This window comes from Monodelphis domestica, chromosome 1, assembly GCF_027887165.1.
Source record: "Monodelphis domestica isolate mMonDom1 chromosome 1, mMonDom1.pri, whole genome shotgun sequence".
Taxonomy (NCBI): domain Eukaryota; kingdom Metazoa; phylum Chordata; class Mammalia; order Didelphimorphia; family Didelphidae; genus Monodelphis; species Monodelphis domestica.
The window spans coordinates 740,950,570-741,094,748 of record NC_077227.1 but is presented as its reverse complement, the minus strand read 5'-3'; the positions used below and the strand labels follow the sequence as shown (position 1 = coordinate 741,094,748).

Sequence of the window (144,179 nt, the reverse complement as noted above, 5' to 3'; positions counted from 1 at the left end):
CAAAAAGACTCCAACAAGTTACCACAAGGATTACTCACTATGATCAGGTGATATTTCTACCAGGAATGGAAGAATGTTTTAATATTAGGAAAACCATCCATATAATTGACCATGTCAACAACCAAACCAACAGAAATCATATGATTATCTCAATAGATGCAGAAAAAGCCTTTGAAAAAACACAATACTCATTCCTATTAAAAACACTAGAGGGTACAGGAATAGATGAGTCTTTCCTAAAAATAGTAAGCATCAAAAACTTAAAACCATCAGTAAGCATCATCTGCAATGGGGATAAATTAGAACCTTCCCAATAAGATCAGGAGTGAAGCAAGGAAGCCCATTATCACCTCTATTATTTAGTATTGTATTAGAAACATTAGCAGTAGAAATTAGAGAAGAAAAAGGAATTGAAGGGATTTAAGTAGGCAATGAGGAGGCTAAAGAACCACTCTGCAGATGACATGATGGTCTACTTAAAGAATCCTAGAGAATCAACTAAAAAGCTAGTAGAAATAATCAACAATTTTAGCAAAGTTTCAGGATACAAAGTAAACCCACACAAATGATTAGGATTTCTATATATTTCCAACACAACTCAGTAGCAAAAGTTAGAAAGAGAAATTCCTTTTAAAATAACTCTAGGCAATATAAAATACTTAGGAAACTATTTGCCAAGACAAACACAGGAATTATATGAACACAACTAAAAACACTTTCCACACAATTTAAACTAGACCTAAATAAATGGAAAAACATTAACTGCTTATGGGTTTAATATAGTATAAGCTAATAAAATGACAATTGTCTCCAAATTAACTTACTTATTTAGTGACATACCAATCAAATTATCAAGGAAAGTTTTTACTGAATTAGAATTATGAAGCACTGATCATCAAAACAATAGGGTACTGGCTAAGACATAGAAGGGTGGATCAATTGAATAGACTTAGGGTAAATGACCTTAGTAAACTAGTGTTCAATTAATCCAAAGATCCCAGCTTTGAGGAGAAGAACCCACTATCTGACAAAAACTGCTGGGAAAACTAGAAAATAATTTAGGAAATATTAGGCTTAGATTGACATCCCACACCCTAATACCAAGATAAATTCAAAATGGATAAATGATTTAAATATAAAGAGTGAAATTATAATAAATCAGGTGATCACAGAATAGTATACCTGTCATACCTATGGGAAAAGAAAGAATTTAAGATCAATCAAGAGATAGAGAACAATACAAGATATAAAAGGAATCATTTTGATTATTTTAACTTAAAAAGGTTTTGTACAAGTGAAGCCAATTCAACCAAAATTAGAAGGGAAGGAAGAAATTAGGGAAAAATTATAGCAAAATTCTCTGACAAAAGTTTAATTCCTCAAATATTTAAGGAACCAAGTCAAAAGTACAAGAAATCAAGCCATTCCCCAATTAAAAAAAAATGATGAATGGATATGAATAGGTAGTTTTCAGATGAAAAAATGAAAACTATTAATTGTCACATGAAAAAGTGTTCAAATTCCTCCTGGTTAGATAAATGAAAATCAAGAAAACTCTGAGGTACCACTTCACACCTAACAGATTGGCCAATATGACAACAATGGGCAATAATAAATGTTAGAGGGGATGTGGCAAAATTGGGACAGTAATGCATTATTGGTAGAGTTGTAAATTGATCCAACCATTCTGAAAGGCAATTTGGAATTAATCCCAATCGGCTTTAACAGAATGCATGCCCTTTAATCCTGCAATACTACTACCAGGTTTGTACCCCAAAGATATAAAAAATGTGTGTACAAAATATTTGTAGCTACTCGCTTTGTGGTGGCAAAAAAAATTGGAAAGTGAAGAGGTATCCCTGAATTGGGGAATGGCTGAACAAATTGTGGTATATGATGGTGATGAAATACGATTATGCTATAAAGAATGATGAACTGCTTGATTACTATAAAAACTGGGAAGATCTCCATGAATTGATGTGGAGTGAAATTAACAGAACCGGGAAAACATTGTACGCAGCAATTGAAACATCATAGGACAATCAAATGTAATAGACTTTGCTACTAATAGCAATGCAATGATCTAAGACAGTCTTGAGGGACTTATGAGAGAAAATGCTATCCACATCTAGAAATAGAACTGTTAGAGTAGAAATGCAGAAGGGAAACCTAGGATTTTTTACTTGTTTATATGGTTATAGGACTTGGGGTTTTAATCTTAAAAGTCTACTCTAATACAAAAATGAATAATATAGAAATAGGTATTGAGTGATAATACATGTATAACCCAGGGGAATTTCTTGTCCCTTCAGGAGGGTGGAGGGAAAAGGTGAGGGAGAGAGCATGAATCACGTAACCTTGGAAAAATACTTCAAAATGAATAAATTTAAATGAATAAATAAAATAATTAATAAGGCTTTAAAAACAGTAAATAAATTACCTGTTTGCTACATAAAAATAAATAATTAAAACCTCTAACAAAATTTTTAAAATTACCCTCCAAACTTTCATCTAATAAAGTGTCTTCCATGCATATACTATATATTTAGTCCTCTAATGCTAAGTGTTAAGGATACAAGACCAAAGAAAGAATTAAAAGTCCCTTTTCTCAAATAGCTCCAATTCTACTTGGGGGGTTTCAATATCAATAAACCAAATATTTATTAAACACCTACTATGTGTCAAATGTACTGCCAGGTGCTGACAGTATGAAATTCAAAATGAACGATTCTTTTCCCCAAGGAGCTCCCATCCTATTGAGGGGATGAATATAGACTCGAGTATATGCAAAATATATATGTATTGTCCCATGGAAAGTCCCAAATGCCATCCTCCAATAATTTGGGCTCAAAGTAATCTGTGATTTTTCATTTCTAAAATTCTATTATCTCATGCATTTCCACTGATTTACCTACTAATAGCTACCAGAGGAAACTATTAGCTGAAAGCAATTTACTGAAATAGCTTATTAAACAATCATAACAATATATATTTTCCATGAATCTGGGACCCACAAATATACCCAAAATAAACAGAGAGAATGGATACATATTGAGATCTTAAGAAGGAAAGTATACACATGAGAGAAAGGATGGCTAAACAATATTTGACATTCCTTGTCCTCAAGGACCTCATATTCTAAGATATACAACATGAATTGACTATTCAAAAAAAGGTATGGACAGGACAAATCTGAGATGATCTTAGAAAGAAGGCATTAGAATTAAAGGGGAATGGGGAAAAGCATTTTGAAGAAGCGTTTTGGGTGGTATTTGAAGGAATCCAGGGAAGTCAAAGAAGCCAAGAGTCAATGAAGAGAAAGACAGACCACCCCTCTGATGCTGAAGATCCACTAATGTTTTCATGCTATCCCTAATGCCACAGACTTCATGGTCTTTGATGTACAGTGATCCATTAGTTGTTGCTAGGTGGTGCTCTGATGGAGAATAATAAATATCATTTATACAACTTTAATGATTGTATAACTCTTCATGAAAAATTATCTCAATGTAGCATCACAATAATCCTGAGAGGTGAGTGATATTATTCCCATTTTATAGAGAAGGAAATTGAAATGGAGATAAAGTGACTTGTCCAGGTTTGTACCTCTAAGTGCCTGAAACTGAACTTGAAATCAGGTCTTCCTGAACATTAGACCAATGTGATAACCATTATGACACCTAGCTGCTATACTTAACTCTCATCTCTACCACCTCCAGCTTTTGGGTCAGCTAAAATTCTGGCTATTTATATGGTCACTCAAAATCTATAATTCTTCCTTCCTTGACTCTTTCATTCCTTCCTTCCTTCCTTCCTTCCTTCCTTCCTTCCTTCCTTCTTTCTTCCTTCCTTCCTTCCCTCCTTCCTTCAATTATACTCTCCCATCCTCAGTACCCAGTTCCCCTAAAATGGTATATAAACTTTCCAATTTTCATGGTTCTTTGGAGTTGTCATCTAGTGTAGTGGCACTCTCAGGAGTCAGTGGCCAAAGCAACCAGAGTCTCAGGGCTCTGTGTGGGTTTGTAGAGTGCATCTCTGCAAGGAGACCTTGAAGAAAGCCCTGAACCCCTTTCCTTAATTAAAGAGTGTTTTTTCTGACTATTTAATAGTTGTGTTTTTTCCTGTTTAACAAAAACATTCAACAGCAGGAAGGAAATCACAAAATTTGAAGAAAGACAAGCCATCCAAGTGTGGCTATAAAATGGAATGCATAAAGCAAAGAAGACTAGGGCATATTTAGGAAAGTCTTCAAAAATAAAAGGTCAATGAGTTCATATTTTATGCTTGAGGCAATCTGGTCATTTTTTGAGAAATTATTGTTGCTGTGGTTCTTTGTCTTTCATTTTCAAAGAAAAGCAGTGACATCATAGGGTAATGTCATGACTTGTGCATGAATTGGATTTAAATAAAGCAAAATTTAACAAAATTGTCAATCTACTACAACCCCAGGGAGAATTTTTTTTCAGAGACTAATCACAAAGTGACCTCCCTTGTTCCTTGGTTCCTAAACAACTTCTCAAAAATGATCCTTGATTGCACCTATAAATTTCCTGAACTCATTTATCTTCTTTTTGATAGCACAAAGTGATGATCCCAGACAGCTCCTTCTGCTTCTTTTCCAATTATCATTTTTATTCAATTTTATCTTTATTTTCCCTTAGAGTGACCATCTCCCACTGGAGAACCCCAGGTCTAAAGACTAAAAGCCTCTATTATTCTTCTTTGTACCAACATTAGCATCAACATTTGCATACATAAAGTCCAATCAGCCATATTGGCCTTTCAATCTATTTATGATTTATGGGCATGATCTGATACATACATAAATTCACAATGAAAATTCAGGAAAATAAAGAGAAAAATCCTAAACTCAGTCAATATTCCAGTTTAGTTCAACAGTCATTTGGTAAACAGACATCTGTTAAGCAGTATTGCATTCTAGGTGTTGTCCTAGGTACTGGGGAGAAAATAAAGGTAAAAAAAAATCCTTATCCTTGAGAATCTCATAGTGTTGTAGGGAAAGCATACAAAAAACGACATGCAAACAAGGTATATACAGGACAAATCAGAGATCATATAAGATCAAAGGCACACTTAGAATTAAAGGGTAATGTGGAACAGTTGCTTTTCAGAATGTAGTAGTTTTTGCTGGTATATAAAGGAAATCAAGGAAGTCATCACATGCAGGAGGATGAGGAGAGAGAGAGAGAGAGAGAGAGAGAGAGAGAGAGAGAGTTCCCATCATGAGGGATATCCAGTGAGAATATCTGGAGTTGGTTGATGAAGTATTTTCTTTGAAAAAACCACAAGGTAGTCAGTGTCCCTGGATCTCACATGATGAGGGGCTGAGTAATGTATAAGAAGAGCTGAAGGAAGTGACAAATAGAGGATTTTATATTGGGTCTAGAAGGTGATATGGAACCACATGGAACAAGAGGTGAGATATATTTAAGGAAAAATAATTTGACAATTGAGTGGAGGTTGGCCTGGAATGGAGAAAGATTGAAAGCAAAGACTGATCTAAAGACTTTTGCTCTATGTTCCTCATATGTCCATGTATGAATTGATAAAAGCTTCAACCCATGTGTAGTATGATGGAAATAATACATGTCAAGGAATCATAGAATAGTTTTAACTAGTTTCAGAATCCTGAGCATTTTGCTTTTTTTTACTACTGCTACCACCACCACCACTACTGACCTACTACTGCTATTGCTTCTATACTTCTCTAGGCCTCAGTTTAAGTAATTTTCACATATTAGAGTTCTGTATCCCTAATGTGCTTCTCATAGAATATAGTACATTATTGTTAACTTTAAATTGGTCTCACCCCTCTGTTAGACTTTATCTCTTGTAATTCAGGAACTTGCCTTTCCTAAGCTATATTTCTCTCACAATGTCCATCTCAGTGGTCTGCATACAGTAAGAATTTACTCAGTTGCCTTTATAATTCTTGTTTATATACAAAATATTAAAAAAGGAATAAAAAGATCTTGGAAAAGTTTTTGATGCATATAGTACTGACTCTGGTATGCAAATGATACAACTTCAAATGTCACCTGAAATAAATCATTAGCTTTATAAACTGGAGCAAGTCACTTAATCTCTGCCTCAGTTTACTTATCAATAAATGAGTATAGCAATAGTACTTGCTTCTGAGGCTTGTTGTAAGGATCAAATGAGTTGATAATTAGAAATAATTGTAAAACACCTAGTACAATGTTGGGCACATAGTAAACACTATATAAATTAATAAAGATAATTATTAAAAACCATATAAATAAATATATTAATATTATTAATATTAATTACCCAAAGAGGCAATGGTCAATATCAAAAGACAGTGCTTCCAATGATGAAATGCCATTTATAGGCCATACTTTAGAAGTGATTTTTGTTCATGGGCAGGTTGGACTTGAGGGCCCTTGAACTTTCTATGAACTCTAAGTGTATGTGACTACAAATTTCAAACAGAAATCTGTGTCAATATTTATAATCTGAATGATCAGAAATCCCAAACTGGTGATTTTGCAGTTTCAAGATGAAATCTAAAATCATGAAATCATAGATTTTAAAGTTAATTAAATCCAATTTCTACCTTTTAAATAAGAGAAAACCATGGGCCAGGGAGGGGATGAATATTCCCAGCATTCATGGCTCTGGACAGGGAATCAGGACACCTGGACTTCTATCTTGGATGGGCTATATGTACTAGGGATATTTCTCCCACTTTGCAGTCTAAGTGACAAGCAGGCAGGACTCTGATTGCAGGTCAGCCTGAGTTTGATAAAGTGTTGAGCTTATGATACAGGACAAGGACATTTATTTCCTGTAAAGGAAGATGGCTTGAAGTGTTAGGGGACTCAAAGTTGTGTGACTAAGTGGTGTGAGTGAGTGATTTCTCCAACTCTCAACAGCGCTAACCCAGGTGGGTGAATAGCTCTTTCCCTGACTCCCCAGCTGAGATTTGAACTACAATCACTGACCTTGTTCTCTTTCTTCATGAATTTCACATTCCTTCTTTGCCATTGCATTCTGTACCCTGCCATGCTAGGCACTTCATTAAGAATTAACTTTCTGGGGCAATTTCAGAGGAGACAAACCCCCATAGAATCACAATAAATGAAATGAAGAACATTTGGTTTCAGAGGAAGATGACAGAGATCAAGTATTATTTATTTATTTATTCATTTATTCATTCATTCATTCATTCATTTATTTATTTATTTATTTGTTTGTTTGTTTATTTATTTGTTTGTTTGTTTATTTATTTATTTGTTTATTTATTTATTTATTTATTTATTTATTTATTTATTTTAAACCCTTACCTTCTGTCTTGGAGTCAATACTGTGTATTGGCTCCAAGGCAGAAGAGTGGTAAGGGCTAGGCAATGGGGGTCAAGTGACTTGCCCAGGGTCACACAGCTGGGAAGTGTCTGAGGCCAGATTTGAACCTAGGACCTCCCATCTCTAGATCTGGCTCTCAATCCACTGAGCTACCCAGCTGCTCCCAGTATTATTTATTTTATTCATCATCAGCTTTGGGGGCCAAATGGATACTCAATTAGTGGGGACAATAGTGGCAAAGGTTGGGACTATTGCACAAATCACTCACCTCTGAATCATAATTTCCTTATTAACAACTGGTAGAATTTGAGGTTTCATTGACTAATTGACAGAGCTGGTCAGGCCTTAGGAAGTTGTTTCAGATAAAGGAACTAAAACCCAGAGGTAGAGGGACTTGGCCAGTCAGAGATGTAGTAAGGGGCAAAATTGCAGTTTGAATCCAAGTTCTATCACTCCAGACTCAGTTTACTTCTCACTGCATGATTGTCATGAGGTATTTCACCATGATAATTATTTGTATTTTTCATCCTCGCCCTCCTGAAATTAGATTATCATGCCTTAGAGAGCACAACCTGTGATAGATTGATCTTTTTACTTCTTTTATCAAGAACTGGCCCTTACAAGTAGGTGTATTAGATCAAGAACCTTAGATTTAGTCAGTGAAAGAAATATCAAATCTTGGCTTTTACATACTCTCCCAACTAAATCCTCCCTCTCTACAGAAAGTCTTCTTTGTCCCCTCAACTCTAGCACCTTCCCTCAATTAAGTAATTCCTCTTTATCATGTATCTAGCTTTCTCATATATATTTCTTTGCATGCTACATCCCCAATTAGATTGTAAGTCTTTGAGGGAAGGGACTAACTTTTGTCCTTTTTTCTTTTCTTGTTCTCTTCAATGCTTAATAAGATGCTTGGAATATAGAAGGCACTCAGTAAATGTTCATTGAATTTAACTGATTTGTACAACACTGGGAAAGCCAACTTTGTTTCTAAACCTTAGTCCAATGTTAAGATCAGAATTGAAATTAGATAAAAAATTATATATTTAATATATTATTCTTTTATATCATATTAACTACTTATATAAATTATATGATATATTAACTATATTATATATATTATCTATTATACATATTATATTAACTCTGTATTATATATTTTATATTAATATAATAGCTGTTCTGTTACATATAATTGAATATTTAAAATAAATTATATTATTTTTCCACTGACACATACAAGTATTCAAATATATATTTTATAATAATATATAATAATAGCCACTACTTAAAGGTTATTAGAATAACATGAGATAATATTTGTAAATGGACTTGCAAACCTTGAAGTTCTTTATACATGGTAGCAATTTTTATTATTATATAAACCAGAAAGATGTAAATAAGATAAAATACAAAAACTCTAATCAAATTTTCCTCCTTACTTTCCTCCCTTCTATCATTCCTTCTTCCATCCCTCCATCCCTCTGTTCCTCCCTCACTTCTTCCTTCTTTCCTTCCTCCCTCATTTCCTCCTTCTTTCCTTCCTCCTTTGTTTCTTCCTTCCTTTTTTATGATTTTAAATTTTTCTTGGAATATTTTTCAAAACATTATGCCCCTTCCCTCCACTAATCCAATTCATACCACTACCAGCAATGTATTACTATTCCTGTTAGAATATATGTTAGCTCTACCAACACTGACTTTTAAAAAATATATATTTTATCAGTTGAAAACTTAATGTAATATTTTAATTTTATTCCATACATTAAGATTTTGAACTAATTTCTAAGCAATTATTCAGAATTGCATTTCTTTTGAGACCTATCATTTCATATACTTATATCTATTAGAATATTATTTATATTCACAAATTTCTGTCAGTTTTTTAATCACTACTTATTAATATATTTAAATTTTTCTTTAATAAAGTATTTTATTTATATATAATTTAATTAATCTAGTACATTATTTATGTTATAAATTGAATATTTAAGATCCTTCTAAACTTTCAAGTTTTGTATTTTTAATACTTATGCATTAATATGAAAACCATGATTTTGCATCTAGAATAATAGGAACTGAGTACATGCAAGATCAGGAATAAAGAGTTACAATGGGTAGTAGAAGAATTTGATCCATAGTCTCTTTTTACCAGAACCATTAATTTGTTTATTGCTTAATAGTTTTTTGAATTTTATGTTAATTGAATTTTATGAAAAAAATTAATCTTTATTTTTAATTTATGCATTTTCAAAACATTTTTTTTCTGAGAAGGCCTCTATAGGAATTATCCAAAGGGCCTTGACACACTAAACATTTAGAATCTCTGATCTAACCCAATTCACTTACTTTAGAAGTGAGGAAACTAGATCTTAGAGAAATTAAATGCCTTACTATGTTCTTTAACTCTAAATCCAGAACTATTTTCACTTCCTATTCAATGTCATATTAGAACATCGATCAATGCATTAAAACTTATTGATAACACTTCCATATATGGTTAATAATGTTCAATTATGAATTGACTTAATTATCAAAGAGGAGACAAGAATAAGGAATGATATAGAAGCCAAAAAAAAATAGCATCTTGTCTCAAAGAAAGGAATAACTAAATTAAATGAGGTGTTGCATTGTGCTTGAAGGCAGAAACAAGCCATAAGTCTCATCCATTTAATAAATAATGCAGTGATTTTCATGTATTAAGCAAAACTAAGGTCAGGTGATTTTAACTGTTTAAATATTTGTGACATGGGCTGCCATCATAGACATATTGCTTAGGAATTGTTTTTCAACAGATGGGTATTTTAAGTCAATCCATAATTGAACATTATTAATACATATATGGAAGTATTAGAAATAAACCTTTAAAGTACTGATAAATATTCTAGTAATTTTAGACATGAAGGTACAATAGAATTTATTAAGAATAGTGGAGAAGAAAAAAAAACTATGCCTTTGTAATCAGAGAAATTAGGTTCAAATCCCACCTCTGATGCTTATATCCCCTGTGTGACCACAGACAAATTACTTAACTTCTGAATTATAGCTGTCTCTTCCCTAACACTGGCCTCTGAGGTACCTTCTCAGTCCAGGATTACCCTCCCATCTAAAACATGGATCCCACCTAAAATATCTTCAACAAGTAGACATCTAGCCTTATTGGGATGAGGATTTGACTACCAAGAAACCTAGAAATTTTTTGTACATTTCTTTCTTATATTAAGACAAAATTATGTCTTCTTCCTAGAATACCTTACACCCAAAATAAGTTGAATTCCTCTTTTACATCTGCAATTTTCCAGCCTTTTCTCTTTTTTGTCTCTTATCCTGAACCTCTTCTCTCCTCCAGTCTAAAATTGTTTACTTCCAAAAATCAATCATAATTGAATATACATTTACCTTGCCTTATTTTTAGCTAGTCTATTAGGTTTCTGAGAACACTGACTGTGTCCCTCTTCATCCTTATATGACATATCTTTAAAGAATATCGATTCTCCCTCTTGCACTCATGGTCAATCTTCAACCCCAATAAATGTTGTGATTTCAATCAGATAGGTAAGAATGAAACCTTGTATACCTGGGTTCCAAATTATACCTTAGGAGGGGCTTTAGAACACTTTTCTGGATTATTAAAATAGGTGTTAGCTCTGGAGCATGATCATTTGGGAATGTTCCTAAATCTGTCTTCATCCTTTATTTTTATGACCCAGAAATTCAACTTTCTGTGGCTAGTCTGTTTAACAAAGCAATAACTTAAGAAAAGTGTTTTAGCACTTCTAAATGGGCATATTGCCTCACAGGTGATGGAAATGGGAGATAAAGGGATCATTGCTAGTAGTGTCCAAGGGCCAACTTTCATTCCAAGAATGAAACAATGAAATCTGGGTAAAATTGGAAGGTAAAATACAAGGATAGAGGGTGGGATTGTGTTAGGAGATTAATCAGGCATCCAGCCTTCTCAGTCCATCAATGAATAAGCATTTATTAAGTATTTACTTTGCGCCAGGCATTGAGAAAAACTCAGGAGGAAAAAGAAAGACAAAAACAGTCTCTGTCCTCAAGGAGCTTACATTTGAGCAGGGGTAGAAAATATGGGAATATGTACACATAAGTTACACACAGAGTTGATACAGGTCACCTTAACAGGGAAGGCACTGCATTTGAACAGACTAGGAAAAGTAGGAAAAGCCCCCCTTCAACAGAGAATGCTAGGAATGAGCCCTGGAGGAAATCATAGTTTAAGATACAAAGGTTCAGAGGGGGGTGTATCCCAGGCATCCAGGATACCCCATGTAAAGATGATCCAGAAGAGAGAATATTTCACCAACATATACTGGGTAGATTCTCATAAGATTCCTTTCTTTGTCATTTCACCTGGAATCAGCTCTTTGAACAGCTCCTCAGTTCGCTAATCCTCAGGCACATTGGGCCCTGCTTTATCTTCTTGTCCAATCTGTGCTCCAAACAGCAGGATGTCCCCACAGTTCTCAGGTTTAAGTGTTCCATGACAAAAAACAAGCAATATTTTCCCCTTAGCATGCTCCATAAGGGAATAGACAACAAGTCCATCCTCTCCAGAACAAAGAAAGGAAAAGAAGGCATAATAACAGTAGACTAGGCCACTTGCATTTAAAACATCACACATCATCTACATACATCATCACACAACACTTCTCATGTAGATCTGTCTCCTTGTTGCTCAGGGCAAATCCTGCTTCCAATTTCTTTTTGACTTGGTTTATCCTCTAGTAAGCATTGGGGCCCCTCCAGTTACCACAGAGATGATATTTAATTCATGCATATACCATATTTATATCCTCAGAATTTTTATATCCCTAGAAAGTACCAGAATGATTGGCATATGGTATGTTCTCACTAAGTTGAGCCTCTATCATACTCTGTTTTTCTCTGGATATTATACAGCTTACTAAATATTATTAATATAATTTTAATTTTTATCTAATCCTGTGATTTCACTGATATAGGAAATTTCCTCTAGCCATGCAGAAGGATGTATGGGGTTTTTTTAAGTTCATTCATTCATTGTGAAGTTTTCTATAAGTTACAATCTTATAGAATAACCTGGGATGAGAAGTTTAGTGATTTGCCTAGGGTCATACAGCTAGCAGCTCAATGACATTGTGGAGAGAGTACTGGACTTTGGGTCAAGAAGAACTGAGATCAACTGTTATCTGGGTGATTCTGAGCAAGCTACTTATTTAACCACTGCCTGCCTCAGTTTTCTCATCAGTAAAATGACAATGCTATTGGAGGATAAAATGAGATGTTTGTAAATTACTTTAGAAATTCTAACTATGCATTGTACAAGGTAACAGCAATATTGTAGAGTGATCAACTCTTATAGACCCAACTTCTTTCAGCAATACATTGATCCAGGACAATTCTGAGGAACTTATGACAGAGAAGGCTATCCAATATCAAATAAAGAAGACACAGTGAGGATGCAGATCAATGCATACATTTTTATGCTTTGTTTATTTGGGCTGATGTTTTGGGGTTTGGGTTTTATAGGATTATTCATTTATAAAAAATGAACAATATGGACATATATTTTCATGATAATACATGCACACCTCAATTGAATTATTTACCAGCACTGCAAGGAGGAAAAGAAAGGAGAGAGAGATAAGTTCAATCATATAACTTAGGGAAACAAGTGAAAATTTAATATTACACATCATTAGTAAAGAAAAAAAAGAGAAAAAGTACTAACTATATTGTAGTTGGTGGTGGTGAAAGTGATGATGATGATGATTTAAGCCTGAAGGTTGTCCCCCTGAGGCTCATCCTCAATCCTCTTCCCTCTTGCTATGTTTCAGGTTGTCAGTAGGTATTGGGATGAAGACTGGACCTGTGATTTAAATGGTAAAGGGAAATCTCAGAGGAGGAAACTTCATCTATTAATGTAGCTTATTACTTTGTCTAAAGTTTCTAGTCATATAGAGTAGCTAGAGAGTCCTGAGATTGGTTAAAAGGCTTGTCTGTAGTCATAAATTTGGTATGTGTCAAAGGCAAGACTTGAACCCAGGATTTAGGGTTTGAGGGCAGTTCTTTCTCACTAAAATTTCTTGGTGTCATTACTCTTAAAAACTGCATATAGAAAGTAGTTCAATAGTCCATGATGGGCACCAAGAGTCCTTAGGGAACAGAATAGTATTGCAAGCCTTCCCTCTGAACATTTTCATTCAGATGAAATCAGACTAAAATGATTAACAAGAGCAACCCTGAGGGAGAAAGAACTAAAAAAGATAGCATGTAGGTATAATGATGGGAGAAATAGGGAAAGGGGAATATTTGTGGGTTGATTACCTGTGAGATCCATTTCTTTTAGCATAAACATGGCTATCTTATTGAATCTTAAAAAGACCTTCTATATGAAGGGATGGAAGATGAATAAATTGTCCATCCCAACCTAGTTCTTGCTTAATACCCTAACTATGCCTCTGGACACAGTCAATGATGGAATCTTAAATCTACTTTTAGTTTTAGAAATCTCCTGGTGAAAAAATTGCAATTTTGTTCATCAACCTTGTTCCCTTAGGGAACTGCTAACATTAAGAATAGCATGAATGGCTTCAGGTGAGGGGATGAGGATATCATTGGGACTAAAAAAAGAAAGATTGATTCATTTAAGTATACCCTTCCTTTTTAATAATTCTGAAGTGATTATAACATCATGAAAATACCCCAAAAGACAACTCTATTGTGTTCAGATCTTTTGATAATTCTTTCAGTTCATTTAAGTACACATTTATTAAAGTCTTGCAGCATAACAGAGAGTGGGAAGCCCTTCCTGACTTCCCCAGCTTCTGGTGACCTCCCTCCCAATAATCCTGTGTGTGTGTTTTATATTTATTCCAAATAAACTTATACATGTATATGTCTCCCTTATTAGGACCAATAAATTACTCAATGAACAAGTATTTATCAATCATTTCCTAAGAGTCAAGAAGTGGGTTTAATCCCAAGAATACAAAAGAGAAGGCAGAAACAGCACTGATCCTAAATGAGCTTATATTCTGAGAACAGCAGAGAAATGTGTATAAAAATTATATACACACATACAATACACATATAATACTATATGTTACACTACATATGTATATTCTTTATTATCTGTATCAATTGCTATACTTATATCTATATACATACACATAGATGCATATATATACACATATACATATATGTGAATTAAGTCAAGTGTTTGAAGAGTTGGAAATGAGAAGGGAGAGAATTCTAAGCATTATACAGAACCAGTAAAAAGGTATGGAATGTAAACTATATGAGGTCAGACATTCATTTGTGTCTTTTACTCAATGCTTAGCACAGTGCCTGACACACAGTAGGCATTTAGCAAATGCTTATTCCTTGTTTGATTAATAGACATAAAAGCAAATAGCAGACAAAAAAAAATCAGTCCTTTGCCTCAAGGACCTACAATCTACTGGACACACGTGTGCATAAAAATCAAGAAAACTAGAGGAGGGAGAAAATATTAATGTTTAATGGGAGCAGGGAATTCAACTAAGTGGTCCTTGCATATGTGACTTCTAAGAAATGAAAATTAGGATCACAGTGAATAAATGGGGGGGAACAGTAGCTGTAGAGGCACAAAAGTGGGGCAATCAGTGCTGAGTATAGGGAAACCATTAGTCAGTTTGTTTGCATGACTAAGTTAAGTGCATGAAAGGGAGTTATATAAAAGGGGCTGAGGGACAGCTGGTGGCTCAGTGAATTGAGAGCCAGTCCTAGAGATGGGAGGTCCTAAGTTCAAATCTGGCCTCAGACAGCTGTGTGACCCTGGGCAAGCCGCTTAACCCCCATTGCCTAGTCCTTACCACTCTTTGCCTTGGAACCAATACACAGTATTGATTCCAAGACAAAAAGTAAAGGTTTTTTTTTTTAAATGGGCCTGGAAAATATTTTCTTGGAGGCAGAGTCTAAATTGATGGTAGAAAATGAAAGATGACAATTGATTTTTCCAGTTAGAAGTAATTGGGATTTTGGCAGCTTTGGCTTGGAAATCAGCCCAAGTTCATTAATATTCTTGCTTTGTGATAAAAGTGTACTTGCTACCCTATAACTCTTGTTTCTTCTTTCCAATAGAATGACTGTCTTGGAAATCTCTTTTGGACAGTTAGTATGCATAGAAATAAGAGTCTGAGCCTGGGACAACCAAGAAGGAGACCTTGGATCTCATCTGGACTCTGTCCTTGCCTTGCTGGAAGATCTTGGAATAGTTCACTTCTTGGTTCCATGGAATCTCAGAGATGGAATAGAACACAAAGTTCAACTAGGATCATCATTAATTTATACCTCAGTGGGATAGTTCCTACTGGAACCAGTAACTGGCTATCTGGTCTTCACCTGAATAATTTTGTAACTGTTTTTGTGTTCACAATTGTTTATAAATGGCTCTTGTCAATCAATCCTAAGATGTGAGAATTGGAAAGGATTTTAAGAAGGATATGTTTAAATGATTATTAGAAGTATGGACTTGATCAACTTTCTACTTTGATGAAAATTCCTTGGTAGTTCCCCATTGCTTATTGAGTCAAGCACAAAATCTGATCAATAAAGGTCCTCCATAAAGTAGCAGCATCCTTCCTTTCAATCTCCACCCACCCAACACACAAACACAAACACAAACTCTTCTCCTATATACTTTATCCTCCAAGTAAAATAGATCACTCTCTACTCTAAAAACATATCTTCTATGTAAAATGATATGGGTCCCTTTGAGCTCTATGGGTATGTGGTTATCTATCAGTTGGGATTAAGCAATCTGAGGTCTCCTTTCTGATATGGAATTAGGTAAGAGCTTTATCTTGTTCATACCTTGACAATAATCAATGCATCAGTCAGCTGATTGGTAGACACCTCTCTCAGAGGCAATGACTTCTCATGAACTGGTAGTTTCCAGGACAAACGTGAATTGAATGGAATGGTACTTAGAAAGGATAATGTCATAATAAAAGAGAATGTTAGAATTAGAAAGGGACATTAGAATAGGGGACAGTAGAGCTGAGAAGGGATTGAGAGTTTAAGACATAGATAGAATATCAGTGTTGGTTATTAGAATATAGATTATTGGATTAAAATATGGAATGTAACAGGTGAAAGGGACTTTTCAACACAGAATGTTGGAGCAAGGAGGACAGAACACAGATTACCAGAAGAAGAGAGGTTTTAGAGATCACCTAGTCCTATCTCCTTATAATCGTGATTATTCTTGGTCTTTGATCAATCTAACCTTTGATATCACCTGACAGAAAATGAATCTGACTGAAGAGAGAAAGGAATCTTTGAATTTCATGCTTTAGTATTACAATCCACCCCCTGACTCCCACCCCACAGAATTGTAATACACTGACATTCCTAAGGATAATGATGATCAAAATGGAGTTGATTGAAACAGGCAAAGTTGCTAATGCTCTTCACTAATGCTGCAGTCTACTTTATGTTGTATTAATTAATACCTTTCAGGTGCCCCTCTAACTTTGAATTTCAGAATCGATCAGCTTTCTAGGCTAGTCTCCAAGAGCTCTACCAATCAGTCTTTAATTTAACAAGTATTTATTGGGTACCCTTCATGTGCTAAGTGTTTTTGCTCAGTAATTTGGAAATACTCCAATACTCCAATCAGTAAGGATATTCATTCCAATGATGCAGATTACAGTCTATTGCTCAATATTTGGAATTCTTATCAATTCTTGTCAATGTCCTTCCAAAGTTCATTACATGAATTCTAAGTAATACACTGGAGAACTACTACAGTTTCTCCTGATGTTGAAAGGATGCCAGCATAGCACAAAAATCAATCTCTGGTTCCCTGTTCTTAATTTGAGGTGACTAATCCATCTTTTTTTCAAAGTTATACATTCCTTTGTTAGATACCTTTATTATAGTTTTTCTTTGTAGTTTATTTTTAAATTGTAATAGCAAATTAGTGCCCATATTGATGCTGGGAGATAAGAGATTTAATCATAATAATCCACATTTCCATAGAATGTTGTTTAAAAAAATGAAATAACCTCATTCACTGTATGTTGACTCATAACTTACTCATAAAGAAGCTGAGAGTCTGAGAATGGAAGTGTTTTAGGCAAAATAATAAAATTCTTAGTTGTGATACTGGATTTGATTATCTTACCATACTTCACTATACTCCTTTTCTAAGAACAAGAGGATGGTCACCATGATTGAGAAGCTCACACTTCAGCTAGAGTGACAAAAATATAGCATGATACTGTGCACAAAAAGCTTCCCAAATTTGAAGTTCTACAAATAGTGAAAAAATAAAAGTGAGCAATACCAGAAGTTATTGCAAGCACTCTGTGAGATTTACTTTTTAATCTATTGTCCAATAAATAAACATTAATTAAATGGCTTACTATAGTCTAGGCATTGTGCTAGGCATTCTTGATCCAAAACAAATCAAAGGAGGAAAAATTAAAGAAAAAAGAAAGGAAGGAAGAGAAAGAAAGGAAGATAAAGATAGAAAAAAGAAAGAGAACAAAATAAAAAGAGAGAAAGAAAGAAAGAAAGAAAGAAAGAAAGAAAGAAAGAAAGAAAGAAAGAAAGAAAGAAAGAAAGAAAGAAAGAAAGAAAGAAAGAAAGAAAGAAAGAAAGAAAGAAAGAAAGAAAGAAAGAAAGAAAGAAAGAAAGAAAGAAAGAAAGAAAGAAAGAAAGAAAGAAAGAAAGAAAGGAAGGAAGGAAGGGAGGGAGGAAGGGAGGAAGAAAGGAAGGGAGGAAGGAAGAGAGAAGAGAAAGAGAAAGGGAGGAAGGAAGGGAAGAAGGGACAGAGGGAAGGAGGAAGGGAGGAAAGGAAAAGTTCAAAAAAAGAACAAAGATAAAAGAAAAGTTTAAAAATGAAATAAAAAGAAAAAGAAGAAAACAAAAAGGAAGGGAGGAAGGAAGAGAGAAGAGAAAGAGAAAGGGAGGAAGGAAAGGAAGAAGGGACAGAGGGAAGGAGGAAGAGAGGAAAGAAAAAGTTAAAAAAAAGAACAAAGATAAAAGAAAAGTTTAAAAATGAAAGAAAAAGAAAAAGAAAAAAATAAAACAGTCCTTGCCCTTATGAAATTTTCATTCTAGTTAGGAGATACAACATGAACATGTGGGAAATATGATTCAAGATAATTAGGAAAAATGTAGGCTCTAATAGTTGTGGGTGGACTGGGATCTGGAAAAGCATCATTTAGAAGGTGCTACTTGAACTGAAATTTTAAGGAAAGGAGGAATTCCAAGAGACGGTTCTGAGGTAGTAGTGCTATGATGGAGCACTTATGGCATGGCTACCAAAGATGGCATGCAGAGTGCTCTATGTGGTCACTCAGGCCACTCTTCCCCAGGCCCCCCAGCCCAGTTCATTACTAGAAATGCAGAGAGACTTGGGTAGGACTGCTCCCTTCCCCCTCTCCACAGTATATTATTATATTTTTTCACATCACCTGCCCCTCTGCCCAGCAACCCAATGGGACCTCACAGTGTGTAAGGTGGGCAGATCACAGGTGGCAGAAATAGAAGGGAGCAGAGGGCAGCTTGGGCTACTCCTATACCCCTCTCCACACATGCCTCTCATCACCCTCCCCTCTGCCCAGCAATCCAGTGGGAGTGCTTCCTCACTCCTCTGTCTGGGGTAAGGTGGGGGTAGCACTCAGTTTCTGGAGGGGAGGGATGTAGCATTCAGTCTGTAGGGGCAGGTATAGCACTTGGTCTAGGAGGTGAGGTAGGGGTGGGGCCCAGTACTGTTTCTAAAAGGTTCACCATCACTCTTTAGTGCATTCCAATCCTAGCTAGAGTAGAGCTGGGCACAGAGGCCAAGAGCTGGGAGATAGGTTCTTGTATATGAGTAATAATAAGAAAACGAGGAGGGCAGATAATTTTGTGCACAAAAGAAATTAAGACAAAATATTTGTTTAATTAACACATCTTTGTCTCTCACTGAGAACTCACTGCTTGGCCCACTTGCAATCTCTAATTCATAAAAAGGCAACCAGTCAGTCTTTATTAAGCATCAATTACATATTAGGTTTTGTCCTTGATAGCGAAGACCAAGATGAAAGAATTTTGTTCTCAGAGACTTTTCTGGTTATACATGATCTAACATACATATGTGAGCTATGTGCAAAATAAATACAAGGACATGTAAGGGGAAAGCAGGGATGTCCTAGAACCAGCTTGAATGAGTTCATAAGACCTGATTGTTAAATTTTAAGTGTAAGCATTTGTACTCAGAAATTGGTAAATGCTACAAATCAGTGGTTGATATATTATTTTGTCAAATATCTAGATCTTTTTAAAGTGTTGGAGAAAACGTTAATAACATAGATCAAACTTAAAAGCATGTTATGCATACTTAAAAATAAAGATAACAATAAAAATAAAAGAAATTCAGTTGTTAAACATTTATCAACACTCTCCTAGGTGGAAGTCAATATCAGTTTTAAAAGATCAAGAAAGGTTTCATGTAGAAGATGACAAATGAACTGAGTCTTAAAGGAATTTGAAATTCTGAGAGATAGAGGTGAAGAGGGAATGCATTCCAGACATGGGAACTTCCAGAGGAGCAAAATGGAGTCCTGTGTAGTATGACATATTACTATAGTACAAAGAGTAAGATGATTGGTTTGATTGGGTCATAGGAAGTCTAAGGAGGAGTAGGGATCTGGCAGGGATCTTATAGGCCATCTAGTCCTTTTTACTGACTCAATTAGTTTAAGGGACTTTCAGACAGGCATATAGCTACTATGTGCCACAGGTGGGATTTAATCCAGTTCTTCCTGGCCCTAACTTCAGAGTTCTAAGGTAGTGATAAAAGTGTCATATCATAGTACTTTAGGGCCATGTTGTAAAGAGCTTTACAATCCAATTAGGGAAACTTTGGGAGGAAAGGAAGCCACTAGAGTTAGTTGAGCAATGGAGTGATCACTTTGGCATTGATCTGAGAGTGGATTAGAGTTCAGCAGAAAGGAGGCAAAGAGGACAAGAGGGAGAATGCTATTTTAACAGTCCAGCAAAGGATAATGAAAATGATGGTCTGAAAGTAATGGATTAAAGAAGAACATTTTAATGAGAACACCATCAATTTGGAACTGAAAGGACTGTTAGGGTTCTTCTCACTTAATGGTCCTCTCTGGCCACTTCATTTGGCATATGAAAAAGAGGAACACACAGAGAAAAGAAGTGACTTGCCTAAAGTCACACAGAAAATGAGTGACAAAGCCAGAATAATAATAATAATAATAATAAATCAATAAAAGGGAGGAGGAGGAGGAGGAGGATGAAAGAAGAGGAGGAGTAGAAAGAAGGAAGAATGCATAGAATGCCTTAAGGACTGCAAAAAACTTTATTTATTTTATGCTTATAATAATCCTGGAAGGCATGTGCTATTCTGATCCATTTTGTAAATAAGGAAACTGAGGCACAGAATGGTTATGCAATTCATTCTGAGTCATACCATTAGTACAATCTGAGAAAGGATTAGAAGTCAAGGTCTTCCTGACTCCAGTTCTATTCTCTATCATGGGTCACTTTTTTTTTTTAAAGTTGGACAGTGTGATGCTAACCCAGATACTCAGATGCTCAATGGTGCTCGTTTCACTGCCTCCTCTATTTCTATTGCTTCCCCTATTTTTTTTTTAATGGTGAGAGGCATGAGATAAATTATAATATACTCTTGCTTCATCTCCTCTGCCTATTTAGTTAATAAAGTTCTCCTGCCTAAAGGACTTAAGACTTTTAAGAGAATCTGGGGAAAGGAAAGGAAGGAGGAAAATAAAAAAGAAAGGGAAAAGAAAAGAAAAAGAAAAGAAAGAGAAAGAAAGGGAAGGGAAGGGAAGGGAAGAAGGGAAGGGAAGAAGGGAATTGAAGTGAAGGGAAGGGAAGGGAAGGGAAGGAAAGGAAAGGGAAGGAAAGGAAAGGAAAGGAAAGGAAAGGAAAGGAAAGGAAAGGAAAGGAAAGGAAAGGAAAGGAAAGGAAAGGAAAGGAAAGGAAAGGAAAGGAAAGGAAAGGAAAGGAAAGGAAAGGAAAGGAAAGGAAAGGAAAGGAAAGGAAAGGAAAGGAAAGGAAAGGAAAGGAAAGGAAAGGGAAGGGAAGGGAAGGGAAGGGAAGGGAAGGGAAGGAAAGGAAAGGAAAGGGAAGGGAAAGGAAAGGAAAGGGAAGGGAAGGGAAGGGAAGAAGGGAAGGGAAGGGAAGGGGAAAAAAGGATCAAGAGAGACAGGAATAGGTTAGGGAGAAGCCTGGAATAAGCTAATAGGCAGGCTTCTTTAACTTAAATTTGCCTCACCCTCACCCATCCCCATCTCTGCTGCCTAGAGCTTGCTTTCTTCACTTTAATTTGCTATACTGTTGGAAACTTACCAATTAGAGATTCATTTAGGTTAACAATTACATCCTAAGAGGGTTAAGGGAGTTCTATAATTAGCTAGATGGAATATTAGCTGTGGAAAGCACCTTAGAGATCATTTTACAGAAACAGGAAAGAATGTAGAGCTTGGAGAATAACTCATCTCAAATAACAGAGCTGGTTGGTGACAGAGCTAAGGTTGGAACCCAGGTGGCCAGAGTCCTAGTCATGATAATCAAGTGCCCAGATCAAGGTAGATGTCAATCCCTGTGGGTATCATCTAGCAGGATTCCAATCCAATTCAATCCAGCAACCATTTTAAAGGGTGTTGTCTGCACCAGGGGCTGTGTTAGGTGCCAGGGCTACAAAGACAAAAATAAGAAAATGTCTTCTATTTACATTCTACTAAGGGAAAAAAATGTGTATATATATATATATATATATATCATTCCATTATATATAATTTTTAAATATTTTATTACATATAATTATTTTATATATATTTGCATATTTTATATAAGCATCTATTAATTGAACATATACATAGACATATATGAATTTATATAAATAATCTCAAAATAATTGTTTTTATAACCTCAAACATTTAACTTTATAAAATTATTACAAGAAGAGTTTCATAGATATTACCAGTCTGTAAAGAAGCTCATGACAAAAAGATGCTAATAGCCCACTGATCTAGATTTTCTCTGGTCCTACCTGCTTTGACAAAAGCCCCAGAGGAACCCCATTTGCCATCTCTGCCACAATCATTGATAAAGAGCTGGAAGTCCAGGATCATAAGGCTATCTATTCCACCCTTCTCATTTATTAGATAACAAGCCTGAAGTCAAACAAGGTTAAATGATTTACCCAAGGTCACACAGCTAGTTAATATTGGAAGTGGGAGTCAGCCCCATAGCTTTCTAAAACTATTTGCATTGCTCTATTCTCTGCTACTTTCTCTTTCTGCCAAGTATTTTGATAGGACCCAGCAGTTTCTAAAGCAGTAATGCAGACTTCTGTAGCTTTCAGATGTGGGTAATGTGTGCTCAGACCCTTTTCCATGAGTCCCCTCTCTGTATTCTCCCAGTCACTGTGCTGCTTTCTCAGCTGAAGGGGCCAGGAGGAGAGCGTGGTCTGTTCCACACTCTTTTCTGCACCCAGACAATAATTCATTTCCACAGGCGGAATGCTGAATCCCGCAATGTCTGGCCTTTGATGCTTTTAGCTCAGGCAGGTGCTAAATCACCAGACCAGCATTAACAAAAACGCAAGGGATTGATTTATGTCTCCTCCCCAAAGGCGAATGGCAGCGTTGGGGAGGCCTCATTCTCCAGTCATCCAGTTTTCTCCCTGGGGTGCTTAGGAGATTATTTATCTCACTCTTCCCTCTTGGCTTCGCAGCCCCCCCCCCATCTTGTTGGGAGCCATAATATCGTGTACTTTTAAAATGCAATTTTCTAAGGCGACTCAGAGTTCTGCAAATGTGAGCAGCTTCATCTTTGGCCTATTCGGAAGAGGAAGGCCAGGGTAAAGAAGTGTTCTTCCCAATGTCGCTCTGTAGTGGAAAATCCTCAGATCTTCCCTTTTGGGACCCCCTTCTGCTCTAAGGATTGGCTTTGCAAGACTGCCACATCCAGGAGCTTGCTTGCTACCGACAGCGTGACCAAGAGCCCCTCCTTCCCCTGCACCTGCTGGAACTTCGGGACAAAGCAAAGTGGTTCTGCTTCATAGGGCACTGCTACTTCCCATGCTGTGACCTAACAAATCCATGATGGATGCCTGTCCTTGCCTATGTTCTGATGCTTGTATTTGTCCATCATGCTTGTGTTCATAATCCATGGAAATGCCTGTGTGTGTATCATGTAACCCATGGAAACCCTCCCCAATTGATGGTGTATAAAATACCCAGAATCCCTTTCCTCAGTGCCCAGCCCTTAGAGGAATGATCCCTGGCTGGGTCCTTCTGCATGCATAATGAATCTCCTTCTTTCCTTCCTTTTGTGTGACAATTGGGGTTTCCTGCATGGCTAAACAGAAAGTCCCACAGCAATTTAATGCTTTATAATTGAGACAAAAACCCAGGTTCCTTGAAGCCCAGCCTGTCACCCAGGTGGGTAGCTGAGACTGCCTTTCTCCTTAATTGGAACTTTTATATCAAGCAACTGATGTTGCTAATGAATGGTGAAGGAATCATTTAGATAGGACTGGGAAGGATTTCAGGTACCAAAGTATCAGAAAGCTCTGTTTTCTTCCAGGAAGTTCTAAGATTTCTCTCTCAATGCCTGTGGCTGTGATGATAGGGTTTTAGACTTTCACATTTCTTCCTTATATTTGCTTTCATCATTTCAGTTCAATATCTGGGGGATACTCTATTAGACACCTTATTCCAAGGGAGTCAAAGACAAAAAGCAAGGTCCCATGGCCAGCAAAATGTGCATAGACATCATTACCATTTTTATTATTACAGTAGCAAAGAAATAGAAACTTAGTGGATGACCAGTTATTAAGTATAGTTAAAAAATTATGGTCCATGGCACATAATGGAATATCATCGTGTGAAAAGAAAGAATAGACAGGAAGAATACAGGGAGACATAGGAGGGACTTGAATAAAGAGATGTAGAGTAAAACAAGAAGCAATATTCACAAACAACAACAATTCTGGTGGAAATATCAAAAACTGTTTAATTATGATGACCAAACTTGTCCTTGAAGTGAGGCAGTAAGCAACAGTAGGAAGAACATTTGCTCTGTACTCAGATGATCTGCCTTTAAATCCACCTTCTACTGCTTACTCAATTTGTGACCTGGGAAAAGTAAGTTGACCAGCATTGGCCTCATTTTCCTCATCTGTAAAATGAGAGGGTTAGACTAGGTGTCCTTTGAAGACTCTTCCAAGTCTAAGATTCTATGGAACCAGGAGGCACTGGAGGATCTCATATCATGATCTGGGTTCTTTTCGATATACTGGTCTCTATAGGTTGACATTCATATTTCTATGATATTATTGTTTCATAGACTCAGAGGTGGTAGTGTTCTTGGATGTCATCCAGTTCAACTCTCTCATTTTGCAGAAGTGGAAAATGAGGCTCACATAGATTAGGGGACTTTCCCAAGATCAGAGGTAGTAATTTGCAGAAGTTCCTATATTCCTCCAAACATCACTGGTGGGCCAGGGGATTATAATCATTAGTGAGAAATCAGCTCATCATCTGAAAGATATCTCAATAATCTGGGCTCCAGAGTATGTTTGAATAATGACTTTGTTCCTTACTACCTCTCTGACCATGACTAGGTCCTTGACCATTCTGTATTTGTTTACTCATTAGGGAACCTAGGATTGTTTTGTTTGTAGTGTGAAAGAAGGGTATGGATCATGATAGAAGTCTTCAAGGACTGTTGTGAAATAATAATAACAACAATAAAACAGATGATATTCAAATAGTGCTCTAAGGTTTGCAAAGTACTTTTAATATATTTTCTTATTCAATTCTTATAACCCTCAAGGGAAATAAGAGCTATCATAATTCCCATTTATAGATTAAGGCCAGGTAGGTTAAATGATTTTTCCAGGGTCAAGGGAGTGAGGGAAAGAAATTGTTAAGTACCTGCTATGTTCCTGAGCCTGTGCTAAGCTCACATATTATTGCACTTGATTCTCACAATTCTGGGAAGTAGGCACTATTATTATCCCCATTTTACAATAGCACACATTAGTTAAGTTACTTTGGGGGGGGTCATACAGCTAATAAAGGTCTAGGGTAGGATTCAAACTCATGTCTTTCTGATTATCCAGTCCTCTGGGTTCAATGTCTTCCATACTCCCACCCAACATCAAATAGATGTGTCTCAGTATGGAATAGGACAGCTTGTAACTCCTCACTGGAATGATCACTTATTCAAGGATGAACAAGGATTGAAGGTTTCTTTCAGCTCTTAAGATTGTTCAGACTTTGATGAATTTCCCAACTACACAAAATTAATTTATATAAGATTTTGATTTTCATTGTCTGTGTCCCCATTTTTCTTCTCAATATGTTAGTTACTTAAAAAAAAAAAAAACCTTATCTTCTGTCTTGGAATCCATACTGTGTATTGGTTCCAAGGCAGAGGAGTGATAAGGGCTAGGCAATGGGGGCCAATTGACTTGCCCGGGGTCACAGATCTAGGAAGTGTCTGAGTTCAGATTTGAACCCAGGACCTCTCTTCTCTAGGCCTGGCTCTCAATCCACTGAACTACCCAGCTGCCCCCAATATGTTAGTTTCTTGAGAGTAGAAATTGTCTTTTTTTAAAAAATCTCATCATGCCCAGTGCCTACAACAGTGACTGGAGGCCCTTAATAAGTGTGTGATGAATGGAATATTATGTTTCTGTTTGATCTGTATAATGATATTATCTGATTAAGCAGAAGTAGACTACACCAACCTTGAGGTTGCTTTAAGATCCAGACCTTGGATTCCACAGTCCTGAAATATCTGAGGCCCCAGATAGCTCTAAATTTCATAATACCAAGTCAGTTGCCAGTTGGAAGTGAGATACAGACCTTCATGAAGTACAGCCCCTGTCTTTGGGGGAATCTCATTTATGGAGCATTTCCCATCTAAAGAATTGATATTTGCACAAGAATATCCTTACATATTCTGGAGCAAAGGGCAGAGATTTGTATTCACTTAGCAAGACTTTACTTGAACCTTGTAGAAAGCTCATTGGATGAGGGCAATTCCTTTGGTCAGTTCAGGTAACCCTTTCCCATCCAGGCCTCCAGGCCTCTTGCTTCACCTAAGAGACCTCAGAGAGCTTATAGTACACATCTCCCCTCCCACTCTGTTTTATATGAATCAATATCCATTACAGGCTACTGTCATTTAGACCATTTTCCTGCTGAGAGTTGTTAGTTATCTCCTCTCTGTGACAGCTTCCATTTCTTCTGCAGACAACTGCTCTTGAGTTTCCTAAGAGCTGGGAGTAAGACAAGTGACTTTTGGTACAACAGGCACCAGTAAGCTTCCAATAAAAGCCCAGGGACCTAATCGATGCCTCCTCACACTGGGTGAGGACTGGTTGATTGCTATCGACAGAGCACCTCGAAGCCATTGGAGTGACAAGTGCCTGTGTCCTCTCATCACATCTATTATCCATGAGGCATGGGACAAAGGAAAAAAGCTTTGCATTTCTGATGATCACTCTCCTGGGGAAAGCATCTGTTAATTCCCTGGACTGGAGAATCAGGATAAAATGTGGTTTGAGAACCCTTTAATAATGAGGGAAGTGAGAGAAGGACAACACTTGGGGTGGGAAAATATAATGTTCATAGGAAAGGCAGCTGAATCTGGGCTCTGACACTTAAACTAGCTGTGTGACCTTGAACAAGTAACTCAGGGCACCTGGGTCTCAGTTTTCTCTATTATATAATTAGGAAATTGGGTTTGAAGGCTTCTAATGTCCCTTGTGTGACCCTATCGGCTTCAAAAGCTGAATACAAGCAAGATTTCTTGACATTCTCCCTCCCAACCCCCACCTCCTCGTTTTGTCTGACTATACCACAACTTAAAGGATGTCAGCCCTGCTCTGCTCTGCCATGATGCTATTGATCAGGGAGCTGGTGCCTGCTTGTCTGGGGAGGACAGGCATGAGATGTTGTCTGAGGCAGGGAAGGAGGGGAGATGCTGTCAGAGCAAGAGGATATTAGGCTGCTGGGTCTGCTGACCCTGTAGGAGGAAGGGTGAGGTTACTGTTGTCATAGCAACTGCATCCAAGGTTGCCCGGAGTCTTGGCGACACAAAGATGATGAATTGTCATCTAATGAAGCCCACTGGAAACCAGGGTCAAGAAGCCCCTGTAGACAATGCAAAAGCTGGTCCCAGCCTGGTAGCTATTCAATGGAGAGCTCACAGTAGATTTGATTAGCTGGCCTGCCATCTAATGGCCATGAGACTTACTACAACAAGAATTTAGATCTGGAGCCTCTGACTATGACACTCATATTTTAACAATCTTTGCCATGGAATCTCACCTGTCCTCCAGCCTTTAAATTTAAGATATTTGTATTCCTCACATGACAAAGTGTCAAACCATATAGTCTTTTTTCATAATAAGAATAGAGATATAGAGAAGGAACAGAACTTAGAACCCATGAATTCTAACCCCCTTATTTCATAAATGGAAAAATTGAGACCAAGAGCTATTTCATGACTTGGCCAAGAGCATAATGCTAATATAGGAGTCAGTATACAAGCCTAGGAAACAGAAATTTAGGAGGGAACTCATAATCAATTCTGAAGCTCTTAAGCTTTTTTTTTTTTTTAATGGACCCCTTTGACAATCTATTGAAGCCTAGGAATCCTTCTTAGAAGAAGGCATAGATACTGAGAGACTGAGGTGAGGAGGGAGCTCATTCTGGGCACAGGGGATGGCTATTGAGAATAAGAGATTAAATGTGATGTGGAAGGAAGAGCAAGTAGGCAGTGGTTTCAAAGTCATAACCAGGTTGTGGCAAATGGGGCTTTGCACCAAGATAGGGCTTATATGTGTATGTCCTGTTTTGTTTTGGTTTGTTTTTTTCCCTAATAAAATTGGAGATCCTCAAGAAGATCATCCTGATTTAAAATCTGGCCTTAGATACTTATTTTCTGTGTGACCCTGGGCAAGACACTTAAATTTTGCCTCAGTTTCCTCATTTGTAAAATTAACTAGAGAAGGAAATGGCAAACCAATCTTTTCCAAGAAAACCCCAACTGCATGCATGAAGAGTTGGACATCCCCCCTCTCCCAAACTGAACAATGTGCAAGGCACTATCTGATGATGATTCTGTCTTTTCTCTAAGGAACTCCAGGAGGTACTGAAGGGTATCAGAATTTCTTTGTATTGGAGGAAAAGTCAGGCCTAATATACAGTGGATTTAGAATTGGAAATACTTTGCTTTCCCTGAGCTATTCAATTAGTATCAACAATACCACCTACCTCACCACCACCACCACCACCCTATTTCTATTCTTTCATTTAATCTACTCAGGTGAATCAACCTGAGATATGATGTGGCTTAAGGGGGAGGGGAGTGGAATAGTCAGCCACTGAGTCAGAGAGAAAGTCTGGCCTCCAATACATGACTTGAGATAAATCTTAACTTTTCTGTGCTCCCAGGACACTATACAAGAATCTAAATTGCAGAAAAATTCTGGACTTAGTAACAGAAGACTCAGGTTCAAACTGTGACTCCTAAAGCTTACTATGGGCCACTTTATGGAAAGCAGATAAATTCTTGAACCTCAATTCTTTCAACATAAAATGCAGTGTTTGGGTGACCTCTGAAAGCCTTTTAAACCGTAAAGATATGCTCTAATGACTCACTACGCCACATCAACTGTTATTTACATTCTTTTGTCAAAGGGAAATTTTCATTCATACTCTGGACTGTATTAATGCACTCACCATTTTAGCAGTTTTCTTTCTAACAATCTGATGGGATTGGGGATGGGTGTAATGCATTTAGCATGTATGGCAAAGGATTGAGGAGGAAAATAGGTTTTTTTTTCCCTTTTAACTTGTTTGGCTTGCAATTCAGTTTTTTCTAGATATGCTGAGTAGACCTATATTATCTGTGTGCCCTTGGGCAAGTCACTTAACCTTGTTTACCTCAGTTTCCTCATCTGTGAAATTAGACTAGAGGAGGACAGGGCAAATCAATCATCTTTTCTAAGAAAACCCCAAATGCATGCATGAAAAGAAAGGTTATGGTGAGGTTGTTGAATGTGTGGCTATTGGTTATAGGGTTAGGACAGTGTAGCCTCACTTGCTTATTTTACACATAAGAAAATTGAGGCCCAAGGGCATACAGGCAGTAGACCATAGAGGTAAGAATTGGACTCCATAGCCATCCTTCTTTCACTTGGTCTTGGATCTTGAATTTATTCAATAGGCATTACACAGTCCACTGAGGGCTTCTGATATTGTCTTTGAATCTATAATGCCTAGTATATATGGTTCCTGATACATAGTGGGCTTTTAATATATGCAGCTTCAGTTTAATTATATTAGGATGAACTGAGTTAAGCTAAATTGAAATATTATCTCAAGTGGTTTTATTTATTCTTAGTCTCAGTTTTCTTTTCTGTAAAATAAGCATGTTATATTGGATGACCCTTAAGATCCATTGCAGCTCTGGATCATTGACCTTATAATACATGAACTATGACTCAGAGCCTTTCTCCATGGACATATGTTATTTATGAGAATCTGACATAATGTAGTCCACTGGGTGAGGTCTTCAGCTCGCTAAAACAATGCTATAGTTTTATTACTCTATATGAATCAGTGCTTACTAAGGCAGGGCTTCATACTTTCCCCCATGAGAAAGCCTTCTGCCCCCTTTTCATTTATTTTTCTATAGACATGTAATCAGTACCTTGACCTTTGGACTCAGGATAATTGTGTGATCATAAAATAAACACATTAATAAATCAATTATTTATTGAATACCCAATATGCACTCAGTCGACCATTTAAGCAGTTCTAAATGCCTATTGTGTTCAAGACACTATCAAATCAGATTCACCTTCTGAAGGATTCAGAAATAAGTTGATAAATAATATAGGAAAATCACAGAATGGAGTCTACCTTTATTCATTTTCAACCTCTATCTAAATGGATTGGCTATATTTGTTGTTTGTTGAATGTGTATTCTTCTTTTCAGTATAGAATTACATATGGCAATTAGATTTACATGTATACAAGACAAACATATTCAAAAAAGGGGAGGCAATAAAAGAGTAGTTCTCTATATGCAAGCCTGTATGTGTATACATATGCATTTGTCTGTATTTATATATAAACTTCTACAAAGAATTAGTGTAATGATAAATGGTCAAGGGACATAAACAAATACTCTTCAAAAGTAGAATTATAAACTCTTAACTATATATAAAGACTGGTACAAATGTCTACTGGTCAGAAGTGCAAATCAAAACAGTTCTGAAGGTTAATCTCATATAGCACAAATTGGCAATGATGGTAAAAGATGGAAAGAATCAATATTGAATTTTGTGAAAAGATGGGCAAACAAATGGATTAATGGTGGACTTGTAAATTGTTCCATTCATTCCAGCAAAAAAGTAGAAAATATGGCAAAGAAATAACTAAATTGGCTCAGAGATCTCATTGGTGAAGTATCCCAGGGAAGGTAAGGCTAGAAAGAAAGATACCATTCACCAAAAAATGACTCATAGCAGTACTTTTTTTCCTAGTAACAAATAGCTAGAAACAAAGTACATGACCATTGTCTAAGGAATGGCTAAACAAATTGTGACACACAAATATAATGGAGCATTACTGAGTCATGAGAAACAATGAAATGAATGCAAAGAATGCAGGAAAGCTTGGGAAGATACACAAATTGATGCAGTGATAAAAATTAAACCTCAAAATATATATATTATTTATAATTTTTAATTTGATAATTTAATTTGATAATTTTTAAATTTTTTATAATTTTTAAAAATGATAATTTTTTTAAAAGTTGAGTACTGACTAATTATAAACCAACTTGTTCCCAAAGTAGAGATAAGAAAATAGACCTCTATCCCATGATTGGAAAGACTGGGAAATATGTGAAATGATTCATTCTGTTATATTGATATTGTGGGGGGGGGGGGGAAATGGCCCACAGCCCTCTGTAAACCTTAAAATTTCTTAGACTTATAAATGTTGGAAATTTCACCATTGGGAAATTTCATACTTGAAAAATTTCCTATTGATAGTGGGAACTCTATTGGAATGTGAACCCCATTGGCATGGGAGGTTCCTCCTCCTCCCTTCTTAAGATTACTTTAGGACAGAAACCTTTTGCTGAACAATGGAAAGGGCTTTGACCTATGCTTAAGCATAGAACAGGAAGTTCTTTGAGTCATGATTGATTTTAGAATTGATACAATAGAGATACTTGGAATGACAGAATCAGGTCTTGGAAAATACAATTTCCACCCCACTCAGTCCTAACAGGATTTAGGAAGGGCTGCAGCAAAGGATCAAGATTTAATTATTTGAGAATATGACCTTCAACAGACATGTGCAAAGCCACAGACCTCTGGGCGGTCCTGGGTTAAGCTAGAGCCACCATTGGCACAGGGGAGACATGGACAGTGATTGGTAGATGTGAGAACTGAGGGGAGGGAACTTGGATGGTTTCCTTAAAGATGGAGGGGTCTGAGGACTGAGGGGTGGTTGGTTGGAGAGGTTTTTGCTCTGAGAGGTGGTGCTTTGAGAAGTTTTGCTCTGAAGGAAGCTGGAGGTGGAGGCCCCTGAGACTGTTTCTCCATTTGGTCACGTGAGTGATAGGGACTGATCTCTTTTCTTTGCCTCAGCTATCTAAGGGCTTGGGCCTTTTGGCCCAGCCTAAACAGAAGGGGTATTTAATCCCTATTCCCTTCTCTCCCCTTTCTCTCTCTCTCTCTCTCTCTCTCTCTCTCTCTCTCTCTCTCTCTCTCTCTCTCTCTCTCTCTCTCTCTCTCTCTCTCTCTCTCCCTCTCTCTCCATCTAATACCTTTCTTTCTCCTGTTTGTAATTAAACTCCATAAAAGGTTGACTGCTGACTTGAGTTTTCATTTAGGAATTACATAGCTGAATTCCTTGGCGACCTTAAATTAATATATATCAGTCTTTTAAAGTGATTTCCTTGTCACACCTCCCCCGAAAGGAAAGCTAGAAGGTTGACCTTGGAGGAAGGACTGGAGCCAGGGAGATGGATAAGAAGAAGGCAGACACACACACAATATTTATAACAATTGAGCTCCACAGAACAAGCCCAGCTACTTAAGTCTCACGAGGACATGAAACTGTTAAGTAGCTTTAAACTGACAACACGTGGTTACAAGGAGTATTGAGATTAGCTGAGAGGAAAACCACGGTCCTTTAGAGTTGATACTCTAAACCCAGACCACTCCAGCTTGAGGATAGGAGGTTAATAAGAAAAGATCTTTAGAGAGAGGAAGAGAGATAGAGAGAGAGGAAGTTAAAGCTGAGCTTGGCCAGAGGCTAAGCTCCAGGAAAGACAGAGACAGGTGAGAGGTGATAAGGTAAGGGCTGGCTTTCTGTGGACACTCCTATTTATTGTCATTGAGATGCAAATGTACACAATAGATATGGATGAATACACAGTGGATTGCCATTGGTTCAATTGTAAATTAGGACACTGTAGGGGCGTGGTTTGTCTCAGCCAGGTGAGCACAAAAAAACCTGAGTTTGCACCTAAACCTGGGGGACTGGGATCAAGGGTCAAATGCTTTAATTGCCATGCACAGGACTGAGCATGCACTCTCCTAAGACAATCTTTACATTTTAATTATTTCCCTTGTCCATACATTGGTGAGGACTGCTACAGATATAATGCATTGGATAGTCTATGAACTTGCTTCCTTTTCTTCCCTTTTCATTTTCTCTCATAATGATTTTCTTAGAGAGGGGTGACATATTTGGATACTAATTCAAAATCTTTTTTTAAAAGGACAGTAAATAAGTTTTCAAGTTTATACTATGTATGTGATTGGTTGAAATGAAATAGTAAAACTTGTCTCAGAACATTGTCATTGTTATCACTTGCAGTCCCAATGTTTAAGAATTTCAGGACCATTTGTCAAATGATGAAGGTCATATTTATCAGAGTAGAGATCAGGAATTCCTCAGAAAATTTTGATTCAAGTAATTTTTTTTACCCTCCAACTTTCAAAGTGGATTGTAAGAGAAATATCTGTTTTGACTAAAAGAGAATGACCATAGAAATGCAGACCAAATGGAGAAGTCAGATATGAATGTTGTATATGGGTTGGTTGAAGGCACTAACTATATCTGGACTAGGGGAAAGAAACCTTATTGATAGGAAGTCATAAAATTACAGCATCTTGAAGTCATGAGACTTCAAATGCCACTGAGTTAAAAAATCTCCTCTAAAACTTTCCCAAACACTGACCATCAAAATTTCACTTGAATATGTCTAATAACAGGGACCTTCACTATGTCTCAATGCAGTTAATTTTATCTGTGGATAGTTTTACTTGTTAGGAAAATTATTTATATGGCACACAAAAATGTGCTTTCTTCCAGCTTCTGCATACAATTTTGTAATGTGCTATCTATGACCAAGGAGAAGAAATTTAATATTTCTCCCACACCAAAGTCCATCAGTTGATAGAACACAAGACGTGGAGTCAAGAAGACCTGAGTTAAAAATTCTGCCTCAGACGTTTGGTAGTAGTCTGACTGTGCAAATCTCAATCTTTCTGAGCTTTAATTCCTTCATCTGCTAAGTAAAGCTATTAATAGCAAGGAACTTAAAGGTTATTGTGATATCTAATGGACTTTACATATGTAAAGCACTTTGCCAAACTTTTATTTTATTTTATTGTCATGCAAAACACATTTCCAAATTGTAAGAACACACTCATACATAACAAAAACACCCCCAAACCCATAAATATATGTGAAAGATGATTCCAATAATTCTTTCTATGGAGGTGGATAGCATTCTCCCTCATAAATCTTTCAGGATCATCCCAGATTGCTGCATTGCTGAGTAGTCACATTTTCATAGATAATCATCATACAATATTGCTGTTATATGTATAGTGTTCTCTCAATTCTGCTCATTTCCCCTACATCAGTTCCCACAGATCTTTCCAGCATTTTCTGAAATCATTTTATCATCTCTTATAACATAATAGTATTCCATCACCAACATATCCCACAATTTGTTCAACCATTCCCCAAATGATGGACATCCCCTCAATTTCTACTTCTTTACCACTACAAAAGAGGTGCCATAAGTAGTTTTATACTAGTAAGTCCTTTCCCCCTTTTTTATTATCTGTTTGGTATACAAACCCAATACTGGTATTGCCAGATCAAAGGGTATGCACAGTTTTATAGCCCTTTGGGCACAGTTCCAAATTGCCCTCCAGAATGGTCAGATCAGCCCACAACTCCACCAATAATGCATTAATGTCCAAATTTTGCCACATCCTCTCCAACATATACTATTTTCCTTAACTGTTATATTGGCCAATCTGATAGGTATGTGGTGGTACCTCAAAGTTGTTTTAATTTGCATTTCTCTAATCAAGAGTGATTTAGAACATTTTATATTTAGAACATTTTATATGATTATTGATGTTCTTGATTTCTTCATCTGAAAATTGCTTGTTTATATTCTTTAACCATTTGTCAATTGGAGAATAGTTTATATTCTCCTAAATTTGACTTAGTTCTCTATACATTATAGAAAGTAATCCTTTATAGGAAAAATTGTAATAATTTTCCCCAGTTGGTTATTTCCCTTATGATATTGATTGCATCATTTTTATTTGCACAAAAGCTTTTTAATTTGATAAAATAAAAGCTATTCATTTAGCATCTTATTCTCCATCTCTTTTTTGGTCATACATTCTTTCCTTCTCCAAAGATTTACCAAGTAAACTATTCTGTGTTCTCCTAATTTAGTGATGGTATCACTCTTTATATTTAAATCATATATCCATTTTGACCTTATCTTGGTATAGAGTGTGAGATATTGGTCTATACGAGCTTCTGCCATAGTGTTCCAATTTTCTCAGCAATTTTTGTTAAATATTAAGTTCATATTCCAAAAGTTAGGATACAATCTTAAAAGCACTATAGAAATGTTATCATTCCTCAAATTTGTCACTAATGTCTCCTAAGACTTCTCTTTTCCTGACTAAACTACCTCCATATGTCATGAATTTAAGAGATTTTTTGTTCTGGATGCTCTCTATTTTTTTTTCTTTTTTTTTCCTTTCTAAAACATATCACTCATAAATGAATAGAGTATTTCAAGTATGGTCTGGTGAGGACAAAGCACAATGAGACTATGACTCCAGGCATTTGCATCTCTTAATGAGACCCAAGATTTTATTTCTTTTTGGAGAAGCTGACTAATGCTGAGCTTGAAATCAGCATTAATAGAATGTTTTCTAACCAAACCTTCATCTTCTCTTTGTAGCATTGCCTTTTTGAACCCAAGTAGACCTTTAATCTTTTTTAAATTTTAGTTATTTGCCTGGGTGCATTCCTGTAGGACAACTAGGTGGTTTAGTAGATAGAGTGCTATGTCTAGAGTCAAGAAGACTCATCTTCCTAAGTTCAAATCTGGCATCAGACACTTACTAGCTATGTGACCCTGGTCAAGTTTCTTAACCTTGTTTGTTTCAGGTTTCTTACCTGAAAAATGAGCTGTCAAAGGAAATGGTAAACCAATCCAGTATCTTTGCCAAGAAAACACCAAATAGGGTCTCAGAATTGGACACATCTGAAACAACTGAAGCACAATAAGAACAACAACTCCTCTAGCCTTTCTGGTTTGTTTTAGATACTGATGCCATCTTCCAGTGTGTTTCTATTCCTCCCAACTTTGTATTATTTGAAAATTTATCATGTCAAAAAGGTACTATGCCTTTGCTTAATCAATATAGAGAGTATGGGAGTAATCTACTCCAAACTTATAATGATCCATTAATGACTACTTTCTGAATGGAATCATTCAACCAGCATGAAGTCCAACTAACTCCAGTACTGTGAAACAGTCACTTCTTCATATTTTCATAAGGATAAGAGGAAGAGTACTGCCATAAGTTTCTTATGCTATCCTGATCTGATAACTGTATTTAATATATTAAAAATCTGTTGAATTAATAGACTGTTAGCTCCTTGAGGGCAGGGACCATTTTTTGCCTCTTTATGTATCCCCAGAGCTAAACATAGTGCCTGGACTATAGTAGGAACTTAATAAATGTATACTTATTGATTAATATTTAGAATGCTATCTTATGAAAGATAAATTGGAATTATTTTGCATAGTTCTGGATAGGAGATCTAGAAAGTGATGAGCTGGGAAGATAAGAAAGGCAGATTTTCATTTCATATTAGAAAGACAGAAAAACAAGCAAACAGCTTCTTTAAAATGACATCTTCCTAAAAACAGAATAAGCTACTTAAGTAAATAGGGAATTCCTTATCATAGGCTTTTTTTCATGTAGAAACTAGAGGGTCAACTTGGCAACAAAACATACAGGAGTTTTTTGGTGATAGTTGGCTTAGATGACCTTTGAAGTTCCTTTTAATTCTGAGGGTCTGTGGCTATACTAGTTCTGAACATGGCATATCTAACTAGCTGTTTAATAGTATTGGTTCCCACCAATCTCTTCTGGTGACTTTCTGGGAGGTGTGACTGCTACCTAAAGCTCCTATTGAATAAAACAAGGCAAATTATGACAGTAGTATATTTGTTTTCTAATGAATGAAGAGAAATTGATAACTGGCAGAATTGACCTAACTGGCCTGAGTGTCTTGGCCATCCTATCACTTTTCTCACTAGTATGGGGCTAGTTGTATTCAAAGAACAATATTCAGATGAAAGGAAGTTTCTTGGCTCCCATATGAGTCAGGAAGTATTCTATCCTTCCATCTTAAATATCCTTCCAACCAATTGTTTTAATGTGATAGGCTCCAGAGACTATTTGCTCAAATAGTAGCCAATCTCATAAGAAGTTATCAGAATGTACTTTGAAGAGTGGGTTTCAAACAATGTGGTGTTCTTAAAAAACAATTTGTTGAATCCATAATATAACATTCAGATAATGGTCAGAAACTCAATAATATGTAGCTTTTGTAGGTCCTGAAGGTCTCTCATGCAACCAGAATATTCAACTTAGCCTGGTAGGACTGTTTTGGGCTTCTAATTTCACCCCCTAAACAGAAAGAAATTGTTAGAATGGGTTATTTCCTACCAATGTCATCAGGATATATTATTTTCATGGCTAATCAAAATGATCAATTAAAATGAACTATTGAGATAACCTTGGATTTTTTTTTCTTTTCATGCTCTCGCAGCCTCCTTTTTAACACCAATGCTGAGCACCTCAGGGCTCTGATGCTATCATAAAAAGAAAAATTTTAAAAAATAGTGCTTCAAGTAGGAATCCTTCATCAATGATTAACTGTGTGACTTTGGTGAAATCAAATAACCTCTCTAAACTATAGTTTCCTCTTTCCTAGAAAGGAAGGGAATGTGTGTGTATGTGTGTGTGGAGATGATATCTAATGTACAACTAAGTTCTAACATTCTTTGATAAAAGTTACCCTTTTATACTGGTATATACTGGTATATATGCCTGTGTATATTCAATTTAATTAAATTCAATTAAATTCCAAAATATTAAATTCAATTTAGCAAGAACTTTTTTAAAATGGCATATGATTTTTTTAAGGCTGTCATTTTGCTTGCTCTCTTCCTCAACTTCCTCCAAGGATAAGCACTAAGACTTGGGACTTAAAGATGATTTCTTATTTTCCTCTTGTGTCTATAACAACCAATCAGAAAATATTTAGTAAATGCTTCTTATGTGCCAGAAACTGGTGTTAAACTCTGGTGATATAAAGAAAGGCCCCAAACAGACTGTTCTCAAGGATCTATTGGGGAGGGGGAATATAATATGAAAACAACTACATAGGTATTTACAGTGTTGGGATAAAAATGGACATAATCAACAGAGGGAGGGAGATAGAATTAAGGGGAACATCAAGAAAGGCTTTCTGTAGAATGTGGAATTTTAGCTGGGAATTGAATGAAGGAAGCCAAGGAAGCTAAGAGAAAGATGAATACAGCAATTCTTCTCTTTTGCATTTAAAGTCTTCACAATCTTGGTTCAGACAAAATTTATGGAGTTATTACAAGTTAATCTCTTTCACATATTCTCTATTTGTGTCAAACTGATATGTTGTTTCCCAAACTTTTAACTTCTTCTCTTGCCCCTGCTCTTCTGCAAAGACTGTGTGGCTCATGCCTGGAATCTATCATTCATCATTCACTCTTCAACTTCACCTCTTAGAATCCCAAGCTTTCTAATTAAAATTCATCCTCATTCCTCTTCCCAGAGCACTATGTATGATTATCTATTTATATGTGAATCCCCTCTCACTTAGTGCAATATCAGTTCCTGGAGGTTAGGAACTATTTTTCGTCTCATCTCTACTATCTCACCTCCAGCATATTTCCTCACTTTTACAATGATAATTCTTAATAAATCTCTTAATAAATGTTTATTGATTTGGATTGGATTGGACTTAGTTAGATTGGACTGAATTAGACTAAACAGGATTGGATTGGATTAGATTTTACTGCACTGGATTGGATTGAATTTAACTAATTTAATTAGACTGGAGTAAATTGTCCTGAACTGGACTGGAATGGATTTGATTGGACTGGCCTGGTTTGAATTGGACTGGACTAAATTACTGGACTGAACTGGACTGGATTGAATTGGATAAGCATAATTGGCACTCACCTTTGGAGAGAAAGGTGGTATCATGGTAGGGATTGGTGGTGGGGGAATCCTTGGCTTTGCAGGTGGCTAAGGAGAAGATAATTGTTAGAGGGAAATAGACATGTTAAAATATAGAAGTCTAAATCTGGGCCTTTGTTCTACTGGACATTAGCAAAATTTATGGGGATGGGAATATGATCTACACTGACAAACTTGGACTTGGAAATTGTCTGCCCATTTCAGCATCCAGAAGATTTGCCTAATGCAGAAAGAGGTAATTCAGGAGCCTCAGACTGAATATGGGTCTTAAGAACTTCTAAGGAATGAGTCCTTGAATCAAATATGAAGAAGAAAAATCCCATGGTGAGAGAGATAGTACTAATGAGAAAAAAATTATATTGGAAGTCTGTCTCATGCTTATGACCTTGGCTAGGTCATTTTTCCTTTCCAAGTTATCAGTTTCCTTTTTTGTAAAATTAATGTTTTGTAATATTTGGATCTAAAATTCACTTTTGGCTCCAGAGACTATGATCTAACTATGTCAATCTATAATTTAAGGTAATAGTATCTGATAAAGTCCTCAATATGATATTGAAAAGAGAAATTTTTGACATAAAAACACTTTAATCAAATATCAATTTAAAAAGTTTATGATTTATGAAGGAATCCCTCTATAATTATATATATATATATATATATTATATAATTCTATAATTATCAGTGTGTGTGGTAAATATTTAGGGGACCTTAACTCAGCCCAATTCAGAAAGACTCAATATAGAAATCACAGTCATGAGCTGTTTCTGACAGCCTGAAGCCTGAGTCCCTCTGCATCCCAGGATCAGCGTTCCAATGTCCTACCACAGGTATAACTTCATATGATGTTTGAAAGGCTATGTACCAGGACTGGGAGAATCTATAGGTTTAAAAAAAAAGCTCAAAAAGTAGAAAGCTGTTTTTGCTTCTGGACTTGATCTAGCTTGCTCTCTAAGCTGCTCTCTCTCTCTCTCTCTCTTGTTCTCTCTCTCTCTCTCTCTCTCTCATTTCATCTCATCAAGCAATCTCTGACAAATGGAGGCCTTAGCTTTGCTTGATGCAATGAAGGACTAGATTTTTTTCCTAAAAGTTGGAAAGGACAAAAACCTTTTTTTTCCCCTGTCATTCTCTCTCTTAACTAATAAATGCTTATAAATATAGTAATCAGCCTCCAGAATAAATTTTGTTTATAACAGCAGGAAAATCTATCATTTGACCAGTACACTTTTTCAACAATTCTATTGAGTTATGGCTTCTACCCTTGGGCTTTCTAGTACTAAAGAGCACCTAGCAGGATCATGTATCAATCATGTATCAATATAACCAACCATTCTTTCTCTAGTGATAGCTAGAAAATGACAATCAACAAACTATCAATGTTTGATGAGCAGAAAATGTGGATAGTGTAGTGTAGAAAACTTTGTTGTCATCTTTCAATCACAAGATACTTACAATTCTGACATTTTGGTTGTAGGCTGGAATTCTTCTGGTTTCCTTATTAGCTGATTTCTAAAGCAAACGAGTTAAATTGCATTAAACTCCATTGACGCATCTCTGTCTCCACAAGCTTCTCCTTTTCTACCAAAATATCCAGACCAACATATGAACTGATAACATTTAGGCCCCAGTGGGAAATTTAAGATATTGATTAGAATTCTTTTCCACAGGTTTGTCCTTATAAACAATAAACTAAAGATTAATCAGGGCCCATTTCATAGGGCCAACTCTTATTGATTATGAATATATACATTTGTGTGAGTATATATGTTCATATTCTTTAAAGAAGATATTCTGTTGAAAAGAGTTAACCATGACTTGGATAGTTGCAGCTCTTTGTATCACACTTATAATTCTGAAATGAAATTCTTGTTGTCAGGCAAGAAAAATGTATTTCTGAAAGCCCAGAATTAAGTCCTGAAATGTTCCTATGGCTAATCTTCTGATCCAATATTTTTTTAAAACCCTAATTCTCTGATATGGGATGGTTTTCTTATAATGTGTCTGTTTTTCATTAAATTGAATTCAGGAGAAAATTAATGGATGGTTCCAGTTGGTTGAGCCCAATCATTCCTGCTTTTGCTGCATCTCTAATGTGAACAGTGGAAAACCCTCTGGTTGTACATAAACTCCTTAAAGTCTTCAAATCAATTGAACTTGCATCCCTAATCCTTTTCTCTTTCATCCAGAACACCTGGCTTCTATTTTCCAGTATTGATCAGGGTTTTAGAAAACTTCCAGCAAAGGTAATGTGGGGACAAAGCAGAAGCATTAGGAACACATAGAGAAAAGTCTGAGCTACAAAGGGAAAAAGGGTAGATGCTTACCATGGTAATGTATTGTGGACTCGAGTAACCAGGAGGGATATCCTCAAAGGTGTCGGTAGCATTTTGCTGATGGGGAAAAGTTGGAGTACATAACCTCAGATTACTGCAGACATTCAAGGCAATGTGAAAACTTTCCAAACTAGCAAAATAAATTCCCTGATTTCAACTCCAAAATGCCCCTTTGAGAATAGATAGATAATAAAAGGGATTCAGGCAGCAATCAGCCCATATCAGAGAATTGAGGTTTTTTAAAAAATATTGGATCAGAAGATTAGCCCTAGAAACATTTCCAGTGCAGGAGGAGCTATCCTTTTTTCCATTTAAAACATGAGAAAATTGGAGTTCAAAGAGTTTCCCAGGATCACAGGCTTAATAAGTATCTGAATCAACCTAAAAACAACAATAATAATGACAATTGCTAGCAGTCATTCTGAATGACCCCAAACTACTAGGCAATTTTAAGGTTAAATATCTTTAAAACACTGCAGTAAGGTTTGGGAATTTTGTATAGCACTTTAAGAATTGCAAAAGACTTTACAAATTTTATTTCATCGTATCCTTACAACAGAACTCTGAGGTGGGTGCTATTTTTATCACTATTTTTGAACCCTTACCTCTCATCTTAGAATTAATACTGTGTATTAATTCCAAGGCAGAAGAGTGGTAAAGGCTAGGCAATGGGAGTTAAGTGACTGGGCCATGGTTATCCAGCTAACAAGTATCTGAGGCCAAATGTGAATCCAGGACCTCCTGTCTCTAGGTCTGACTCTCAATCCACTGAGCTATCCAGTTGTCTCCATCCCTATTTTTTAAGGATGAAAAAATAAGGCAGATAGTGGTTAAGTGACTTGTTTAGAGCCATATGACAAGTAAATGGCCTGAAGCACAATTAGAATCAAGGCTTAAGGCATGATATGTATGCATGGCTTCCTTCTACAAGTCAAATACTCTTTACTTCACAAAGGTGTCTCCTTAAGTATAATCGAATCTAAATGAGTCAAGGTAGTATAGAGGGGTAAGGACTGGTCTTAAGGTTAGAAAAAGCCTAGGATCAGAACCACCTCAGGCTTATACTAATTCTGTGATTTTGGGTAAGATATTTACAGTGCTCAAATTCAATCTTCTCATCTGTATTTTGGGGAAAATGATGACATCTATTTGATAAGTTGTTTTGAAGATCAATATAGATTCACATTTAAAAAAAAATATGTATACCTTTTTTAAACTTAAAGAACTATAAATTCCAGCTACTATTCTACCATCATTACTAACATTATTATTACTACCACCACTATTATTACTATAACCACTACTACCACTACTACCACACTACCAGTACTACCAGTACTACAGTAGTACTGTAGTACTACTACCACTACTAACACATCTGCTATTACTACTATTACCATCACCACCACTACCACTACCACTACTTTACTACTACTACTACCACTGCTGCTGCTGTTGCTACTGCTACTACTATCACTATTATTGACAAGTCACAAATGTTCAATATCCTCAGAAAAGTAAGACTATTTATTGTAAATATAATAGTAAGACTACAAATTGGCTGGCTCACTGCAGGCACTTAATAAATACTTGGTACTTGTTGACTATATTATGGAAGAGTTTCAGGTATTCTTTGATAGGTGAAGTTTTCTCACTAGGAGCCTTCTATACTATTAAAATTAGACAGAAAACCCAAACAAACAAAAAGAAAACATTCAATATCGTAAGCTTATTGTGGGAAGGGAATGCTCATTATTCTATCTTTATATGCCATAGCACCTAGAATAATGCTGGGCATGAAACAGATGTTCAGAAACATTTAGTGGCTGCAACTAAATTCTAGTTCCTTACATCTTGGGTGCAAACAAGTGGTGCAGTCCTGGTCTGTCGTTGCCCTTCGCTTGAGTGCCCTTGATTGTCTGCTCCTGGAGTGGTGGGGGGTGGGCTGGTGGAGGAAAAGTATCAGGTTTGTTCATTGAAATTCTTTGAACTCTCCCCTAACTCCTATGTCCAGAGCCTTATTTGGCTGCAGAATCTTCATGTGACCAGGCATTCCCCTTACCCCAAATCCCAAAGAAGTTTCTTTACCTATTAACTTGTTTCTGCTTACTAGCCTTTTTGCGGCGGACAAATAACACAGCGATCACAATTGTGGCCAGGACCACGGTCAGCACCCCAGCCACAATAGAGACATCTAAAACATAGAGGGCATAGGCAGTAGTACTCTGCAGGAACTTAAGTGCAGCTAAATGTTAACAAAGCAAGTCCTTGGCCCCATATGACTTAGCTCCAACTTATATCCCTGCCACTTCTTGTCTCAAGGGCTTTCATTTTTGAAATAGCTTTGCCTTATTACTAACGAAGCTCAAGCTCCACAAGACTTCTCTCCATTAGGAGCTGGGGCTATGCCCACAGTTCCATTATGTCAAGAAAAAACACAATTCAAACAAGATTTTGCTTGGCAGCAATAAACCGAGTAGCCATAAAACCCATTTTGTTGTGACTTCTTGGGGAAGCAAAGCCAAATTTAGTAAGAAAAATTATTCTAACGACAAATATTAATTCTAAACTTTTTTTTCTTGGTAGGGAAGGGAGCAGGGAGGCATCTTAGATACAGAAGAAAAACATGGCTGACCAAGCATATATATGCACATTTAGAATCACATAATAGTAGCTATCAAAAGATCATAGACTTAGAGATACAAGGGATCTCATTTTACTCATGTGGAGACTCAGGGAGATATAATGAATTATCCAGGGTTTCATAGATAATAAATGGCAGAGCTGATATTTAAACACATATCCTCTTTTTCCAAGTTCATTTTCCTTATGCTGTGCTAATTCTGTCCTAGAAGGAACCATTAGGTATTAGTATGATTATGCTTTATTTTCATATTATCAATTACAACTCTTTATTATATTTATAACCATGTTATGTTTATAATACAATTTAAGTATATTATTTATAATTAATTATATAATGGACAACATTATTAATGTATTAATAATAACTAGAATTTATAGCACTTTGAAGTTTGCAAAGTACAAATATTTCATTATATTCTCTTTACAGTTCTGGAAAGTAGATGTTATTATTGTTCCTATTTTATATATGGGTATACCTGGGAAAATGGAAGTTAAGTGACTTGTCCAAGGTCACACAGCTGGCAAATGTCAGTCAGAGTTCGAATTCAGGTCTTCCTGACTTTTAGCCCTGTGCTCTATCAATTGTGTCATCTAGCTGCTTCATTTTAATAGAACTTGCCTCATTTCCTACTATTATTCCTGCTTCCCACAATTACAAAAGAGTAATCTCAGGCATATGCAGATGTTGTAGTATGAATAATGAACCAATGCTCAAATAGGCCATCAAGCCTTTGGATTTTTATAATGTATCACAAGCCATGCTACTCACTGGTAATCAATGTGTTGTCCTCACACTTAGGATGTGTCAGTCCTTCTTCACATTGACATTGGAGTTCATGATCACATACCTAGAGGAGCAGAAAGCCTAGTAATAATTAAAATATCTAGGAGGCATATTTTCTTTTGACCTAAAAATTAAACACTATGGAAATTATTCTTTTAATTTTTTGGTAATATTTTTATCTTTATTACATCAGCATGGCCAAGCCATGAACACTGAAGATTCCTTAATTTATTGAAGTTGTCCTTTAATTTTACATCTATATATTTTTTTTAAATATTTTCACAGCTACTTGTAATAAAAATTTTAGGATATATTTTTTTAGATTTTAAGATCCAAATTGTCTCCTTTCTTCCCTTCCCTTCCTGATTAGAGATGGTAAGCAATTTGATCTGAGTTATACATGTATTATTGGTATTTGTTCTGAGAGAATACTCATATAAAACCAAAACCTATGGGAATAATTTCTTTAAAAGTAGTATTTGCATTGTTGCATGAAAATTTATGATTAAAGACAAAACTCTAGGTATTTTAGGTAGTGTTGGCATTAAGCAAAAAGGTGGGCAATGGTTATATCTTTTCCAAAATAAAAGTAAGCTTACTAAGTAGTCCTAAAAAGATGAGATAGATGATACAGTTAGATAGAAAGATAGGCATTGTAATTATAAGTTATTATAAATACTAATCATTCATTATAGTCACAACTGAAAATTTACATTTTTCTAAGGAATTTTACTATTATTGAATACTTGTTGGTCTTTGCATTGGATTTGGGTCATTTTCATGGATATAATGAAGTCCAAATCCAAATATTTATTCATAGGATTACAAATTCATATGGTGCAAGGTACTTTAAAGATCATCAAATGAAACACTGTTATTTCACAAGTAAGGATATCAAGGCAAAGAGAAATTGTGACTTTCCTAAGGTGAGGCAGATTATAAATAACAGAGTAAATGACTTGGATCTATGTAAGATTTGGCATGAGATCAAAGAAAACTAGACAATTCATATGAAGGTGTAAAAAAATGGAATCTTACAGATTGTCCTGGGCACTGAGAAGAGCAATTGGTGGAGTCATAGACTGTCTCAATATTCACACATTCACCATTTTTGCACACCTAGAAAAGAAGAACAAAGATGAATAGGCAAAATCTTGCCACTATGGTTCATTAAACATGTCCTTCATTGAACTGAAGTATTCAGCTCAAGACATTCAACAAGTTCTTATTACTCACCTACTTTATATAAGATGCTGTACTAGTAATTGGGGATAGAGAGATAAAATCAAAAAGACTATTGACTTCAAGTAGCTTACCATCTTCTAATGGATACAGCATGCACAAAGATAAACACATCAAGGTACTTTGAGGGAAGAACAAATACTAATTTTATTGACTGGTTATAGCAGACCCTTTTATCCAAAAGAGGTGAAACAAGGAGGAGCTTTCAGTTGATATCAAAGGAGAAAAAGTATACCAAACAATTAGAGGTGTCCAAAAGTGAAGAAAACTACCTTTAGAAATTATGAATTCCCCTTCATTAGAGGTTTTCAGAGTTTGTGAAATACAATGTTTCTATCTGCATTCAGACTGATATCACTTCTGTCTCTGGAGGTGGATAACATTTTTCCATCATGAGTCCCTTGGGATTGTCTTGTATTGCTATATTGCTGAGAATAGCTATCATTCACAATTGTTTATCATGCAATATTGCTTTTGGTTATTGTGTATACTATTATCCTGTTTTTTCTCACTTCACTTTACATCACTTCATGTAAATCATTATAGGTTTTTCTAAAATTATCATGCTTGATGGATGACCACTTCTTAAGTATATTAATATGGAGATTCTTTTCATGTTTGGGTTGAACTAAAGGGTCATTGGGTTGAACTAAAGGTTCCTTCTGAAACTCTTATTCTGTATGATTCTGAGATAGATATAATTACCATGATTGCTCAATGTCTATGAGTTCAGACTGACTGCAAGGAAATTGTTCCAATTTTGTGTTTTAGTTTCCTGACCTATTCTAGTTTGAAGTCTTTAGCCTGGCTGGGATTTTGGTCACTCTAGATGGGAACATATAATTCCCTCAGTCTACATTGGCAGAGCAAGAGAAAGAAAGGAGGTGATTCAAAGCTCCATAAAGCGAACAATTAAGAGAACTGATCAATAGAGACTAGTTATAATATCTATTCAATCTTATTCTGGGGCCAGGTAAGGAGTGGAGTTCAAAAGATAAGAGAGAGATGAATCAAGGAACACATTTTTCCTTGAATCTTTTATAAATGATTAAGAATATCACTGTCATTTGGAAACCATTCAGTAGATTTTGATAGAATTCTTTCCCCTATGTTCCCTGAAAACTTGAGCCTAAATTAAAGACTTAATTAATGGGGATAGGGAAAGATAATTGAACTTAATTCTCTTCAGTTTCCCCTCTCTGGTTTTTGAATTTTTGAAATGATATTGAAAGGTAGACTTCATTGGTAGCCTATTCATTTAAATATGCATTGCTTTTCCAACTGGATTAGAGTCTTTATGAAGGCAAGATTTGCATCTTTTCATAGACTATCTGTTTCTGGAAGCCATTGACTCTGTTTTGTATTTCTTTATGTCTCTAGGAGCACACAAATAAAGTTTTACTATCCCTGGTGCTGAACAACTACTTGGATCCTGGTAATACCAAAAGAAAAGGATTAAGACTCTTAGGACATTGAATGTATAGCATATATACAAACTGATTGGTGAATGTGGATTCAAGAGTAGTAGTGGATGAGTAAACTTGGATGGCTTATGATTAGCATTGTTCATAGGCCTACAGATGAGATGATACTGAGAGATTTCCTTTATTATCTGCAAAGAAGGAAGATTACCAAGTGCCACCCACATTTGTGGTCCAAGTATGTAGAAAATAAAAAAATTAAATCTCAAAAATACCCAAAAACCTCATGGCAAAATTTCCTGAGGGGTGTGGGTTTCAGCATTAATAATAATGAATCTCTTTGTTTCACATGTGTGTTCTTGAAGTTTCCGACTTCCTGGCCTGCAGCTAGATGCATATGTCCAGGCTTCCTGGTTACTACTCTTCTCTTTGGTTCTATAGTGGCAGGGTATATCATCTTTAATGTCTCCAAGATTAGATGAAAAAACAGAATTAACATTTTGAGGCTTATCTTGGTGGAAGATTGCACTAAACTCAAAATACTCTTGGGTACCACCAAAGATTTAAGTGCATGAAGATTTAAACCAAGACAGAAGGTAAATTAAAGAAGTATTTTTCCCCAAGTCAACAAACCCTGCTCCTTTCTTGATTATACATATGCACCATCACCAAAACCAGATTACTCTGATGTTTTGTTCACAATTTGAATTGGATTAGAAAATTTCTCCCTTACTCTTTATGGAATTGGGATTTTTTTTGCCTTTTTTTTTCCAAATCAATTAGAATTATGAAGTCAGTGACTATTAGAGCCAGAAAGGACCTAATTAGTCTTACCTCCCTATTAAACATGGAAACTTGCTGTCCAGATAGGTCAATTGACTTCTGACTTATTCTCTCCAAAAAAAGTGTGTTAAATCATTCAAAGAACAAAGGTGGTTTGTCCTTTAATTAGTCATAGAAAAAAGTCATCCATATCACTAATTGCTAACAATTTCAGGTCTTCAAAAACCCTAATTAACACCCAGGAGAACTGGGACTAGAACCCAGCTTTCTTGACTCCCTTGGGCTTCCTTTAGTTCAATTTATCAGACAAACTAATGAGCAGGCACAATGGTATGGAAGGACACACATGCATTAGGAGAGATTCAGAGGCAACATTTAAAATTTTAAATAACTACTTATTTTGAAATAATGCCTACATATACACATGTATAAAACACATATCTAGACATGTTTTTAAAGTAGGTCTTCTATCATGAATCTATTCCCCCACTCTACATCCTTAGTTTTTTAGCTTTGAAATCAATTTTCCCTCATAATATGATAGGTATGCTATTTCACAATTATATATATGCATATATTTGTTTGTATGCCATCGTATATCACACTTTAAGATTTACATATATATATATATACACACACACATTGCCACATGTAAGTATGCCCATAGACACACACATGTAATTCCCACTTGATACTCAAATGTTCTATAAAATGTAGGAATGTGTCTGTATATGAGCAGGCATATGTGTACATGCATAGGTGTATGTATATGTGTTCTCAGAGGGAAAGCACAGAGACCAATAACTTCATTTGGATAGGGACCTTCTGGTAAGATAACTCTTTTTGCCACTATAGATAGGCTAATTATTCTGGCACATAAACTCTTAGCAAGTAGCCTGAGACAAATAGAGACTAAATAACTTGTCCAGGATCACTCAGCTAGTTTGTCAGAGATGAGAATAAAACATACATCTTCTGGATTCCAAGACTGAATCTCTCTTGATTACTCTATACTTCTGGGATTTCTATGGTTTATTCATCCTTTATGAGAATGTCCAGCTTCCTTTGTCCACTACAACATAAAACTCATCCATTAATATTATCTCTTTTTATAGAGGAAGAAGCTGAGATATAAGGGGTTAAGTCAAGTTAATTTAAATCAAATTAAACCAACAAGTGGTTTCAGGGTCAAGTCACCATGAATTTATTAAACATCTACTGCATGCCGGGCAGCAGTCACATTGCAGGGTATACAAAAAAGATCAAAAGATAATTCCTGTTCTCAAGGAGTTCACCTATATAAACAATGATGTATATTCATAAGATATTCACAGGATGAATAGGAAATAGTCAACAGAAAGAAGATAATAGAGTTAAGTGTGTTGGGAAATGCATCCTGCAGAACATGATATTTTAGCAATTACTTGAAGCACAACTAAGAGGCCAGGTGACAGAGATGAAGAGATAGAGAATTCCAGATGTGAGGGGACAGCAAATAAAAAAGTGAAGTACTGGGTTGGGAAAATTACATTCATAAAATAAAAATATCTACAAAGATTGAAAACCATTTTTACTCTAAGTCAAAAACTATCCCCTTTACCTTATCACCATGACTCTATTCTCTTGCTCTTCTAGCTGAAGAAAATAGATTTGGAGATTAATAGACAAGGATGGGCCTGACAAGAATTAGTAACCTAAAGAACAATGAATAATTATGTGCTATTTTTTATTTTTCTGCAACACACAACAAATGTGGATTTGCACAGGAGTTATGCTGTCAAAGATCTCATCAGGGAGGTCTTATGGAAAGGAAGATGGAGATATATTGAGATCAAGGATTAACTAATTGGTGTTCAGATATTATATACATTGTTGAGAAATCCAAAAGAAAGATTGTGGATTGAATCCAGTAAAGAGATAGTATGGCATAATTCAGTAGACACATATAGGCTGAAATCTACATCATTGGATGGAAGAATCACTTCAGTGAAATTCCAGAAAATGAGATTAGTTAGAATAAGTTTTGAGATAGACTCAAAAACAAACTGTCTACTTTTTAAAGTGCTGATTAAGCACACTCATAACAATTGCATTTTATTATCAATTGCAACTGAAAGTTAGTCAATGGAAATGCTTACTTGATACCTTGGTCAGCACTGGAAAAATTCTAGTGTCGCTTACTTCTTAATGCACAGGCCCCATTGGAGCCAATTATAACTTTCTGTGATTTTTTTTTCCTTAAGGAAATAGTTGAGTTATATTAAATTTTTAGACAAAAGAAAAACAAAAAAGTAGAGATGGGGAGGGAATGAAGGAAACATGAAAGGAGGGAAAGAAATAAAAAAGGAAGGAAGTAAAGAGGGAGAGGGAAGGAAGGAACCAAGGAAGGAAGGGAGGAAGGTGGGAAGGAAGGAAGGTGGGAAGGAGGGAAGGAAGGGGGGAAGAAAGGAAGGAAGGTGGGAAGGAAGGAAGGAAGTAAGGGAGGGAGGGAGAGAGGGAGTAAGGGAGAGAGAGAGAGAGAGGGAGGGAGGGAGGGAGGAATAGAGTAAGGGAAAAAGGAAGGGGCGAAAAACAACTTTTCAACTCACCTTTCCATCCCCACACTTTGTTCCCAAAGCAACCAGTCCTATATCTTCTGTGTATTGGAATGGGAAGAATGCTTTGCATTCCACTGTGATATTTTCATCTGGAACCTTAAGGTGGTAATTTTTGTCCTCCCCATAAGTTGGAAAGTACTGGCCTCCAGTGCAGTATATCTTTCCACATTTCAAATCTCTGTGAAAACCCATGAATATTCTCATGTCAATTAGTCAGTCAACAAGCTTTTAATTTGTTCCTCCTGTGCTATGCCCCAAGGATGCAAAGACAAAAGTCAGTAGTCCTTACTCTCAAAAGTTTTGCCTTTGGGGAGTGGTAAGAAAAAGGAAATATCATTTCCCCAAATTCCTAAGACAAATCCTCTCAAGATAAGCTTTAGCTTAGCATGCAAATGAATTTGTTCCAGAACAAAAGGCAGGCAAAAGAAACATTTTCATCTTCACCCGACTAGTCCACACTCTTGTCTATAAAAGATATTTATCAGCAGTAAAACTATTTGTTTTGGGACCATATTATTTATGCCAATGTGACACATTGAGAAGATTCATTGGAAAGAACAAGAAAATTGATACAACATGTCCCTAGATCAGTAAATTTAGCATCTATACAAAATATAAGCACAGTGATTTAAGTAGGCAGCACTAGCATATGGGAAATTCAAGAAAGGCCTATTGAAAGACATCATGCTTCAGCAGAGCCTTTGAGGGAGCCAGGATTCTAAGAAGTAGCATGGAAAGGTAGCAAATTCTGTGCAGGGTAGACGACTCAGCAAAGACAGAGAGGTGGAAAATGGGAAATTGTGTATTAGGAACTACCAGTCTGCCTGAAAACATAGATTGGAATCAGACAATGAAAGACATAAAATGCCAAAAGAGAGAAATTATGTTATTCTTAAATCAACAGCAAACCACTGAAATTTCCTGAGTAGAGGGGGTGATATAGTAATACTCGTGTTTTTGTAATAACAACTTGACATCCAATGAATATACTCGATGCTTCTCAGTTATCTAGTATATGCCAGGGTCACCTCTTTCCTTGACTGTCATGTGTAGAATGTTATTAGCTGCTACCTCATTCTGTTTGGGAGACAATCTCCAGTGTGACTTCAGGATATATCACTGGAAGGCACTGATTTTTATCCACAGGACACTTACTTTTCATCACAGGGTATAAATTTGTTGTCCACTCTTTTGCAGTAACCGAATTTATGCCCTCCTTTATTTCTTTCATAACAGATATCATGACTTCCTTTAGCCTCTGGAAGATGGATAAGAAACCAATAAAAGATTAAAGGAGAAACAAAGAAAGACATGGAAAATAACAAAAAAAAATCTAAGAGGGTATTTAGTCATTCATTCAAAAACCATTTCCTAAGGGTCTACTGTGTACAGAGCACTGAGAGACATGCAAAATATAGATAACACATGCTTTTGGTCATCATAAACTTTACAGTCTACATGACTTTGCTGTCTTTTAGAGTTTCACTGTTATTTAATTAACTTGGTCACCATTAATCCACAAGTGATGGAATGGTTTAAAAGGAAGAAAAATGGAAACTGGTGTAGAGAGCCAGGAACTAATAAATAGAATTGTAAGTATTACTTCAAGGCAAGACATTTATAAAGATGTGTAAGGAGGAAAAATAGCCAAACACTGATTATTGCTGAATCCTAATTCTGCTGCTTGACTTTGAGCAAGTCTCTTCCCCAATATGGACCTCCTTTAAAATGATGACATTGGAATTGATAATCACTAAGCTTACTTTTTAAACATGTGACCTCTATGAATAATAAGCTAGTAAAATGGAAAGAATTTTTAATCTGGTTTCCAAAGAATTATGTTCAAATTCTTGTCCTACTTTATCCTTTACTACCTGTGTGACCTTGAACAAATGATATCATATTTCTGGTCCTCAGCCATTGAGCCACAAAATGAGGTGGAAAGACCAAAGCATATATGAGCAGCTCAAGTGTTTTCTAAGTCCTCCCAGCTTGGTATAATTGTTTGATTACAGCTCTCTCTCACCTCAGGCAGTCTATATTCCAAGGCCTTCAAGATCTAACATTCTGTCTTCTAATATCCCTAACTAGATCTGACATTTTGTGTTTTGAGGTGCCTCCCAGCCCTGACAATCTCTGTTCTTTGATCTTTACTCTTCTAAAGCTCCTACCAGCTTTTACATACTATATTCTAAAAACGCTTTCAGGGTGATGATCTATGATGTGATGTCCCATCTTTGCAATGAGGAAGTTGAACTACATAACTTTGAATTTTGTGTCATCTCTGAATCTATGGCTCAATAAGGGAGCTGATAAAGGAAATGACAAATCACTCCACTATGTCTGCCAAGAAAAACACAAATGAGCTCCCAAAGAGATAGGCATGGCTGAAATAACTGAACAAGAACATGTGTGTGAATGTATCTTAGGAAAGGACTCTTAAGTCCAAAGACTCCAGACAAAGCTTCAATGAATCGTTCATTCCCTTGATTTAGAGGAGTCTTCTATATCAATAGTAAATATTTTAAAGAATTGTCCCAGGTTTTCAGTAAACAAAACAAAACTATGATCAAAATTCCCTGCAGCTAGCCTTCTTATACTGAATGTCTCTGACACCAACTAGACTGCTCTTGAAATAACACACATAGATTGAAAATTTTTCCATCCTAGAGTACCTGCCCAATATTTTGTTTTTCTGACATCCCACTTGAGTGTCCTGGTCACCAGTAGAAAACATAATGAAGTCTTAGAAGCAACAAATTATATAACCATAGGTTTGAGGTAAAATAAATTTTAGAAACTATCAAGGTATTTTATACTTCAGAAAACTGAGGTCTAAGATGTTTACAAAGTCAAACAAATGGGTGGTACAGCTGATAGATAAGTGGACCTAGAGTCAAAAAAACCTTAATTCAAATCCAACCTCAGACATTTACTAGCTATGTGACCCTGGGAAAGTCACTTCACTTTTGTCTCCCTCAGTTTCCTCAAAAGTAAAATGGGGATAATATCAGCACCTATCTAAGAAGGTTATTGTGAGATCAAATGAAATAATATTTATAATGTGCTTAGTACAGTGACTGGTACATAGTGGGCACAACGAATTTTTGTCATCCCTCCCCTACTTTTCCCTCATACACAGTAAGTGAAAAAGTTAGCATTTGCATTTAGGAATTACAGATTCCAATGCCAATCACTTAATGGAACTCCTTAGTTTGTGTTTATATTATTGCTGTGGGGAAACCCTGGTGAACAAATTTCCACTATCAAACCAAAGTAACACATACTCAGGCATTTACTGTCTCAGAGAATTGTCTGGGGATATTAAGGAATTAGGTGACTGGTCCAAGGTCACACAGTATCACTCTCACCTTTGATTTTCTATCAACTAGACCTAGTGGTCTCCTTTCTTTGCATGGTAATGGTACTAAGGGGTGGTCCTACATGATAGGTATCTCTAAAGTCAGGATCCTCCCCGCCTTTGGAAGGACCAAGGTAGGGAGGAATAGTGGTGACTCCATTATTCATGAATTATACCTAGTTGACTCTTACCATCCTTGAACATCTCAGAACACTGACTGTCTCGAGTGGGGCACTTCCCCATGAAACAATAACCTTCTGAGTTTTGGCAAGGAAATCCATTCAGTTGGAATCGGTCCACAGGACACTTAGGGGAGAAACCATCGCACACCTCAGGCAGATCACACTCATCTTTGGCTCTTCTGCACAGAGTCCCAGCTTTCTTAATCTGCAGAAAGAAACCAGATATATAATAGGACAAGACTCAATACCTGGGGAGAAATGAGATTGTTTTGCTTCAATACATGGTGGCAGAAATGAAAGATATCTGAGAAGATTGCATCTAAACTGGAAAAGACCTCAGAGATCCTCGATTCCAAATCATACTTGGAAAAGAAACTTGACTGTAGGAGACACAAGTGACCTTTCAGTCTTTTCTGAATGACCACCAGTTACAGGAATCAATTGCAGAAGTTCTTTTCCAGTCCCCTTTTTTTAATGATGTTTTTCCCTCTAAGATCACTTCTCCTCTATTCTGTCTATAAAGTACTTCTCTATTTATTTTAACGTTGTCTCCCTCATTAGAATGGTAGAGATTGTTTTCCTGGGTTTAAATCTGGCTTCAGACACTTCCTAGCTATGTGGCCCTGGGCAAGTCCCTTCAAAATAATTACTTATCTCCTTCCTACTCTTCTGCCTGAGAACCAATACTTACTATTGATTTTAAGATGGAAGATAAAGGCTGAAAAGGGATTGGGAGAGTACTTTGCTTTTCTTTGTATCCCAAGTGCTTAGCACAGTGCCTGGCTCATTATAAGCATTTAATAATTTGTTGTTGATTGCCTTCCAAGGCAGCAACCCTTTCCACTATTATTCTACTTATTCAGTTGTTCCTTCTCTAGCTGATTTTACACATGAGGAAACTGAATCAAGGAGGCTGAAATGACTTGTTCAAGGTCACACAGTAAGTGTATGAGTCTGGATTTGAACTCAGGAAGATGAATCCTCTTGACTTCAGGCCTAGTACTGCATCTACTGTGTCACCTAGCTTCCCACTCTTCCTAAATAATTATTACAAACCTTTGCCTGATGTCACATTTAAATCTATCTTTTTATAACTCTCAGGGTTTATATTTTATTTTATATTACCATCAATAATCCTGAGATCAGGGAGAAGAGGCTAATAGATTTTTAAAATCATTTAGCTGGTGGTCCAACATCAATCAGATAATAGTCAAGTCAGAACCAGAACTTGGCTCTTGAAATCAAAATCTTCTATTTTACCTACTTTCTGAAGCTACCTCCCATATAAAGCATATCATATGCCTGCATTCCTCATTCTTAGAGCCAGGAGAAAGGCTTAGCAAGCCTGCTGATTTGTGGTGCTTATTTGTGGTATAGTTTGTTTTGATGGAGTTTGCAGTAGCAAACTCTTCTGTCTTATGTAGTTTTTACTAGGTTACATCTAGTTTTTCCTCCCTCTCTTCCTTCTTCCCTTCCTCCTTACATTTCTTCCCTCTTTCCTTTCTTCTTTCCCTCTTTCCTTCCTCACTCCCTCCTTCCCTTCATTCCCTCCTTCCTTCCTTCCTTCCTTCCTTCCTTCCTTCCTTCCTTCCTTCCTTCCTTCCTTCCTTCCTTCCTTCCTTCCTTCCTTCCTTCCTTCCTTCCTTCCTTCCTTCCTCTCTCTCTCCATATCTCTTTCTCTCTTGCTCTCTCTATCTTTCTTCCTTCCTTCCTTCCTTCCTTCCTTCCTTCCTTCCTTCCTTTCTTTCCTCTTATTAAACTAGATGGCTCTCAAGTTAGGTGGAAGATGACTGAAAAAGGAAAGTAAAGAAAATCTAGTCACACAAAAGAAAATCTATAAATAAAATATATTACAAATTTTAAAAGTTGAGGCATATATTAACATCCTAACAGTCAGTAAAGTAATGAGGGAATGGTATTGCTTTATGACCTCATGTGTCTGTCTTAAATAAGTTGAAGAAAAGAGAATGACAGAGTTGGAGGAGTCCTACCTGACAAGATTCACAGCATTTTCCCCCTCCACAGGTACTTCCTGGCTTCAATGTACACTTCTTGGCTTCACAGCAAATATTGGTGCAATCCTTGAAAAGAAAAGAAATAGGAAATAAAATTATATCTTGACCCCCTATTTTTACAATTTATTATTAGCCCCTCTCCAAAATATGTATTCAATATATTTGTAAAATAATTCTTTTAAAGCACAAATGGGAGGGGACTAAAATTTTATATTGCATCTACTATGTACCAGGCACAATGTCATTTGATTGATTCTCATTACAATCCTGGAAGGAAGGTCCTACTATTAGCCTCATTTTAAAATTGAGGAAATTGAGACATACAGAAAATTAGTGACTTGTCAAAGGTCACATAACTAGTTAGTGTCTGAAACTAAATTTGAACTCAAGTCTTCCTAGCTCTGGACCCAATGATCTAGTCAATCTGACAACCCCAGCTGCCTCTAATCAAGTCTGACTAAATGGCTCCCTCCCTGAAAAAAAATCATGTGAGTACCTTGGAGTAACTCTAGGAATATTTTTAATGGCTAGTGAGACCTATATGTGGGAATGGTGATAGTCAGAGGATTATCATCATTCTCCTAACCAGAGAATCCATTACAGTGAGGATTCAAAAAAAAAGGGGGGGCTGGAGGGGGGAAAGGCCTATAAAAAAACAACAAATATATTGAAAGCAATATAACATTTGAATCAATGGCCCACTTTTGAGGACCTCTGATTGGCAAATGAGCAGCTTGGAGTTATAGTAGGTGGATCATTAATCAAAGAAATAATTCTGATATTTATTAAAGTACCTCATCTATATTGTGATCAAATGGTAAGTTACCTTGAAGCTTCTTATTTTAATGACTAATTAGCTAAATGCTACTAAACATTCTTTGAAATAGTTGAAATTCCTGCTGAGTCCCTCTAAAATTTGAGACCAAGGGACAAACTCCCAGTTGTTCCACCCTAGTTTATTATATAGCTAGAAGGAAGTCTAAGAGCTTCTCTTATCGAACTCTTCATTTTACAAAAGAGAGATTAGGTAATGATTATGCCAAAGGATTTTTCCTTTAGAGGCTCCCACCTGGCTTGTGGACTCTTTTTCACATCTACATGTCTCTTTGGAATACGGGAAAGGGGAGAGGGAAGAAACACCCTTCCTACAAAGAGTCATAACAATTAGAAAATGACTTAATTTTGATCACAGAATCAAGGGGTTAGAGCTAAGAGGAACCCTGGAGGTCCTAAAGTCCAAATCCTCCATATTATAGGTGATGTTATAGATACTTGTTTGCTTAAGGAAATGTAAATATGGGGAGGAGAGTTGACTTTTCTAGGGTCACACAGTTAAGAAGAATCTGGAGTAGATACCATAATATAGTATGTGGGGGTTAGAAACCAGATCTTTCTGCCTCCAATCCCAACACCCTATCAGCACAGTCTACTCACTCCTTGGGGATAGCCAGCTATGGAAGGAACACAAAACAAGATTATGTGGGGTCCTCTAGAAGGAATTGGGATTATTTTGCCTGGAGAAAGATGAAAGGGGACATGACATTGAACTTAAATACAGATTGTTCCCAAAGTCTTAGCAGGAAGTTATATATATAGATAATTATACGCTGACTGTGGAGATATCTTTTATTTAAAGGACAGTCAGGTGAAATGAGTACCAGATCCTACTCATCTCCAAGGAGTAAATTTAGAGTAATTCTGAGAGAAACATGGAGGCAAAATTTTAGCTCAACAAAACACAGAACAATTCAACTACTAGGGTTGCCCAAAAGTAGAAATAGATGCTTTGGGAGGTAATCATGTAACTTGTTAATGCAGTAGATAGAGTGCTGGGCCTGGAGTCAGGAAGACTCATCTTGAGTTTAAATACAGCCTTAGACATTAGCTGTGTAACTGTAAGCAGTTTATTTGATCCTGTTTGCCTCATTTGCCTCATCTCTAAAATGATCTGGAGAAAGAAATGACAAACTACTGGGGCATCTTTTCCAAGAAAACCCCAAAGAAGTCATGAAGAGTCAGACATGACTGAAATGACTGAACAACAACAATGAGGTAATCAATCAAATGTCTTCAAATAGAGCTTGGATGACCATTTGCCATTTCCATTCCCTTCCCCTACTGTGATTCTGATTTTAGGGTCTTTGCTGTCATGACTAGCTATCTTCTCACTTTGGAATGTTAGCACATTCACCTGTGCCATGTCAGCCACCTTCTTCCATTGGTGTGATACTTTAAAACTCTCCATTTGGGGGATGGGCCCAGGACTACCATGCTATTGTCTACTCCCCAGCTGTGTTTCTGACATTATGGACTTTGCCCTCATGCCCAAATGCAGACTCAGTCCATTCTCTTTTATGTGTTACCTTGTCCCATTTGAATGTTAAAATCAAGATCCTTTATGATAGGAACTATCTTTTTGCTGGCATCTGTATCTCTAGTGATTATCACAGTACCTGGCCTGCAGCTGCTACCTGCCTTTCATTTGTCCAGTGCAGTATTTCTGACATCAGACCAGAAGTTGGACAAATGGCCTCTAGGATCCCTTGCAACACTGAAGCAAATAATCTGGAAACTGGGGTGCTGCTGGTCTCCAGGAAGCCCCATTTGTATGAGTCATGATTCACATGATTCACAGAGGACTTGACATGGGCCCTGCACATTTTAAGATTGAATTGTAACTTAATTGCAATCATTCATTTACAAACCCATCAGGATTAATGAATTTCTGCCTGCATTATGAATCTGATGACTAATAAGCAACCATTCCTTGTAAGTACCTCCAAACTGCCACAGTCACATTCTTCTCCCACTTCTAATATCTGGTTCCCGCACTTTGGGAATGTAATTATGTCTTTGGAAAGTGGAACATTAAGGATGCACATGGGCTTGTAATCCAGGAGGTATTGACGGTATTGGTTTCGATTGCATTTGCTGAATCCTTGGGAGGGGATGCTGGGAAAACAAAAGAAAGGTAGAGAGACAGAGAAGAGAAAGAGAACAAAAAAGAGAAAGATTAGCCCTGCAGATGGGGAGGTGCACTGCAGGGCTGATGGCATGCTCCAGAAGGATGTTGTCATCTCTAATATACACTAAAAGCTTTTTTATTACTTCTGATCACACTCCAGCTTAGTTTCATTTAGATCCTTCTGAAAGAAAAATGTTTTGCCAAAAATAGATCTTTCCATTAGCATATTAGAAATCAATAAATCAATCAACCTTCATTTCTTAATCACCTACTATGTGCCAGCCCCTGCACTAGGTCATGGGGTCACAAACACAAGAAATAAAGCTATTCCTGCTCACAACAAGCCACACTAGAATGGGCAAGACACCAAATACCAATGTATGTAGATATTCATGCATGCAGGTATGTTTGCTTATATGTATGTGTTTGTATAGAAGTATGACTGTGTAAATATTTGTGTATGCATGGAAAGGCATGTGTGTATCTCTAAATATATGCATGTGCACAAGGGTATATATTCATATAGGTATATGTCATAATACAATACATACTAAATAGATACATACAGAAAGCTCACTAAAGTTGGAAGGATCAAAAATACTTCATGAAGAAAGAATTCCTGGGCATCATCTTAAGGAAGAACTTAAGGAAGAACAGGGCTGCATGAAGCAGAAAGAAGGAGGGAATGGAGTCTATGTGTGATGGAGGGCTAGTGAAAAGACACTGAGTTGAGAAAGGAGTGCTGAGCACTGTAAGGACCATTAAGGGGAGTTTTTTTTTTTCAGCTGAATCACAGTGGGCAGGAAGGTGAGGGATGGATTTCATTTAGGCCGGACCCATCCTAGAAGAGCTTGGCACTTCCCTGTTGTAAGACTTAATTGACAAGGCAATGCTTTTTTTTTTTAATAGATACTAAAGTTAGACCGCTGTTGCTAGAGATATAAATAGGCAGGTATACATAGATAACTAAATAGATGGATAGATGGATCGATGATGGATGAATGGACAGACAGATGGTTGGACAGATAGACAGAAAGAAAGATAGAGAGACAGACAGGCATATAGATTTATTGGTAGATACATATAGAGGGATAGATAAATAAAATATTTATTAAATATTTACTATGTGCCAGTTACTATGCAGATAGATATGTAAACTGTCTTTGAAGAGAATGTGATTACATTTTAATGACAAAGATAATGCATAAAGTGGGACTAAAACGTATACCGTTAGGCATGGTTTGAAAATGCCCAGAAAGTATGATGGATATATGGAGCTGAGTGCGATAAGACTAAGCTAGCCTATCAAAGCCCAAACTGGTTCCAACGATGGTGTCTAAGATGACAGAGGGAAGGAGATGCAGAGGAAAGAGGAAGTAGAGGGATAAGGAGAGATAGGCTGAGACAGATAGGTGGTATAGAGGTAAAAGCATTGGACTTCGATCCAAGAAGACATGACTTAGAATCTTGCCTCAGATACTTATTAATTGTATATCTCTGGTTAAGTCACTTATCCTTTCTCATTCTTAGTCCTCTCTTATGTAAAATTAGGATAATAAAGGAACCCACCTGCCAGGGTTGAGAGGATCAAGTGAGATCATATACATAAAGGACTTTTCAAGTCTTTAAATGCTAAATAAATATTAGCAACAGTTACTGCTAACAACAACAACAACAACTACTACTACTACTACTACTACTACTACTACTACTACTACTACTACTACTACTACTACTATAATTGTTGCTAATACTGTTATTACTGCTACTATTCATCCTCTTCCCCCTTTTTCTTCTCTTCCTCCTCTTTCATTCTCAGTCTGTAGCCCTAATGCATGATCATCCAGTCTCCATATAAAGACTTCCAGTAAGTGTAAATCTACTACCAGTGAGGTACCCATTCCATTTGAAGGTAATTCTAATGGAAAGAAGGACAATGGAAGAATACTAGGAAAGTTAAAAGGGGTCATATTCCAAGGGGAATTAAATGCCCAAAGACTTGGCTTTGGCTTTAAGATGTAATCACCACTAGAGTTTAATGAATAAGAGAATGACACAGGATGACTTAGATCTACATATTAGGAAAATCACTTTGACAACTGAACAGAAGAGCTATTTGAAGACACCTAGAATACACTTACTATAGTCCAAGAAGGAAATCACAAGGTTCTGAAATACCCTGGTACCTGGATTGATAAAGTAAGAAATTTATGAGAGATATGGTGGAGGTAGAAATTACAAGATCTGTCAATGGATTTGATATGTAGAGTAAGATGAAGAATTGAGAATAATCAAGTTGTAGTTCTGGGTGACTATGATTGTTCTGCACTCCAGAGAAATAGAGTAGTTAGGAAGATGAAAGTTTGGGAACAACATTGTTTTTTGGAAACGTAGATTTGAGATGTCTATAGAATAGTCAGTTGAAGATGGAGAAAAAGATGTTTGTGATGTGAAAATAGGTCTCAGAGAGAGACTAGAGATGGAATATAGATATAAGAACTTCTTCTGAATAAGTAATAATAGAAATATATGGGAGCTGGTAAGATCTTCAAGTGAAATTCTGTATATACATATATGTGTCCATATCTATGTGTGTATACATACACATACACAGTTTTTCTCTCACATGACAATCTCATAAAATTTTTTGGTCCTCTCTTTGTACTAGAAAAAAAGCCTGATTATTTTTTTTTCTTTTATGGTGTGTTTATAGTACTTTGTTATAAATTTGAGGTTACACATGCATTTCTGAGCTTCTAAACTTATTTGTCATTTGCTGACCTTTCCCTGTTGTCTGTGGCTTCCACAAAACTTCACCAAAATCCCCATTTAATTTCTTATGCTAACCTGCTATATATCTAAACTGAGACATGGAGAGTCTTTTTTTGTGCCTAGCTCTGGATGAACATGGTGCCTTCCCTATGGAATGGAAGCACCCTGGGAAGAGGGACTAGTCCCCTTGTATCTCAAGTTCTTCACACTTACTATGTACCTCATGTGTTATTTTTGCTTCATTAGTTGATTTATGAACACTAGCTTTGTTTCTCCAGTAAGATGAAGTTTATTGATGTCAGGGACCATATAATATGCAACTTCTGAGGCTTTATGGGAAAACAATTCTGCTCTGGAAACTTATTAGATGTTAAATAAATAAATATGGTTTGGCACTGAGATCCATATTTGAAATCTCAAACTGAAATGAATGCCAGAATAACAGTTTTTGGAACCCTCAGTGCACTTTGCTTAAAGGGTTTTGGAGGCTGGGGCAATTCTGGATGTGACTAACCCATGGAGTCCTCTCCAAAATTCCAGAGCAGAATCTAGGTATGACTTTAAGGGCAGCATTCTTCCCAAGACTTCTTATCTCTTTTCAGGAAGGAGCCAGACCAAAAATAGGGAGACTGTCTTCAGAGTCTCATTGGTTTACAGAGATATTGGGAATCCATGGATTCTTTTGAAATTTGAGACTGAGGCTGGGAATGCAGGAGATTGTGCCAAAGCAGTTCCCAAATTAGGAGCTGTACTTATAGACTATGATTCTGAGTTTTTTGAAAGACTTATCTGATGACTGATTATTTAGAGATTTCAGTTACCTATTGCCTTATTTCCATGAGTAGGACCTTTTCTCAAGATATTTACTCATGAATAGAACCCAAATGGGTTGTTAAGAATGTAAGAAATATTTCCTTCCTCAGGCTGGCAACATAAATATGCCAAATAGAAATGGGATAAGAAGCTTCTCAGAGAAATGTCACATTTGTTCCTCTTCTCAACCCTCTCCAAAAGCAACTGTCTCACCTTCCACCTCCATCCATCACACATCGTCCATAGGTACAGGTGCAGGGATAGCTGTCATGTTGCATTCCAAGATTATGTGCCAGCTCATGTGCCATTTTGTCAGCCACCATGTTGGTATCATGTAAGTGATCCTGGTTTAATAAACATACATTAGTGACATCTAGGATGCAATGGGGTAGAGTAGAAAGAGAACTAACAGAAAAGGAATAAGTTCTGGATTGTTTTTTTCTGGATCTGCCATTTACTAACCTGTAACCTTGGGCAACTGGCCTTCTCTCTGGAGTTTGGTTTCCTCCTTTTGAAAAGGAGGAGGTTTCCCTAGATGATTTCTAAAATTCTCTGCAAAATTTTATACGTTGAGGTCCCTCCCAGCAATAACATTGTGTGTTCTAAAGCCTTCCCAGCTCTGACCTTCTCTGTTTTCACATAACTTCCTATTTTTACATTCTTTGTTCTAAGCTCTGAAATTCCATAAAAATCCTATTCAGCTCTATCACTTTACAAAAATTGGAACTCTCCCAGTTCTGGCATTTTATATTCCAGGGTTTCACATTCTCTGTTCTAAGATCCCTCAGAATTCTGACATTTTTTGACCTAAGGACCTTCCTAACACTGACATTTTTTTCTTTAAGATCTCTTCCAACTCTAACAGTTTCTGTTCTTATGTTTCTTAAATCTCTTACTTTCACTGTTCTAAGGTCTAGCCATGCTCTAACACTTTTTTGTTTTTAAGTCTTTCTCAGACCAAATAATCTATTAATCTATGAACTGCCTTCATGACCTCAAACAAATTATTTAACCTCACTTTCTTCTCTATAAAATAAGGGTGTTGGACCAGATTTATAAAACATGCCTTAGCTATGAATCTGTATTCTAAAATGTCTTCTAAAGTTCTATTCTATATTCTAAAGATTTCTCAACTCTCCTGGTTTTTGTCTAAGGCCCCTATTCTCCATTCTGGGGGCTTTATTGGTCTGACATTCTATGGTATTATATTTCCACCATTCAAGATAATAATGGTATTCTTTTGTATTCCTAAAGCTCTGTAAATCTTTGTTGTGTCAAATAACTCACTCCTCTCCCTTTATCCATGTAATATATGTTGGCAAATATATTCTGAATGTCTACCATGTGCAATGTGTTGTGGAATCTACAAAGATAAATAAGACAGTTTTTAGCAGATTTTAATCAAGTATCTTCGGTATTTTTGAGCTAATAGGGGGCTAGGAAACTCAACAGGGATAGATGGGATATCCAGGAGCAGAGAGGCCTCCAATGGCATGACAATGTGTAAAGAAAAAAAAATGTGATCAGTGTTAGTACCAACTATATACTTGTATTTGAGGGGATTTACTTCTGCATTTATGTGAATATGTGAAACATCTATGAGTTCAATAATAATAATAATAATAATAATAATAGCTAATACCTTTATAACTTCTATTATGTGCTAAGAACTATACTAAAAGCTTAAGCCATTTGGTCCTCACAACAGCCCTGGCAGGGAAGTGCTATTATCAGGGTGGAGATCTCCTGATATGGGCAGTGAAATGGAATTTCTCTTCAATGAACTGGAATTTAACCCATCTACAACTTAGTGGATAAGTCTTAGGGAATGATCTGGAAAATATATATGTCAGGTGCCTTGGCTAGGTGCTGTCTAACAAATGACTGAGGTTGGAATTCAAGAGAAGTCTGTTTTAATATGAAAACAGAGATGAATCCTAACCAGGACACCCAATGGCTCCAATGTTGGGCTTTTGATTCTGTAGCCTTACAGGAATGTACTGAAATCAATGTGAATGCTGTATCATTGAGTGATTACCCTAAATACCATAGTGGCAACATCCTAGTTAATTTTGTCCTCTCTTTGCAATGCAAGTTACATTAACGAAAAGTTACAGGACATAAAAAGGAAATAACACTGGAACCCTTCACATGACTACAAATTGGACACTTTTGTTTGTAAAGCCAACATCAAAAGACTGTCCTATATAAACAGGATGCCTTCAGTAAAGCTGGAAAGATCTATGTGAACTGATACAAAGTAAAGGGAACAGAACCAGAACACTGTACAAAGTAACAACAATACTGTCCAATGATTAACTGTCACTGACAGTTATTCTCACTAGTGATTTGATCTAAGAAAATTCCAAAAGGTTTATGATGAAAAATGCTATCCACCTCCAGAGACAGAACTAATTAATTCTGAATACTGATTGAAGCATATATTTTAAATACTTTTTTGTATTTTTATCTGTATTTTATTTCAAAACATGGCTAATATGGAAATATGTTTACATGACTGCACATGTATATCCCAAATCAAATTGCAAGCCTTCTCATGAAGGAGAATTTAGAACTTAATTTAAAAAAAATTGAACTGGAAAAAAAGTCTTAAGCAAAAGAGATTAGGATAGTACAATGCACTGGGAAGGGACCTACAAAAATTAATTTGATCATTTTCTCCACCTCTCTTTTCTCTAGGGATCTATGTGGTGGGTTTTCTCTGGAGTGGAGATTTCTACTTCCTCATTGCCAAAATATAATGTCCCAATCAGAAAGGGTTCTTTTGCCAGGAATGATTAGGATCAAGCACGATCCACCAGGAATAAGGCAGGGCCATAAAAGTTCTGCAGGCCTGGAGCTTTCTGGAAAATCTTTGGACAGATATCTGACTATGATGTATGAAGTTGTTTACACTATTTTCTCACCAGAAAGAAGGACAGTTTCTCTATTTGCTGCATCAGTGATCAAGTCCCATATAAAGTAGTTATAAATAATTACCATTTTCGCGTATGCGGCATTTTATAATCTTGATATTTTGCCTTCAAGGATCATTTATTTTAGTTTTAATTTCAAACAATACATTCTAACTGATTTTGATTCTTCCCTCACTCCCTTCTTAGTAATTTGACCTATAAAACTTTCATCCTATATTTTCGAAGGAAGAAAAGAACAGAGCTTTGGGATATTTCATGGACTCTGACAGAAAAGCCTTTTAATATAACCCAATATCTGAAAAAGAAATGCTTATTATTCCAAACTTGATAAGGGATTCGCTATCCTCTGCTCCATAACTCCAATCATGGGGAATGTCACTGCTTCTTGGGACAACCCATTGAACTTTGATTTTGATTTCAATAGTGTATTTGGAAGGAGCTTTAAAGATCATAAGTGAATCGAACTCCCTCATTTTATAGAAGAAAAACTGAGGCTCATTGCATTAGATGATTTTACTAAAGTTATGTAAGTAGTAATTATCTGGGACATGATTCAAACTCAAATCTTTCTGATTCTAAACTATATCCTATTCACTAATTGATGCCACCTTCCTTTTCTGGTATCCACTTCAAATATATCTCTCCACAGTAAAGGTGCTGATTGACTCTAGTTCAGCCTACTAGGAAGAAATAACAAAATATATGCCATATCTCTTCCTGAGGGAATTCCCTACATAATAAAAAATGCAACATTGATTCCAACCACATTTGGGCATTTTAAATAGAACTCACCTTCACTATACTGGAGGAATGAAAGGGCACACACATCCCCCAGGGATAGGCTGTTCCCTGAGCAGTCTGTGAAAGCCAGTTTCCACTGTAAGCAAGAGAGAAATATAGTCTTCACGATGATAAGAGCTGAGTTATTTCCTGAATCAGTGCTGTTGTGATGATGATGATAACAGACATTTTTATTGTGTGTTGTTTTGCAAAGCACTTTACTTGTCTTATAGGATTTGATGCTTAGAATGATCCTGTGAAGTCAAGGCAATCATGATTCCTACTTCAAGCCTAGTTGGCTGACTTGCCTTTTCCCATAAAGGACTCTCCATCTCCCATGGCTATGTCTTTGCACAGGCTATGCCTCCTGTCTCAAAATATTCCTTTCTTAACTATGCCATTTTCCTTTAAGGTAGTGGGGGGAGGATACTATACTTTGTTGGTCATTAGTTTATCCCACTAGAAAGATGTAATTAAATGTATACTATGTTCTCCCTGAGAGGATTATCAGCATAATAGAAAATGTATCTTTGGTTCCAATCATACTTAGTAATTTTAAATAGAACAAGAGTCTATAGACTTGGATTCAAATTCCTTATTTTGATACTTACTAGCTAGGTGACTTTGGATAGTGTAAACCTTAAAATTTCTTAGACTTATAAATGTTGGAAATTTCACCATTGGGAAATTTCATACTTGAAAAATTTCTTATTGATAGTGGGAACTCTATTGGAATGTGAACCCCATTGGCATGGGAGGTTCCTCCTCCTCCCTTCTTAAGATTACTTTAGGACAGAAACCTTTTGCTGAACAATGGAAAGGGCTTTGACCTATGCTTAAGCATAGAACAGGAATTTCTTTGAGTCATGATTGATTTTAGAATTGATACAATAGAGATACTTGGAATGACAGAACCAGGTCTTGGAAATTACAATCTCCACCCTACTCAGTCCTAACAGGATTTAGGAAGGGCTGCAGCATAGATCAAAATTTAATTATTCCAATCTCTACCCTACTCAGGGTAACAGGATTTAGGAAGGGCTGTAGCAAAGGATCAAGATTTAATTATTTGAGAATATGACCTTCAACAGACATGTGCAAAGCCACAGACCTCTGGGCAGTCCTGGGTTAAGCTAGAGCCACCATTGGCACAGGGAAGACATGGACAGTGATTGGTAGATGTGAGAACTGAGGGGAGGGAACTTGGATGGTTTGCTTAAAGAGAGAGGGGTCTGAGGACTGAGGGAGGGTTGGTTGCAGAGTTTTGACTCTGAGTGGTTGGAGAGGTGCTCTGAGAAGCTTGCTCTGAAGGAAGCTGGAGGTGGAGGCCCCTGAGACTGTTTCTCCATTTTGGTCACGTGAGTAATAGGGACTGATCTCCTTTCTTTGCCCCAGCTATCTAAGGGCTTGGGCCTTTTGGCCCAGCCTAAACAGAAGGGGTATTTAAGCCCTATTCCCTTCTCTCCCCTTTTCTCTCTCCCTCTCTCTCTCTATCTCTAATACCTTTCTTCATCCTGTTTGTAATTAAACTCCATAAAAGGTTGACTGCTGACTTGAATTTTCATTTAGGAATTACATACCTGAATTCCTTGGCAACCTTAAATTAATATATATCAGTCTTTTAAAGTGATATCCTTGTCACAATAGGTCCTTTAAACTCCCTGAGCCTGAGTTTCATCATTTGTATGATATTTTGATTGGATCTGGAAATCTGTGACTCTGAAGAACTGTCCATGTAAAAAGTCAGCCTTACTTGGGCTTTGGCAGGGGTGTCTAATGGCCTGAGAATAAGCATAGGCCATAGATACTGTCAATGGTAAGAGGAGGGGTGCTAAGATAGAAATAAAGGACCTTCTGAGGCATTTTTTCCCTTTTACATCACTTGTCCAGAACAAAACTAATCCCAATGTCAGCTTCCTTTTATTTTGTCTATTATTATTCATCAGAATTCAGAAGAGGAAAAATTACTTCCATAAACATAACAAAAGAGAACATTAGGAAATTGTAACTCAAAGTTCCTGTTAAACCAGTGCAGCTCCCCGCCCCCACCAAAATTGAAATGGAGTTCTACCCAGAGGCATTTGTTTGCAGAATAGAGAAGAAAGCATACCAGCTGATGTTCTGCCCCATTCCAGAGAAGAGAGATTACCTACCTGAGTAGCTGCGCATGATCATAATTCTTTCTTTTTTTCAGGGTTGTTTCCTGCCAGCCACCAAAGGAAAGGAGGGTTGTGCCCAGGTTTGAATTGACTTCTATTTTATCTCCGTTTGTCCACATTTCAAGACCAACCAAGATCACTTGAATATTCAAGGTTTTATAAAGCTGTCCAAAGAAATATCTAATTTTGTGCCTTGTTTCCCTCCTCCTTCCCTTCCTTCTTTCCTGCCTCCCTCCCTCCATTTCTCCATTCCTTCCTTCCTTCCTTCCTTCTTTCCTTCTTTCTTTCCTTCCTTCCTAACTTCTTTCCTTCCTTCCTCCCTCCCTCCCTCCCTTATTCCTCCCTCCATCCATCCCTTCCTTTCTTCTTACTCTCTCCCTTCCTTATCCTCTTTGACATTTATATCATTAAGCAATATATTAGAGACTTAAGGACAAAAGTGAAACACTCCTTGGCATCAAAGAAATAATGTTTTGCTGGAATCAAAGACTTTCTGAAGAAAAGTAATTACATAGCAATTTTGGTTTTCTCAAGTTCTTTCATCTTATGTCACCAGGGTGAAGCCCTGCAAACTACTTCTAGTCTATTTCTATACCACTCTGCTGTGAAGGCTACCATTGCTGCTACTGTTTGGTCATTTCAGTCACATATCTTTGTGACACCATTGGAGTTTTCTTGGCAAAGATACTTAACTGGTTTGCCATTTCCTCTCCAGCTCATTTTACAGATGGGCAAATTGAGGCAAATGGATTTAAGTGATTTTACCAGGGTCACATAGTGATTAAATGTCTAATGTCATATTTGAACTCATAAAGATGAGTCTTCCTGATCTTTTGTCTGGTGCTCTATCCACTGTACCACCTAGATGCCTTTGCAGTGAATAATGAGCTGATCTCAAAACAAGGAAGACCTGAGTTTGAGTCTGGCTTCTCACATATACTGACTGTGAAACCCTAGACAAGTTAATACACATCTCAGTGATCCAGGGAAATCTGTAAATTTATAAATTATAGAGAATGTGATAACATGTATTAGTAAAGAGATTTCTATGCCTGGGAGCTTCCTCTATATCAATGAAATCACAAATCTAGTTCCTCTCCTCTCCTTATATATGTGCATATGCTCTCCTCCAGTAGAATTTAAGCTTCATGATGACAAGTATTGTCCTTTTTTTTTTTCTCTTTGTATCTCCAGCACCTATTACAGGGACTGGAACATAGTAGGTGCCCAACATATGCTTAATAATGAAGTGTGATCCCATGGACACTATGAACCTAGAATATTATTCATGATTTGTTGATTTGTTGGTTGAGCTTTACTTTCCTCATTGGTAAAATTCAGATAAGCTTATTTAATACCTCATATTGTTTGTTGATTGAACTTGGCAAATTGCTTCTAATCAGCATATTTCATTTGAAAGGAAATAAAGGCAGATTTTTTTTTATTTTGGAAGCCTGAGGAGTCCTAGAATAGGAGATTCCTTTATTAATGCTATAATAGCTATAATAGCTATTAGCTATATAATGCTAAATTCCTTTATTAATGCTAATAATGCTTTATTAATACCTATGTAAAGCTATTAGCTATAACGCTAATTCCTATATAATGCTATAAAAGATTAATGCTAATCTTTTACTCATCTGGTCCTAGAAAGTTGCCTGAGGCAATTATAACAGGATCTAAAAGGAACGAACAAAAATAACAAGTAGAATTTGTCTTGAGGGATGTGGTCCATGCTACTTCCTCTATACCATTCCAGAAAACAAAGAACCTATCCTGAAAAAGCTCTCTCCAGTGGTACTTGAACGTCAGGCAGAATTTAATGGATCTTACTTACCATGTTGACAAAATTGACCATGCCAAAAATCCGGGTGCGCAGCCATTTCTGTAGATGGTTGTGTCTGCGATACTAGAAATGCAAATTTGGGAAAGTCTCAGTTAAGACACAAAGAGAAAGGCCCTGGACACTTTGAGATGTCCTAATGTACCAATGGCTGGGGATTCTGTAAACCTTAAAATTTCTTAGACTTATGAATGTTGGAAATTTCCCCATTGGGAAATTTCATACTTGGAAAAAATTTCCTACTGATAGTAAGAACTCTATTGGAATGTGAAACCCCTTGGCATGGGAGGATCCTTCTCCTCCCTACTTAAGACTACTTTAGGACAGAAACCTTTTGCTAAACAATGGAAAGGGTTTTGACCTATGCTTAAGCATAGAACAGGACGTTCTTTGAGTCATGATTGATTTTAGAATTGATACAATAGAGATACTTGGAATGACAGAACCAGGTCTTGAAAATACAATCTCCACCCTACTTAGAGTAACAGGATTTAGGAAGGGCTGCAGCAAAGATCAAGATTTAATTATTTGAGAATATGACCTTCAACATACATGTGCAAAGTCACAGACCTCTGGGCAGTCTTGGGTTAAACTAGAGCCACCATTGGCACAGGGGAGACATCGACAGTGATTGGTAGATGTGAGAACTGAGGGGAGGGAACTTAGATGATTTCCTTAAAGATAGCGGGGTCTGAGGACAGGGGGAGGAGAGTTTTTTGCTCTGAGAGGTTTTGCTCTGAAGGAGTCTGAGAGGAGAGAGGTCCTGGAGGGAGAGCTCCTGGAGAGGTCTTGAAGGAGGCTGTGGAAGGAGAACTCAGGAGGAGTCAGGAGGAGAATTCTCTGGAACATTTCTTGAAAGGAGGCTCTCTTGAAGGTTGTGCCTGAGGTTGGCATGAGAAGCCTTACCTAGAGAGATCTTGGGTGAGTGATAAAACCAACTGACTGATTTATTCATTCTTATTCCTTTCTTCCTTTCTCTCTTTTTCTATTGATTAATCAGTGTATTATAAATTAAATTTCTCTATAAAACCCAGTTGGCTTGGGCATATTCATAAATTGGGAATATATTCCCTGGTGACCATCTTATATTTATATAAAACCAAGACACAGTAGAAAACATATTTCAGCGGTCATAATTGTTTTATATTTCCCTTGCTCCCAAAACATTTTAATTATCACAATTCTTATCAATGTGGGCATTCACTCCATTAATTAAAGTAACAATCCTTTCATGTCTATACCTAGGAAAAAAAATCAATAGGAATAATGGAAGAAAAAAGTCTTTTTTTCTCATCTAATAGTAATTTTAGTCAATTCCTGAAAAAGTTTGACCCTCAAGTCAGAAATTAAGAGTCAACACAGTTTCCTCAAACATTATATAGTCCAGTGAATTTCTGAATAAAAATCCTTCTTCAGTACTGATTTTATTCCTTTTTTAAACCCTTTACCTTGTCTTAGAATTGATACTAAATATTGGTCCCAAGGCAGAAGAGTGGCAAGAGCTAGACAATATCTAAGGCCATATTTGAACCCAGATCCTCCTGTCTCCAGCCTAGAGTCACCTAGCTTCCCCTATGGAATGGATTTTAAGTTATTTAAACCACAGTTTGAATAAACCACAATTTGAATACACTCATATATTAGCTTTTAATCTCTTGAATTTTGTTATTGTATTATAATTTATATTACATATAATAATCAATTTCTCTCTATCTTCTCAATAAGAGTGTCAGGAAACATTTTTTTTAATTGCTATAATCCAGACCTACCAAACCAAAACCTCTTTAAATCTCTATTCCAACAACTATTAAATGGGAATGCTTACTGTCCTCTACTAACATATAGGATAAAATGGGTAAACAAAGCGAAAGGAAAAAAATTATTAATTATCTCTTAGGTGCCAGGCACTGGTTAAATGTTTTATAAATATTACTTCATTTTATCTTCCTAATAAACATGTGAGGTAAGTTCTATTATTAAACTCATTTTGCAGTTGAGATAATTGAGGCAGACAGAGGTTAAATGACTTGCCCGGAGTCACACATTTGAGGCTATATATGAACTCGGGTCTTACTGATTCAAGGACTAGTACTCTATCCACTATAGACTAGTTTCCTCTAATGAGACAAATGAGATTATGGACCCAATTAATAACTCTTTGGAAATATGATACAATATGTCACCTTCCCATTTCCCCCTAATTTTTCCTTCATTTCCTTCATCTCATGTTTACTTTGATTTTTAAAATTTATTTACCTCAAATTTAATTTTAACTATTTACTCCATTTTCTTTTCCTTTTTTCTCTCTTATTAATGTGTGTTTATGGATCTGCCATTACCTCTGTATGTTGATCACAAGAAGCAGTGTCACACTGTGTGGATATAGATCCAGCCTGAGGGTCAAGAAGATCTGTGTTCAAGTCTAACTTCAGAAAGATACTAGCTCTATGACCTTGGTCAAACCACCTAAACTCAGTAACCTAGGCAACTGTCAGACTGTTTTTTTTTCTTTTTACATCCAAAATATTTCTGGAAATACTGTATGCCCCTTTCTTCATTGAATTTCCATGAAGTAGTTTTCTTCTGGAATGACTCACCAATATAATGAAAACACAGCTCTGATGGAAAAGAAAAAAAAAACACAGGTCTGATATAGATCACAGATGGAAAGGTGGAAGATTCGATTGGAAGCTCTTTAATGTCAGGAACTGTATTTTTTCTCTCTCTTTTTTTATTCCAGTTCTTAGCACAGGGTCTGACACATAGTAGACATATATGTTCATTAATTGATTGGAAGATACCTTAGATATCACCTGATCTGACCTGCCCATCTTAAAGTTCTCAAAAGTAGAATCAGGCACAGCTGAGTTTTAGCCTCAGAATCTCAAAAGACAAATGGAGCATGCATCCCATTGCACCATGCTGTCTCATCTGCAAACCACACATTTTGATGTGGCACATTTCCATCATCATCATTTTTTATAAAAGTTGTTATTGTTTCTATAATGTGATCTTTAATTGCAAACATTATTCTCCAAGTCATTTAAGTCTCCCAATAATTATGAAAAGCTATCTATCTGGTAATGGATAAAAAAATAATTAGATGACGAGAACAGATTAGATAACTGAGAATTAGGACCAAATGCATAAAAAGATTCATGGATCATATATACAGTATTACAAAAGCAAAAGAGAAGAGAGTGAATTTCCTTAAGAGAAGAGAATGCATTTTTTCCTCTGTATCCCCAGCATGTAGACTGCCTGGCACATAGTGGGTGCTTAATACATGTATATTAGCTGACAATTTTTAATGGTTCAGAAAATTTGATAGCAGCAAAATAAGAAAAAATAGAATCAATTTCTTATTTCATAATAGTGCAGAGAACTCTCTGTTGTGATGTTCCATGCTATCTCACAAAATGCATACAATCATCTTATATGTAACTTAGAGCTTTAGAGAGTTCTTTGGCTCCCTGAAAAGTTAAGTGACTTTCCCAAGGTCACATAATGAGCTTTTATCCAAGGTAGAACTTAACCCCAGTTCTTTCTGACTCCAAGACTGTTAGAGGATCCTCTATTTGTTACACTCCCTCTCATCTCATAAATCATGTAAAAATCTATATACTATCTATCTATACACATCTAGATGGCATAGATTGCATGTGTATGCATATGTGTATATAAAGTCCCACATGTATTAAACATACACATAGAAGATTTTGAGAGAAAAGGAAGAGATACCACAAGTAAGAAAGGAATGTGCTGATGTAGAAAGGCTGGTTTGAATGCTTATTTCAGAATCTATATGTATTAGGGCTATAGCTTTAAGAATCAAAGAGAAAGGAAGTGGAATGTCAAGGAAAGGCATCTAATGGGTAATTGACAAGATGAATTCAGAAAATGACTGGTTGTGAAGAACTTATCCCTATGGAATCAATTAGAAGGTTTGGGTTTGGATTGTTATCTATGAGGGTGACATTTAGAGAGAAAGAAAGTCAGGATGGCCTCCTTACTTATGGGGATTGTCAAGTTTTATTTTATGAGAAAATCTTGGGAAGAATAATGTATAAGGGGAGTCTAAAAAGAACTTGAGATAAGCTGAAAGACTATTTTTGGGGACTATTGAAGATAATACAAAGAGAAGATTGATCTTAAGGAGGAACATCAAGAGAATACTTAAAAGAATTAGTATCTGGAGTGAATTGAAAGAAGTAAAAGTTTCCAGAGAAGTGAAAAATAATTATCTACTCTTATAACAAAGGTTTGAGAGAACTTTGGTGATGACAACGACCATAGCAAAAGTATTGTAGGTAACTATAGGTGTCTTCATGTTATTAGAACTTTCATTCATTTGTAAATTGCTTGTATCAAAGTGGTTTTAATGTTTATTTAATAATGTGTAAGCAAAAGTAATTACTGTTGGGAAAGGTTTCTCCATTTCATTAAATGATTAATATTTTATGAAGTTGAGTGGAGATGATCTACTTAATGTGATGGTAAGATTGTTAGTGAGAAATTAATAATCATATCATTACTATTACTATAGATTGTCAGGGAATAAAATTAAATATACTAAAAAAATTCAAAGGGAAGAGGCTGGCAGTCAGAAAAACCTGGATTCAAATCTGGCCACAAATATTCACTAGCTATATGACCCTGGATAAGTCACTTAATGCCAATTGCCTAGCCCTTGCCTGCTCTTCTGTTTTAGAGTCAATACTTAGTACTGATTCTGAGACAGAAGGTAAGGGTTGCAAAAAAATTCAATGGGAAGGTTGTGGTTGGGTGACATAAAATTAATATAGTCAGATTTCTATAAGTAAAACCAAATGCACAAACACAAATATATGTGTGTATATAATTATCTTGACTTTCATAGCAGAAAAAATTGAGTTTTATAATTCCATCCATAAAAGACTGTGTATGTATATATATATATATATGTATATATTCTCCAACTCTTAATATGAGTAAACAGAGGAGAACATGGTTAAGTGATTTGTCCAGGGTCACACAGCTATTAAATATCTGAGGTATGAGTATTGAACTCATATCTTACCAACTCCAGATCCAGTCCTCTATTTACTGTGCTACCTAGCTGCTTAAAACAGTAACAAGAATACCCAGACTAGAATCAGAGGTTACAAATAGGTAGTTCCCAAAGGAATGCAAACCTACCACAGCAATATGGACCTTGGAATGAGAAAGAACTGGATTTGAATCCTGCCTGACACTTCCACGCTTCTGTGGGCAATCATTTAATCTCTCTAAAACTCAGTTTCCACATCTATAAAATGGAAATTTTAATATATATGCAGTACCAATATCACAGATTATTGTTTGTTAGATTTAAGAGAGTTAACAGATGAAGAAAACATATCTAAAAATTAAGGGATTCATAATATGCATAGACCAAAATATTCATTTAGACCTTATCTTATATCCTCCACCTACCTACTTCATGCCTTCTTCTCTACTGATTAACAGAAGACCTAAGTTCATAGGTAGTAGCTATCACCATTAACTGCCTCTTCTCCCTATATTTATACCTCAAGTTCTCTCAGGAAAACTCACTCTTTGCCAAAGCTAATTTCTCTACTTAAAGAAGAAAAAATTCTTGTTCTCCAAAGAGAACACAACACAAACATTTCTGGAAATATTCCATATCTCCTTTTCAATTTACCAAAGGAAAAAAAACAAACATGCAAAATCCTAATTTGGTTATCTCTTCTGTCAATGTATACCACATTATGCAAGAAGAATTCTGTTTCTTCCATCCTTTCAAGCTATTATTATAGATCCCTCTTCCTTTTCATAACAAAATCCAAGGAGAAGGAAAGCAGAGAACCATCTACATTTGTAGCTTCCATTTTCTTACCTCCTACATACTTCTCAGCCATTTGCAACTGAAATTCTATCTTCATTAGTGATGAAATTATTTCCCCAAAGGTCACCAATGCTATTAGTATATGTAATAAAAATGTAAAACTTTCAATTCTCCACAAATTCAAGTTGTTATTTTTAATACTGTTTCAACTAGAAATCCTGAAAAATAGAATAAGCACCCTAAGAAAGAAACCTACTCAGTGGGGTTCAGATTGGAGTCTTTTGGTCAAAGCTCTAAGATAACCCATTCCAAGATCCTGCATGATCTCCAAGAAAAGCAAAAGCATAATTGAGTTGTGGCCAGTAGGCCATTCCTTGCAAAACTTACCAAAGCATGATCAGCAACAATGAAGAGTTCAATGTACTTCTTTTCTTTTAGGTATATCTGCATCTTCAGGGTAGATTTAAAGGAAATTGTTAATATGTTCCTTCTTGTCCATAACTCTCGTAGAAATAACACCATTATATTATGGAGTGATCTGTTAATTAATACTTTATAGACAAAGTAAAGGGAGCTGAAAGAGGTATGGCTAAAGAAACAGAGTAATAGTACCAGTACAAATAAATGTAACTTTCTTTATTGACTCTCCCTCTCCCTCTCTTCTATCTCTCTCTGTCTCTCTATCTCTCTCTGTCTTTGTCTTTCTCCTTCTCTCTCTCTCTCCCTCCCTCCCTCTCTTTCTCCCTCCCTCCCTTCCTCCCTCTCTGTCTCTCTGTCTCTGTCTCTCTGTCTCTCTGTCTCTCTGTCTCTCTCTCTGTCTCTCTCTCTCTCTCTCTCTCTCTTTGTCTCTCTCTCTCTGTCTCTCTCTCTTTCTTCATCCCCTTCACCCACTCTTTTAAGGATGGAATTATAAAATTCAATTTTTTCCACTATGAAAGTCAAGATAATCATTTTTTTTACAAAACAAACAAATTTAAAAAATAAAAAAGCTTACTCACTTCTAAACTGAGTCCAGACCTGGAAGCCTGAGTGATGGCCTCTGTTTTAGAAAAGTTATATACCACACAACTCCCATTGGTTCTGTCTTGGGCCTTGTGATCATATTTGAAGATGGCATGCTCTCCCTGATCAGTATGTTCTAGAGGTTCGATGAGATACCTTTGGTCATGTTGCCTGAAGTATCCCCTGTGGGGCATGAGAATGCAAACTATTTCCAGACACTACACCATTTATTTGCTCAGGGATTGTTGACAGGCAACCATATACTTTTCCTAGAGCTTTGACTGCTTTAGCTCAAAGGGACAGATATGTAAAAACATGAGAAGAAAATGTTCAATTGGTGGATGAGAAGGATGTGAGTAGGAAACATGCCCTTCCTATGACATCATACCTCCCAGCCAGGCCAGGATGCTAAAAGTCAGTTTTTTTTTTTTGATGCCACATAGACAAAGGCCTGACTTCCATCACTAATCCTGTATTTTCTCTAGGTACGGGCTAGAGTGACCACAGGGGAAAAGGAAACCCAATATGTCTGGCCCTAATTTCCTGTTGTTCATTGGAGCATATATCTAGAGTTAGAAAGAATTTGGCAGATCATGTAATCTAACCCTATCCTTTTACAGATGAAGAAATTGAGGCTCAGATTGGGTAAATAACTTGCCAAAGGTCAAAGAGGTCATTGTCTAATAGTCTTTCCATCATATCATAGTCTTCTCTTGTCATTGTTTTTAGCATCTTTCCTCTTGAAATCTCTTTAGTAACCTCTGATTCCTAGGTTCTATATGATAAGACAAACCACGTGTAAATTTTGGCCCTCTATGACATTTTTTCTTTTCCCAAAATCAAAGACATCTGATGTTTAAATTCATGTCTTTTAATAAAGAGTCATGAAGTAATATGGTATAATGGAAAGAACACTGCATCAGAAGGGAGTCAGAAGAATTGGGTACAACTCTCAGCTAAATCTCTATTCATGGTTCCTTAGGTGAGTCACTTCCCTTTTCTGCATCTAGGCTTGTTTATAAAACTTTCATATCCCTTCTATTTATGACAATCTTTGATCTCTTGCTGCACAACTTTTGATTTCCTTGAGTTTTTTTTTCAAATTTTACAAAGCCAAGCTGTGCTCATTTTTGTATAGCATCAACTTTTCCCTTTTCACAGATTGGGGCATGAAGGAAGACCAGGAATCATTCGTACAGGGGAACTGTGGTGCCAAGGAGTGACATGTCAATTTTATTTCCCTGGAATATCTATATTTTCCCCAGAATCACAAAAATAGGTCAAAACTATACAACTTCTATAATTCAAGCTAGTTTATTCTAATTGGATACTGAGCATAATCAGACTCATCAGAAGTCAACTAGATCTACTATTCGTTGTCATTTATGTTAAGGGAGTATTGATGATCTGGTGCTTACCTCAAGCCATCACAGGTACTGATGCTAGCAGCAGAGTCCTTTTCATGAAGGATATGTCCTTGGTAATAACAATGATCCTATAGGAGATGGAAGAGAGATACGTCTGTGTGCAAAAATATTATAACAATAATGATCATCAGTTATGTAAGAGCTATGAGGTTTATTTAAGAACTTTAAAAGTATTTAACATGCTATAACATTTGTTCCTCTGAACAACTCCCCTTTTGTAGATAAGAAAACTGAGGCTGAGAAAACTTAAATGAACCCACCAGTCAGGCATCTAGTAAGGTATCTTAGGCAGGATTTGAACTCTCATCTTCTAAATCCAAGGATCTATATCAGGTAGCTGCCCCAAATACATAAAAATATGCATGAATGTGTGCATATACACATACATACACAATATGTTATGCCTGTATATCAATCTAGTCATATAACCATATATATTTACCTAAAAGAATATATTGTCTATGTGTTTTTGTATGGATGTGCCTGTGTGTAGAAATGATGAAGGACTGCCCAAGGAACCCAGTGTTTATAAATAAACACAGGCTGTATAATTGCCAAGTGGTTTTTTGGAAGTAGGAACTGATAATTTGTCTTTAGTTCCACTTCACTAACCATGTGACAAAATAAAAGCTCTTATATTGGCAATAGTTTCCCTGGGCCTCACTTTTATCAATTTGACTATTTCCTGGCCAAGTGGTTTATGGTGAGGGAAGAAAGATAATGCTATAAGGGGAGAGACGTGGGGGTCTTCCTTTATGAGGCTAATATATGGCCTAGGAATAAGGGCTTCTGCTCTTTGTCTCTTTGAGCTTAATTCTGGCAGATTTCACATTGAGGCCATTTAAGTTAGCTATGATGTGATGAGCTTTTAGAAATCAGGAGGAGCCACTGTGAAGCACAGGAATGGAGTCCCAGCTGAGGAATGTATGGAGTCAATTCAACATTTAGCCCCATTCTCCTGTGATGGGACTTCTCTTGATTTTCTTTTATTCACTTTTATTATGCTATTCCTTCTGGAACATATTGGCTAACTACAGCCTGTTTCCTGTTAATATTAACCTCAATTGGCTAAAACCTGATTCATAAAATGGTAATATTAAGGGAACAAGGTTCTTATTTCTGTTCTTGATCTTATTTTTTACATTTCTCAGGTAAGAAACAAAGGGGGAATTTAAACTTCCCTATATGATTTAGCTATTTATTTGTGAAGAGATTCTCCTGACCCTGAGACTTTTGATTATCTTTATGACATGTAAAATCATCTCTCAGTCATTGGATTGTGAATTTTCTAAATGTAGTTTAATCTGTAGCCTGGCTACAAAAGTAACAAATAAACAGATAGTTGAACAAGCAGAGATTATACTGCTTCTAAAAATCTTATTTTCAGAATCAAGCTGACTGTATCATGGAACAACCCATATATATGAAAACTGCAGTAACATAATTTCTCAGCTCCTCCACACTTAGCCCAAAGCAATTCATGCATTTCAGGTCCAAAGTTCTTTCAAGATTCATCTCAAGTCTCACCTCTATGAAATTTTTCTTGGCCACATTTCATCTCAACTCTACTATCATCTAACAATGATAGTAATAATTCTGCTTTTACATGTTGTATAAAACAGACATATTCTTAATTAGCTTTCCGTTTGTGATTAAAATTTCATTAGATCCTAAATTCCAATGTTGAAGACTTTTAAAAGCCATATTGTTCAAGCTCTCTATTTTACAGATGAGGAAACTGTGATGCAATAAAATCAAATTACTTGCTTAAGGTCACACAAGGAATAAAGGTCAGAGATGATGTTATAACTCAGATCACAAGATCACAGATCCAGAACAGTCTAAGGGACATCAGAGTATACATGAGGAAACTAAGGCCCATAAATATTAAGTAACTTGATTAAGGTCATGTTAATAAGCATAAGAAGCAGAGAGGTTGAATCCAAGTCCAATGACTCCAGTATCAGTGTTTTGTTTTGTTTTTTCCCCAAAGTAGGGCTGACTTCCTGGAGATATACACTCCAAAAACCTCTTTTTAAAGATGAGAGCCTGAGGACCTGAGAGGCCTTTATATCAGTAAGTAATAATCATTTAGTCTTTTAGGGTGGTTGTATAGGGTGGGGAGATTGATTGGAGAAAAGATCCTTAAGGTGGGATTGAGAACTGATGATTTAAATTAAAGTCTCTACTGACTACCCAAGTATTAGCAAACAATCATGTTTCTCTGATAATTAACTGCATATTTGTTAAAACTTTGAATATTAAAAGACCTTGTCACATAAAAATTCAATAGAATAGAAGATCCTTCAGGGCAAAGGGCCTTTTTCTCTTCATCCTAGACATTTAACACAGTAGCACCAATTAGGCAGTTAATAAATTCTTGTTGATTAAATAAAATGGGCAATGAAATTCTTATGAATGACCTTTTCAGATGCAGAATTAAATTTTTGTTAGAATAATTTTATTGCCTGAGAAAACCAAATATTGATTCTATATTTTATATTTAAATCTACTTTATAATTGATTCTCTACTGTAATGTTATTCTGCATTATATATAAAATCCCAAGCATTGTCTTTGTCCCTGAGTGAAGAAGTTCTTGAGTTCAAAAGTTCAGTCTTCTTCTCTCATATTTTGATGTCAAAGTTTATTCTTCCTATTGATCAGTTTTAATTAAATAAAACCTCTGAGTTAAGTTTAGAAGTTCAATACTCTCATAAAACACTTTATTTCTAAGGCAATTGTTTTCTCAGCACCACCTGCACATCACCTTGCACCAAGGAAACTTGTCATCCTCCATAATTTCATCTCCTGAAAAACTCCATAACATTTATTTGCTATCCTTAAGATTGTAGAAGCAGATCTGGTTGAACTCTTTTAGCCTTGCCCATTTAGAGTTGTCTTATCTCATTCCTAAGCACTACATTCACTAACTGTGGTCCACAGGTCTCAGGATGCATCAGGGTTCCAAAAATCCATAAAGCATTCATATAAGACAGAGCCTAGTGGTCTTGGTCCCATGTATGGGTATAAATACCTTCCTTTAAAGTAGCCAATTATATTTTACTCACCTCCATAATTATGCCAATTTTATAACAAATTGTATTCTTTCATCACCCACCCTGTCCTGTTCTTTGTTCAGTGCTATCAAAAAAGAGATGCATTTAAAGTTCTTTCTCTTTGACTTAAAACTGAGGCATCCATGCTTGATCAAAGGGTTTGTGCCCTAGAACTTACTATTTGACAAAATACTGCTAGAAAAGTTGGAAAATATTATGGAAAAAATTAGGTTTAGATAAACATCTCATACACTATACCAAGATAAATTCAAAATTGGTAAATGACAAATATAAAGAGTGAAATCATTTCAAGACCAAACAAGAGATAGAGAATAGAATATTGCAAAACATAAAATGAATGACTTTGATTATATCAAATTTAAAAGTTTTTTTTTTACAAACAAAACTAATGCAACCAAAATTAGAAGGAAAACAACAAACTGGGAGAACACTTTTATAACAAAACTCTCTGACAAAAGCTTAATTTCCCAAATATATAAGGAACTAAGTCAAATTTACAAAAATTTACAAAAAAAAAAAATCAAGGCATTCTCCAATCAACAAATGGTCAAAGGACATGAAGAGGCAGTTTTCACATGATAAAATGAAAATTCAATAAGCACATGAAAAAGTGTTCTAAATCTCTCCTGATTAGAGAAATGAAAATTAAAACAAAAAAACAGTACCAGGGGCAGGTGGGTAGCTCAGTGGATTGAAAACCAGGCCTAGAGACAGGAGGTCCTAGGTTCAAATCTGGCCTCAACCACTTCCCAGCTGTGACCCTAGGCAAGTCACTTGACCCCCATTGCCTAGCCCTTACTACTCTTCTGCCTTGGAGCCAATACACAGTATTGACTCCAAGATGGAAGGTAAAGGTTTTTTAAAAAGAAAAAAAAAACAGTACCACTTTACACCTAGCCAACTGGCCAATATAGCAGGAAAGAAAAGTGATGAATGTTAGAGAGGATGTGACAAAATTGGGACATTAAGGCATTGATGGTAGAATTGTAAATTGGTGTGAATCTTGAAGTTTCTCAGACTTGTGAATGTTAAAAAAATCCCCATTGGGACTATTCCCCATTTTAAACAGTGAAGCTACTTAGATCTAAAATGTGAGAACTCTACTTAGATCAGAAATGTGAGACCTCTACTCCATCAGTACTTAAGCCTGCTTTAGGGGGGAAAACTTCTTGGTGAACAATGAAAAGTACTTACACCCATACTTAAGCCATGCCTATTTTTAGAACTAATACAAAGGGGTGCTAAGTACCTATAAAGGTCAGGCAAACTTACATGGGACAAAGAGGTGAGAAACTTACTCAGAGATTCTAACCTACTCAGGTGTGGATTACCAAAAGGATTAGTCTACTCAGGTGTGAATTCAGAATGGGCTGTCCTTTGGAAAACATCTGCTGTGATTGGTAGATATAAGAATTTAGGGGAGGTGACAAAGGAGAAAATGCCCTTTAAAGGGAGATGAAAAGCTCTCACTGAGACAGTCAGCTGGGAAAGGCTGCCTTGAAGGGTCTCTCTCGAGACTCTCTCAGGAACATTTCAGATTGAGGATTGAGCTGGTGGAGGCAACTGAGATGATGCTGGCCTGGTGTCACTAGAATCCTTGCTTGGACAGATCTTGTGGTGAGTAATTAAGGACTGACTGAACTCTCTCTTAAGACTCAGGTCTAGGCCATGTTGGCTTAAGGCCCTTCATACTTATTCCTTTCTTACTCTTTCTCTCCTTTTCTTTAATTCCTCATTTGTATTAATTAAAATCTCTATAAAACCCAGCTATCTTGGGTATATTTGAATAATTTGGAATAATTCCCTGGTGACCACCTTATATTTGATTTAAAAACAAAACACTGTAGTGAAAGCATATTTCCTGTGGTCAAAATTTACTCACCCACTCTTTTATCGATTACAATTTATACCTTCCACTATTTTAATCACTACAGTTTTACAACCTCGTCTATTTTAACTATCACAGTTTATGGCTCTCACTCTTTTAAATGCTACATTGGTCCAACCATTCTGGAGGCCAATTTGGAACTATGCACAAAGGGCTTTAAAAGACTGTCTGCCCTTTGATTCTGCCATACTGCTGTCAGGTTTGTACCCCAAAGAGATTATAAGGAAAAAGACTTGTACAAAAATATTTATAGCTCCTTTCTTTGTGGTGGCAAAACCTGGAAAATGATGATGTGTCCATTGATTGGGGAATGGTTGAACAAATTGTGGTATATGATGGTGATGGAATATTATTGTGCTGAAAGGAATAATAAAGTGGAGGGATTCCATGTGAACTGGAATAATCTCCAGGAACTGATGCTAGTGAAAGAAGCAGAACCAGTAGAGCATTGTACACTGATACTGATACACAGTACACAGATTGTACACAGAGACTGATACATTATGGCACAATTGAATGCAATAGACTTCTCTACAAGCCACAATGCAATGACCCAGGACTATCCAGAGGAACTTAAGAGAAAAACACTAAACAATGCAGAGAAAGAACTGTGTGTACAGAAATGCAGAAGAAAAACACATGATCAATCATGTAGTTCAATATGGGTATGATTAGGTTTTTGGTGTTAAAATATCACTCTACTGTAAATATGAATAACATGGAAATAAGTTTTGAACAATGATACATGGATAACCCAGTGGCTTTGGCAGGGGGAAGGAAAGAGCAGGTGAAAAGGGAATCATGAGTCATGTAACCATGGAAAACTATTGTAAATTTTTTAAAGAAGAAAAGAAAATATAGGTTTGCGTCCTGTAAATAAACTATTATATTGCTCAAAGTAAATGTGCGTCCGTCTACCTTTTTGCAATTTCATTCTTGACATCACCAGAGTTACAAAGCCGGTAAATACCAGAGGTGATATTTTATACCACTCTATGTCTCCTACCATGAGTTTAGGATTTGTGGTAATCTCCTCCCCTCCTTGGGAATAGTGTGTTTCACTGTAGTTTGGGGATACAAGGTCCCTGGAAAGAGAACAAAAAGACAATTACTCATTTTCATAACATCAACAAGAAAGACTTCCATGGGAAAATTTCCATAAATTTTCAATACTTTGTGAAGTCCTTTTCCTTCCCTCCCAGAGAAGATGTTACTTACATAGTTCCTTAAAAGTAATTTAAGAGGACTTATCTTCTCAATAAATGAACATATAATTGACTGGCTGGTTGGATGAATTACATTATTATGGAATCTCAATGAACTACTCTTTAAAATGGGGATAATAATGCATGAATATGAGACAATGGAGAGGCCTAACTTCTAACTCAGGAGAAGAGGAACTAGGAAGTTCTAGAATTGGAAAACTAGTAATAAAACTTATCAGTACTAGAAGACAACTAGAGTGATTCAATTAACAAACTGTTTAAAGATTTTATACTAGTATAGTGATGTGGGGAGTGGAAAACAGGGGACAGATAAAAGGGATATGGAAAGGGTACCACTGATGAGAGATAGCAATGGCATGGGGATGGAATATGAGAGAAAAATGGAGCACAGTTTAACTTTTACATCTGTGTGCCTGAGAGTATGGTAGTACCTGAAAAAGAGGGGTGGGATTAAAAGCAATGAAGGACTACAGAGGGAAGGTTTATCAACATCTACATAGCACAATAGATAGAATATTGGATCTGCAGTCAAGAACTGACTTTCAAATACAATCTTAGAGACTTATTAGCTATGTGATTTTGGGCAAGTCATTTAAACTCTGTCTGCTTTAGCCTTTTATTGATTATTTGGCCTTAGAATGAAGAAGTAAAAGCAATAGTGGTTGGTGGGGGAGAAAATGAGAATTACAAAGATGAAAAATGAGACTTGATGCCAGGAAAAAAAAAACATTATATTAATTAAAGCAGTCCAGAAGTATAATGAGTATAATAGGACCTAGTGGGTTCTCTTCTTTCTTGAAACTACCAAGGTTTTCCAGTATAGTCTGGTCTAATAAAGAGCATAAAATTGGTCAGAGGTAAGTCAGACTAGATAACTTTTATGGTTTCTTGATACTGTGAGATTCTACAAATCTATGAATCAACTATAAAGAACATTTTCCCAAGAGAAAGGAAGATTTGAGACATATCTTTGCCAGATAGACTTGAAGCAAAATTTGGATAATTTCACGTAAGTTTCATTATAATCTCAAATATGATGCAACTCACTCTGTCTTTCTCAAGTGAAGCACCATCTGTTTACCATGAAGAATCATCTCATAAAGAACTTCCACATCATACTTTTCCTGGAAAAAAAAGATGTCATTTGATTAAAATAATTAGGATGATCTTCATCTACTATGTGCTTTACATGTAGTAGGTACTTATTCAATGTTTGTTGAAATTAATTTAATTTTCCTTCTTTCTTTTCTTCCTCTCCTATAACTATACATAGGCCATTTGAAAACAAATATTACTCAAAGATTAGGGAATGAATTCCTCAAGACAGGTATTATAGAGAGGAAGGAGACAGTGAAGACATCTCATTTCATTATAATGAAAAGGAAAAAAAATAACTGATTTGATTGAGAAGGAAAATATTAGAGAATGCACAAGGACAGCAAAGAAGATCCGTGGACAGATGGTAAGGAAAAGAACAGTTGATAGCCTAAGCTACCCCATGCTCATAGTATATCCTGCATATCAGGGGTCCTCACATGGCAAAATACATTTTGATACAGCTTAAATCATCATTCACTTCTTTGACTCTTCCCTTGATGACATATAAAAGATTTGTTTTGTTGCCATTGTTTAAATAAAGGTCATAGTAGTGTTACCATTTCCCCTTACAAACACAGAGTTCACAACGCTCAAAGATAATTATAAGGAGAGGATGGCAAAGCAGGAAAAAGGTGGTGAATTTGTAGTAGAGGACCTAGATTTTAAATCTGAATGTTTCTACTTAACTATCTCTGTCCTTTGTGATCTTGAACAAATCAATTAATCTATTTGGGCCCCAATTTCTTTATTCATAGCAGGCACCCAAATGACTATAAAGGTCTATTCTGTATCCATCAGGGATCATAGTAAATAGAACATGACTTACAGTCAAGAAAACCTGAGTTCAAATTCAGGTCCAGACACTTAATAGATGGGTGACCCTGTGAAAATCATTAACCTCTCTTGACCTCCATTTCCTCATCTGAATCTATTCAATACCATCACTGATAATCCCATAATTAGTTAGTTAATTAGTATTTATTATGTTTTACTTTTATGTCAGGGATTGTACTAAATTCCAGGGATACAATGAAAGATAAAAGAGTCACTGTTCTCAAGGAATACACAGTCTAAAGGGGCAACAACATGAAATCAATTATGTATAAACAAGTTACATACAAAATCAAACTAGCATTGAGAGAGTCAGATAAAAGTTTCATGGAGAAGGTGAGATTTTAGATGGGACCCGAAGGAAGTCTGGAAAGTTCAGAGGTAGAGAAGAAGAGGGAGAGCATCCTAAGCTTCGAGGACAACTACTGAAAATGATCAGAGTCTGGAGATAGAGTACCTTATGAAAGGAATGACAAGGATATCTAATACTTTTATTTTTTACTAGTTAGAGGATATTTTTCAAGATATTGAGTGAAATAGTGTGGCAAAAAAAAAGTTTATTGAAATAACTCCTCCCTTCCCTTTCTTATTATAAAACTGATAGGAACTCTTTCTCACAAAACCATACAATTGAAATAAAAGCAAAAGATATGCCTAGGGAACCTTGATGGAGGGGGAAACATAGGAAAGATGTGTCTGGGTACTCATAGAGAATGACAAAATTGGAAAGTTGGAAAGGATCTCAATGGCCAAATCAAATTCACATCCCAAAGGAATTCCCTATATTATAGATCTGATAAGTGGACATCAAGTCTCTGCTCATGAATATCAATAGAGAGTGAGGACTTCATTCATCCAGGCAGCACATTCCACATTTGGATAGCACTAATTATTGGCACAATTTCCCCTCAAATTCAATATTAATTCTGCTTCTTTACAATTTCTCCCCTTTGCTTTGGTTCTGTCCCCTGAGGTCAAGCAAAGGCAAATACCTTTTTAGCAATTTAAAAATAACCATCATGTCTCCCTAGAGTCTTTTCTTGTCCCAGCTACTTCAGATCATATCATATGCCATGGACTTAAGGCACTTCACCCCCATTCTAGACAATATCAGTCCAGAGAGTGTCCTTCTTAAAGGTCTGTGTCTTTCTTGAAACACAACTCCCCAAACTCAATGAAATATTATGGTCTGATGAGGAAAGAGGACAGAGGCTGATTGAAAAGCCAGAGATGTCCTAAGACTGCCCATGACCCCAATTCAGCTGCAATATCCCCCAATATACTGCTCATTTGTGTTGAACTTACCCTCCTACTAACAGACACATCTATGTGTGAATATCTATGGCCAAGTGAAACATACTCATATAGAGGATAAAAGTGTCTAGGGCATATGTAGGGAGAGCCAGAGCTGCATAGATGCTGATGCCATTACATCATTTTATCATGTTGCTTATTTTTGATGATGCTTCTAGGTCTCTTCCCCATTGGTTTACCATAGTAGATAACCTCAATCTTATGTGACATATTCATCCATGTGGGGTGGTACATGGAATTTACAGGGTCCTGTTCTCAGCCAGACTTGAACAAATATAATTCAATATTTCTCTGTTTCTTCCCTCCTCAGGCCATTAGACATCACCCTGGATCTGAATGGGAGCAGGTGCTAACCAGATCCCATCAAGGGATTGGAGGCCCAAATGAATTGAGTGCAATAAAATGACTCTCTCAACCAAATTGTAGCCAACTCTCCTTTTTCTTTCTTCTCTCCTGGCTCAACACTATCTTTCCTACCTCTAATCCCATCCCCAGTAGCAGTGACTACATAACTTCACTTCACAGTGGTGATAGGTTGCACTCCTCCAGGATCTCTGCCCAGCAGAATGGTCATAGCTCTTCATACGTATTCACATGGCTGAATTGGGCAGTAATCAACAAGAATATGCTTCCAGAAGATAATAGGGTCTTAAAATCTTCTTGTTGTCTTCAGTTGTGTCTGACTCTTTGTGACCCCATTGAAGTTTTCTTGGGAAAGAGACTGAAGTGGTTTGCCACTTCCTTATCCTGCTCATTTTATAGATGGGGAAACTGAGGTAAATAGGGTCAAGTGTTTTCTCCAAGGTCTCACATTTAGTAGTATCTGAGGCCACATTTGCACTCAAGAAGATGAGTCTTCCTGACTTTAGGCCCAACACTCTCTCCATTTTGCTACCCTATTCTTAAAATCAACACTGCTGCTATGCTTTCCATACCCTTAATAGGCCAAGCTGACTTACCCATGTCTCCTAAGAATTTAATGTCCTTGTCATCTCCTCTACCAAAGCCCCTTAGAAATTTTAGGCTATTACACTTCCTTTAAGAGAGAACTCGCCTATCTGTATTCTCTCCCTCAATTAAAGACTACTTTTCCCTTCTATTTAGATCTCTTGGTACTTAGCATAATTCTTGGCAAAAAATTAACTAGTAGGATTTTATTATTAGAAATGACACAAAGAAACATTACTGTCTTCTTGGCTGCTGAGTTTTTTCCTTTTTTGTACTATCACTGAAACCTATAGACGTCTCCACAATTCAACTATGATAGTAGAGACCATTTCCCTTCTATTTGAATACTCTTGGCACAAATTTAGCATCCACCAAATACCTAGCAAGACACAATCCAGTGTCCAGAATGACAAGCCAAGTATAGCTTTCTTTCATGAACCAACAGAAGACAAATTCATGAACTATCAATATAGATCTCAAAATACACTTGATAACTCAGCATATAAACTCTATTAGGACCAGAGAGTCATCACAGACAAAGCTGCTGCCTGCTAACACCAAGGCATAATGCTGAACCATTACAATTTAATGTTAATTGTTTATACATGTTATCATATCAAATGGTCACAACTGACAAAGTTGGCGAAATAGAAAAAAAAATTCTAAATCTAGAGCCCTAGCAGAAAAAAAATCAGGGGGGCAGATGATGGCTCAGTGGATTGAGAGCTAGGCCTAGAGACGGGAGGTCCTGGGTTCAAATCTGACCTCAGACACTTCCCAGCTGTGTGACCCTGGACAAGTCACTTGAACCCCATTGCCTAGCCCTTACCACTCTTCTGCCTTGGAGCCAATACACAGTATTGACTCCAAGTTGGAAGGTAAGGGTTAAAATAAAAAAAAAGAAAAAATCAGAATAATGTGGGAGTCAGATGAGGTACATATTATCCCTATTATTCTAACTGCTCCAGGAATTGTCCCCAAGATGCTCTCACTGAGTTTTAGAAAGATGAGTTCGTGCTGATTCTTTTATTGAAATATAAAATTGTTATTTTATCCCAAGGTGCAATAATCTGAAGAATTTTAAGTAGCCAGAAACAAGAATAATGACTTGTCCTGGAATGTTTTTCTCTGAACCATCATAAAAGAGGAACAAATCCTAACACTAACTCTAAACCGATTACAAGATTAAGGAATTATAGCAAGCAATCACTGTGTTTATCTACCTAATATTCCACAGAACATTAAATAGGAGAATAGTAGCCGAATATTGATTCATCTCTAAGACAATTCTAACCATTAAAGAACATGAGAAGAATGAGATGATAATAATCACATGGCTTCTTCCAGGCAAGATTCATTGAGCATAGAGCTATCAAGGACAAAATAAACTGTGACAAATGTTGAAACTCATTGGCATCCTGAAATCAGATCTCAGTAGAAAGAGCTTATTTAAAGCACTTATGATCTATCAGTCTATTACTTTCAGAGTGAGAAAATGAATCCTAAAACATTTGGAAACCATCTTTTAGAAAATCTGTGTAATATTTTAAAAATATTTTTGATTGATACCTCTTATTTCTACATTAGCTCCATTAGCAAATGTGTTAAACTTCTCCCAGAGAGTCATTCCTTATAAGAAAGAATAGAAAGGAAGAAGCTAGAGAATTATGTCAGCTAAATACTTCTTAACTTGTCTTAGTGATTGTATCATGAAAAATATGGATGAATCTTCAAGGGTAAATCCTACTTTCTACATAGCATAAATGTGTTGTTATTATGAGAGAAAATGAGGCTGAGGGCGGAGGATTGGATCATGGGAACTAAGTGATTGTGAGAAGTCTCTGAGACTTGTTTGATGGAAAGTCATGAATGGAAATGGTGGGGGATGAAGCCAAAGTCTCAGAGAGGTCTTTGTTGCTCAATCTGACAGAATGTTGCCTTCCCCAAGTCAACCTTTGTAACCCTAAATCTGTTCCCACCCATGGGACTCTTCTCAGTGAATAAGACATGGACATCTCTGTTCCTTTGCTCAGGGACCAGTGAAGGCTTTTGTACTAGAAGCAAAAGGCATCTATCCCTCTCAGTAATTCACAAAAGAAACAGTATTCATCCCAGAGTTTTTTTCTGACTGTCCCCATGCCTGGAACATTCTCCCTCCTGTGTTTTGACTACTAATCTCTTTGGCTTCTTTTAAGTCTCAACTGAACCCCACCCTCTACATAAAACCTTCCCCAACTCCCCTCTTAACTCTGGTACCTTCCCCCTTAATTATTTTTTTCATTTTTATCTGTATATAGTTTGCTTTGTGTGTGTATATATATATTTATATATATATATATATATATATATATATATATATATATATGTTTGCATGTTGTCTTCCCCAATAGATTCTAAACTCCTTGAGGGCAGGTCCTGTCTTTTGCCTCTTTCTATCCCCTCAGCATGGTACCCTACACATAGTATGCACTTAATAAATGTCTATTGATTGACTGACTAAAGGGAAGTCAGACCTGTGGGCCATGCTTTTGATTTTCCTCAGTATCTCTTTTATGAAGAACAGGGCGTCTTTGAGGATAAACCACTTCATAGGCTTCTGTCCTGATGCCTTCAATTGCTAAGGGAGAAAAGAAAGAAAACAGTTAACATCAACAGTATCTCCCCAAGGCACATGGGTGGCTAAGTGGGTAGAGATCCAGGCCTAGAGATGGGAGGTCCTGGGTTCAAAGCTGGTCTCAGACACTTCCTAACTGTGTGACCCTGGGCAAGTCACTTAACCCCCATTGCCTAGCCCTTACCACTCTTCTGCCTTGGAACCAATACATAGGATTGATTCTAAGGTAGAAGTTAAGGGTTATAAAACAAAACAAGAAACAAACAATATCTCCCCAAAATAAAATGGTGAGTGAAGTGTAAGAAATCAAATTAAGATTTACTGTTACAAGAGTTAGGTGTCTGGGTTTCTTTTGGGAAGACATTTAACCCTGGTTGTCTCAGCTTAACTATAAATGAGCAGGAAGAGGAAATGGCAAATCACTCCAGTGTCTTTGCAAAAAACAAACAAAAAACCCAAAGAGGTCATGAAGAGCCATTCACAACTGAAACAACTGAACAAAAAAAAGGAAAAAAAAACCTGTGTCCACACATAGAGATACACACATACATACATGTGTGTGAATATGCATGTGACACATACTTGTATATATGATACGTGTATGTCTCATGTGTGTGTACATACATAAAAGTGCCATTCTACAATAGTGGTTAAAGAACATGAGCCATGCCAAAGAGAATGCCAAATTGTTCCCAATCATAGGAAAGAGTATTCAGAGTTGAGGGAGCTGCAGAAAGATGGACATAGTAGCACATTGGAAGACATCTAGATGAACCCAATTTCACATAGTTAAAGGATCTTAGAGCACAAAACCTTAGAGCTCATCTGGCCCAATTCCTTCATATTATAGATGGGACAAGCAGGGCTCGTGAAGGCAAAGTACCTTTTTCAAATAGCCATCACTAGTTAGGGGGCGATTCTGTCCTGGAATGTGCTCCCAGGCCACAAACGCATTTTAGCCCTGTGGAAATACTGTGTCTCCGTGGTATGGATTCCAACAGGAAGTTGATATGCTCTGCTGCATGGACTGGTTTCCATTTCTCCAGGGTCAAGAAATGCACATTTCCTCAGTGGGCTTTGAGTCCTGTACATCATTGTATCCTTTTCACACCATTAACCAATCAATGGGAAAAGAAAGTTTTGCCCCTGGCCTCGACTCTACTCAGGGATTAAACCCAAGGAGGGTGGGTGGCTATTAAACAGTGTGGTATGCTGGCTCACTGCCTCCAGAAAGAGCTTCTGCACTGTGTGGGTGGTGGAACTAGATCCATTCAACATGCAACCATTTATTGAGCACTTGCTATAGACAAAGCCCTGGGCTAGACATCTAGTGGACTATAAAGTTTAGATGAGTCATGGCCAGCCCCTTTCTTCATGGAGATCCTGGAAGTCAGTACAAACATAGAACATTAGAAAACCTAGGATTCCATTGAGGAACTCATAAGAGAAGCCTAGAAAAAGAGATGAAGAGTGAAGATCAAATGGTGGTTGGCCACTGGATGACTTGGCTTGGAAAGCTTCACTGAGCAGGTGAAATTTGACCTAGGATTTAAAGGATTTAAAAGGATTTAAAGGCTTTAAAAGATCTTAGCTGGTAAAGAAGAGATGAAGGACAGTTAAGACATAGGGAACAGCCAAAGAAAATGCATGGAGGCTAGAGAGTACTGAACTGGTCAAGAGAAAGAGAAGAGTCCACTCTGACTTGAGTATAGAGTTCATGAAAGCAATAACATGAGAAGGCTCCTGGATACAGGGGAAAGGCTGTTGCATCTGGCATCAGAAACTAAGATCAATTCCCAACTCTACCACTTATTACCTGAATGACCCTGAGCAAGTCCCTTAACCATCTCCTTTTCAGTTTCCTCCTATATAAAACAAACAGGTTAGACTAGATAATATCTAATAACTAGAGAACATCTAGCATCAAATCTCCCTATCTACAGAGTATTTCTATTCTCCCTATTGAATTCTATTCAGATTTATCTATTTGAATCTCCCTTTTTACTGGAAAGCTAATGCAGTTCCATATATAGTCCTTGAATGCCAGGCAAGAAAAGTTTGAAATTACTCAATAAGCAGTAAAGAATTAGTGATTTTTGAACAGAAGCAAGTCTATGTAAAGATGATCTCCTGGCTCTAAACTTCAAAGATTGTCTGATTTTTTTTGACTGCTGAAAGAAACCCCTAGATTAGAGAGACCTATAGTCTGGATTCCAGAAATAATCAATGAATAAATGATATATATCTTCATTGTCACTGTGTTCTAGTTGTGAGTGGGGGAAATAAATGAAAAAAAATTCTTTGGAGGCAAAATAGATCATTTGAATCTTTGTCCACATATTAAGAGTAGTGTAGTGGGTGGGGATGCCGGTGGGTGAGGAGAGTGGGAGATGTAGAATTAATGGTCCCAGAATCTTACATTTATTAACTGTGTGACTTGGGGATGGGGTCACTTAAGCTCAATGGGCCTCATTTGTAAAACCAGAGAATGAAACTTGTTTTCCCCCAAGGTTCCTTTCAGCAACAAAGTTATGAGCCTTTGACCCGAGGGAGGCACTAGATCTCACCATTATTTGGATTTCCAAAGCAAGAAGAAGGCATGGTTCTCAGGTCTAGCCTGGAGACCAGGCAGAACATCTGTGCTGTGGATACTGCTAGAGTCATCCATGAGAATAGCAGAAGTAAACACTCCTCTTCATTTCCCAGATTCGTTTTCCCTTAAAACATGTTAGCCATGCCAAATAAAGTCAGACAGCCCCTTCTCATCAGAAGCCTCCTCAGACAGATTTCATTTGTTGATGTTCTCTTAAATATGCTGGGCTTTAGGGGATTCAGTTCAGAGTTAGTCTAATCTCTTGAGCTTTCTATGTCTAAGATGGTGTGATTAGTGGTGTTTGGGTCTGGTATAGACAAAGACAGGAGGTGATGACAATGCCTGATATTTATACTGCTCTTCAATATTGGCAACAACCTTTATGAATATCATTGCCTTGAGCCTCATAATCATCCCCAGAAGTAGCCAAAGAAGTAACATGACAGAGGCAAGAACACTACTTCAGGATTTGGAGGCTCTGATTTCAAATTCTGGTATAGTTGCTCATTTGAGTGACCTTGTATAAATTATTTAACCTCTCTGGGCCTTGGTTTCCTCATCTGTAAAATATGAACTCTGAGATCTCTTTGGATTCCAGATCTGTGATCCTATGGTCATTTCATAAGAATATTATAGTCCTCTTTTAAAACACTTGGAGAGGTTTAGTGACCTAAACATAGCTAGCAAGAATTTAAGGCAGGATATGAACCCAACTCTAATCTTTTGTTCAGCATATCAGGCTGCTTTTTAATAAGCTAATTCAACAGCAAGAATTATAATACCATGAAGTTTGGGTTGATATCTTAAGGGTTTTTTTTCTTTAATCTCAGATAAAGAAAATATTAAATTCACAAGTCTCGGCTTCACCAAAGCTCTTCTGCACACTGTTCAGCTTGTTGCTAGTATATTATTTTGTTTTGTCTTTCTTTTTTAACTTGCAACTGCATCAGGTATAATCACCACAACTGTGAGTTACATACAATGTCATGTTTAACACTTGAATGATTTCAGGTTAAAAAAGGGGCCGAGGGCAGCTGGGTAGCTCAGTAGATTGAGAGCCAGTCCTAGAGATGGGAGGTCCTAGGTTCAAATCTGGCCTCAGACACTTCCCAGCTGTGTGACCCTGGGCAAGTCACTTAACCCCCATTGCCTAGCCCTTACCACTCTTCTGCCTTGGAACCAATACACACTATTGATTCCAAGATGGAAGATAAGGGTTTTAAAAAAGGGGGGGGGCCTGTGTGACCCTGGGCAAGTCACTTGACCCCCATTGCCTAGCCCTTACCAGTCTTCTGCCTTGGAGCCAATACACAGTATTGAGTCCAAGATGGAAGGTAAGGGTTTAAAAAAAAAGGGGGGGCATTCTTTGTTTTTATTCCCATATTATGCTCTGAATTTTATGTTCAATTTCAGTCAAATTGGGATTTCTGCTATCACTGATGAACAGAGACAGTTGACAAGGTTGCTGAACCTCCTAACACAAGGCTTAGTCATGACACAAGTCAGCTTGGGAGGAGTTCCTAGTATCTCACTTTCCTCAAAAAGAAACCTTGTATTTTTCTTTATATGTATTTTGTGGCTATTTCTATGGCATTACTTTGTATCCCCTACAAGACAAGTTCTTCAAGGGCAGGAACTCTTTCCCAGTTCCCAGTACTTACCACAATGCTTGGCATCTAACAGAAACTTGATGGATGTTTGCTGGTCTATTGATTATCTGATTACCTAAAAAAACTTATTTTCAAAGCCTTGAGACCTCAAAAGGAGACATCCATGCAAAGGGATACTCAGAAAAAGTTTAAATCCTACCTGTAGTCTGAGAAATGAGGAGAACTATCCAAAGGAAAAAGCCCAAGAGCATGCTGGATCGTCTTGGCACAGGAAGGGAGGCTGAGAGAAGCTGGACAAGGTCTGTGTGTCCTCTGTCCTTAGGCTTACTTTGTATTATGAGCCAAGGTGGGGGTGGGTGGTGGGAGAAGAACCAGAAAGATATGTGATGTTCTTGTCTGGGCACACGGAAGTGCTCCCTGAAGTCATTACACAACTTTCCAGGAGCCATCCTGAGATGACTGGCCAGAGGCTGACTTTTGAGATACCAAGCCCCAAACTCCCAATCGATCTACAGTTTTCTTTTGCAGAATTTGCCTGAAACATTTTATCTGAGGCCAAGAGTGTTCCAGTCTTCCAGACAGTAAAAAGCAAGCTTTCATTGGATCAAGAACATGGACAACAAGCATTTTAGACTGAGCAAACTATTTTCGCAAATGTGTTACCAATGTGATTATTTCTTTTTTGCTTTCTGTTATCTGGTATATAATCTTAGAGTTAGAAAGGAAGGTATGAAAGGGTACAAATGTCAGATTATCTAACTGAAACTTTGATGAAGAGTCTTCAACCACTAAGGGGATTGTTGACAAAACTAAGACTAGAAACCCAACATTCTGATTCTCTGGCCTGAGATATTTCTTTCTCTTTTGCTGTTTGTTTTTTAAGGGGCTGGGGTGGAAGAGAAGGGTTCTGTTTTTACAATGTCCATCAATGTAAGGGATATTACTGTGTTTTAAAGAACTACCCTGGAACCCAAGAAAACTTTAATTTATGCCCTGCCTCTGAAATATACTAACTTTGTCGCCTTGGGCAAGTCATTCCTTGTGCTTTGGGAAATTCTCTAAGATTATTGATTGCAAAGAAGGAGTATAGGGAATTTACTCTTTCTGGCAGTACCCTATAGTGTTGAATCATACCTCCAGTCCTTATTCCTACTTTTACATATGGAAGAGAATGTCTATCATTTAAAAACAAATCTTCTTGGTTCAATTACCATTTAATGATCTAATATCATCACTACTACCACCGTCATCATCACTACCATGATCATTATCACAACCATTATCCCAAAATATTTATTTTACCTTAGTTCACCAAACCAATTTACTTTCTGTTCCCCAAACTTGATACCTGATTCCCTGCCTCTATGCCTTTGCATAGGTTGTAAACCATGACTAAAATACACTCATTTTTCCTTAGAGTCTCTGGTTTTCTTCAAGTTTCAATTCACATACCTTTTCTTCTGAGAAGCCCTCCAGATACCTCTAATTGCTAGTGCTTGCTCCCTTCTAATTATCAGATATCTACTTTGATGTTTATATCTTATATACTCCCATTCCCAGTAGAATGGAAATACATTTGGACATGACAGAGGAGAGACTCTAAATGAACACTCTAATGCAAATATTATCAACATAGCAATGGGTTCAAATCAAGAAAACATGTAATGCCCAGTGGATTTACACGTCGGCTATGGGGGTGGGGGGAGGAAAAGAAAATGATCTATGTCTTTAATGAATAATGCTTGGAAATGATCAAATAAAATATAATTTTAAAAAAAGAATGGAAATACATTTAAAGAAAATACATTTAAAGGCTGTTTTTTTTTTTCTGACTATCCTCAGCCTCTATCATAATGTCTTGTACAAAGTGAATTCTTTTTGGATTGGTTCCCAACATATTGGCTTGATTGTAGGTCTTGCCCAATGAAGCATATGGAATCCTAAAATGGGAAGGGATCTTCGACATCATCCAATTGAATCCTCTTATTTTATGAAGGAGGAAGCTGAGGTCCAGGGAATGTAAATTAAAACTAAGGTTACACAGTGAAGCGGTAGGAAAGCCAGACTAGAATCTGTCTCCTGAAATATCACCATTTGGATTGATTTTTGCCATGTACTAATTGGTATCCTCAGATGAATTCTCTACCCCTTTCAAATATATCTTCCACACATCAGGTAAAGTTGTATTTCTAAATTTCACATTCCTCCATGTTATTCTTTTACTTATTTGACACCAGGGACTGTATTATATCCAATATAAAATTTTCTATTTGTCATTTAAGGCTTTCCATAATAGTACTTTATCCTTCTTTCCAACATAGACTAGCTTACTTCTCTTAAGTGGAAAAGGAACATAATTATTCATCAGTATCCATAGAGTTGGGCAGCTTGGTGGTACAGTGGATAGAGCCCTGTATCCAAGTTCAAATCTCAGATTAAATACTTACTAGATGTGTGACTTTTGTCAAGTCATTTAATCCATTGGAGAAGGAAATGGTGAACTATTGCAGTATCTTTGCCAAGAAAACACCAGCTAGGGTCACAAAGAGTAAACGTGACTGAAATGACTGAACAATAAATATCCATGGAGTATGCCAGCATACGTAGCCATATCATGCCTATGCTTCCTTGTTTTCCAGGTTAATTATACATTACTCTCCTTCAAGCACACTATAATCCAGTTGAACTAGCCTTCTTGCTTTTTCTTAGACATAGCATTCAAATTTTCCATCTCCGTGTCTTTGCATGATTTTTACTGGATACTCAGAATGTTGTCTCTCATCCCTCCTGCCTCTTAGAAACCCTAGCTTCCTTCAAGGCTCACATCAAATACCTCTTCCTCTTTAAAGTTCTCCGTGATCCAGCCTTCAATGCCTTCCTATCCATCCTTCCCCTTAAAATCACTTTGTATTTCACCTTATATATTTTGCCTGTTGCTTCATCAAATAAGAGATAAGCTATTTGAGGTCACAGGCCAAGCCTTTTTTGTCTTTCCCTTCCATTGTCTAACATGGGATCTGTCACTGATCTGGTGCTTAATAATTGCTTGGAGATGGAGTGATACTGACATGTCATATAGACTAAGCTGAACAAGGTATAATCACAGCTATGGTATGAGGTGAATTGTGTAGGATTTTAGGAAGAATCACAACCACGGTCAGATAGAAATCTCACATATACTTCTAACACATGGTAATGATGTAGGGAGGGACTTGATCCAAAGCTCCATAGGTATTGTACTTTCTGTAGTCTCTTTTCTATGTAAATATGCTATTCCCTATTTGGATTTAAGCTTCTTGAGGGCAAAGATTGTGATGTTTTTTTCTTTTTCATTACATCCTTAGCTCTTAGCACAGTGCCAGTCACACTGTAAATATTTAACAAATGCCTGTTGGATTATTTTTTCTTTTAATTATTTTCCTCTTTTTTCTTTTGTTTTAAATTGATTTCTATATTATGGGGACCCCCTCCTAATCCTCATTATCCAATCTGTTTGTCCAAAGAAATAGAATCTCTTATTTATATTATCTTGCTGTACTAGAACAGAAACCTTCAGAAAATCACAAAACCTCAGGATGCAAAGAGACCACAGAGTTCCTCTGCTCTGTTATGATGAAAATTCTCTGATGACTGTAAATTAATTTATAATTATTTAATAAATAAATTTTAAAAGCAGGCCAGAAAAAGAAAAGGCACCAGTCACATGTATTTTGGTACTTCTTGAATGTGCATTAGCTGCTATACTCCTTTTTTTTATAAAGCTGTTTTCTAAGTGAAAATTATGTACACTCACACTGTAGATCACAGCTAAGTTAAAAAGGAAATGGGTCTTTTTGAGTGAGAAACCTTTGCATTCTGCCTCTCCTTGGGGAAACGTGTCACTGTGTGTAAACTATATATACATTTTATTATTTTTTTTCCTTGTATAGAGTAGTTGAGTCCTTTTTCTCTCATTTTTGTACTTGAATCACAGGCTACCACTATTGATTTTTTGCACTAATATAAGTTTAAAATATCCATTTATTCTAATATTAATGCACACACAAAAGCTTAAGTCTATGGAAACCTGCCATTGGATGTTAAATATTATGGGACTTTGATTAATGATTGTGTCTGATTCCAGGAGAAAGGATCACAAAAGAGCCTTTATACAGTGCCAAGGAAATACAAAATTAATCTGTATTGTGCCTATGAGCACAAGGTCAAGGGGACCAACCAATCCCAGTGGGATTGATGAGAATTTGTGCCAAGACAGAGGACCTGTTTTGGGGTTTGAGGAAGCAGCTATTTGACAATGTCAGATGCATGATTTCCCCATTAATGTTTCAAAAAGTACCCCAGTTTGTATCACCTCACACCTAGCAGATAGGCTAAAATGACAGCTATGGAAAGTAATGAATGCTGGAGGGGTTGTGGTAAAATTGGGATTTTAATGCATTGCTAGTGGCATTGTGAATTGATCAAACCACTCTGGAGGGCAATTTCAAACTATGTCCAAAGGGCGCTAAAAGACTGTCTGCCCTTTGATCCAGCCATAGCATTGCTGGGTTTGTACCCCAAAGAGATAATAAGGAAAAAGACATGTACAAAAATATTCATAGCTGCACTCTTTTTGGTGGCCAAAAATTGGAAAACGAGGAGATGCCCTTCAATTGGGGAATGGCTGAACAAATTGTGGTATAAGTTGGTGATGGAATACTATTGTACTCAAAGGAATAATAAAGTGGAGGAATTCCATGGGAAATAGAACAATCTCCAGGAAGTGATGCAGAGCGAAAGGAGCAGAACCAGGAGAACATTGTACACAGAGACTGATACACTGTGGTACAATCAAATGTAATGGACTCCTCCATTAGTGGTAATGCATTGATCTTGATCAACCTGGAGGGATACAGGAGAAAAAACACTATCCACATTCAGAGGAAAAACTGTGGGAGTGAAAACACTAATGAAAAACAACTGCTCAATGACATGGGATGAAGGGGATATGGTTGGGGATGTAGACTCTAAATGAACATCCTAGTGCAAATACCAACAACATGGAAATGGGTTCTAATCAAGGACACATGAAATACCCAGTGGAATTGCATGTTGGCTAGGGGAGGGGAGGGGGGAGAGGATGGAGGAATAGAAAAGGATTTTTGTAACCAAGGAATAATGTTTGAAATTGAACAAAGTAAAAAAAAATATTAAAGAAAAAAAAAGTACCTCAGTTTGGCTAGAATATTGGCTCCCCTATTCCTGAGAGCAAAGGTAAAATCAGACCAGAGAATGCTATTTCCTGTCTGCTACAAAAATCGAATCACTTTTCTGTCTTTCATAAATGTGGCAATTTTCTGCAGTCCGGTCTGCTGATTGGGTAAGTGCATATTGCTACAATGATCCTACAGGATTGTGGGACATAAATCACTTTAATTGAACCCTGATTCAAGGAGTTGTTATAGATTTATTTTTCCTTACTTAGAATTTTTACACATAAGGTTTTGATATTTTATATTTCATCTGGAAGTTACTTTTTTCTCATTTATTTGGGTTTTTTATGTTTTTTTAATTTTCTTTTCACAATTGATGCATATGCCTCATAACTCAGTCACGTATCCCTGGGTGATAAATGTGTTTGTCAACACCCTCCTCAGGCGGAATTGTATAATTGGCATAAAATTCTAGTTTTATAAAAAGTTTTCTTGTTTGAGAGTAATTTTAGGATAAGAAATTTGATACCTCCCTGAATCAAGAAAGTGATCTGTTTGGAGAAGGTGTCCTGAAGGTGCCTGCAGAAACCACATACTATACCAAAAGATCCAGAATGAACTTTGGGATGTATTGAAATTGAATAGTAGAGGATTGGCCACATTTATTTTAAATGTAAACTTTTATACCAAAGGGGATTGCCCCAAATTGGCTTTTTGTCAACATGCCTAGGAAACATTGGTTTTGCTTTCTCTCTCTTCTATTTCCCTCTTATCTCTATTGTAGTTTCCTCTTAGAAAGTACAATATTGTTTGCACCTTTAGTTAGAAGATCTTTAAAGGTACAAGATAGTTATGTTTAAATGATTCATTGGGGAGACTAGTCTCCCAAATGATCACAGGGGAATTGTGTAATTAGAGTCTGTTACCCTAAAAATTTAAATTCCCAGTTCCCCATTCCCCTCATGTTACATGCTGATGTAGGAAGGATATAAATTTAGTGTAACCCCATCTCTCACTCTCCTGTCTTCCGGTCACAGCTTTGGTGGAGTGGACTTTTTAAACAGGCAAGGAGAACTTAGTCACGTGGTCTTAATTTTGTCTATAAATTAAGGTATTTTTTTACTTCTATTTCCTTTTTTTATTCCTTCTACTTCAAGTGATTATTAATAAACTTTATAAAATTAATTCTTAGAGTTGCTGGATATTCATTTAAGTCCTACATTAGGGAAGGTTACTTTGAAGCCCTCTTGGTTCTTTCTTCATTCTCAATGAGCATAGATAGGTACATCCCAGGTTGCTACTGATAAACATCTACTTTATATCCCAGATATAATTATCCTCTAAACTGGAAAAAACCACATGACCCAACTCGAATTCCAGAGACCCAGTTACATGCCATAATCATCCTTTCCCTAGTCACATAGACCCTGTTGTCAAAGGGATATATAAATCCCAGAATCCATCTCTTCTAGGAGGTAGTGCTCCACCTGCACACTGTCTCCCCAGTCTCTCAACATGAATTCCAAATTAATAAATTTCTCTCTTTATTTTTATGCTAAGTTTTGGAGTCTTGCATTCTTGCAAAGGGTAACCTAGCACAAAGCTTGAGGTTTTTTTTTACCATAAAGTTCTCCCATAACAGAAGGAAAGAAGGAAGAAACAAACAAAGTTATTGCTGCTGCCACAGCTACTGTGGAGCTATTGCCACAATTGAGATTGCTGCTGCTATTGGGGGTGTTGAGATTGGTGCTGTTGCTGTTGTTTCTATCACTGTTTGAATATTATGAGTATTTGTAAAAACACATGCACATTTATGTGAATATATAGTATATACCCAGCACAAGTATACATGATATATGTATATGTACATGTATGTGTATGTATGTACTTGTGCATATATAATATCCACATACATTTATCTGTGAACATGCTATTTTCCCCAACAGAACACAGTTTCTCTGAGGACAAAGGCTGTTTCATTGTTGTCTGTATCCCCAGTGCTAATAAGACAGTGCTAATAAACACTATACTTTGCAGCTAGTAGGAAATGAAGTGACTTGCTCAAGGCCACTCATCTGATTAGTATCTGAGGTAAGATTCAAACAAAGTTTTTCTTGACTTCAAGTCCAACATTCTATCTACTTCCCCACCAAGGTGCCTAAGTCATTCTTCTGCCTTAAAGAATGCCAAGGACTCTCCTGTGTAATGATTATATGACTGTGAACTCTTCTAGGCATTGGCAAAGGTTATCATTTGTCCTATCTTTTCAAAGAGGACCAGTGACATTGGGGTGATATCTTGACTTGCTCATGAATTAAATTTAAGTGACATAGATCTGCACAAAGTCATCAGTCCCATTCTCTCTTCCAGAGTGTTCTAAGTCCAATGGCAAGGCAAAGTCAAGAGGACTGATGATGATCCTGGATGCAGTGGATGACCTTGGTTTCTTTGATGTCTGACAAGCTCTAAGTGCTCCACAGTCTGCTTTAGCTGCCTTCATGTATCAAATTGTTCTTACCACCCATTGTACATGCTTTGGATAGGACACTCCCTCCCCCACTCACCAACAAACTTGAGGCCTTATAGTTACTCTCAACCTGGTTCAGCTCATCTTCCAAAGTGGTTTTAATGAGGTGTGTCTGTTCTTCATGCTACAGCTTCTTGGAGACACAGTGAAAAGTGAGTGTCAGAAAGACACCAAAGGTAAATGAGAAGCCTTAAAAGGGTTTTGGCAAGACTTTGAACTGGAAGGATCAGTACTCCTTGAATATTTCATATGCCCAAGAGCAAAGGTAAAGTAGAGAATAAATATGAGTCTGGGGAAGGTATACAATCTACTCGAGCTGGAATATATAAAGCATGAATGGATGCTAGGACTGGAAAGGTAGGTGGAAGCCAGATGCCAGAATATGAAATGTATTTTCATTTTATTATATATTTGCATGTGAAAGTGTGTGTGAGGGTGTGTGTGTGTGTGTGTGTGTGTATGTGTGTATGTATGTATGTAGTATGTGCTATCAGAAGTGAATATCTCTCTCTCCAGTATCACTTTTTTACTGTCATCTCTGGTCAAATACAACTGAGTAAATTCAGATATAGACAAGTCCTCAGAGAAAAGCAGTTAAAGAAACAAGGAACCAACAAGACAGGAAACTGATTCCACAGGCACTGACCCACTGGGTATCCCAGGTAAATTAAGAAACTATGATTGGTTCCCTGAGATGTGATATGAGAGTTAATGGATAGAGAAAAAAAAAACTTATAAGCTGAGACCAGCAGGAAGTTGAAGGTCCTTGGTGTGCAAGTGGAGAAACAGGGTGGACCCTTGCTGGTCCATTGATATTAATTTCCCTGCCATGTGAATGCAAATATCCTGTGAATTTTTGTGTATAGGTATTGAGAAAAAAGCAAAACATAAATCAATCACAGTAAAATATTTTGCATGACTTGGGATATATTAAATGATGATAGCAGGACTTGGTACAACTAAGTAAGATTTTACTACATGATCATTAACAGCTCTTAAATATTAAATGAACTGAACAACTATTTTTCCATCAGCATCTAGCTTAGGTTTTTTAACAAGTAAAATCAGGGTGTTCCATTCAGAGATGCATGGTATTATTATGCCTTGCTGAAATAATGAGTTTATTATTGGGGAGATCCCATCAATAGCCTCTTTACTAAGTGGGTACTGTGGAATGCAAGGTGGTGGACCTTTAGTCAGTACTTAATCTGTAGCCCATAAGCCTTCTGGAATATCATCTATTATCTGATAGATGTTATTCCCTTCCTCCTCTGACTCTACTGTATCCAGGAATAATACAGGAAAAAGGTTAAGGGATTCTTCTGGGAGTGTCAAAAATATTTCCTGTTGGTATACATACTATGGTTGCTCTCAATTTACAAAGAAGATCCCTACACACTAGATTCATTGGGGAATTTGGCATTAAGAATAAAGAGTGTACTACACGTAGAGGTCCAAGCAAAACTATTCTTGGTTCTAATTTCTTTACTCTTTGTTGTTTTCCAGTCACACCCACAACTTCCATCGAACCCACTGCTTTGCACTCTTCAGGGGATTTCAACACAGATTTGGCAGTACCTGTGTCCAAGAGACAATCATAAATTTGGATTCCTATTTTTAGGGTTTCCTGGGGTTCTGTGCTATTTTCTGGAGAATGGATAGGTATTACTGGAGCTAACACACTAGGATCAGGAAAACTTAACACTTGTTCCTGTTCCTTATTCTCTAATTCTTCATTGATTTCACCTGTAGTAATTTGCCATGTTTTTAAAATATCTTTATCATTTTCATTAGTTCTTATTTCATTGCCCATACTTCCTAGTCTATTTTCTCCATATACTATATCTTTAACTGCACAGTCCTTGGCACACCTTCATAATGAAGTTGAACTTTTTTGGCATATTGAGTTTTTTTGGATTCCTACCAGTTACTTGGGAATATTCTTGATGAGCACCTGCTTTGATATAATCTTTCATGGAATTCAGTTCTGGGACTTGTGAATTATGCTAGCATCCAGTATCAAAATAATTTGGGTAGTTTGGTCTCCCACACTGAAATGCATTATTAAACCCATTATTGAATCTGTTGTTAACCCCTTAATTCCTATATCCATTTTGCCTGAATTCATTAAAGCAATTAAACCTATTTCCTTGGTTTCCCCTGAAGTTTTGTCCAAAGATTTGTCCTCTAAATCTTCACTCTCTCATGAGATGACCAAGCCTGTCACAAAGATAACATCTTGGGATTTATCTGTATTGTCTGGGTTGTAGTTATTTCTGGGTTGTCTATAAGTTCTTAGTGCAACTATTGTGTTTTTTTCCCTGCCCTTCATTTCAGTTTTTTGCTTAAGCTCTCTGATTTATTTGGTTAAGTTATCAATTATATCACTTTCCTCTTCTGATTGCCTATCTTTCTCATCTTGGAAAACATAGTTACCAGTTCTCTAAATTTTGTCAAGATCCATACCAAGCCATTTTGGACAATTACTCTGAAAATAATTTTGGATCACAGGGCATGCATTTTTCATGAGCTGCCTGGGCATGTGATTTGTGTTTTCTTCTGTTAAAATATCCAATCAAATCGATTTTTCAGTACAGTCAATAATTCTATCAAGAAAAGTGGAGGAAGTCTCACCAGCTTCCTGCTTTAGGCACTCAAATTTAGACCAGGTTTCTGGGCATCTGGAATTTTACCTCATAGTTTTAATTATTGCCTCCCTGACTGTAGTTAAATTTCTGTACCCACAACAGAGTTAACTTCACATCTAGGATCCTCAGTTGGCCATTAGGCAATTCAGGAGTTCCTATCAGTGTCCTCTATAAGCTGCAGTTTCGCCCTCTTTGTCAAAAATTCATCCATAAGGATGTAAAATTCCAAAAAAGAATGATTGTTAAGCTTAACTAAGTGCATGAACTGCTTTACAACTCCCATTGGTTCTTCTTCATATTTTGGATTATTTTTCTTTTTCTATTTTTTTAAGTCAGAAATAATGTAGTTTTATTATTCATCACTCAATAGAATGCACTTGTAACTGCTGAAGATCTCAACTTCTCAAGTCATCCTACTACTCCATTAACCCTCTGATCTCCTAGGGGAATCTCTCTTGGAAACACCTAGAATATTTTTGTATCTTATGCTTGATTATTTTTTCAAAACTAATCACAAACTACAGTACACAGGGAGGAGGAGGATGAGAATCCAGCAGTGTGGCATATAAGAAACTCAACATCACGGTGAATTCATCACTGTTGGCAGTAAGGGCAAAATGCCATGGGGGGATGTTAACTATGCAAGTTTTTTGGTTCCTTTTTCTCTGTCAACTGAGGCCCTTTTGTGGCTACTTCTTCTTTACTTCTGACATTCAGCTATGATTCTGGAGTGACAAGGTGGATTCAAAGGAAATGACTTTTTAATCAGACTCTGAACTCTCATTTGATTTAGATTTATGCTTTTTTTTCTTTTTCTATCTCTTTTACTTCTCCTTTTTCCTTTTCTTATGTTTCTCTTTCTTCTTCTTTCTCTTATGCTTCTCCTTACATTCTGAGGAGCTGGAACTAGTGCCATCTTCATCCGAGGTAGAATCTTCTAGTAGCTTCTTTAACTGCTGTATCCTCACATCCTTTTCATGCTGCTTATTCTCTCTTATGATGTCATACATGGGATATTTGTGTGCTACGCTGAATTGTTCTAATTTCTGATTGCCTTTGATAAAGAATGGGCATTCTTTGTCACCTGTTCTGTATCCATACCATTTACAGTGCCAGCATTGCATAATCTTGACTTCTTTCCCCAGGGGCATCCAGAGTCCTTTAGTTGGAGCATGAGCCAGAAATTCTCTGGCATGTTCATTGCCTGGTATATCTGGGATACAGTGTTCTGGCTTAGTCTCATCTTCCTTAATAAATCCAGGAGGAGGTTTTTCATAAAAGGACTCGAGGTGCTGCCGCTGCTGCCGCTGTTGCACATACCACTGCCGCCTCTTCTGCTCCTGGCGCCGCTGCTGCTCTAGCTCGGTGGCTTCCCGGGCTTGCTTGGGGCTGCCCCGGCGCTCAGGGCCTGCAGCTGCATTGGGGCCAGCTTGGCCTGGCCCCGGGGACAGAGGCATGGCCAGGCCCAGACCCACGGCTCCCCGCCGCCGCTAGGGGAGGAGAAGATTGGATTATTTTTCTTAAAACTGTCTATATCAGCTTGTGAAACCCTTATTGTAGTACATGAGATTCACTACATCATGCTCTGGGGACCCTATGGGTACATCCCTTAATGTAAACATATGTATGAGCTGATATGCTTTCTAATTTTTCAGTTCCCATGTCTAATTTATTAGTTTATCTGATTTAGTTGCATCCTCTAATTTAGTTGCTTCCTGTTCCTTGCTTTCTGCCATTGTCCCTTTAACTTTGAGTAATTCCTCATATTGATTTTCCATTCTACCTAGTTTAGTCTCTAGATAGTTCATCTTTAATGTTAGATCATTCTTTGTATCTTTCTTGATATTTTGATTTTAAATGTTTAAAAATGATGGCCAAAGGCTCCATCATCAATTAAAAAACAAGGAATGCAATACTAGCCCATTGACATAAGAGATTAGTTCCAGGAGTGTCCATGAGAGTAATCGCATTAGAAAGTCAAAGACAAGTGAATTTTTTTATATATTCCAGTGTAATAGAGAAAAAGAGATTTGACATAAAAAAACATATCTAACAGAAAAAGCCCCATAGTGAGTTTATGCAGCTGATTCACCAGCTTTTCTGAGAGTACTGAGCCTTTGAGTCAAGTTGACTGGGCGATGGATTTTGGAGCCACCTAAAGTTCAGCTCACTGTTACTACAGCTTACAGCGAAACTGTCAGCTCTAGCTGCTGCTTCAACAGACCCTCTGTTATAATAATGGTTCAAACTGCCAAGTTGACGGTTGGACCCTTAAAATCAAATTTTCTGGTTGTTTGTCCTATATAACTCTGTGAGATTTAAATTGGATTGAGGTCTTAAACTGTAGTGAGTTAAAATGGTGGAAGATATAAATTGTGATAGATATAAGAGAGGGTGAGTAAATTTTGACCGCAGAAATATGTTTCACTACAGTGTCTTGGGTTTTAAATCAAATATAAGGTGGTCACCAGGGAAATATTCCCAATTATTCAAATACCCAAGTCAACTGGGTTTTATAGAGATTTTAATTAACAATACAATGAGTAATCAAAGAAAGAGAGAGAGAGAGAGTAAGAAAGGAATAAGTATGAAGGTCCTCAAGCCAATATGGCCTAGACCTGAGCCTTAAGAAAGAAATCAGTCAGTTTTTTTAACATTCACCACAAGGTCTGACTAAACAAGAATTTTAGTGACACCAGGCCAGCTCCATCTCAGCTGACTTCACCAGAGAGCCTTCCAGCCAGAGACTGTTGCAAAAGGCCTCTCTCAAGAGATTCTTCCCAAGCGGTCCTCATCAGAGATCCTCCAAAAGGCTTTCTCCAAAGATATATATATATATCCTCAAGAGATTCTGCTTTTTCTTATATGGGTTTTTTTCTCCCATGTCACCTCCCCTAAGTCCCTACATCTACCAATCACTGTAGATGCTTTCCAAAGGACTGCCCATCTAAATTCCTGCTAAGTCGACAAATCTCCTTAGTAAGTCTGAATCAGAAAAAATGCTGCTGTGTGGACCAAGATCCTCAGTAAGTCTGAACTAGAGAAAACACAGCTGAGTCAACTAATCTCATCAGGAGATAACTTGCCCGACCCTTTTAGGTACCTAGCATCCCATTGTATCAATTCTAAAAACAGGCCTGGCTCAAAGAACTCCTTGCCCCACCATGTGCATGGATCCAAGTACTTTCTTTGTTTAGCAAGGAGTTTATTTTTTCCTAAAGCAGTCTTTTTTTTTAAATATATTTTATTTGATCATTTCCAAGCATTATTTGTTAAAGACATAAATCATTTTCTTTTCCTCCCCCCCAACCCCCCATAGCCGACACATAAGTCCACTGGGCATTAGATGTTTTCTTGATTTGAACCCATTGCTTTGTTGATAGTATTTGCATTAGAGTGTTCATTAGAGTCTATCCTCTGTCATGTCCCCTCAACCTCTGTATTCAGGCAGTTGCTTTTTCTCGATGTTTCCACTCCCATAGTTTATCCTTTGCTTATGAATGGTGTTTTTTTTCTCCTGGATCCCTGCAAGTTGTTCAGGGACATTACACCACCACTAATGGAGAAGTCCATTACATTCGATTATACCACAGTGTATTAGTCTCTGTGTACAATGTTCTCCTGGTTCTGCTCCTCTCGCTCTGCATCACTTCCTGGAGGTTGTTCCAGTCTCCATGGAACTCCTCCACTTTATTATTCCTTTTAGCACAATAGTATTCCATCACCAACAGATACCACAGTTTCTTCAGCCATTCCCCAATTGATGAGCATCCCCTCGTTTTCCAGTTTTGGGCCACCACAAATAGCGCAGCTATGAATATTTTTGTACAAGTCTTTTTGTCCATTATCTCTTTGGGGTACAGACCCAACAGTGCTATGGCTGGGTCAAAGGGTAGATATTCTTTTGTCGCCCTTTGGGCATAGTTCCAAATTGCCCTCCAGAATGGTTGGATCAGTTCACAACTCCACCAGCAATGAATTAATGTCCCTACTTTGCCACATCCCCTCCAGCATTCATTACTTTCCTTTGCTGTTATGTTAGCCAATCTGCTAGGTGTGAGGTGATACCTCAGAGTTGTTTTGATTTGCATCTCTCTGATTATAAGAGATTTAGAACACTTCTTCATGTGCTTGTTAATAGTTTTGATTTCTTTATCTGAGAACTGCCTATCCATGTCCCTTGCCCATTTATCAATTGGAGAATGGCTTGATTTTTTGTACAATTGATTTAGCTCATTATAAATATGAGTAATTAAACCTTTGTCAGAGGTTTCTATGAAGATTTTTTCCCAATTTGTTGTTTCCCTTCTGATTTTAGTTACATTGGTTTTGTTTGTACAAAAGCTTTTTAGTTTGATGTAGTCAAAATTATTTATTTTACATTTTGTGATTCTTTCTAAGTCTTGCTTGGTTTTAAAGCCTTTCCCCTCCCAAAGGTCTGACATGTATACTATTCTGTGTTTACCCAATTTACTTATGGTTTCCTTCTTTATGTTTAAGTCACTCACCCATTTTGAATTTATCTTGGTGTAGGGTGTGAGGTGTTGATCTATTCCTAGTCTCTCCCACACTGTCTTCCAATTTTCCCAGCAGTTTTTATCGAATAGTGGATTTTTGTCCCAAAAGCTGGGATCTTTGGGTTTATCGTATACTGTCTTGCTGAGGTCGCTTTCCCCCAGTCTATTCCACTGATCTTCCTTTCTGTTTCTTAGCCAGTACCAAATTGTTTTGATGACTGCTGCTTTGTAATATAGTTTTAGGTCAGGGACTGCAAGGCCCCCATTATATGTGTTTTTTTTTCATTATTTCCCTTGATATCCTTGATCTTTTGTTCTTCCAAATGAACTTTGTTATGGTTTTTTCTAAATCAGTGAAGAAGTATTTTGGTAGTTCCATGGGTATGGCACTAAATAGATAAATAAGTTTGGGTAGGATGGTCATTTTTATTATATTGGCTCGTCCTATCCATGAGCAGTTAATGTTTTTCCATTTGTTCAAGTCTAGTTTTAGTTGTGTGGCGAGTGTTTTGTAGTTGTGTTCATATAGTTCCTGTGTTTGTCTTGGGAGGTAGATTCCTAGGTATTTTATTTTGTCTAAGGTGATTTTGAATGGGATTTCTCTTTCTAGTTCTTGCTGCTGAGCTGTGTTGGAGATATATAGAAAAGTTGATGATTTATGTGGGTTTATTTTGTATCCTGCAACTTTGCTAAAGTTGTTGATTATTTCAATTAGCTTTTTGGTTGAATCTCTAGGATTCTTTAAGTAGACCATCATGTCATCCGCAAAGAGTGATAACTTGGTCTCCTCCTTGCCTATTTTGATGCCTTCAATTCCTTTATCTTCTCTAATTGCTACTGCTAGTGTTTCTAGTACAATGTCAAATAGTAGAGGTGATAATGGGCATCCTTGTTTCACTCCTGATCTTATTGGGAATGCATCTAGTTTATCCCCATTGCAGATGATATTAGCTGTTGGTTGTAGATATATACTGTTTATTATTTTTAGGAATGACCCTTCTATTCCTATGCTTTCTAGTGTTTTTAATAGGAATGGGTGTTGTATTTTATCAAAGGCTTTTTCTGCATCTATTGAGATAATCATGTGGTTCTTGCTAGTTTGCTTGTTGATGTGGTCAATTATGTGGACGGTTTTCCTAATGTTGAACCAGCCCTGCATCCCTGGTATGAATCCTACTTGATCATGGTGGATGACCCTTGTGATCACTTGCTAGAATCTTTTTGCTAGTATCCTATTTAAGATTTTTGCATCTATATTCATTAGGGAGATTGGCCTATAGTTTTCTTTCTCTGTTTTTGACCTGCCTGGTTTTGGAATCAGTACCATGTTTGTGTCGTAAAAGGAGTTTGGTAGAACTCCCTCTTTGCTTATTATGTCAAATAGTTTGTATAGTATTGGGATTAACTGTTCTCTGAATGTTTGATAGAATTCACAGGTGAATCCATCAGGCCCTGGGGATTTTTCCTTAGGAAGTTCTTTGATGGCTTGATGGATTTCAATTTCTGATATGGGATTATTTAAGAATTCTATTTCCTCTTCTGTTAGTCTAGGCAGTTTGTATTTTTGTATATATTCATCCATTTCTCCTAAATTGGTGTATTTATTGCCATATAATTGGGCAAAGTAATTTCTAATGATTGCCTTAATTTCCTCCTCATTGGAGGTGCTGTCCCCCTTTTCATCTTTAATGCTGTGAATTTGCTTTTCTTCCTTCCTTTTTTTAATTAGATTGACCAGTACTTTGTCTATTTTGTTTGTTTTTTCAAAGTACCAGCTTCTTGTCTTATTTATTAAATCAATAGTTCTATCACTTTCAATTTTATTAATTTCTCCCTTAATTTTTAGGACTTCTAATTTGGTTTTCTGCTGGGGGTTTTTAATTTGATCGCTTTCGAGTTTTTTCATTTGCATTTCCAATTGATTGATCTCTGCTCTCCCTTGTTTGTTAATATAAGCATTCAGGGATATGAATTTACCTCTGATTACCGCTTTGGCTGCATCCCAAAAGGTTTGAAAGGATGTTTCGCCATTGTCATTTTCCTCGATGAAATTATTAATTGTTTCTATGATTTCTTCTTTAACTAAACGGTTTTGGAGTATCATATTGTTTAATTTCCAATTGGTTTTAGATTTGGTTTTCCACGTACCATTACTAATCATTATTTTTATTGCCTTGTGATCTGAGAAGGCTGCACATTATTTCTGCTTTTTTGCATTTGTGTGCTATGTTTCTGTGACCTAATGTATGGTCAATTTTTGTGAATGTGCCATGTGGTGCTGAGAAGAAGGTGTATTCCTTTTTATCCCTATTTATTTTTCTCCATATGTCTATTAATTCTAATTTTTCTAAGATTTCATTCACTTCTTTTACCTCTTTCTTATTTATTTTTTGATTTGATTTATCTAAATTTGATAATGGTTGGTTTAAGTCTCCCACTAGTATGGTTTTATTGTCTATTTCTTCCTTCAATTCTCCTAGTTTCTCCATTAGAAATTTGGGTGCTATATTATTTGGTGCATACATGTTGATTAATGATATTTCCTCATTGTCTAGAGTCCCTTTTAACAAAATATAATTACCTTCCCTATCCCTTTTGATCAGGTCTATTTTTGCATTGGCTTTATCAGATATCATGATTACCACTCCTGCCTTCTTTCTATCAGTTGAGGCCCAGAAGGTCTTACTCCATCCTTTAATTCTGACCTTGTGGGTGTCAACCCGCCTCATGTGTGTTTCTTGAAGACAACATATAGTAGGGTTTTGGATTCTGATCCATTCTGCTATTCGTCTATGTTTTATGGGTGAGTTCATCCCATTCACGTTCAAAGTTATGATTGTCATTTGTGGACTCCCTGGCATTTTGATTGCCTTCCCTAATTCTAACCTTTTCTTCTTCAGTTCTACCTTTTAGTCCAGTGATTTACTTTGAATCAGTCCCCCTTGTCCCCTCCCTTGATGTTTCCCTTTTTAGTCCCTCCCTTTTTCTTCCCTCCCCCTCCCCCCTCTCTTTCCCTCCCTTTTTGTTCTCCCTCTCCCCCTCCCCCCCTTGGTTTTCCCTTCTCCTTACCCTTGTTGGGTAAGATAGAATTCAAGATCCCAATGGATCTGGATGTTTTTCCCTCTCAGAGTTGATTTCCCTGAGATTGAGGTTTAAGTAAACCCCCCCCCTCTCTTCCTCTCCTTCTTATAGGAGTTTTCTTCCCCTCCCCTTCCCATGTGAATCTTTGTGTGAGAAAGATTATTCTATTTGGTCTTTCTTTACCCCCTATTTATACATTACATTTTCCCCACATATTAGTATACATAGATTGATATAAATGTAGTCCTTATAGAAGAGAGTTTGAGTAAAAGAAGAAGATAACATTTTTCCCCTTTCCTTAGTATTTACCTTTTCAGGTATTCCTTGCTCTTTGATTTTCGGTATCAAACTTTCCACAGAGCTCTGGTCTTTTCTTTGCAAAAAGTTGGAAGTCTTCTATTTTGTTGAATGCCCATACTTTCCCCTGGAAGTATATAGTCAGTTTTGCTGGGTAGCTGATTCTTGGTTGGAGACCCAGCTCTCTTGCCTTTCTGAAGATCATATTCCATGCCTTACGATCATTCAGAGTAGAATTTGCAAGGTCTTGTGTGACCCTGATTGGCATTCCTTTATATCTAAATTGTCTTTTTCTGGCTTCCTGTAGGATTTTTTCTTTTGTTTGATAGCTTTGGAATTTGGCAATTACATTCTTGGGAGTTGTCTTTTGGGGGTTTAGTGTAGAAGGTGTTCTATGAGCTCTGTCAGTGGCTGTATTGCCCCCTTGTTCTAGAATCTCTGGGCAATTTTCTTTGATTATATCTTGTATCACCATGTCCAGTTTGGTGTTTATTTCTGGCTTTTCTGGGAGTCCAATTATTCTTAAATTATCCCTTCTCCCTCTATTTTCCAGATCTATCACCTTGTCAGTGAGATATTTTATGTTTTCTTCTAATTTCTTGGTGTTTTGGCTTTGCTTTATTAGTTCTTGCTTTAAAGCCTGGTTTTCTTTTACAGTTTGGTCAAACTGGTTTTGTAGATGCGTGAATTTCTTTTGCATTATTTCCCACTTTTTCTCCCAGAAGGCTTCCATCTTTTTGGTCATTTCTGATTCAAATTCTTCATGGGTTTGTGGAGAGTTTCCATTTCCTTTGGAAGATTTTGGAGCATTTTCTTGTATATCTTCTTCTATCTGCTCTGTATTTTGTATTTTGGCTCCATAGAATGTGTCCAAAGTCGCCCCTTTCTTCTTATTTTTCTTGGTATTTTGGGGCTTCTGTGCTTCTGTGGAGTTTGCCATCTCTGAATGTGGAGGATTAGCTTTTCTTATCTCTGTCTGGTGATCAGAGGCTTTAGTCCTGGGCAGATTGTGGGTTCTATGAGTTTTCCCTGGGTTAAACTGAATATGCCTCACTGGAACTGGAATGGAAGGGTCGGACCACTTTGCTTTCCGGAAGTTGCCTTCAGAATCACTGGCCGTGAGGCTGTTTTGTCGGCCTGCGGGGGGATGGGCTGCAGCTTCCCCAAGCTCCGAGGGCAGGGACTTTCACTGAGACTTGGATAGCAGGATCCAGCCCGTGAGGCTGTCTTGCTCCAGTCAGTGACTTTCACTGGGACTCAGATAGAAGGCCCTGAGGGTTGTTGTTCCGAGGACCCTGCTCTCTGAGCCGGGCCGGGCTGCGGCTTCCCGGAGCCTTGGACTCTGCGCTCCTACCCCTTAGGTCTGAGTGATCTCGGGTTCTGGCTTTTGAGGGGGGCCGTACCTTTTGATCCGGGTCCAGGTCCAGGAGGAGGGTTCCCAGGGTCTGTGCTGTTGATCGTTTTGAATTTCGGTGCCTTAGGAGCTCATAGTTTGAGATCGGTTGGGAAGGGTTTTCCGGAGATCTGAACTTTAGCTTTCTCTAAGCCGCCATCTTAACCACCTAAAGCAGTCTTAAGTACAGTTGGAGTAGAGGTCCTCCTATTTCTGATCCTGTCCAGTTCTCACATCAAAATGGGGAATGTTTCTCGGTAGGGAATTTGTTCCAATTAAGAATTCCCCGATGGGGAAATTTTTAACATTCACAAGTCTGAGAGATTTCAAGATTTACACTCACAAACACTGTAAAAATAATAGGCAATGAATTGATTATTGATTATAAACTGATTAGATATTCTGCTTGCTGTGCTTACAAACTATCTTCAGTTTTTATCAGTGAAGTTAAGTTGCTTCTGGGCCAGGTGCAAGGACATTAAAAAGACTCTTGTTATAAAAAATAAAATATTTATTGAAACATATAAGGATAAAAAGGACTTCTAACTTAAAGGAATTCTAACTCCACACAAATAAAACTCCCTGGTTCTGCAAGGAACCACTTTTCCTGTTTCCACAGGCTACACTGATCCTTCCTATCACTCTGATCCTTATAATTCTAACTTTGTCTCCAAGTTATATAAATATGAGCCTTAGCAAGAACCAAGTTAAGGACTCTGAGCCTTAGCAGATTCAGAGTCTAAACCAAAGACCAGTTCTTTCTTTGGTCTTCTCATATATAAAAACAATTAATGTAACAGTAATTGATAGTCACTTTTGTTTCCCCAGATAGAAAAGGAAAATGACTTAGCTCCTTCAGGTTTTTCCCTCCTTTCCTTTTACCTTCGGGATTAAGGAGAGAGAGAAAAGATACCACCTCTTGCCAGCACTCCTAGAGAGAAACTGCTACTCCTTCAGAGAAGCTGCTGCTCCCAGAGACCAACTGCCACAGAAAAAACACTAAAACCTCCCACACACACTGTCAACATTTGAAATTGACACTCTGTCTTAGATCTGCTTCAAACTCCAATTCTTTCCCAAGCCAGCTTCTCTACTTCTTATCTCTAAACTAATATAACAAGACCCAATTTCTAATATCATCCTTATAGTAACTACAGGCCCATTATGGTGGCGAACAGATTAGAAAGCTAAGTATCTTTCTACCTCTCTCCTACTTTTCCTTCTCTTTACTACTACTACTAAGAGGACGACAATGACGACTTTTGATTTAATAAAGTTATTAAGATATAAATAGTCTCATAATTTTTAATATTACAGGGTACACACACATATATATTACATATTTCCAATTACACACATATCTGGGGTGTACATGGGAGTATTTGTACATATATCAACTACAAATATTCCTATACAAAATGTTCTCCAGTTTTTGTTGAAATCATTTGTATCTCTTTGTGACCCTGTGGATCACAGTACCCATGAGATTTTCTTGGCAAAGACACCAGTAGTTTGCCATTTCCCTTTCCAACAGATTAAGGTAAACAAAGATCAAGTGATTTGCCCAGGGTCACATAGTTAATATGTCTTTCTAACTCCAGACCCAGAACTTTATCCATTGGGCCAATTAGCTGCTTTCCCAAGTCTTCATGTAAACTAAGCTTACTTTTTGTAACCTATACTAAGATTAAGATATTTTTATATTGCTAAAATTTTAGAGTTATTAAACCTAAATATGCACATATATAAACATATGGTTAGACAAGTAGACAAACATTTAAATGGATAGTCAAAGAGATCCCATGGTAATGTGATTTTTTGTATAAAGAACCAGCCTTAGAGATAGGGATATCTGGGTTCAAGATTCATACTGAGTGAGTGACCCTCAGCCTTGAACTTAATCTCTTTGGGCTTCAGTTTCTTCATCTGTAAAATGGGAATGATAATAACTCAATAATCATAACTGTGGCCCCTTTTTTCATTAGTGAGATGAGTTCTTTCTGGCAACTCATGATTGAAGAAGAGTCTAGATCAGTCTATTCTTCATTCTCCATGGATTCATACTACCTATCTCTGAACTTTCTGCTCTCCAGTAGTTAATATGTTGTCTCCTCACATTAGAATATAACCTCTTTTAAAAAGGGGTGGAGGAATATAATCTCTTTTTTTTAAAACCCTTACCTTCCATCTTGGAGTCAATACTGTGTATTGGCTCCAAGGCAGAAGAGTAGTAAGGGCTAGGCAATGGGGGTTAAGTGACTTGCCCAGGGTCACACAGCTGGGAAGTGTCTGAGGTCAAATTTGAACCTAGGACCTCCCATCTCTAGGCCTGATCTCAATCCACTGAGTTACCCAGCTGCCCCACAGAATATAATCTCTTTGAGGGCAGACAATGCCCTCATGTATTGGAATCCCCAGAAATTGGCACAATGCCTGAAACACATGTGGCAAATGCTTAACAAATATGAATTGACTGATTCATAGTGTTATTTCAGGATCAAATGAGATAATGTATGCAAAGGGCTTCACAAAGTTTCAGATGCTTTATAAATATCATTTATTACAATGAATAACTTATGGAGGGACTTTAACTTGCCTAGGAGAGAATAGGATCTCATTAAGGAACCATGTTCAACAGATATATGAGAATTCATTTATTTTTAAACCGTAATTAAAATATGTTGCTGAACCATACCCAACATGTCCAGACTAGATTATCTAAATTAGGAAACATTTGTCTGAGGAGGAAAATTGTAAGAAAAATTTTAGAGTGGCTAGTTTGATCTTTTAAAAAAAATCCACCTCAGTTTTATCAGTTTAAGAGCCAAGTTTTCTGATGGCTCAAAAACTGGTCTCACCCAGATTGGGAATCTAAATTCCTTCCCCAAGTGAATTTCCATCTGCTTGACCAACTCTTACTGAAAGGCTTTGCTAAAACACCCAACCTGATTCTCATTCTCAGGAATAAGATGTGCTTTTAGAAAAGGTTAAACTTTGACTCTGATTTCAACATCAAAGGGGATAGCAGAGAAGGACCATCAGACCAAAGACTGATTTCTGAAAGAGATTATCAGAGAAGAAGGTGTACAGTTCCTTTGTTCTCTACTCCTTCCTCTGCAGTAGACAGATGGCAGATCTGACCACAGTAGGTTTACTTACAGAATTGAGCTGTATTTCCCTGAGGCTGCCAGGGTTATGAGGCTAGTGTCTAAATCATGTAGTACCGGAGAATGTCCTAGGCATAATTGTATAGTTATGTTCTCAACAATCAACATTTCTTTGGGGTTTTAAGGTTGGTAAAGTATCTTACTGGTATTGTCCTCTCTGAACCTCAACTTTCCTAGTGTGACTTGTACTTTTGACATTAGAGTCTCCATTTCACATGTGGGGAAACTGAGTATTAGAGATAGAATTTGAACCCAGTTTTTTTCTGACACTAAGTCTAAGCTCCATTTGCTATGGAACACTAACATTAAATGAGGTGATATCACATATTTTTTTCTCTGAAATCCAAAGGGGTTATGTCAGTGTGGGCTCTTGCACTGTACATATTGTATGCTGAGCACAATGTCCATCTGCCCTAGTATTAATTTGTCATCTGTTGTGGCATTATTACCTCTGATTAATCAGGAATAACTATCCCCTTCAGTTGGCCTCGTATCACCATCTGACTTGCCATATTGGAGTTCCCTCAGTTTCGACAGCTGTCCTGAAGCAAGAAGCAATTGGATGGTAGAGTGGATGGGCATGGAGTCATTAAGACCTGAATTCAAATCCAGTCTCAAACTCTTCCTTAACTCTGTGATCCTGGGCAAATCACTTGACCTTCATCTGCCTCAGTTTTCCCGTCTGTGAAATGGGAATAACAATAATACCTATATCCCAGAGTTGGAATGAAAGTCAAATAATATTTGTAAAGCCCTTAGTACAGAGCTTGGCACATTTTACATGTTTTAAAATGTATTTCCTTCCTTTCTGAAGCTTTATAATGAAGATTACCAAAACCTTCCTTTTGCCCTGAACTGTTTCATACATGATGTCAACCCTTTTTAGGGCAGAATCTCTTTGTTGTTTAGTCTTCATTTTTGAAGGGTGGTGTCTTTATAGGGTGGTGTCTTGACTTGTGCTTAAGTTAGATTTAAGGGAGGCAGTGTTAAACAAAGTCAACAACCCCACTCTGTCCTCCATAGTCAACAAAGTCCAGTGGAAAGACAAACATCAGGACCACAAATTATGGCCTTAGAAATATTTCCTCTGAACCAATTTAGATGTTAGTGAGGTTCAAGCATTGCCCAAACCAACCCCCTTCCCCAGCCACAGACCATTTTCCTCTCAAATGTAAAAATTCTTCCTAATGAATCTCTTTTATGTAAGATAATTTTTCCATTCCTTTCTTTTGCTTTATCTGAGAGCATCCCTTTTTTCTTGCCTAGCCCTTTATTTTTCACATCATCCTGACATAATCAACTCATTCTCTCTCCTTTTTTCTACATATAACTCTTGTAATTACACAAATAATGTTAAAAATTATTATGAGATACATATATGAACTTCTGAGCATGAGGTAAGTAGCTTAACCTTATTGAGTTCATTATTATTTCTCTTTCATGTTTTCTTCTTTTGCTTATGTTCTGTATTTGACAGTCAAGTTTTCTATTCAGCTCTTGTCTTTTCATCAGGATTACTTGAAAATTCTTTATTGCATTAAATTTCTATTTTTTTATTGGTTGTAATCCCAGCTATCTTGCCTTCCAGAATATCATATGCCTAACCTTCTGCTCCTTTAATGTGGTAGTCACTAAATCTTAGGTGATGCTGACTGTGGCTCCATTGTGTTCATTTGATTGGCTTCTTCCTGGCTACTTAAAGTATTTTAGAATGGGACTATAATATTCCTCAGAGTTTTAATTTCAAATGTCTTTCAGTGATGATTGATGATTTTTTCATTCCTAGTTTACCCTCTAGTTAAAAAATATTTGGATAGTCACTATTGACTATTTCTTAAAATATGATATTATAGGCTTTTTTTATTATAACTTTTAAGTAATCCAGTAATTGTTAAATTATCTATTTATACTCAGTATTTTTTCTATGTCAGTTGTTTACCCTATGAGGTATTTCATATTTTCTATTGTTTTCAGATTTTGATTGTTTCTTGATGCATTCTTGAATTATTATTTTTTCTTTTGTCTAATTATAATTCAAAGAAATCACTTTCTCCCATGAGCTTTTATACCCCCCTTTCTATTTGGCCAATTCTACTTTTTAAGGAGCTATTTTCAGTCTTGAATTTGCCCTTTTTCTCCATTTGCTCAATTCTATTTTTAAAGTGTTTTCTTCAGTATTTTGTGCCTTTAAAAACATTGGCAATAACCATAAACATTTGTCTGTCCAGAATGCTCTTCCCTTGCTTTCATATTTTATCTCATTTTCCCTCTACCATTCTTTTTGATTTTGAAAAATTTCTTGGCACTTCTAGTAATTTTTCTTGGGCTTATGTCCAATTTTTTTTTGAGGCTGTTCTTATAGCTATTTTGACTTGATTGTTTTCTCTGGAGTTTTTTTTTTTTAATCTTGATCTTCTCTGTTACTCTAGTAGCTTTATATGGTCAACTCTTTTTTTTTTGGGAGTTGTTTACTCATTTATGTATCCCATTTCTTCATTCATAATTTTATGTTAATATTGGGCTCTGTTCCTGGCAGAGAGAGAGTGTCTCAGTGTTCAGACATTTTTGCAGAACTTCTTCTAGGGTTGTGGATGTTTTGGGTGCTTTCAAGGTGATATGATCTGGAGAGAAGTGTGGTTCATATTCTCTTCATCTGTACTCTCATCTTCACGCAGAAAGATTCTCTGATCCATTGGGATTTCAAGGCATACTCCTCCTTATGGTCCCTGATCGCTTGGGTTAGGAAATGATACTACCTCTCAGGGCTTTCACTTTCTCTTGCCTGAAATCACTTCTCTAAGACCTTAAACCATGTCCCAAAAGTGGGTGTAGGCAATACAATTTCCAAACAATATCTGGTCCTGAATCCAAGGCTAGCAAGGAGTATCATATAGTCTTTTTGTTACAAATTGCCAAGTCTGGCTTGAGAAACCCCCAAAATGATGGTCCTTCTGTCACCACCATCTAGTTTATGCACTAGTTTTTAATCCAATGGACTCCAGGCCAGTCTTCATTCCCATGTAATAGATTTCTCTTTCTGGGCACCTATGATGTCTGGAGAAGGAAGAATGTCTTACACTGTCCTTTTGTTGGCTCTCTGTCACTCCAGAATTTGATTTGAAACATTATTTCAAAAGTTATTTGGAGGGGAATGTGGAGAGTTTGAGTGCTTTTCTACTCTGCCATCTTGACTCTTTCTCCTTATGAAACTGAGGCCCAAGGAACTTTAGCAACTGAAAGCACTGGGCCTAAAGTCATGAAGATCTGAGCTTAAATCTTTGATCCTGGGCAAGCCATTTAACCTCTGTTTGATTCAGTTTCCTAATCTATATAATGGGCATAATAACCCCTACCTCCCAGGATTGTTGTCAGGATCAAGAGAGGTAACAATCACAAATATTTAGCACAGTGCTTGGCATATAGTAGGCACTATAACAATTTTAGATATTATTAGGATCACAGGATCATAACTTTATGTGGAAGGTGTCTCAGAAGCCATCTGGTCCAACTCTTTCATTTTTCAGAAGAGGTAACTGGAGTCCACTCAAGGGAAATGACTTGTCCAAAGTCATAGATCCCATCAAATGTGGAATTTGAACCTATATCCTCTGATTCTAGCATCAGTATTCTTCACATTTTATTGCCAGACTGGTCTTCTGCTTCAGAAAATGATGTTTTCAGTAACAGCAAAAGACAATAACTAAAGAATGAAATTTAACCTGGCCAGCAAATCAATTTTCCATCTCTTTTTACTTAGTTTTAGCATATTATGAAAAGAAAATAGAAAGATAGAAAGGAGGGAGGAAAAGAAAATGAAAAGTAAACCCATTAACAGTAATACAACTCTGCCAGGGTTCTTTATCTCTGCCAACTGAGTCACAGGGTCTGAAGGTGGTGGACCCTGGTGCCTCTTGGTTCTTTCATGGGACACACTTGCAAAAGAGATCCCTCTCAGCCTTCTCTCATTTAATCTTCCCACACTAGAGCCTTCACCTTTTCATCAGGGTTGACTGAACAGTACTTGGAGATCATCTGCCAATCCTTTGTTCTGAAACTGGTTTATTGCTTGCAAGTCCCTTCTCCTCCTACCCAAACCAAATGAGGCTGAATTCACCCCTTACTTGAAAAAACAAAAACAAGTAAACAAACAAACAAAAAACTTTCCTTCCTTGTATTTAACTCTTGCCCAAATCTCAAATCCAGTTTAAATTTCAGTTAATTTTTGGGGAAAATAAAGGAAAGGACTAATTGGCCTTCCAGCTCTATGGCCAAAAATGCAATTCTTTACTTCTTTACCTATAGCTCAACTGTCCACACTCCCTGATGATGATAATATACAGGTTGGCTGCCAAACCACAAGTAAATAGACCCTTTTTAAACTTTTCTAAGCAAATTAAATAATTCTGATCATGGAGTTATTAGTATTATGACTATTACTACTACTACTACTACTTCTACTACTTCTATTACTACTACTACTACTACTACTACTACTACTACTACTACTACTACTACTAGCATTATATAGTACTTTGAAGTCTGGAAATTGCTTTACATATCTTATTTTCTCCTTTACTAAGCCCTGTGAAGTAGATATTATTGTTTTTCATTTTACAGATGAGGAAACTGCGTCTGAGAAAGGTGAAGGGACTTTTCCATCCACCTAGTGTAAGGGGGAAAAGAGGTTATTTTTTAAATTATTGGACTAGATTATTTAAGAGTGGTCATTAGGAATTTAATTTATTCCAAAGAGATTTATTTACAAAATTTAGAAAGAGTGAAGTAAGAAAATCAGAGAGAAGATTAGGTAAGATATGTACCCTAAGCACTAAATAGTTTATTTCCAGCCCCTGGTTCAATGAGGTTGGGAGAGTTAGTCCTTAGACCTCAGCAAAGCAAAGGACCTGGGGAAGTCTCTCTCAAGAAGTCTCTCTTGGGACTTCCAGTCAAGATGGCAGAGGTTGTGAAAGGTCAGAGCTCTGAAACCCCTTCCTTACCAATCACAAATTGAATGCTCCCAGGACACTGAAATTCAAACTGAACAACAGGATAGACCTGGGGAACCCTCCTCCTGGACCTGGATCAAAAGGTACAGCCCCCCAAAAGCCAGAACCTAGATCACTCGGATCTAAGGGGTAAGCAGAAGGAAGGTCCCAGGACCCACCCTCCCCAACCCAGAGTGCTGAGCCCACGGCATCAGCGGGAACCTCAGGGCTAGCAAAAGGGCCTCAGGGCTGGCTATTCTGAAAGACTCACCTTGAAAATAACCTGAGCCAGTCTCTCCAACACAGATGGCAGGGAAACATAGAAAGAAGGGGGAAGCCTGTAGCCCCCTGGCTGGGTCCTTCCATCTGAGTCTCAAGGAAGGTTCCAGCTTTAGGTCACTAGCTGAACCCAATCCCATAAGGAGCACCCAGAGCTTCTGAAAGGACAGAAACCTCAGGGCCGGCAAAGGAGTTACTCTGAAGGGCTTACCTTGAAAGCAACCTGGGCCAGTCTCTGGGCAGTCAACACAGATTGTGGAGGAGGAGGTTTTTTGGTTCGGGGATCATTTGGCCCAAACCAGCTGAACCTAATCACATCAGGAGCCCTCAGAGCCCAGGGAGGCCATAACCCCTCTCCCCTTAGAGAGCAGGGTCTTCTGAAAGAAAAAAAAAACCTCAGGGCCAGCAAAGGGGTTACTCCAAAGGGCATTCCTTGAAAGCAACCTGGGCCAGTCTCCAGACATTCAAAACAGAAAGTGGAGTAGGAGGTTTTTTTGCTTCAGGGCTCATTCAGACTAAACCAGCTCAACCTAATTCCATCAGGAGCCCTCAGAGCCCAGGGAGGCCACGACCCCTCCCCCTTTAGAGAGCAGGATCTTCTGAAGGAACAGATACCTAGAGACGGAGTCAAGACAATTTTATCCTAAAGAATTCTGTGGAGAATTAGAAGGAACATAGACCTGGCAGCCTGACTAGAGCTTTGGAGATCCTCCATATTTGCTCCAGCTGTCCAGGAAGTTTAGAACTCAGAGCAAACCCAGCCCAACCAAGCTGAACTTAATCCCATCAAAAGTCTCCAGAATGAAGGGAAGCCCAGGCTCCTCACCCATCCTCATTGACTGCTGGACTTTAAGCCAATCAAAAGCCTCCAGAGGACAGGGAAGTTCAAACCCCCAACAACCCTCCCCCAGAGATTGCACCAAGAGATCTTCTGTTAAAGCTCCAAGAGGGGAGACTTATAGAAGTCCTCAAATACAAAAAAAAATTAGAGGAACAAGAGCACAGACAAATAGGGGGAGTAAAGAAGGGGTGAATTTGAGCAAACAACAGAAAAAGAAGAAAGAAACTACAATAGACAGCTACTACTCAGCAAATGGAACAGGGGGACAGATCAGCAAACAATAAACCAGAAATCCCAGCTAATTGGATATAGGCTGTGGAAGAACTCAAAACACAACTAAGAGAGGCTGAAGACAATTGGGAAAAGAACTTAAAAATTAAGATAAGTAATCTGGAAACAGAGGCACTTGAACTAAAATGAGAAAATAGTGTCTTGAAAACCAAAATCAACCAGCTGGGAAACGAGGCAAAGGAGATGAAAGATGAGGCAAAGAAGATGAAAGATAAGGCAAAGGAGATGAAAGACGAGGTAAAGAGGATGAAAGACCATCTTCAAAGAAAATCAGACCAGAAGGAAAAAGATGACCAAAAAGCAAGAGATGAAATCCAATCTTTAAGAACCAGAATACAACAACTGGAATTAAGTGACCTCACAAGGCAGCAGGACACTATAAAACCAAACAAAAAGAATGAAAAAATTGAGGAAAATGTGAAGCATCTCATTCACAAAACAGACGATTTAGAAAATTGTTCAAGAAGAGACAATTTAAGAATAATTGGACTACCAGAAGACCACAACAAAAGAAAAAGCCTGGACATAATACTAGAGGAAATTATCCAGGAAAACTGTCCCAAGATCCTAGAACAAGAGAGGAAAGTGGAGATTGAAAGAATCCACAGATCATCCCCTGTATTTAATCCCCAACTGACAACACCAAGAAATGTTATAGCCAAATTCAAAAACAATTAGATGAAAGAAAAGATATTACAAGCTGCCAAGAAGAAGCCATTCACATACCATGGAAATACAATGAGGATAACACAGGATCTAGCTGCATCCACACTGAAGGACCAAAAGGCATGGAATATGATATTCCAGAAAGCAAGGGAACTAGGTCTACAACCAAGAATAAAATACCCATCAAAACTGACTATATTCTTACAGCGGAAAGTATGGTCATTCAACACAACAAAAGAGTTCCAAGCATTCATAAATAAAAGAACAGACCTGAACAGAAAGTTTGATGTCCAACCACAAGACTCAAGAGAATCATCAAAAGGTATTTAAAAAAGAGGGGAAAAAAACAAACAAAACAACAACAAAAATTTTATAAGAGACTCAATAAGTTGAAATAATATGTATCCCTATAAGAAAAGAGGTCATTGGTAACTCTTAAAAACTGTTGCTATCATCTGACCAGATAGAAGAATTACACTCAGAGAGAACAGTGACAAATTGTATAGGATGAAAGGACAAGACATAAATAGGTATATAGATATATGCATGCACAAATACATACACATATGTATGTATGTATGTATATATATATATATACATGACTAGAGCTAAAAAAAAGAGATGTTATGACTAAAAGAAATGGGAAAAGAAACAAATGGGGGTAAATTTATACGTCACAAAGAAGCTCATGGAGGGAGGAGGTAGAATATCAATACACTGGAAGGGTAAAGAGGTTGGAGATAGGAAATACGCAACTCTTATGTACTTTGAAACTGACCCAAAGAGGGAAAAACAATCCAATCCATTGGGGAAGAGAATAGATTTGCACCCTATAGGGAGTAGAAGGATAAAAAAAATGGACTGGTGGGGAGGGAAGCAGTACAAGGGAGGGAGAGGGTGGGGGGAAATATTTTTTTAAAAGACTACAGGGGAAAATAAGGGAGGGAATAAGAAGGGAGGGGGTAGAAAGGGAAGTAAAATAAGGGGGGGGAACTAGGGGGACTGACTATAAAGAAACATTGGTATAGAAAAAAATAGTGAAAGAAGAAAAGGCAGGACCAGGAGTAGAAATCAAAATGCTGGGAAATACACAGCTAGTAATCATAACTCTGAATGTGAATGGAATGAACTCATCCATAAAACCCAAGAGAATAGCTGAGTGGATTAGAATCCAAAACCCTACCATATGCTGTCTGCTAGAAACACACATGAGGAAGGTAGATACACATAGGGTGAAAGTAAGAGGATTGAGCCAAACCTATTGGGCATCAAATGATAAAAAGAAGGCAGGAGTAGCTATCATGATATCGGACAAAGCCAAAGTAAAAACAAATCTAGTTAAAAGAGATAGGGAAGTTAAATACATCCTGATAAAAGGCAGTATAGACAAGGAGGAAATATCTGTACTCAATATGTATGCACCAAATGGCAGAGCATCCAAATTTTTAAAGGAGAAACTAGAGGAGCTCAAGGATGAAATAGATAGAAAAACTATACTAGTGGGAGATCTGAACCTTCCCCTATCCAAACTATACAAATCAAATTAAAAAAATAAACAAGAAAGAGGTGAGAGAAGCAAATGAAATCTTAGAAAAATTAGAGTTAGTAGACATATGGAGAAAAATAAATAGGGACAAAAAGGAATACACCTTCTTTTCAGCAGCACATGGTACATTCACAAAAATTGACCATGTACTAAGGCACAAAATCATTGCAGACAAGTGCAAAAGGGCAGAAATAATAAATGCAACCTTCTCAGACCACAATTCAATAAAAATAATAATTAGTAAGGGTACATGGAGAGATAAATCAAAAATTAATTGGAAATTAAATAATATGATTCTCCAAAACCAACTAATTAAAGAACAAATCATAGAAACAATTAATAACTTCATTGAAGAAAATGAAAATGGTGAGACATCCTTTCAAAACCTATGGGATGCAGCCAAAGCAGTACTCAGGGGGAAATTTATATCCTTGAGTTTGTATATAAACAAATTAAGAAGGGCAGAGGTCAATGAATTGGGCATGAAAATTAAAAAAAACTAGAAAGTGAACAAATTAAAAATCCTCAGATAAAGACTAAATTAGAAATCCTAAAAATCAAAGGAGAAATTAATAAAATTGAAAGTCAAAGAACTATTGATGTAATAAATAAGACTAGAAGCTGGTACTTTGAAAAAACAAATAAAATTGACAAAGTTCTAGCCAGTCTAATTAAAAGAAAGGAAAGAAAAAAACCAAATTGACAGTATCCAAGATGAAAAGGGAGACCTCACCTCTAATGAAGAGGAAATCAAGGCAATCATTAAAAACTACTATGCTCAATTATATGGCAATAAATCAACCCACCTAGGTGTTATGGATGAATATTTACAAAAATATGAATTGCCTAGACTAACAGAAGAAGAAATAGATTTCTTAAATAATCCCATATCAGAAAAAGAAATCCAACAGGCCATCAAAGAACTTCCTAAGAAAAAATCCCCAGGGCCTGATGGATTCACCAGTGAATTCTATGAAACATTCAAAGAACAGCTAACCCCAATACTATACAAACTATTTGACATAATAAGCAAAGAGGGAGTTCTACCAAATTCCTTTTATGACACAAACATGGTACTGATCCCAAAGCCAGGCAGGCCAAAAACAGAGAAAGAAAATTATAGACCAATCTCCCGAATGAATATAGATGCAAAAATCTTAAATAGGAACCTAGCAAAAAGACTCGAGCAAGTGATCAGAAGAGTCATTCACCACGATCAAGTAGGATTTATACCAGGGATGCAGGGCTGGTTCAATATTAGGAAAACCGTCCACATAATTGACCATATCAACAAGCAAACCAACAAAAATCACATGATTATTTCAATAGACGGAGAAAAAGTCTTTGATAAAATACACCACCATTCCTATTAAAAACACTAGAAAGCATAGGAATAGAAGGATCATTCCTAAAAATAATAAACAGTATATATCTAAAACCATCAACTAATATCATCTGCAATGGGGATAAACTAGATGCATTCCCAATAAGATCAGAAGTGAAACAAGGATGCCCATTATCACCTCTATTATTTGACATTGTACTAGAAACTCTAGCAGTAGCAACTAGAGAAGAAAAATAAATTGAAGGCATTAAAATAGGCAAGGAGGAGACCAAATTATCACTCTTTGTGGATGACATGATGGTCTACTTAAAGAATCCTAGAGATTCAACCAAAAAGCTAATCGAAATAATCAACAACTTTAGCAAAGTTGCAGGATACAAAATAAACCCAATTAAGTCATCAGCATTTCTATATATTTCCAACACATCTCAGTAACAAGAACTAGAAAGAGAAATCCCATTCAAGATCACCTTAGACAAAATAAAATACTTAGGAATCTATCTCCTGAAACAAACACAGGAACTATATGAACACAACTACAAAACACTCTCCACAGAACTAAAACTAGACTTGAACAATTGGAAGAACATTAACTGCTCATGGGTAGGATGAACCAATATAATAAAAATAACCATCCTACCCAAACTCATTTATCTATTTAGTGCCATGCCCATTGAACTTCCAAAACCTTTTTTTACTGATTTAGAAAAAAATCAAAGTTCATTTGGAAGAACAAAGGATCAAGGATATCCGGAGAAATCATGAAAAAAAAAATACAAAGGAAGGGGGCCTTGCAGTCCCAGATCTCAGACTATATTATAAAGCAGTGGTCATCAAAACAATTTGGTACTGGCTAAGAGACAGAAAGGAAGATCAGTGGAATAGACTCGGGGTAAGTGACCTCAGCAGGACAGTATATGACAAACCCAGAGAACCCAGCTTTTGGGATAAAAATACACTATTTCATAAAAACTGCTGGGAAAATTGGAGGACAGTGTGGGAAAGATTAGGTTTAGATCAACATTTCACACCCTACACCAAGATAAATTCAAAATGGGTGAATGACTTGAACATAAAGAAGGAAACTATAAGAAAATTAGGCGAACACAGAATAGTATACATGTCAGACCTTTGGGAAGGGAAAGATTTTAAAAATAAGCAAGATTTAGAAAGAGTCACAAAATGCAAAATAAATAATTTGGAATACACCAAATTAAAAAGTTTTTGTACAAACAAAACCAATGTAACTAAAATCAGAAGGAAAGCAACAAATTGGGAAGCAATCTTCATGAAAACCTCTGACAAAGGTTTAATTATTCAAATTTACAAAGAGCTAAATCAATTATACAAAAAATCAAGCCATTATCCAATTGACAAATGGGCAAGGGACATGAACAGGCAGTTCTCAGCCAAAGAAATCAAAACTATTAATAAGCACATGAAAAAGTGCTCTACATCTCTTATAATTAGAGAGATGCAAATCAAAACAACTCTGAGGTATCACCTCACACCTAGCAGATTGGCTAACAGGACAGCTATGGAAAGTAATGAATGTTGGAGGGGATGCAGCAAGGTAGGGACACTAATCCATTGTTGGTGGAGTTGTGAATTGATCCAACCATTCTGGAGGGCAACTTGGAACTATGCCCAAAGGGCGCTAAAAGACTGTCTGCCCTTTGATCCAGCCATAGCACTACTGGACTTGTACCCCAAAGAGATAATAAGGAAAAAGACTTGTACAAAAATATTCATAGCTGCACTCTTTGTGGTGGCCAAAAATTGGAAAATGAGGGGATGCCCTTCAATTGGGGAATGGCTGAACAAATTGTGGTATATGTTGGTGATGGAATACTATTGTGCTAAAAGGAATAATAAAGTGGAGGAATTACTATTTGGAAGGAAAATTTAATTCTGTTCACTATAATTTATAATAAAAATGATTTTGAAATGTTAATCTATAATTTTAAAAGGCACTGGAATGTACCATGTAAGTTTTCATTTGGATTTTAACTTATATTAAAATATCATATCAATTACTAAGAAACAATGCAGATAGTTTTTCTCCCCAATAGGCTGTCTTATTTAGATTGTATGCTATTTGTACCTTAAATTTTTATTTTGAATAGATAGAAGAGAATCCCATTTTAATTTCTGGACATCTGTTCTTTGGGTGTTAAATTAATCTGTATATTCCAGCTTCATCAAGGCAAGTCATTTAATTTCTCTTGGATTGGAATGAGATGTTTCCTAAAGTCTCTTTTCTAGTTCTTGAAAAGGAAGTCCCATTCTGTGATTTAAATCTTCATTTTTCTAATATGATTTATAAAAGAATGCATTAAAGAAAGCAGTCTGGTGTTCTGGAAAGAGTAGTGAATCAATCTGAGAATTTGGGATCAAATCTTAGATGGATGTGACCATGGACATGTTACTTCCCTTCTTTAGGTCTCAGGTTGATGAGATTATCATGGATGCCTCTTCCAGAGAAAGTGGAGACTGGACCCAAGACTCTGCTCCTGGTGAGACTGTTCTAAAATCTCTTCCTTTGAACTGACATATAGTAAGTGAAAAGCTGACTCTTAAATACTAGATTTTTTCTGAAAAAAAAAAAAAAAACAAAAAACAAAACACCCTGATTTCAAGAGAGACTTACTTCTTTTTTTTATTTTTTAACATTATTTTATTTGGTCATTTCCAAACATTATTCATTGGAAACAAAAATCATTTTCTTTTCCTCCCCCCCCCCACCTCTCCCATAGCCAATGCATGATTCCATTGGGTATCACATGTGTTCTTGACTCAAACCCATTTCCGTGTTGTTGGTATTTACATTAGAGTGTTCATTTAGAGTCTCTTCTCAGTCATATCCCCTCCACCCCTGTAGTCAAGCAGTTGCTTTTCATCGGTGTTTTTACTCCCACAGTTTATCCTCTACTTGCAGATAGTGTTTTTTAGATCCCTGCAGATTGTTCAGGGACATTGCATTGTTCCTAATGGAGAAGTCCATTACCTTCGATTGTACCACAGTATATCAGTCTCTGTGTATAATGATTTCCTGGTTCTGCTCCTTTCGCTCTGCATCAGTTCCTGGAGGTTGTTCTAGTCTCCATGGAATTCCTCTATTTTTACTATATGTCAGTTCAAAGGAAGAGATTTTAAAACAGTCTCACCAGGAGCAGTCTTGGGTCCAGTCTCCACTTCCAAATAATGAAGAACTTACCCTCACAGGAAGTGACAGCTCCTTTTAAAGATGCTTCTTTTGTGTCACTTCCTGTGCCTTCCCCTATTTTACATCTACCAATCATAGTTGATGCTTTGCTTTAGGACTGCCCAGAGGCAGTTAGTTTAATTCTGATTTGTCACTTGCACACATGTTTCACAGACCTCCCACTTAATGGCTAAATGGGATGTTTACACTTTTGGTGATTAGATCTAAAAATAGGCAGATCTCCATCCTCAACTTTTAAGTAGGGTGTTTATACTTTTGGTGATTAAAATCTAAAAATAGGCAGGGATTACAATTTAATCTTCATACTAGTAAATATCTTAAGTAGAATTCAAGTGCAGGTCCTCCTGAATTTAAATCCATTATTACCAGTTGCATCACCTAACTCCATTAATAATCATTTACTAACAAGCTACCATATGTCAGGCCCCCTGCAAGTTGCAAGATATTCAAAGACAGTGAAAGGCAGATCATCTGAAAATCCAAGCTGTGTTCATTCAAAGAATGCCATAACAATATTTTGGTGTTTTCCCCACACTCCCATGGCATCCTTTAATACACATTCTCATGGACTTACCAAGCCATATGAGAGGTAGGAGTACAGAAATTTTCACCTTCAACATGTTGCCATTGTTCTGATTTTTTGGGTGCTTCAACCTAACAATACTCCATCAATTACCCAAATTCTTGTTGAATGCTCCAATAAGAAACCATTCCTATTCGTCAAAAGACCCTCCTAAGTTTCTCTAAAATATGGAGATAATTCCTGATAGGTAAGCAGTCAAAGGATATGAATAGACAATTTTCAAAGGGGGAAATCCAAACTACCAAAAAAACATAAGGGAAAGAAAAAATATTTATATAAAACAGTAATAATTATAGAATTGCGTATTGAAGTGACTCCATAGTTCCATCTCAAATCTGCCAGACTGGCAAAAATAACAAAAAGAAAGAAAAGGAAAATTACAAATTTTGGATGGACTTTAGGACGTAGGTACACTTGTACATTGTTAGAACTATGAACTGGGCCAGTCAAGCAAAAAAGCAATTTGCAACTATTTCCAAAACTTACTAACCTGTGTACAATCTTCAGCCCAGAAGAACTCTGAATAGGTCTCTATCTCAGAGTTCAAAGAAAGAGAAAAACAACCTATACACACAAAATATTTAGAGTAGTTTTTTCATAGTGGACAAAAATTGGATAGTAAGGGAATGTTCTCTTGGTAAATGGCTAAACAAATTATGTGAATATAACAAAATAATAGTATGCCAAAAGAAATGATTAAATGAACAATTTCAGGGGGAAATGAGAAGATCATTCTGAACTGTTGCAATATGAAGTGAGCAGAACAAGGACAATTTATATGATGGTAACAACATTATAGAGAAAAACATAGTTTCAAACACCTTATATCTCTTACCAGTGCAGCTGTAAAGCATAAAATGTCCACAAGACAGAGAATGAAAAATAGTAATCACCTCCTGCCAGAGGGGAGGAAATTCAAATGCAGATATGGCCAACATGGGGATTTGTTTTGTTATGCATGATTATGGGAGGTCTTTGTTTTTCTGATTTTGCTATTATAAGTCAATGAGGAGAAGGCAGAGAGAGTAAGGGAATATAAATTCATATATGAATAAATTCATTTTAAAAACATAATAAATTTCAACCACTGCCAAGGAGTGGAAAAGTGAACATTCTGGACAGCATCTCCCCTCTTTCTTAACTCTCATGGCAGGACTCAGAATGGCCAAGCATTTAAGTTATAAGAAGCCTCAGAATGTCAAATGTCAGACTGTAGAAGCAAGAATGCCAGGAATGGAAGTATGTTTAATGATTATCTTGTTCAATGACCTCTTTTTTCCAGATGGGAAAATGAAGCCCCCCAAAACTGTAATGATTTGAACAAAAATTGGTGTTGAAGTCAGAGGACTTGCATTCAAATTTCTCCTATAAAATATATTTCTTTTATGACTTTGGGCAATACTTAGAACTTTCTTTTCCTCAGTTTCCTCCTCTAAATGCCCCTTTCCCCCATTTCTCAACTTAGGATGCTGTTCTTTAGTGTTTAAGACTGGCAGAGCATTCCTATCTCCACAACCCTGCTGTACAGAGAATTTTGCTAGGTTGTTTTAGACCCCCCCTTCCAGGTCTCAACCTTTGCTTTTTGAGATTCTGTCAAGTTAAATTCTTTCTCACAATATCCCTTTATAAAGGGTCTGAATGACAGAGAATTTCCCTCAATTTCAATAGTTCTTAACTTTTTCATCATACTTTTATATGATGTCACCCACACAGGAATAGACCAGTATCTATTGAATAACAAAATTCAAAAACTACTGTGAATTCAATAACACCTTTAATCAATTTTAATTTTATCCATTATTCTCAATCTAAATGCATCTTAAAAGTTTTCCCATATATAGGTTTATATGGGATATTATTTATTCAATCAGCAGAAGAGATATTTGTTTATTCACCATAATGAATAATTGTCTTTAGATTTGGAGAGACAATTTTTATAGACTGGAGAAACAATAAATCTCTGTCTTATTTCCCCAAGAATCAATAGCAAATGCTTTTTAAGCAGATGGTTTGTGCTAAGACAAGGACCATGCAACTAATGAAAAGCTAATTCCACATATGTCTACCATATTCAAGCAGGGGTCATTGAAATATATAATACAATTGGCCAGATCCCAAGATGATAGGCAGGAGGGTGTTGTTGTTTAGTTGTGCCTGACTTTTCATGACTCCTTTTGGGGGTTTTCTGGGCAAAGATATTGGACTACTTCAACATTTTCTTCTCTGGTTTATTGTGTAGATGAAGAAACTGAGGCAAATTGTAATCAATTAATTGTCTGGGGTCACATGGCTAGTAAATACCTAAGGCCAGATTTGAATTCTTCTCTTCCTTAACTTCTTTTCTGACACTCTTTCCTCTGTGCTATCTAGATGCCCAAAGAAGGTGCTAAAATATGCTAACTTTTAGTTCCCTCTCAGGTATGTAATATGTGTTCATATCCACATAAGACTAGTAATTTTCTAAATTTATTGAGAGCAGACTTCTTGGGTCCTGAGAATCACGTAGATACATGGCAGTTTCTGTTTTGTTTTGTTTTATATTTTTACATCAAATGACTTCCTTTGTCCCAATACTAATCAGCAAAGTATTATTCTTTTTTCAAACAACCCTCAGATATTCGGGATTACTGACCATCCATAAATGACTGAATTAATTATTAGTTCTTTTAGTCTGCCTAATATCATAGAGCATAACTCAATTTTGGATGGGACCTCATTGACTAACCACTAGATGAGGTAATCTTCATCTCCATATGAATGTCTGACCTAGAGCAAAGTCTCCTAACAATTTAAAGAAGTAGCCTTGGAGAAGGCCATTTATTCTAGTGTAGGCAGCTCACATAGAGAGGCTTCTCCTTAAGCTCAGGATTTCTATGTGTAGGGGAAAAAATAATAAGACTTGAATTGGGGAATAAAGTTATAATTTATTTAAATATATACATACTCAATTTACATATATATGCTAGCTTTACAAAAAATAAAAATTATAAAGGAGGGGTAAGGGCATGAGGCATCTGTAATTGCATCCTTAAATCTCATTTACCAAGACATGCTTCTTGCAGTCCTAAAATATGTATAACTAGAATTACCTAATACTAAATGATTATGAAGTGTTAGTGTCTATACAATTGTTCCAGACTTTTTGGTTCCACTTTGTTCTGCAGGAAAGAATTCGAGGTTGCTAGAGTACCAACCTCTTCTCCAAACCTGTGTATTAATTAGAATTTTGAACCCTTAAACTTCATCCCCCAGAAGAACTTCAGTATTTCCCATAATTCCTTTCCTCTCTCCACCATGTTTTGTAGTCATGTTTGTATATAGTTTGGTATCTCCTGCCTATTTCTCTTCTTCCTTGAGATCATAATTTGAGTTGATTAGCTCCTTTTTAACTCTAGTTTTATTTTAATAAATCTTATATAAATATAATACTTGAATTATTGTATATTAATTTTCATTTTCATACCTGCACAGTCCATATGGCTCACAGTACCTGTGAAAGTACATGCTATGGCTACTCATCTATTGTTCTCATACTTCTGCTCTGAACCAGTTTCTCTGCAGTTTGGTCTGTGAATACTTTTCTTTGTCCAAGAATTCTCTGTGGTTCCACCTTCTCTTTCCTAAGGCTTCCAACCCATATTGCACCTCATAGAGAAAGCAGGAACAAAATTCCATTTACACACATATTCAATTCCCATATTGGCCATGTCTAAAAAACTATGCTAGACTTTCTTTCCATCTCAGAAATAGCTAAGTATGTGCAACAACTGTGATCATCCCTTTTAAGATAAAGGCAAAAGCCCATAATTAGATATTAATGGAATAATCACCGATAAGTGCTGCAAATCATATAAAGAGGCACTCCAGATGGGCCCTGTTGTGCTCAAGAACTGGAAATAACTCCAAACTCAACCAGCTAAAATCAGCTCACTGCTCACAAAATTACAGTTTACAGGGGACTTTTGGAAAGGTCTGACCCTGGAAGGCCTGAGTGATTTTCATTCTGAACTCCCACCAGTTAACATAATTCTTGGTAAATAGTAGGCCTTTAAGAAACTTTTTTTTTAATTTGCCTTGACCTGGTTAGGAAGGTTTTCTTTACAGCAGACATAGAGGTAAATATCTCCTCAGAGGTTGACTCACTACATTATCTATATACTTGGAAAGCTTATAGGTGGATTGAATTAATTAAAATAAGAATTCCTTAGGGGCAGGGACAGAGGTGTTGTTTTTCTCTGTATCCTCCCCCTAGTACTCAGCAAAATTCCAAACACAAAAGTGTTCCATAAATGTTTGTTGACTTACCATCTTATTATGTCTTAAATCACTGTCTACCTGGTGGTCTCTTCTGATATTTCCAGAGGAACAGGAATTACTCGTGTCCTTTAGGAAATGGAGGAAACAGTATAAATGTATATAGAACTGACCCTGGAGTTAGAAAGGCATGAGTTCAATTCTTGATGCATCTGAGATTTCCTCATATAAGTAAAATCATAGGTCCCATCTTCACCCACTATTCTATGTGGTAGGGTTTCTGTATTCTAAAATTATTCCACCCTAATCAGACAACTCTTTAGAAGACCTGATTTTGCTATTTCCTGATCAATAATAATGGTGATGCTTGGAATAACAGAATCAGGTCTTGGAAACCCACATTCTCCACTCTACTCATTTTAACAAGACTTTGAAAGGTCTGCATCAAACTCAAGATTTAATTATCTGAGGAGATGGCCTTCAACAGACATGTGCAAAAAAAAAAAAAGGGCAGACCTCTGGGCTCTCCTAAGTCAAGCTAAGTCCTCATTGGTACAGATGAGATGCAGAAAAGTGATGTAAAAACATCCATATAAGGCACATCATTGACTGCCTTTCTCTCTTTCCCTGGAGAGATGACTCTGGGTGGTAGTGTGCTAAGCGTTCCGACATCTTGGAGTGTTGGGTGGTGAGTTTGCCCTGGAGCTGATTTCAGGTTCGGGCATCTTAGCTAAGCCTCTTTGGAGGTCAAGCTGATTCTTTCCTCCTTCACACTCAAAACCTGACTTTCTAGATCACCTATCTTCCTGCCCAGTACTAGCCCCTTCCTTCCTCCTTCTTTTTAAAATCTTCTCTATTATATCAATTAAATCACCATAAAATTTGGCAACTGCCTTGAGAATTTTATTATTTGGGATTTCCTTTGATGACCACTTAAATTTAGATTTTTCAGTCTCAACCATGATTTCACCCTTTACAGGTTTGAAACTATTTTTGTTTGTTTGTTTGGCAATCCATTTTGCAATAACTTCTTTTTTAAAAGAAAATATTTTTATAATTATAATCTATTTTCTATCCCTTCAATCCCTCCTTAAAAAAAAGACAAAAGGGGGAAAAAAGAAAAAACGTCTTTAGAGTATAAGCACAATGGTACTGCTGCTGTGTCTTTGAGGGGCTGAAGCATTGATCCAAATTGCTTCCAAGAATGACTTGAACCACTTTAAAATTCCACCAACAGTACTTCAATGTGCCTGTTTTCCTTCAGTCCTTCCAACATTTGTCATTTCCCATTTTTGTCAATTTTGTCAATCAATTGTGTGTATGTGTGTGTGAAAAAGAAAAAAAGAGGTGGGGGTGAGGAAGGGAGACAGAAAGAGGGAGGGAAAGAGAGGGAGGGAGAGAGAAAGCATTAGTTGTTTTAATTTGCATTTCTCTAATTAGCAGGAATTTGAAGCATTTTTTTCATATGGTAATGGTTAAAATAGACTCCTTTTCTGTCATCTCTCCTTACATGAGTGATGGCATGCTAAAGTGCTCTTCTCTATGGATTTCGGTGTGGAAACAGTCCAGCAGTGACTCTGAGGAAAGCATGCAAGATGTCTCACAGCTCTCTTAGGAGAATGGCCTTCTGACCAAGATGAGAACTTTGCTCATTCCTTTGACAGGAGTTTGGACCAATGAGTTTAACTAACTTCTCCGATGAGGTAGAAGCCACACTGATTTCATTGAGGTGAGAGATGTCTTTACAGAACCTAGACTCCCACAGAAATAAGTCGACCAATTTCCATGTGTTCTCACATGGCTGTAAGGGGATGTAGGGAGCAGGGGAATTGAAGAGATGACCTTGGACTAGATGGTTTCTATTGACCTTTTTCATTTTAACAATATGGTTAAAAGCTTTTTCAGCTGCCATTTTCTCTATTTTTCATGGTTAAATAATTCCCAAAGATGGACAGGACCTCTGAGTCTCTTTCACCTACAAGAAGAAACCCTTGCAACACTTAAACAGAAATCCTTTCCCTTCTGCATCTTTGACCAATGAATATCCAGCTTCAATTTGAAGAAATTGTGGGAAATGGAAAACTTCGTAGGCAGCCCATTCCTTTTAGGGATAGCCTACCCTGCTAGGGCTAAGATCTGCCCTTCTAAGTTCCTTGAAGTTTTAGTCTTATCTACTGATTGTGAATTTTAGTTTTATTACACTCTGCTTAGTCTTTAGAATTCTAGCAACCAGGAAAGTATATACCGACACTTAAGGATTAAATGTGGGAAGGATGGCCTATGACTGGCATGTGCTAGCAAGTGACAAATCAGAAACAACTGACTTACCCCCGTGCTGTCCTAAGCCAAACTTAAGCCACCATTGGTACATGTGAGACATAGGAAGTGATGTAAAGAACTGCCTATATATTTCACATAACTTCCTGTGAGCTCTCTCTCAGTGGTGTTGTGAGCTTTTCACAGAGTTTGGAGTGTTTGTGGCTTTGGTGGACTTTGGTGGAAGAGTTTACTGGGAGGAGCTCTATAGCATGGTGTAGGTGAGGCATTTTCCCTGAACAGGCACTTGGAAAGTGATAAGGCTGATTCCCCCTTTTCCTTGACCTTCTGAAGGCACTATCCTCCGAGGAGGCCTCTCATCTTGGAGGAGGCCTCGTGTCTGGAAGCCAAGCTATATTAATCTTCTGAGAAGGCCCCTTGGCTGAGGTTTATGAACTTTCCCTGTTTTAGGCCAGGTTGTAGCAGATATTCTACACTTTCCCTCTTTCTCCTTCTTCTTATCTTCTTCCTTCTATTGTAAATAAACCACCATAAAATCCCATACTGACTTGATTATTTCATTGGGATTGAATTTAAATCCCTGGCGACCACTAATATAATATAATCAGTCTCAACCCTAAATTTTACACCTAACATGGTGGCAATCTCTCCTTCACAGGATATTTTAAGATATTTAATATCCTTCCATCTCAACTGTAAAACTCAAGGTTCTAATATTCTCTGCTTTAAGGCCCCTTTCAGTCTTGATTTTCTCTGTTCTAAGGTACCTTCCATTTCAAGCAGTTGGACAAGAGAAGCAGATTCCCCCTCCCCCTGCTAAAAATAGCCTGGCCAGTAGGGAGAGCAAGCAACCAGGCAAAAAGTAGGAAAAAAAAAACACAACAGCTCTAAAGAGAGTTGGAGTTTGGGAGAGTGGATGGGCTGGGTAAAGAACCTTGGGAGGAGAAATGTGGCTTAAATTTTTTTTCTAGGCTATCATAAAAATTTGAGAGAGTTTCTAGTCCCTTTTGGCCACCATCTATAAAATGTAATCTCTAATAATAAAAATATTATAGTTTTGGAGGTTTATTAAATGATCATTAGTAATTAAGGAATAAGGAGGATACAAAATAAAGACCATGTGCCCATGGCTGATCAGCCAGTTCAAACACCTGCCTTAATATCACCAAACTTGGTACCAGAAGTAAAGAGATGGGACCTTCCACGTCCCCACTTAATATGCCCTATCTACAAGAATTACATAATGACAGGAAATCAGTGGGCTCCTGGGAAAATGTAGTTCCTTTATAGGGTAAGAGATTTTCAATTATACAACTACATGACCTAACTATTGTGTAATTCGAATCTGTTACCCTAAACACTAAGATCCCCAACAAAACTATGATTCCCAGCACCCTACTCGCTTCCTGCTCTGATGTGATGATATAGATGGGCTATAAATTGGGTGGATTTCCATGTCTAGCACTCTTTCCTTCCTATGGTGGTTTTGTTGGAGTGGGGATTTTTGAGCATTTTGAACAACTTAGTCATGTGGTTCTATTTTGTCAGAAAATAAACTTTATAAAATAATAATTGAAGTATTGGTCATTAATTTTAATCTTATACTACTTTCAAGGACCTTGAAGTCTTTATTTTTTGCTAGCTAGTAGCAGTGGCTTCCATGGGCATTGGGATGCTTAGTACAACTGAGGCAGAGGGCTAATCCTTCTAGAGTTTTCTTTCACCAAGCAGTAGGCTTTGAAAAGCTCAATGTGATCTCCAATCCCCATACTGTAAAAAATGGAGACTTGAATCCAGGACTTCAATCCCCAGGACTCTTGCTCACTTCCCAGAATGCCTTGTAACCTCACCTGGGCTAAGAGTGAGATGGGGTATTTAACCTGGCTGTAAAGGCTATTAGCTCTCTTCTCTTCCTGTCTCCGCTGGCAAGCAGATGTCTCTCATGATGTGAGTGAAATTGAATTGGGCCTTTTGGCCCACCTAGCACGTGCCTTTCTTACTTGTATTTTCTTTAAATTCTCAACCTTAAATAAACCTCTAAAAATATAATACTCCTTGCAGAGAGAAACTAATTTCTACCTGCCTCAGTTTCCCACAATTTAAAACATAACAGTTGAATTTTAATCTTTACAATACTGAAATTCTTTTGGAAAGTAAAAGGGCTTAGCCTGTAAAACAAGGTATGTATTAGGCAGATTCGACCAGAAGAGAGAAGGGGCAGGGCTACCTCATAGAGTTTCATTGTTATAGAAACATTCTTGAGCAGGAAATCCATTTGCAAGAGAATAAGCTGTGAAGATTAACTCTCCCCTGATTGTGAAGATTAAAATGGAAACCCCTGCCTATTTTTTAAACTTAATCACCAAAAGTGTAAACACCCTACATAAAAGTTGAGTATGGGGATAAGCCAATTTTCATATCTAATCACCAAAAGTGTAAACATCCCATTTAACCATTAAGTGGGAGGTCTGTGACCCACCTATGCAATAGTGGGTGACAAATCAGAATTAAACTAACTGTCTCTGGACAGTCCTAAAGCAAAGTTTCAACTGTGATTGGTAGAAGTAAAATTAAGGGAAGGCACAGGAAGTGATGCAACAGAAGCATCTTTAAAAGGAGCTGTCATTTCCTGTGAGGGACAGAGTTCTTCATTCTTTGGAGTGGAGGCTGAACCTGAGACCCTGTTCCTGTTGAGGCTATTCTAAAATCTCTTCCCTTGAACTTTCATGTAGTGAATGAAAAGCTAACTCAACTGCTGGATTTTCTGAAGAAAAGAAAAAAAAAACTAGCCGTAGGAGAGACTTACCTCTTGAGAGAGACTTCCCCAGGTCCCTTGGCTTTGCTGAGGCCTAAGGACTAACTCTCCCTGCCTGGGTTGAGCCAGGGGCCAGGAGTCAACTACTTAGTGCTCAGGCTAGATATCTTACCTCATCCTCTCTCTGATTTCTTGCTTCACTCTTTCTACATTTTGTAAGTAAATTGTAAATAAAATCTCTTTGGAATAAATTAAATTCCTGGTGATGACTCTTAAATAATCCAGTCTAATCCTTTTAAAAATAACCCCTTTTCCTCCTTACAAAGCTAATTACACACTTGTGAGCAGAGCTCAATGTTCCATTTAATGGGGAGAACTGGCTGAATCATCTCTCAGACATCGGTTGTGGTTGTGGTTGTAATTTTGCATGTGCGTGTGCATGAGTGTGTGTGTGTGTGTGTGTGTGTGTGATACTTCAAGATATTTATGCTTACTGCGTATACTTCAAATTGATCTCTTAAGCATCACCTGAATAAACAACTGAATAGAACTAGAATAAATAAAAAGGAAAACGTGAAGCCTAAGACAGAAAACTATTTCACATAGGCACTGCATACACATGCAGTGTAGTTAATTGCTTGATCAATATTATAGTAAGCAGGCTAAATGCCCATCAAACCTGTCCATGGTACTAGAATTCCTTTCAGAATTTCTGACCCAGAAATAATAGCTCCACACTTCTATAGCCCAGGATCGTCTGCTTCATGCATAGCTCACAATAACAACACTTACATGATCAGGGTAGGGTGGAGGTAACTGAAATTGCCCCATTTGAAGATGAGAAGACTGAGGTTATAGGAGCTGCCCATAATCACATAATAATAATTGGTAGAATGGGCAATCATGCACGAACCATTTCCAAGGTAGAGAGAGAATTTTTCTTAGCCATGCACTGGGGAACAGGCATAGAATCTGGAATTAATTAAGTCTTAGTTGGGGCAGCTGGGTGACTCAGTGGGTAAAGAGACAGGTCCAGAGATGGGAGGTCCTAGGTTCAAATCCGGACTTAGACACATCCTAACTGTGTGACCCTGGACAAGTCACTTAACACCCCCTATCACTCTTCTACTTTGGGGCAGTGGGACAGGGTGCATGATATTCTTTGGAGCCCAAACTAAGCAGAGCTCATGAAGGAAAATGGAAAAAGGAGAGGAATTGGGCAGTACCAAGAATCCCTGGCTCCTAAGGGAAGCCTGATCTTTAGTTTATACTGGTTTAGATCTTAATTTGCAGTGCTCCTGTTGTACTAGATAGGGCTACCAGAGCCAGGGATTAATTTAATCACTACAATACACCTGTAAAAAAAGGCACAACACTTTTCTATAGGGAAAAATAATGCATGAACAGATTGATATTTTTTTACTTGAGGAATATATATGCAAACATATATGTATATATGTGTATATGTTTCTCTCCCTCTCTCTGTCTCTGTCTCTCTGTCTCTCTCTGTCTCTCTGTCTCTCTGTCTCTCTCTCTCTCTCTCTCTCTCTCTCTCTCTCTCTCTCTCTCTTGTCTTCCTCCATCCCCTTCACCCATTCTTTTTTATGGATAGAATTAGAAAACTCACATACAAGTAACTGCATAGTGATTTTAAGTCCAGAGGGCACTATTAATAGCAGCTAACATCAGGAAATGGCATTTAAGGCAGTGTCATTTAAACTAAACTTTTAAAGAGGTTTAGGGATCCTAAGAGGCAAAGATATGAAAGGCTCTTGTCTAAGAATGAAAAGATCTCTCCTCTTTCTTCCATCTTTCCCATAGTATATGATAAAGGGAAACTATCTTTATCTCTCTGGGCTCCAGTTTTCTCATCTGTAATAAGGGAATATTGATACAGGTCCTTGGGGGGAAAAACTTTGGGGGAAGTCTAAAAACTCTGTGTGAATTGTTATAATTATTTTTAAGGAATAGCAAGAAAAAGGACTACCAGTACATGTTTTTCCTCAAGACTTCTTTGGGACATGAAATTTATCACAGGGCAATCCATTTCACATTCTTTGAAACAGGACAATCCCATCAAATTAAATATGTGTAACAGCAACTTGAAATTGACAAAGTAATTGACATATGTGATTATTTTCTAT

At 36.9% G+C, this 144,179-nt stretch overlaps 1 protein-coding gene, 1 long non-coding RNA gene and 1 pseudogene across 2 annotated transcripts; all 3 read right to left on the bottom strand.

The window, feature by feature from the left end:
• Window positions 1-34,132: 34,132 nt before the first annotated feature.
• Window positions 34,133-43,358, bottom strand: LOC130456858 (uncharacterized). The gene is made up of 5 exons (XR_008915904.1): window positions 43,261-43,358; window positions 41,401-41,466; window positions 40,529-40,585; window positions 39,062-39,127; window positions 34,133-37,465 (listed from the first exon to the last, which is right to left on the bottom strand). It is a non-coding gene; the product is annotated as an uncharacterized LOC130456858 (long non-coding RNA).
• Window positions 43,359-43,493: 135 nt separating this feature from the next.
• On the bottom strand, window positions 43,494-94,626 carry ADAM7 (ADAM metallopeptidase domain 7). Its single transcript, XM_016430235.2, has 19 exons — window positions 94,530-94,626; window positions 91,862-91,965; window positions 86,205-86,281; window positions 84,938-85,016; window positions 78,956-79,032; window positions 77,534-77,720; window positions 76,923-76,985; window positions 70,703-70,774; window positions 68,860-69,029; window positions 66,719-66,803; window positions 63,204-63,334; window positions 59,218-59,392; window positions 56,417-56,506; window positions 54,435-54,630; window positions 52,038-52,140; window positions 50,874-51,060; window positions 45,878-45,958; window positions 44,825-44,903; window positions 43,494-43,603 (listed from the first exon to the last, which is right to left on the bottom strand). The coding sequence occupies exons 1-19, from the start codon at window positions 94,624-94,626 to the stop codon at window positions 43,494-43,496; spliced, it is 2,163 nt and encodes a 720-aa protein (XP_016285721.2).
• A 12,667-nt stretch (window positions 94,627-107,293) lies between these two features.
• On the bottom strand, window positions 107,294-107,989 carry LOC100020251 (retinitis pigmentosa 9 protein homolog; annotated as a pseudogene).
• Window positions 107,990-144,179: the final 36,190 nt, after the last annotated feature.

Excerpts from the sequence above, each read along its gene's own strand:
- ADAM7 (XM_016430235.2), bottom strand. The coding sequence starts at position 94,626 with ATGACTCTAGCAGTATCCACAGCACAGATGTTCTGCCTGGTCTCCAGG. Across the intron at positions 77,721-78,955 it reads AGTACCTGTGATGGCTTGAG|GGGATACTTCAGGCAACATG; the intron begins GTAAGCACCAGA and ends CATGCCCCACAG. Across the intron at positions 66,804-68,859 it reads GATCATGCGCAGCTACTCAG|TGGAAACTGGCTTTCACAGA; the intron begins GTAGGTAATCTC and ends TCTTGCTTACAG.